Source organism: Zea mays, chromosome 7, assembly GCF_902167145.1.
Source record: "Zea mays cultivar B73 chromosome 7, Zm-B73-REFERENCE-NAM-5.0, whole genome shotgun sequence".
NCBI lineage: Eukaryota > Viridiplantae > Streptophyta > Magnoliopsida > Poales > Poaceae > Zea > Zea mays.
In genome coordinates this window covers 15,842,417-15,986,595 of record NC_050102.1, presented here as the reverse complement: position 1 = coordinate 15,986,595, position 144,179 = coordinate 15,842,417, and the positions used below count along the sequence as shown (strand labels likewise).

At 46.5% G+C, this 144,179-nt stretch overlaps 1 pseudogene; it reads left to right on the top strand.

The window, feature by feature from the left end:
- Positions 1-46,918: 46,918 nt before the first annotated feature.
- LOC103633748 (hydroxyproline O-galactosyltransferase GALT6-like) lies at positions 46,919-105,194 on the top strand (annotated as a pseudogene).
- Positions 105,195-144,179: the final 38,985 nt, after the last annotated feature.

The window sequence follows — 144,179 nt, the reverse complement described above, 5'->3', positions numbered from 1 at the left end:
ATCTTAGTGCAAAACTTGAAGCCGAAGCTCAACAAAATTCAGATTTGAGAAAACTATTGACAAGCCTTCAAGAAAAATGTTTGAAATTTAGCAACAAATGCATTCAACGATTAAGAAAGATTTTTCACTCAGTTGGGGCCAGCAGTGAAAAATTCACCCCCTCAGCTGAAGATCTACCGAAAACCTTCGAACATATTGAGGGTGAGATTGACGAGCTCGACGAAGTCATAGCTGGGCACGGTGACTTCTGTGCCTGGGTGGCTTCTCGGGGCACTGTTGCAGCTTTCCTGAAAGCTGGCTGCGATCATGGAAAGATTGTCAATAGGCCAAATTTCACTTTAACACCATCAATCCTAGATGACATTCCTGATCTCGCCCGAAGTATCTCTAATAGATTTGTAAAAATGATATGGACAAAAGGTGGGCGAGAAAAGGCTGGAGACGAAGCTCGTAGCCACCTTGAATCAGTAAGAAACCATACCTTGTGCTTACCTTTTCCTGCAAGGTCGATTCTGACTTACAACGACCTTATTCATGTAGGATGACGAAGCCGAAGCCGATGATTAAAAATGACGCCGAAGCCGAAGCTCCTTGGAGATTAGATAGTAGACTGTAGACAGTACTTGAGAAACTTTTGAGATAACTTTTGTAAATGTAACTAAAACTTGTCTTTAATGAATTCTGTTCATACCTTGTGATATATCCTTATCCTTCCATTGATGTATGAGAAATGCTTTGATGTGGACGAAATTTTCTTTTTTGAGCCAAAGGCGAAAAAACACCTTCCCTTCTATTCGTACGCAACAAAGCATAGAAAACAACATTTTCCTTTTTTCCGAAGCTCTCCTTTTTGTACACGAAGCTCTTTCTTCCCCTTCTTTTTTTTTCTTTTTGCCGAAGCAACCACTTATGCCATGAAGATGATTATCCTACATATGCCTGGATGAATGTTTATGAATGCAAATGCTATGATGTAATGTGCAAATGAATGGCCAAACACGTATCCGAAGCCATACTCATAGCCATTATTTTCTTAAAAACAATCACACCTCAGCTCTGCATTCCCTTAGGAACGACTTTGGAGCTTCTTCGCCTTTACTTTTGGCGGAATCAGCGTTGACTTTTCGCTGTAAGCTCTGCATTCCCTTAGGAACGACTTTGGAGCTTCTTCGCCTTTACTTTTGGCGGAATCAGCGTTGACTTTTCGCTGTAAGCTCTGCATTCCCTTAGGAACGACTTTGGAGCTTCTTCGTTTTTACTTTTCGGCACTCGATGGTGCGTTCTCAGCTTTTACATTTACATTCCTTGGGGGATTTTGCTCTTATAGAACTAAAAAAGGAAATTACATGTGATGGCCCCATTAAAAACCTTTCTCCCCCTTCGGAAAGGAAAAGGGTGCCATGAAAGAAAAATAAAAAATATGAAAAATTACATCGAGTTATACATAGTATCGCCGAAGCTCATCCGCATTCCAAGATCTAGGAATGTCGTTGCCGTCCATATCCTTCAATCTGTATGAACCGGGTCTTGACGAAGATGCTATTAAGAAAGGTCCATCCCATTTCAACTGCAACTTGCCCACTGTTTCTGGATTGGCCACTCTCCGAAGCACCAAGTGTCCTGGCTCAATATTCTTTAGCCGAACCTTTCTATCTCGCCATTTAATTGTTTCGGCTTGATATTTATTGATGTTTTCCACGGCTTGCAGCCTGATCCCTTCTAAAGCATCTTTTTCCACAGAATAAGCAGCTTCGGAACCTGATTCTGCCGAAGCTACTACCCTTATTGATCCGGTTTTAGCTGCTTCCGGAGTTATTGCTTCGTCACCGAATAATAACTTGAATGGAGTAAAGCCTGTAGACCTTGATGTTGTTGTATTGTGGCTCCACACCACTTTGGTTAACTGATCTGGCCACTTTCCCCTGGGTTGATTGAAGATTAACTTCATTATTCCTGTCATTATGATGCCATTGGCTCTTTCAACGAGTCCATTTGACTCCGGATGTCTGACTGATGCAAAATGGATCTTCGTACCAATTTGATCACAGAAATCCCTAAAAGCTTCGGAGTCAAACTGTGTTCCATTATCCACAGTGATAGCCTTTGGTACCCCGAAACGACAAACAATATTCTGCCAGAAAAACTTTTGGACGGTGGCCGAAGTTATTGTGGCTAAAGGCTTTGCCTCAATCCATTTAGAAAAATATTCCACCGCCACTACAACATATCTTAGGTTCCCTTGGGCCGGTGGTAACGGACCTAACAAGTCAAGGCCCCACCTTTGCAATGGCCAAATGGGTTGTATGAGCTGTGTTAAGGACGAAGGTTGTTTTTGATCTCGTGCACATTTCTGACAACCTTCGCACTTTTGGACTAATTCCGCTGCATCCGAAGCTGCCTTCGGCCAATAAAATCCTTGGCGGAAAATTTTTCCAAGTAACGGCCTAGATCCAATGTGAGATCCACACAGGCCTGCATGTATTTCTTTCATCAACTCTATACCTTCGGTTCTGGATAAACACTTGAGTAGCGGAGCACAAACTCCATGCTTGTACAACTCTCCTTCTATCATGACATATGGACGAGCTCTTGCCTCTATCCTCCTGTTATAAGCTTCGTCATCTGAAAGGAATTTACCCTGAAGATAAGAGATGATCTCAGTTCTCCAATCTTCGCTATAAACAGGAGATATATTAAGGACTGCTCTTTCAAGAAGTTCGACCGAAGGTGCTTTTATTGTTTCGAAGAACACATCCGAAGGTAAGGGCAGCCCCTGTGCTGCTGACTTAGCTAGCAAATCAGCATGCTCATTTTGTCCTCGAGGGATATTTTTGACAGAAAATCCCTCGAAGGAAGCTTCAACTCTTCGAACGATATCCAGATACTTTTCAAGCTTCGGATCTTTAGCCTTGCAACTCTTGTCAATATGACCCGAAACAACTTGGGAATCAGTTTTAAGAACAGCCCTTCTGATTCCCATTGCTTTTAGCTTTCGAAGACCCAGAAGCAGGGCTTCGTACTCGGCAATGTTGTTTGTGCAACTAAAATCAAGCTTTGCCGCATAACAAGTTTTAACTTTGGAAGGTGAAACCAACACAGCAGCCGCTCCCGCTCCGAAGGTTCCCCAGGACCCATCGCAAAACACTGTCCATGCTTCGGCGTCTTTATTTGTTTCTTCCTCCTGAGCCCCTGGCGTCCAGTCAGCAATGAAGTCTGCTAACGCCTGGGACTGAATCGAAGATCTATGAACATATTCAATACAAAATTCATTGAGCTCTGCAGCCCATTTTCCAATCCTTCCAGTAGCTTCTCGGTTCTTCATAATATCCTTCAGAGGTTGTGAAGAAGGAACAATTATGTTGTAAGCTTGAAAATAGTGCCGAAGCTTCCTGGATGCCATCAAAACAGCATATAACACCTTCTCTAATTCTGTGTAGTTTTTCTTTGATATACTAAGAACTTCAGATACAAAATATACTGGGACCTGCTTCCTGGCTTGGCCATCAAGCTTCTCCTGGACAAGTGCTGCACTTACCGCTGAGTGCGAAGCTGCCACATAAAATAATAAAGGAGCCCCTGGCGTAGGTGGAGTTAGTGCTGTTAGATCTATCAAATACTGCTTCAGCTCTTCGAAGGCCTTCTGCTGGATTGGTCCCCATTGAAAGACTTCGACTGACTTCAGCACTTCGAAGAATGGTAAGTTTCTCTCTGCTGATCTGGATATGAATCTATTGAGAGATGCCAACCTTCCTGTCAATCTTTGAGCCCCCTTTTTTGTAGTTGGTGGCTCCATCCGAAGTATAGCTTCAATCTTACTTGGATTAGCTTCAATTCCCTTTGTTGAAACCAAGCATCCTAGAAATTTCCCCTTCTTTACTCCGAAGACGCATTTTTCTGGATTCAACTTTAAGCCAGCTTGTCTGAAACTGGCGAAGGTCTCCTGCAGGTCAGCAATATGATTCTCCTGCTTCGTGCTTTTTACAATGATGTCATCAACATAAGTTAGCACATTTCTGCCTATCTGAGACTGGAGAACCTTCGCAGTCATTCTGCTGAAACTTCCTCCAGTGTTTTTGAGCCCCTCAGGCATCCGAAGATAACAATATGTGCCGCTTGGAGTTATGAAGCTAGTCTTCGGCTCATCTTCCTTCTTCATCCAGATTTGATGATAGCCTGAATAGCAGTCTAACAGACTCATGAGCTCTGAAGAAGCTGCTGCGTCAACTAAAGAGTCTATCCTTGGCAATGGGAATTCATCCTTCGGACAAGCCTTGTTAAGATCTGTAAAATCGATACACATTCGCCACTTGCCATTGGCCTTTTTTACCATAACAGTGTTAGCTAGCCATTCTGGGTACTTTACTTCTCTGATAACTCCTGCACTGAGGAGTCTTTTGACTTCGTTGCGAGCACCTTCGGCCTTATCATCTGACATTTTCCGAAGCCTTTGCTTTCTGGGTCTGAAGGATGGATCAACATTGAGCGAGTGCTCAATAACATCCCTATTAACTCCGCAGAGATCATTGGCTGACCATGCGAAAACATCTTTGTTGTTGAACAAAAACCTTATCAAGGTTTTCTCTTGCTCTTCGGATAACTGAGAGCCCAACAGCACTTTCTGCTCTGCTATGTCCTCACATAAGAGCATGGGCTTCGGCTGATCTGCTGAAGCTGCTTTCTCCCTTCTGAATTTGTATTGTTCACAAGCTTCAGCTCCATCTATGTTATGGATTGCTTTTGAATCAGTCCAGTTTCCTTCGGCCCTTCTGGCAGCTTCCTGGCTTCCATGAATAGCGATGGGTCCTTGATCCGAAGGTATCTTCATGCAAAGATAGGCAGGGTGAAGAATTGCTTCAAAAGCATTGAGGGTGCCACGACCAATAATTGCATTGTAAGGGTATTCCATGTCAACGATGTCAAACACAACTTGCTCAGTTCTAGTGTTGTTGATGAACCCGAAGGTCACTGACATGGTAATCTTGCCCAGTGCTACAATTTGTCTTCCTCCGAAGCCACAGAGAGGATGTGTAGCATCATGAATCTTATCTTCTGGCTCTTGCATCTGTCTGAAGGCCTTAGCAAATATGATGTCAGCTGCACTGCCTGTGTCAACCAAGACATTGTGGACCAGAAATCCTTTGATAACACAAGAAATAACCATGGCATCGTTGTGTGGGTAATCCTTGAGCTGAAGGTCCTCTTGGGAGAAGGTAATAGGAATGTGAGACCATCTTGACTTGATGAAGGGTCCTTGCACCCCAACATGTTGTACCTTCTCTGTGCTTCCTTCTTTTGTTTCTTGTTAGCTGGCTCTGAGGACGAGCCACCTGTGATCGGGAGCACCAGCTTCGGGTCCGAAGCAGCTCCAGCTTGATCGTTGAACGAAGCCATCAGCTCAAAAAAGTGGAAGTGAGTTCACCGGAGGTGGGCGCCAATGTTGGAGACTTGTTCTCAAATGCTATGAATTAAGAACAAGGCAACATAAAATGTTAAATGTTAACGTCCTTCGTCCATGAAACATTATTCCCTTGAGGATAATGAGCCTTAGACGAAGGTTAACGAGAATATGATTACGAAGCTTAAATCTTCGTAATAAAATTTCAATAAATATTGTAAGACAACGTAGAATAAAGAGTATAAAAAAGGTGAATAATTCATAAATGAATTATATTATACTATATTTATTTGATATGATGAATCATTGAATACAATAATACCTCTGCCTTGGTAAAGGTTGGATTCCGAAAGATGCGATTGCAATTACCAGAATGCCTGAACAGTAAAGGAATATTGTTCACTATTTATAGGCACAGGGCGCAGCCTGTGAGGAATTACAAGTATGCCCCTTATAAAAGTTTACAACATTGACTCAGACCTTTATGGACTAAAAGGTCATTCTATCTTTAGGTCGGTTTGTAATACCGAAGCTTTATGAAGAGGAACCTTCGGCCATCTTATACAAACAGCTTCAGCCGAAAGCCGCTTCTTCCTAGAAGACCTTCGGCGACGAAGCATAGGCCCAACAATTGGTGCTTCATTATTTCACTGATTTAATTTACTACCTTGGACTTCAATGGGAGAACATTTAAATTTACAGTGAACTATGTGATTCCCTTGGAGCAATATTTGTATTGACCAAGGATGATGATTGCAGAAATGCAAAATCACAGGACCATTAGCAGCTGAACCTCAAACACCAGTGGTTCCTTGGCATGAGACAGTGGACTTTGCCTCAGTCTAAACTGAGGTCTGAACCAAAAAAAACAAACAGAAGAGTAACCATAAATAAGCTGTATTGTACAAACCATCGGAATTATGCAGAATTTACATTTTGCAAGTAATGTACTAAACTACCAATGTCCCTTCAAATCAAATCTAGATAAAGAGTACAACTCGAGATCATGTACCTCTTTTGGTATGGGCTGCAATGTCTCACTGATGTAGCCTACTTCAGAAGTGATTAGAGACCTCCTTTTGCCTGTATAGTACACACTAAGTCATGAAAAAGGTTAGAATAAAATGATTGCCCTAAAACCATAGTGTCAAGCCATTGAGATTCACGTCATTATGAGAGAGAAAATAGAATTTACTATATAGCGTAGAACGGAAACTAAGCTAATATCCAAATCACCTCGAGCCTTCATCAGAATTAGTACGCCTTTGAAGACTCGTATGAGCTGCAATGTCTCACTGATGTAGCCTAGTTTAGAAGAGATTAGAGACATTCTCCTGCCTGCACAATATACACCATGTCATGAAATAACCTACTTCAGATTGTTCTAAAACCATAGTGTCAAACCATTGTGCACAATATACACCTCCTATTGCCTGCACAGTATACACCAAGTCATGAAAAATGTTAGAATAAAATGATTGTTCTAAAACCATAGTGTCAAGCCATCAAGATTCACATCATTATAAGAAAAAAAACAGAATTTACTATGTCGCGTAGAACTGGAACTAAGCTAATATCCAAATCACCTCGAGCCTTCGTCAGAATTAGGACGTCTTTGAAGACTCGTATGTGCTGCAATGTCTCATTGATGTAGCCTACTTTAGAAGAGATTAGAGACCTCCTCTTGCCTGCACAGTATACACCATGTCATGAAAAAGGTTAGAATTAAATGGTTGTCCTAATATCATATTATCAAACCATCAAGATTCACATCATTATAATAAAAAATGGAATTTACTATGTTGCCTAGAATGGAACTAAGTTGATATCCAAATTATCTTGAGCCTTCATCCCAATTAGGATGTCTTCCGGGAGTTGGATCATCTGAACATCACATAAGCTATATATCACAATAAACAAATTAACAGAACTAAAAACTACAGCAGAGTGCACCTAGAGGATATTCATACTCCTGAAGAACATGAGAACAAATTCCAAGTGCGAAGCTTGTAACTTCTTCCCTGCCAAGTGGAAGGGGCACCGACTTGCTCTCGTCGCTGAACTCGTTCACACACCTATGCACAGAATAACTGTTTAAAAGTTTGGAATGCTTAATATGCTTTAATCTCTATTTCAATAGCAATAAGCATAGTTATTTGCTGTCATATAGTTTGGCATAGATGTACACAAAAATTAAAAAAAAACATGGAGCAACATTCCATCGACCGTAGCAACTTTATATATCTCAAGTCAATTATCAGCAACTATGGTCTTCTTAGTTTGACTTTGATATCAAGTGACGATTGTGGCTTTCAATACATAACCATGGACCAAAACTAACTGCCTGATACCTCACCATGTCGCCTAAATTTCCCTCCATACCTCACCTCGTCGCTCGCCGGAGGAGAAAACACAAACAAATAAGCGCAGACAAGAGGGCGACCAATCTGGCGAAGCTGCTGGAGCCTGCTGCTGTGACTGCATGGTGAGGTAGACGGAACTGCCAAAACCTGTTGCTGTGACCATACGGACGGGCGAGAGACCAAGACGCGTCGAGTGGTGATGCGGTTCTGAGCCCGTGGTTCAGGGCAGCTGGAGGAGAGGCAGCGCTCCGCTGCAGGAGACGGCGCGTGCAGGCGGAGGATGGTCGACATGGGCACAACGGCGGTGTTTGTGGGGGAGGGGGATGGGATTCCTGGCTGCGGCAACGACGAGGGGGAAGAGGATGGCACTGGGGCTCTAGCAGTTGCTGTTACTCATCATTGTCGACGCCGACGACAAAAAGAAAAGGAAAAAAATGCTTTGGATGGTTAGGTCATTGCCTTGTTGCTAGATTTTTCCTCGACGACCTGACTGAACGGCGGCAGGAACGGTGACGGTGCCCTCCTCGTATGCCCAGCAGCTGGCGCGCTGATGGCCACGGGCTTGGAACTGCCCATGGGCGATGCTGGTCAGCTGGTGGGAGGCCTTGAGCGTTGGGTGTGACCTGTCGAGCCGGCGCCGGGGAAGAGGGTTGGGCGGTTACCTACTGAGCTGGCGGCGGGGGTTGGCCTGTTTGGTTCGTGGCTAACTGTGCCACACTTTGCCTAAGGTTAGTCGTTCGAATTGAATAACTAACCTTAGGCAGAAAAGTTAGGCAAAGTGTGGCAAGTTAGGTAGCGAACCAAACAGACCCGAAGCTACGCGGGGTGAGGTGTGCGCGCGACGGCGCGCCCAGGCGAGAGAGGAAGCGGACCTCCGCGCGGGGGTGGCATGCTGAGTCGGCGCCTGGGGCCAAGCTACACGCGCGTGGCTCCTAGAAGCTTCGCGGCACGGCGCGACCGCGCGAGAAGGCTGCCTGCGGAACCTTTGATGCGCGATCGGACGACTGGATATTTTCCTGCCGACGTGGATAGGCTGAAACGCCGTATTTTGGACCGGCTTTAATATAAAGGAAACTATAGTATACTTAATGTAATATATAAAATAGAAATACTCAATTAATCCATTATAAATATTTTATACTAGCGGTTCTCAACGACCAAGTTGCCCTTGTCGTAGAAGATATAAAAGTATACTTAATGTAATATATATATAAGTACACTAGACAATGGAAATACAATCCATTGTAAATATTTATACTAGCAGTTCTCAAAGACAACCGCCAATGGAAAACAATTTATACTCGCGGTTCTCAAAGACAACCGCGAGTGGCAAACAATTTATACTGGCGTTTCTCTATGACACCCGCCAGTGGAAATAATTTGTATTGGCGGTCCTATATGACAATCGCCGGTAGAAATTGCGCCTATATAACGGGTGGCGAGCCGGAGCCGAAAAATTTACATGTCCCCTGGAGCTAGTTCATTTCATCACGCCGTCAGGCTGCCGGATTTTGTCCTCGAGGGTTTCTTCGTCAGCGATCCTCCGCGCCGTCCCCTCGCCTCGCGCCACCCAGGTTTTCCTCTGTCCCTTTCTTTACTCTTTCCCTTTCCCCTCTGCCACCGCCGCCGCCGTCATCAGCCGCGCCAGTCGCCATGCTCGCCGCTGGTCGTAAACCCTATGGCGCATCGGCTGTTAGTAAACCCTAGGGCGTGCTATGGCCATGGCACGCTCGACGCGCTAGCTATGGCGGCCACCATCGGTTACAGTCCCTTCGCCAGCCTGTAGTATATAGTTCAAGCTAGACTTTTCTGTCGTCGACGCAGCCTCAAAATGGACCAAGTGGATGCCATCGCAGTGCGTCTCAAGGCATGTACACTAGCAAAGTGGCTGGCAATGGCGTGGCTCATGCATCGCCGCCACCTCAAGGTCCAGCGCCAGTCGAGGCTCAATCATCAAGACAACGTACGCCATATTTTCATGTGCGCCTGCAGAGTTCTCTCAAAGCGCCACTGTCAACGTGTCGCCGTCGTGGGCCCATCTACTCACCACCATGATGTGGGCTCCTCGGCTTCGACGACTGCACATGAGGTCGCTCCGCGCCCGTGCATGTGGAGCCGGTAGCGCCAGTAATCATCCTCTCCAACGATGAAGAAGGAGAGATCGATTGGACGGCACTGATGGACGACGACGGTGAGTAGAAATTACGATATATGTTCTAATCTTAGTATGATGGATGACGTACTATCTAAGAACTTAGTATGATGGACTGCGTATTATGTAAGAACTTAGTGTGATTTTATATCTATATTGTGTTCTAATCTTCTGTTCCAATCTTTGTGTTCAATTTTTTTGAATCTTTGTTGCAATCTTATATATATATAGCTCAATGAGTTCTGTAAACAAGGACCAAGGGTTAATGCCCGACCACATGAATAAGGGTGTTTCTCAAGAACATTCAAGTGATGAATGATATGAAACGCCTACCGACCCTTGTCCTAGCATAGATAGGGCCGCTCGACGTGATTTGCAATGTGACCCTAATTATGATCCACAAGAGTGTGAGGTAAAGTACACATCTTTAGTTTCATTATTGTGCGATACTTGATGAAGTCGTGGCACGATACCAAGACGCATCAGGGCTGAACCAAGACGAAGACGCACCGGTATCGACCGATACAACCACCGAGAGGTCAAGGAAAAGGAAGCAGAGCGACCGAAAAAGAGGTGAATGGGGACTAAACAAGTTTCCTGACAAAACATATAAAATCTCATATGTGAGCCCGAAAGGTCAGCCCCTAGCTCCAGAAGAGGCACTCCCTAAGTTCTGGAATGCACTTGGGTTCTTAGTTAGGGATAATCTTGACATCACAATTCGACATTGGAAAGATGTGTCAGTTGATGTCAAGAATCAAATATGGAATAAGCTATTAATGAGGTTTTTCTACTTCGGGGTTCAGAAGAACTCATGAAGGAATACACGATGAAGTAGCTTGCAATCAATTTTCGAAACTGGAGGTCTGAGATGAATACAAAATTTGCAAAGAAAGACCTAGACCCGTCAAAAAAATATAAAATCTCAGAAGGTCAGTGAGCAGTATTTCTAGAGCAAAGGAGCAGCCCTGAATTCATATCTCTAAGTGAGGCAAATTCAGAACTATCTAAGAAGAACAAGTATCACCACCACTTAGGCACAGGTGGTTACAAACATCAAGTTTCTAAATGGAGACAAGAAGACACCGAGAAGAAGGTCGCAGGGTTGTCGATGCTTTCCGAGCAAAGAAAGAGTTCAAAGACCTGATGTCTCAAATGCTATCAAATCCTCCACCAGAATTGATGCAACAGTTGGCGAGTGCGATGTTTGTTCAATAGATGACCACTCCACAGCTGCAAATAATTCTAGCAGCTCAACTGCCAACTTCCACCGATTGTACAACCATCCCAAGCTCTGTCATGTCAATGGGAAATAAGGTCCGTTATCTAGTTGATGACATAACAAGGCCAGTGACGTGCACACTAGTTATAAGATATGATATTAACAATGATCGCACAAAGAAAGTAGGAACAGGCGTTGCGATCCCAGGACGCAAGTTTCATGGAAGTGACATACAGATGATTATTGCAGGGTAGAAGTGATGACGGTCGTCCAAGGATCCGAGGACGACATGCTAGACATCACTGGGCCCGAAGGAATCGAGACACTTGGACAAGCCATAAAAAATTTCATCCTTTAGCCTCGAAGGGATGTCGAATTGGTTGATCCACCAATGTCGTCGTCGTCTCATCCCCAACCATCTCCGTCTCCTCAAACTTTAGTACTTGTACATCCATCATCACCTCCACAATCTTCCCATGCTACTCCTCATCCTCTTTCTAATCCATCGTCTCTGCCATAAGCATCAACATTTAGGACACCACCACCTTCTCCACAGCCATCAAGGGATTCACGGCAATCAAAGAAATCTAAATTCCCTGTACCAAAATTGGCACATTCGAGAAAAAGAAGAGTAAAGCTACTACTGTTGGCACAACTCGATTTTTGAAAGGAATTGCACGGGACCTCACGTCACATACTTTTGATTTGGCCGAGCACGAGGAGTCTGCAGAAAAGGCTAATGCAATGGCCGCAAAGATAAAGATCCCAACTAAGGCAGATTATAAAAATGTGCCTAAATAATATGTGTCGGGCAGACCTCTACTAACTCTTGAGAAACCGAGGAAGGTCCCTGCTGTTATTAAAAGGTTGCATGACTGGCACATGCGTGCATCATCAGTTGGCATTGACGTCATTAGTGTGCATATACCAGACCATGTTTTTTATTGGTTCGGACCAAAAGGCCTTTCTTGCATTCGAGGATATGTGGTTAATGATGAACCTTCAGAAAATCGACGTGCAACTTGTGACTCTGTTTGCACTGTAAGTGTCGCTCATATTTCCACATATATGTATTATTATTATTAGTGAGCCGTATAAATTTTCAATATCTGACACATGCACGTGTGACTTGTAGAATACAACATGATCAACAAGAGATCCTTTACGATACCAAGCCCGGTGCTAGTACCAGTAAAAGGATTAGGTATCTGAATCCAATACTGATATCTAAGGAAAGCCACACTTTCAGAATCAGCAAAGACAATGAAGAGTTAAAGGGAAAGACGGACGAAGAAGTTGAGGAGCGTATAAATACTATGAAGAAGGATTTTGAAGCAAGATACGCCACCTACATAGGAAATGCAATGCTTAAATTTCAAGACAAGGAAGCCATAATGGCCCCGTACATCTTTAAGTAAGTGTGATTTTGCATAAAAATTTAATAATTTCAATACACATGCATCACAAATTTATTTGATTCGTACAGGGACCAGTGGATATGCTTCCTCATTTATCCTAAGGTTGGAAAGGTGTTGGTGCTCGACTCCTTGAACTACGACCCTTCAACATATGCAAAATTCCTCAGTATCTTAGAGCTGTAAGCCTTTTCTATGCATGCATACTTATATCGATGAGAATTTTAAAATAACATGGAGATTTTACTTGAGATCACAGAGCATTTAGGTTCTATAAGTTTAAAGGTGGAAAGTACGACAAGTCCAAAAAAATGTGTGCCACTAGACATCCATCATCACTGACCGGTAAGTATGTGAATTTATGAATACATATCATACACAATGCTACAACTAAATAACCAATCTCCCGTTATGTATGTAGTGCCACAAGCAACCACAAGGATCGGTCCTATGTGGGTTCTATGCGTGCGAGTTTATGAGAATAAACGGACGATACATCACAAACCCTAGCAAGGTATTATTAGTAATAGTCATGTTTGTATTTGTCATTAAAGATGCAAATGTGTTGTCGAGTGTGAATAGATGATGTTTATAAACTTCCTTTACAAGAATTTCAAAAAGGAAAACCGGAGAACTTGACCGAAGGTGCATTGTATGGTATAGTTAGTGGGTCATTCCCGCTGAAGGGAAATATCACGACGCTTCTAGTACATTAGCTATGCCAGAGTTTAGAATATTAACAGAAGTTAGTAGACTATCTCTTAAACGAGATAGTTACTAGAGCATAGGTGAAAATAATTGATGTATAGAATGTGTGAAGCATATATGGTTGTAAATAGAAGAATTTGATGTATAGAATGTATGATAGAATTTAATTCAGTTTTGTTTGAAAATTTATGGTTGTAAACAGAAGAATATATTGTAAACAGAAGAATTTGTGTTAATAAATATAAAAGTCAGATTTGTTTTTAAATTTGAAAAAGGCGGGAAAACTTATACTGGCGGGAAATGTTAAGCAAACAACCTGTGCTAATGTTATTTCCACTAGCGGGCTGCTTAAAAAACTGCCCAGTGCTAATGTTATTTCCAGTGGCGGGCTGCTTAAGGAATCCGCCTGTGGATTTCCACATGCGGTTTCCTTAAGCAGCCTACCAGTGGAAAAAACATTAGCACTGGCGGTTGCTTAAGAAAACCGCCAGTCAAAATCTTGTTTCCACAGGCGGTTTTCTTAAGCAACCGCTAGTGCTAATGTTATTTCCACTAGTGGGTTGCTTAAGTAAACCACCAACGAAAATCTTGTTTCCACAGGCGGTTGTCTTAAGCAACCCGCCAGTGCTAATGTTATTTTCACTGGCGGTTGTAAAACAACCACCATTGAAAAGGCTGATTTCTACTAGCCCCTAGCACTGGCGGCACTGAAAAACGCTAGTGCAAATAGCTCTAGGACCGCCACTATAGAGCTTCTGTGTGCTAGTGAAACACAGACAAAGTCAGAAAATCATGAAACTTGTCGACATGACATGATACCATATGTAGAGCCTATGATAAAAAATTGAGAATGTGTCGTGAAAATTAACACGCACTATGTGTAGAAACCTAAGTGGCCTACATATGAAATCATAAAGTTTCAATGTAGACCGACAAAGTTTTTACGAAAAGTGTGTCACAACTTTCTAGAAACATTCTCAATTTTTTATGACAGACTCTACATATGATATTATGACATGTGGACAAGTTTCATGATTTTCTGACTTTGTTTATGTTTTATACAATTTTTAAATAACTTGATGGCAAGTTCACGGTCATGTTTAGTGAGCATGGTGCTCGAAAATTCTGTTCTGCTCCTGAAATCGGTCATAACTTGTGTTACCAAACATGATATCATTTTTGCATTCACGATTTTCCATTTTTCGAGTGACTTGCAGTTCAAATCTGAATTATCCAAAGAAATTTAATTAAACGAACTTAATCTAATAGTTATAGCAAACACTTGTATAATTGTGCCAGAATGGAACATTTAAGTATACATAGTGTAGGAATATCCCACAAAAAGTTTAGTTGGGAAAAGAAAAAATATATACTTTGCCAAGTGTCCAAGGATGGCACTCGGCAAAACACGGTTTGTCGAGTGTCGGTCTTGCGACACTCGGCAAAGAAGCTACTTTGCCGAGTGTCAAGGCTTGGCGCTCGGCAAAGGTAACAGTCGTCAGCTATAGACGGTTGCTGACGACCCTTTGCCGTGCGTCTAGGTTTGTCGAGGGTTTGGCACTCGGCAAAGCATTCTCCCTGTGCTGAGTGTCCTGCTCTCGGTAAATGTGGTCATTACCAAGAGTGAGACTTTGTCGAGTGCCTGATAAAAAGCACTCGACAAAGCGTCAAGCACTCGACAAAGAGCCGAATTCCGGTAGTGTAGGCAATGGTTTGAACATGTCTAACTAGGATAACGTCTTACAGTCAACACGACTCTAATAACATTTCTGTTACACCAGGATTGAAGGACAAATCCAGATACATCTCATATGTGTGTCAGGATCAAATTTCACACATGTGATGACACAACGTATAGAAACCAATGTCACAAAGTTTATTATATGAGTGTAATGTCTTTACAAAAAAGTTGAGGCTTCACCATTCCCCCGCCCCGTGGCCCGTCCGCCTCGCGTCCTAGGCACCTCCCTCGCCCCCACCCCTGTCATCAGCGCCGGAAACCGCCCGCCGACCCCAACACCTAGATCCGCGTCTGACCTAGATCCCTCAACGTGATGCGGCAACCGCACGGCCTCCCCTTCACGAAAGCAGTTGACACCATTGGGCTTCGTGCTGCCGAATTCCCCAGATATTATGGGGGGTCAACCGAACCCCCATGCCCGACAACAATGTGAGTTGCTTCCTGTATCCTGTCCCAAATTTCCCTGGGAATTACGCTTCTTTTATTTGGGCTATGTTTTTGCTTGCTTGCTTGCTTCTTTCTTCCATAGAATTGCTGGTGCGGAGTCTTTGCTTCGGATTGGGTTTTTCTGCTTCCTATATGGGAGATGAATTAAAGTAGTCAGTCGTGCTCCATTTTGTTGCCTGTTATGTTTTGCATTGTCCGGAATTTCTTAATCATGTATGAGTAGGTTTAAACTAGGGTTTATTTGGACTTCACATGAATTAAATATGATTTATGCAAGTTTCTGGAATTATTTGTGTATTGAAAATCAATTTCTAAATTCATTTATCTGATTTTCCTTAAGCTCTGGACTGGGCGCTAATAACAGAGAGATATAGGGGCTAACTCGCAAAAGTTCCTAAGACTCGAGATTAACTCGGGTGGACTGCAGGTTGGTTTTTCTGAAACCCAAGGGCTCATCTGCACTTTAGCGCGACCGAAGGGCTATGATGACATGTGGACCGTTGGATCAGCGGTCAGGTATACACTTTGAACCACCCGATCAGAATCCCACGGTTGTGATTAGATCTCAGCCCCTCAACACTCGATAACTACTCAGATACGTCCATCAGGAGACCAACGGTCCTGATTTAATTACGCGAAGGGAGTATCCCGCACCTAATCGGAGCCGCAGATCAACCATCCAACAGCCCCCGATTAATCCCCTATCCGACCCCGCACAGACGGCGGCGCGTGCGCTACCCGCGGCGGAGGACATCGCCAGCGTTGCTCCATCCGGCCATCTCGAGCCCCCCACGCTAGCATGGACTAGTGTATATCGTGTCAGCGATCTAGTTTAACCTAGGAGGGCAGTTTATCACCTGTGGTGTCGCTGCGATGTTGCCGGCCCGTGGAAGGGAACGGAGTCGCAGTGGAGCTTCGTCTCCGGCAAGAAATCGCCCAACAACCCGGGCCTCCCGCACTCAGCAGTGACCCAAGACACGAACCACGCGTAGACGTGATGCTCCCCGACCACTTGCACGCTCCGATTGATGACGACCACGAGGAAATCGCTCGGCGACTCACCACCTCTCCCTCACAGCTTGCTCTCTGCTCGTTGGGTGCACGGATGTCAATGGGGTCGTGGCGGCGGCTATATATACCCCCGGTGAGGGCACAACAGCCCCGACCGAAGTGGGCGGGATGAACGGCTTACGCAAAGCAACAGCGCGAGGACTGCGGGAATTGGTTGGGTTTGGACTTCGTCCCGATCCGGAGCTGGGAGATGACCCTGACGCGACGGCCCCACACGTCGGTGGCGTGATTCGGGCGCGGGGCAATAGAGGGGCTGACCAGCGGGCCCAGGCTGTCGGCGCCGAGGCGGCGATGGGCTGAGTGGGCCGCGTAGGGGAATAGGAGGTGGGTCAGCCAGGAGGATTTGGCCCAAGAGGCGGTTTTCTCTTTTCTGTTTTTTTTTTCTTTTTATGATTTCTTTTTCAAACTTTCAATTCATAGTTTAAATTCAAACACGATTCAACTTTGAATTTCAAACAAAATTCTAATGTGTACATAAATCCTATCTTCATCTTTATTAGTATTATTATTATATTATTTTTATTTATCTTCCTCCTCACCATTTAATTCTAAAAGAACTAAATGATTATCATAATTACCTTTCTCTAGCTCTTTCCTATATTTTTTTATATAAGTTGAGGTCAAATTTAAATTGTATTTTTAATAAAAAGGAATCACTCAAAATTATTGGCAAGAGGTCAACTTCTCTTTATCTATTTGTTGGTCACTTAACTAATTTAGTACTCTCCATTGATTATGAAAAAGAAAAAGGTCCTAATAAATTCTCAGGGTTTCTAAAATTCCAGAACCACTATCATAACTATTATTATTTCTTTATTTTATTATTTTATAATATATTTTTCTTCTTCTACCAATTTTGGGCTTTACATCAGGGCCGCCCAGGAGCCGGAGCGGACGGGATCTCTCCCAAAGAGGCACTTCATTCCACTTTCTAATCGCTGCTACAACAAGTGGATGCTGTGAAAAACAACGGCACCCGCACCCAACTACCGCATGCCCGCACTGCCATTACATGTGATGCGAGATGATGCAGAGGTGCTTAGGGTTGTGCGCAAAGTCAGCAGGCCGGATCAGCGCGACTACGTGCGCTTTGCCCGTGCGCCGCCGCCTGCAGCGTAGGGCGAGGAGGAGGGGTGGAAGCGCGTTCTGCGTGAATCCGACGTAGTAGGCTCCAGCGCCGCCATGGCCATCGAAGACGACGTGGTTCGTTGACTGACGACAGTAATATGGAGCACAACACGACGATGAGCGTGGAGTCCACACAGGGCCAGGGCGCAATGCGGCGAGTAGCTGATGGTGTGGGGGGCGCTGGCCAATCGCCATGGTCGTGGGACGGCGCGAGTAGCCACGTGGCGGCGGGCTCTCGCGCCATGCAGGACTGTCGTAGGTGACCAGTGCGGCGGGGAAGATGGACAAGCCCTCGTCATAGCAGCGCCCGCGTCGTGGTCTTGTGGTCGACCCACGCCTGGATCTCACCGCTGTCGATGCCGCTCCACGGATCGTTTAATGGTGTTGATGCAGATCTGATTGTCGAGATAGAGCGTGCTGATAACATGTTGAATAACTACATTTACCATGGATCACTAGATCTGCTCCCTTCCCTCCCATCAGCAGATTAGGCGCCAGAAACTGTAGAAGACCCGTCTCCCTTTCCACAGCACGACAGAGAAAGAACACAGGAGACACGATGTAGGTTTGGGCCTCTGGCCTCTTTCTCTTCGTTACCCTTATGAGAGGGTACAGTTTATTTTATATAGAGACGTGAGACCCCTCAAGGGTATAAATGGTATTCACCCATATAACCCTACTAGGGTTTCTTAACACTTTTTAACTCCTCTTGCCACTGACACTCCAAAGCTTTGTGAAATCTAAGCCAAAACTCGACAGAAGATAACTTTTGGGGGGTTAATGCAACTCTTTCTATTCATTGTATTATGTAAATGCTCAGTATTGCAAAGTTAATTTGTCAGCGCCTATGGTTTGTTCCCACACACATGAGTTTAATTTCTACGTAAAATTTTGTGTGACGTGCTCGATCCATATATTTGCATTATTTGATGACGTGAATAATTTTTCGCAACAAAGCATCGAAAATGATTACTGCAGAAGTGCAGATAAATCAGACCGTGGCTATGTTGGTCTAGAACACTGGGCCATTGCAGGCCCGCTCCACTGGGCCATTGTCGGCCTTGAGGAAGTGCGCCAGGTGCGACCACCGAAGGCCCAAGCATGTGAGGGCCCAAACCAAAGTATACAGACCTCAGGCCCATTTAGACTATATATAGTCTTAAACTGTTAGATCCATTTAGCTTTAGGTAGGTTTTTTGCTTTTAAAACAACATTTGGCTTTGGCTTTTTCGTCCAAACAACTTTTCTAGATAAGTCAAAACCATTATAAAAACTATTTACAAATACCTTCTAGCCTATTTTTCAAAAGAAACCATGTCTAGTTACCTTTTATATGTTTATGATTATTATAACTAGTCTTGAATAAAAAACATTCATACAACTGATGTGGCTGCAATAGTACTAAGGAAAAACCACATCATCTATTGTAGTGAGACGCACATGCATATAAAAGTCACAACGGTCTAGGAACAAAGGTTTCCCCTAGCGATATCGTGTCAAAATCTATCCATGGTCAACTCATTGGATTATGTACTTGACATATCCTATGCATTTTAAGAAACCTGATATATTGCATACATTTTTGAATAGTTGGCACATAATAAGGATTCCGAACGTATTCCCCAAAATCCTTATCTAAAGCATGTTTTTTTCACAAATGTAGTTATGGAAATCCATAGTAGTTGTAAGAACCATATTTTGCACTTCCATTTTGTAGGACGATATCTTATTTTTTTATACTTCAATTGTATGATCCACAACGTTAGGAATACTTAATACAAATGGTTAAAGTGCTCTTAGGCTATATACAACAGCTCACTTATTCAATTATTCACCTCTTATTTCAAACTCAGCTCTCGGTATTTTTGTCACACCTAGTTTTAGAAGGTAAACCGAATGCGAACCATGTACGTGCCAGGATCAGAAACTCACGTACACAACGATTACATAATTGGACATCATCACACAATGCTCGAAATAAATAGCGGAAAGGTGTTTAATTACATCAAGATGTCCAGGACATCCACAGAGTCTATTACATAACCATAATGTTCAACATAAATATCAAAGTGCGGAGAAACAAAACGTAGATGATAAGCCTACACAGGCAGCTGACTGGGGGGTTTGCCACTAATAATAAACTAGAACTCATCGTAGTCCTGGAACTCCTCAAAGTCCTCCATGTTGCCAGCATCACCTCCTGAGCACTGAGTACAATGGGGACAACCTGGGGTGGGGTGGTGTGTAAAGCAAGGGTGAGTACACATCAACGTACTCAGCAAATGTCCCGTTTGGCTAAAATGGACTAGCTGTATGTGGGGTTGAGGTTAAGCAGTTGCTTTTAGTTGGTCAAGTATTTATTATTATTAGTAGAGCCAAGTTTTAGTAATAAACCCAGTTATTACCCAAAAGTACTCCCTCAAAAGAGGAAATACCAGAGATCAAAATTATAACATCATTGTTGACCATCATCATAAAAGTAACCAGAATTCTTCTAATCAAAGAGGATCCCAAGGCTGCTCTTAATCGTGAGCTCGGCTGATATACCAGTTTCTAACACTCTGCATACGTTGCACACTTTACCCACGAGTCGTGATCCCTTTCCAACCTAGGTTGTACAGACCCGATCTTCACTACCGAGGTGAATGGCCAGGGATACACTATGTAGCCTTTACAAATACTCCCCTGGTGCATACACTACGTAGCCTTTACCAGGGATGACAGGTTTATTCTAAACAAACCGAGGGTCTCTTTAATAAAACTACCGCGCGAAGGGGTATCGGGCGATTCCAACCGTTAGATCAGAAACCAACGGCCGAGATTAGATCTGCGACCGAGGGCGCGCGCGGGCGGGCAAGCGCTAACAGGCGGGCCAGGGGCGTCAGCAACCGAGGGGTGCTCACTGACCAAGCGGGCCCAGCGCCAGGGGACGCGGGCGCTGACAAACAGGCCCGGACGCAGGGCACGCGTGCGCGAAGCGGTATCCCGCGATCTGGGCCGTGCGATCAAGATCGGACGGAGGAGACCAGACCGGGGGGTGAACGGCTGCGGGCGGCGCCGCTCCTTCCCGCGGGGGTGAAGTCGCCGGAGTTAGGGCGGGCGCATGCTAGGGTGGTTCTGGGGTCGTCGGGATTGGGCAGAGAGGGAGAGAATGCCACGGCGAACTCAGTGGTGGGGAAAAGGCCACGAATCCGAGGACAGAGAGGGGAGAACGGCGGGGAGAAGGCCTCGGACGGGCCGGAGGAACTCCGGTGAAGGATTCCAGCCATAGGAAGGGGGCTTGAGGCGCGCTAAGGCCTGGGGTAGCTTCAGCAGAGGGAGGGGTACCTTAGGGACTAACACCGGGGCACTAGGTCGGGCTAATTTGGCCAGTCACCGTGCGGGCGCAGCGGACCGCCACAACCGAACTCCGGCGAAGCCGAAATTGGCCGAGCATAGAGCGAAATTGGGGAAACTGAGAATGGGCATAGGTGTCTCACCTTGGGGCGGAGCTCGGGGTGGCTTGGCGCAGTCTCCGGCGAGCTAGATGGCCGGGGAGGCGGGCGCGGGTCTCTGGAGAGGTCTGGCGATGTGAGCAGAGCGCGAGCGAGGGCGGGACTGCATGAAATGAGGCGTGGGAGTGAGTGCGGGCACGGGCAGGGCTCAAAAAGGAGCTGGGGCGTGGGCAGAGTGACGTGGCCGAGGATCCCGGTGACGTGCGCGAGTGCGCGCTCGCTGGTCCACGGCGGGCGCGGGGAGGGCGGAGCTGACAGGGAAGGCCCACGGCGCAGAGAGAGAAGGGGCGTGCAGGACAACGGCTCAGCGCCTGGCAGAACGGGCCCATGAGGCAGAGAGGGAAGAGGGCCGCGGGGAGGGAAAACAACTGGCGTCGACAAGTTGGCCCCACTGGGCAGAGAGAGGGAGGGGGAGTGCGCACGGGGGCAGAAACCGCCACTGACAGGTGGCGTCCACCTATTAGGCGGCGCAGACTGGCTGGGCCGAGCTGGGTCGGCTGGGCTGCTTTGCCTTTTTATTTTTCTCTGAATTTTCTAATGCTTTTCCATTTCTTTTCTCTCGGGTTTTCAATCCAAATTCAATTCAAGTTTCAAATTCAAACTAATTCAAACATGTGCAACAATTGAAAGAATATTTAAACTCAGCATGATGCAACATGTCATGACCCATAGTGTTTTGGCAAAAATAAATAATTAACCTCCACTAACTTAAGCTAATTCTACTTAAAAGGGTAGAAGGGAGAGAGAATCTAGAGAGAGATAGAACCTAGGGTGAGAGAGAAGAGTAACACATGAATTTAGGTGATCATTATAAAGAAATTTTATACCCCCAAATTCAGGGTGTTACAGACCTATCCCCCTTAAAAGAATCTCGCCCTCGAGATTCAGGGCTGGCTAGAAAAGAGCTCAGGGTACTTGGCTTTCAAATCGTCTTCTCTTTCCCAAGTTGCTTCTTCTTTTGAGTGGTGACCCCATTTGACTTTGCACATCCTGATGGTACTTCTCTGAGTGACCCGATCTGATGTCTCCAGAATTTGAGTTGGCTTCTCAATATAGGTCAGATCTTCTTGAACTTCAAGATCCTCTGCTGGCAACTGCTCTTCTGGCACTCTCAAGCCTTTTTTCAACTGAGATACATGGAACACATCGTGCACAGTGGACAGATTCTCTGGTAAGCTGAGTTGATAAGCCACTTCTCCACGTCTTGCTTGAATCTGATACGGTCCGATATATCGAGGTGCTAGCTTGCCTTTGACTCCAAACCTTTTGGTTCCTCTGATGGGTGACACCTTCAAGTAGACATAGTCTCCCACTTCAAAACTGAGTTCCCTTCTTCTGGTGTCAGCATAGCTTTGCTTTCTGGACTTCTGCCTTCAAATTCTCTCAAACCATTTTGATGTTCTCTTCGGCTTCAAGCAAAATATCTAGACCAAACACCTGTCTTTCACCAGGTTGGTCCCAATGCAATGGAGTTCTGCAATTCCTCCCATAGAGTTCTTCGAATGGTGACATCTTCAGACTAGCTTGGTAGTTGTTGTTGTAAGAGAATTCCGCATATGGTAATCTCTTGTCCCAACCTATCTTGTCTTGTGTCACACCCGGTTTTAGAAGGCAAACCGAATGCGAACCATGTACGTGCCAGGATCAGCAATTCACGTACACAGCAGTTACATAACATGGACATCATCACACAGTGCTCAAATAGTATTAAAAAGGGGAATAGTCGATTACATCATATGTCTGAGACATCCACATAGTCTTTACAATAATCAAAGTGCGAAAACGAAACGTAGATAAACACGGCCTTCACAGGCAGCCGACTGGGGGTTTGCCGCTAACCCACGCCTAGAACTCGTCGTAGTCTTGGAACTCCTGGAAGTCTCCTTCCACGGCTTCATCTTCTCCTGAGCAGTGGGTGCAATGCAGACAACCTGGGGATGGGGGGGTTTGGTGTGTAGAGCAAGGGTGAGTACACATCAACATACTCAGCAAGTATCCTATTTGGCTGTAGTGGACTAGCTTTATGTGGGGGTAAGTCAAGAAGTTGCTTTTAGTTGTTCAGATTATTATTACTAGTAGAGAAAGCCAAGTTTTAGAATTAACCCACATTATTAACCCAAACGTACTCCTTTCCAAACAGAAAGAGTACCACTTACCATTGCCAGAGTCAAAACCAAGAACCATCAATCTCATTGCCACCTGCAAACCGAACATCTCTGATCAAGTACCACTAATCACTGGAGCTCCCTTGGCCACTCATAACCGTGAGCACGGCTGATATATCAGTTTTCAAACACTCTGCAGAGGTTGTGCACTTTACCCACAAGCTGTGATTCCCTTTCTGCCCGGAGAGAGCTACTCCCCATTGACCACTGCCTAGGTGGCCCAGCAGGGCATCACTATGTAGCCTTTACAAAGATTCCCCGGGAATGTAGCCGCCCGTTAGGTTTCCTAAATGCACCGCACTCCTCCCCAAGGGGGTGAACCCAAGCTTGGCAGAGCGAGCCTCATACACCGAGCCCCATTGACGGCACGACGGCTAAGCGAACTACACCCCGGATCCTCTAATTATTCAGCTAAGGGCACCCCATTCTACCCTCATGGTTGCACTGTTTTCCCGGGCGGTCATCCAACGAACAGGTCCTTACAGAGAGGCACTCGAGAAACCGCTCGAGCCCCCTTGAAGGACACAAGTATAACATCATAATAAAAGAGGGGAAAACAGCGTATCATTGATAATTCTCATCCTGTTCATTGATTAGAGTTGAGCATTAGCATAAAGCAAAACAATAATAATCCAACCCAAATAGGTAAACAAGGACATGGATAACAAAAGCTAGTCAATCCTTAGGTATAAATGTGTAATGAGGGAGGTGAATTAAAGAATGTATAGGACAAAGATAGGTCAAGGGACACTTGCCTTCACCAACCGACTGCTGCTCAGGGGCTTCTCCTGCGTGTTCTTTGGGCTCCTCAACCGGATCGTTCTCTATGCGAGCGCAAGCATACATACATCCATCCATTCGAATTAGGAAACAAACAGTACACCATACAAGAGAACAAATAGATTAAATATGCATAGAGTATGACATACGATATTGCACTTGCCATGGCTAGAAAGAGAAGAAAGAAGGTCTCGCAGGGGTTAAAGCTATACTCGAGGCGTGTTACGGGTAGACGCATAACTAGTCATTACGTGCTCTAGTTCCAATAATAAGGATTAGTCACATGCACTAATAGAATCATAACCATTTTCAGTTGATCAACATTAAATAAGGTAGATGATTAACTAGCTGAATTAACTAACGTAACCAATTTCCAAATTGAGTTTCCATTTATTAATTAAGTAACGCGATCACTACGCATGGAATACACGGGGGGTAGAGGGCACATCCTGGGGGTAGACAAGCGCGCCAAAGGCACGGCGAACCGTGCCAAAGCACCATGCACCACGCGAGCACGCACACGCACGGCCGCGCTGACGCGTCGCGAACGGGTTGCGCATACGCCGGGGCCGAGCTGCGCACGCGTTGCGCGCCACGGGCGACAACGGGACCATGCCGAGGCCGACCGCGCGGGACCGCGCGCTGGCCAAGCTCAAGGCCACGCACCATAGGCACGCCGGGCCGACACGCCACGGCCACGCCGGGCAGGGGCGGGGCACGCCAAGGCGGGCGGGCTGCCGGGGCCACGCCATGGCCGGGCCACGGCCGCACCAAGGCCACGCCACCATGGCCGGCCGCGCCCGGACGGGGCGCGAGGGAGGCCGAGCTGGGGGCGCCAAGGCCGGGCCTGCTGCGCGCCATGGCCGGCGAGGCCGGGCCGCCACGGCCGGGGCAAGGCGGGGCGCCGGGGACGGGGCAGGGGAGCGCCGAGCGGGCGGGGCACGCCGCGGCCGCGCCGCCGCGGGGAGGGGCTGGGGCGAGTCGGGGCGCCTGAAAGTCGCCTAGAGGGGGGTGAATAGGGCGAAATTGAAATTCTCAAAAATAATCACAACTACAAGCCGGGTTAGCGTTAGAAATATAATAGAGTCCGCGAGAGAGGGCGCAAAACAAATCGCAAGCGAATAATGAAGTGAGACACGCGGATTTGTTTTACCGAGGTTCGGTTCTCTCAAACCTACTCCCCGTTGAGGAGGCCAGAAAGGCCGGGTCTCTTTCAACCCTTACCCTCTCTCAAACGATCCCTCGGACCGAGTGAGCTTTCTCTTCTCAATCACTTGGAACACAAAGTTCCCGCAAGGACCACCACACGATTGGTGTCTCTTGCCTCAATTACAAGTGAGTGTTTGATCACAAGAAAGAATCAAGAAAGAAGAAAGCAATCCAAGCGCAAGAGCTCGAAAGAACACAAGCAAATCTCTCTCTCTAATCACTAAGGCGTTGTGTGGAATTTGGAGAGGATTTGATCTCTTTGGTGTGTCTAGAATTGAATGCTAGAGCTCTTGTAAGTAGTTGAGAAGTGGAAAACTTGGATGACTTGAATGTGGGGTGGTTGGGGTTATTTATAGCCCCAACCACCAAACTAGCCGTTTGGTGAGGCTGTCTGTTCGATGGCGCACCGGACAGTCCGGTGCACACCGGACATGTCCGGTGCGACAGCCACGTCACCAAAACCCGTTGGGTTCGACCGTTGGAGTTCTGTCTTCTGGGCCCACCTGGATGTCCGGTGGCGCACCGGACATGTACTGTAGATTGTCAGGTGCGCCAGCATGGGCATGTCTGACCTCTGCGCGCGCTGGCGCGCATTAATTGCGCCTGCAGGTAGCCGTTGGCGCCGTAGTAGCCGTTGCCCCGCTGTTACACCGGACAGTCCGGTGTACACCGGGCTGTCCGGTGAATTATAGCGGAGTGGCCGAAGTGAATTCCCGAGGCTGGCGAGTTCCGGAGGCCGCTCTTCCTTGGAGCACCGGACATGTCCGGTGTACACCGGACAGTCCGGTGAATTATAGCGGAGTCGCCTCTGGAATTTCTCGAAGGTGACGAGTTTGAAGTCGGAGTCCTCTGGTGCACCGGACATGTCCGGTGGCACACCGGACAGTCCGGTGCGCCAGACCAGAGGTGCCTTCGGTTGTCCCTTTGCTCTTTGGTTGAACCCAATACTTTGTCTTTTTATTGGCTAAGTGTGAACCTTTAGCACCTGTATAACTTATGCACTAGAGTAAACTAGTTAGTCCAAATATTTGTGTTGGGCAATTCAACCACCAAAATTAATTAGGGACTAGGTGTAAGCCTAATTCCCTTTCAATCTCCCCCTTTTTGGTGATTGATGCCAACACAAACCAAAGCAAATATAAAAGTGCATAATTGAACTAGTTTGCATAATGTAAGTGCAAAGGTTGCTTGGAATTGAGCCAATATAAATACTTAGATGATGTGCATGGATTGTTTCTTTGTTTTTAACATATTGGACCACGCTTGCACCACATGTTTTGTTTTTGCAAATTCTTTTTGTAAATCCTTTTCAAAGTCCTTTTGCAACATAGTCAAAGGTAGATGAATAAGATTTTTGCAAAGCATTTTCAAGTTTAAAAATTTTCTCCCCTTGTTTCAAATGCTTTTCTTTTGACTAAACAAAACTCCCCCTAAATGAGATCCTCCTCTTATTGTTCAAGAGGGTTTTGATTTATCATTTTTGAAATACTACTTCCTCCCCCTTTAGAACATAATAAGATACTAATTTGAAATTGACCAATTGAAAATCTCCAAATTTTTAAAAATTAGGTGGTGGTGCGGTCCTTTTGCTTTGGGCTCATATTTTCTCCCCCTTTGGCATGAATCACCAAAAACGGAATCATTAGAACCCAACGAAGTACTTTCTCCTCCTTTGGTCATAAGATAAATGAGTGAAGATTATACCAAAGTTGGAGAGATGCTCGGAGTGACGGCGAAGGGTGAGTAGTAGAGTGGAGTGGAAGCCTTTGTCTTCGCCGAAGACTCCAATTCCCTTTCAATATACCTATGACTTGGTTTGAAATACACTTGAAAACACATTAGTCATAGCATATATAAAAGAGATATGATCAAAGGTATACTTGTGTGCTATGTGTGCAAATTAGCAAAAGAAATTCCTAGAATCAAGAATATTGAGCTCATGCCTAAGTCTGGTAAAAGATTGTTCATCAAGTGGCTTGGTAAAAATATCGGCTAATTGATCTTTAGTGTTAATGTATGAAATCTCGATATCCCCCTTTTGTTGGTGATCCCTAAGAAAATGATACCGAATGGCTATGTGTTTAGTGCGGCTATGCTCAACGGGATTATCCGCCATGCGGATTGCACTCTCATTATCACATAGAAGGGGAACTTTGGTTAGTTTGTAACCGTAGTCCCGCAGGGTTTGCCTCATCCAAAGCAATTGCGCGCAACAGTGGCCTGCGGCAATATACTCGGCTTCGGCGGTGGAAAGAGCGACCGAATTTTGCTTCTTTGAAGCCCAAGACACCAAGGATCTTCCCAAGAACTGGCAAGTCCCCGATGTGCTCTTCCTATTAATCTTACACCCCGCCCAATCGGCATCCGAATAACCAATCAAATCAAATGTGGATCCCCGAGGGTACCAAAGCCCAAACTTAGGTGTATAAGCCAAATATCTCAAGATTCGTTTTACGGCCGTAAGGTGTGATTCCTTAGGGTCGGCTTGGAATCTTGCACACATGCAAACGGAAAGCATAATGTCCGGTCGAGATGCACATAAATAAAGCAATGAACCAATCATCGACCGGTATACCTTTTGATCCACGGACTTACCTCCCGTGTCGAGGTCGAGATGCCCATTGGTTCCCATGGGTGTCTTGATGGGCTTGGCATCCTTCATTCCAAACTTGCTTAGAATATCTTGAGTATACTTCGTTTGGCTAATAAAGGTGCCCTCTTGGAGTTGCTTGACTTGGAATCCTAGAAAATACTTCAACTCCCCCATCATCGACATCTCGAATTTCTTTGTCATGATCCTACTAAATTCTTCACATGTAGATTCGTTAGTAGACCCAAATATGATATCATCAACATAAATTTGGCATACAAACAAATCATTGTCAAGAGTTTTAGTGAATAAGGTAGGATCAGCCTTGCCGACTTTTAAGCCATTAGCAATAAGGAAATCTCTAAGGCAGTCATACCATGCTCTTGGGGCTTGCTTGAGCTCATAAAGCGCCTTAGAGAGCCTATAAACATGGTTAGGGTACTCACTATCTTCAAAGCCGGGAGGTTGCTCACCATAGACCTCCTCCTTGATTGGTCCGTTGAGGAAGGCACTCTTCACGTCCATTTGGTAGAGCTTGAAGCCATGGTAAGTAGCATAGGCCAATAATATACGAATTGACTCAAGCCTAGCTACGGGTGCATAGGTTTCACCAAAATCCAAACCTTCGACTTGTGAATACCCCTTGGCCACGAGTCGAGCTTTGTTCCTTGTCACCATACCATGCTCATCTTGCTTGTTGCGGAAGACCCACTTGGTTCCTACAACATTTTGGTTAGGACGTGGAACTAAATGCCATACCTCGTTCCTCGTGAAATTGTTGAGCTCCTCTTGCATCGCCATCATCCAATCTGAATCTTGGAGTGCTTCCTCTACCCTGTGTGGCTCAATAGAGGAAACAAAAGAGTAATGCACAAAAATGGGCAACACGAGATCGAGTGGTTACCCCCTTATGAATGTCGCCGAGGATGGTGTCGACGGGGTGATCTCGTTGGATTGCTTGGTGGACTCTTGGGTGTGGCGGCCTTGGTTCTTCATCCTCCTTGTCTTGATCATTTGCATCTCCCCCTTGATCATTGCCGTCATCTTGAGGTGGCTCATCTCTTTGATATTCTCCTTTATCAACTTGAGCCTCGTCCTCATTTTGAGTTGGTGGAGATGCTTGTGTGGAGGAGGAAGGTTGATCTTGTGCATGTGAAGGCTCTTCGGATTCCTTAGGACACGCATCCCCAATGGACATGTTCCTTAGCGCTATGCATGGAGCCTGTTCTTCACCTATCTCATCAAGATCAACTTGCTCTACATGAGAGCCGTTAGTCTCATCAAACACAACGTCACAAGAAACTTCAACTAGTCCTGAGGACTTGTTAAAGACTCTATATGCCCTTGTGTTTGAGTCATATCCTAGTAAAAAGCCTTCTACAGTTTTAGGAGCAAATTTAGATTTTCTACCTCTTTTAACAAGAATAAAGCATTTGCTACCAAAAACTCTAAAATATGAAATATTGGGCTTTTTACCGGTTAGGAGTTCATAGGATGTCTTCTTGAGGATTCGGTGTAGATATAACCGGTTGATGGCGTAGCAGGCGGTGTTGACCGCGTCGGCCCAAAACCGATCAGGTGTCTTGTATTCATCAAGCATGGTTCTTGCCATGTCCAATAGAGTTCGATTTTTCCTCCCCACTACACCATTTTGTTGTGGAGTGTAGGGAGAAGAGAACTCATGCTTGATGCCCTCCTCCTCAAGGAAGCCTTCAATTTGAGAGTTCTTGAACTCCGTCCCATTGTCGCTTCTAATTTTCTTGATCCTTAAGCCGAACTCATTTTGAGCTCGTCTCAAGAATCCCTTTAAGGTCTCTTGGGTATGAGATTTTTCCTGCAAAAAGAACACCCAAGTGAAGCGAGAATAATCATCCACAATAACTAGACAGTACTTACTCCCGCCGATGCTTATGTAAGCGATCGGGCCGAATAGGTCCATGTGTAGGAGCTCCAGTGGCCTGTCACTAGTCATGATGTTCTTGTGTGGATGATGAGTCCCAACTTGCTTCCCGGCTTGGCATGCGCTACAAATCCTATCTTTCTCAAAATGAACATTTGTTAGTCCTAAAATGTGCTCTCCCTTTAGAAGCTTATGAAGATTCTTCATTCCAACATGGGCTAGTCGGCGGTGCCAGAGCCAACCCAAGTTGGTCTTAGCAACCAAGCAAGTGTCGAGTTCAGCTCTATCAAAATCTACCAAGTATAGCTGACCCTCTAACACTCCCTTGAATGCTATTGAATCATCACTCTTTCTAAAGACAGTAACACCTACATCAGTAAATAGACAGTTGTAGCCCATTTGACATAATTGGGATACGAAAAGCAAATTGTAATCTAAGGAATCTACAAGAAAAACATTGGAAATAGTATGGTCAGGTGATATAGCAATTTTACCCAATCCTTTGACCAAACCTTGATTTCCATCCCCGAATGTGATAGCTCGTTGGGGATCTTGGTTTTTCTCGTAGGAGGAGAACATCTTCTTCTCCCCTGTCATGTGGTTTGTGCACCCGCTATCGAGTATCCAACTTGAGCCCCCGGATGCATAAACCTACAAAACAATTTTAGTTCTTGATTTCAGGTACCCAAACGGTTTTGGGTCCTTTGGCATTAGAAACAAGAACTTTGGGTACCCAAACACAAGTCTTGGAGCCCTTGTGTTTGCCCCCAACAAACTTGGCAACTACTTTGCCGGATTTGTTAGTTAGCACATATGATGCATCAAAAGTTTTGAATGAAATAGCATGATCATTTGATGCACTAGGAGTTTTCTTTCTAGGCAACTTAGCACGGGTTGGTTGCCTAGAGCTAGATGTCTCACCCTTATACATAAAAGCATAGTTAGGGCCAGAGTGAGACTTCCTAGAATGAGTTCTCCTAATTTTGCTCTCAGGATAGCCGGCAGGGTACAAAATGTAACCCTCGTTATCCTGAGGCATGGGAGCCTTGCCCTTAACAAAGTTAGACAAGTTCTTAGGAGGGGCATTAAGTTTGACATTGTCTCCCCTTTGGAAGCCAATGCCATCCTTGATGCCAGGGCGTCTCCCATTATAGAGCATACTTCTAGCAAATTTAAACTTTTCATTTTCTAAGTTATGCTCAGCAATTTTAGCATCTAATAATGCTATATGATCATTTTGTTGTTTAATTAAAGCCATGTGATCATGAATAGCATTGATATCAACATCTCTACATCTAGTACAAATAGAAGTGTGCTCAACGGTAGATGTAGAGGGTTTGCAAGATTTTAGTTCTACAACCTTAGCATGCAACATATCATTCTTAGTTCTAAGGTCGGAAATAGTAGTGTTGCAAACATCAAAATCTTTAGCCTTAGTAATCAAATTTTCATTTTCTACTCTAAGGTTAGCAAGAGAATCATTCAATTCCTTAATCTTAGCAAACAAATCAACATTATCATTTCTAAGATTAGAAGTTGAATCAATACAAACATGAGAATCAACCTTAGCAATTAATTTAGCATTTTCATTTCTAAGGTTGTTAATGGTCTCATGGCAAGTGCTTAGCTCACTAGATAATTTTTCACATTTTTCAACTTCTAGAGCATAAGCATTTTTAACCTTAACATGTTTTTTGTTTTCCTTAATAAGGAAGTCATCTTGAGAGTCCAAGAGATCATCCTTCTCATGAATAGCACTAATTAATTCATTTAATTTTTCCTTTTGTTGCATGTTAAGATCGGCAAAAAGGGTGCGCAAATTATTTTCCTCATCACTAGCATTATCATCACTAGAGGATTCATATTTAGTGGAGGATTTAGATTTAACCTTCTTCCTTTTGCCGTCCTTTGCCATGAGGCACTTGTGGCCGACGTTGGGGAAGAGGAGTCCCTTGGTGACGGCGATGTTGGCGGCGTCCTCGTCGGAGGAGGAGTCGGTGGAGCTCTCGTCCGAGTCCCACTCCCGGCAAACATGGGCATCGCCGCCCTTCTTCTTGTAGTACTTCTTCTTTTCTCTCCTCTTTCCCTTCTTGTCGTTGCCCCTGTCACTGTCACTAGATATAGGACATTTAGCAATGAAATGACCGGGCTTACCACACTTATAGCACACTTTCTTGGAGCGGGGTTTGTAGCCCTTCCCCCTCCGTTGCTTGAGGATTTGGCGAAAGCTTTTGATGATTAAAGCCATCTCCTCATTGTCAAGCTTGGAGGCATCAATTGGTTGTCTACTCGATGTAGACTCCTCCTTCTTCTCCTCCGTTGCCTTAAATGCCACCGGTTGTGCTTCGGACGTGGAGGGTTCGTCAAGCTCGTTGATCTTCTTTGAGCCCTTGATCATACATTCAAAGCTCACAAAATTCCCGATAACTTCCTCGGGGGTCATCAGTGTGTATCTAGGATTACCACGAATTAATTGAACTTGAGTGGGGTTAAGGAAAATGAGAGATCTTAGAATAACCTTAACCACCTCGTGGTCATCCCATTTCTTGCTCCCGAGGTTGCGCACTTGGTTCACCAAGGTTTTGAGCCGGTTGTACATATCTTGTGGCTCCTCCCCTTGGCGAAGACGAAAACGACCGAGCTCTCCCTCGATCGTTTCTCGCTTGGTGATCTTGGTGAGTTCATCACCCTCGTGCGCGGTTTTGAGAAGGTCCCAAATCTCCTTTGCATTCTTCAACCCTTGCACCTTGTTGTATTCCTCCTTGCTTAGAGAGGCGAGGAGTATGGTTGTAGCTTGAGAGTTGAAGTGCTCGATTTGGGCCACTACGTCCGTATCGTAGTCTTCGTCCCCTACGGATGGTACCTGTGCTCCAGACTCAACAACATTCCATATATTTTGTGGAGTGAGGTTAGATGAAATTTCATTAAATCACTCCACCTAGCATAATCTTCGCCATCAAAGGTTGGCGGTTTGCCTAATGGAACGGAAAGTAATGGAGTAGGTCTAGATGTACGAGGATAGTGTAGGGGAATCTTACTAAACTTCTTGCGCTCTTGGCGCTTAGAAGTTACGGACGGCGCATCGGAGTCGGAGGTCGATGTTGATGAAGTGTCGGTCTCGTAGTAGACCACTTTCCTCATCCTCTTGTGCTTGTCGCCTTTCCTATGCGATTTGTGAGAAGAAGATTTTTCCTTCTTCTATTTGTGGTGAGAGGAGGAAGATCTTTTCTCCTTCCGTTTGGAGGAGTCCTTCTTCCTCTCCTTCCTCTTGGTGCGGGACTCTTTCGATGAAGTGCTCCCTTGGCTCGTAGTGGGCTTGTCGCCGGTCTCCATCTCCCTCTTGGTGTGATCTCCCGACATCACTTCGAGCGGTTAGGCTCTAATGAAGAACCGGGCTCTGATACCAATTGAAAGTCGCCTAGAGGGGGGGTGAATAGGGCGAAACTGAAATTCTCAAAAATAATCACAACTACAAGCCGGGTTAGCGTTAGAAATATAATAGAGTCCGCGAGAGAGGGCGCAAAACAAATCGCAAGCGAATAATGAAGTGAGACACGCGGATTTGTTTTACCGAGGTTCGGTTCTCTCAAACCTACTCCCCGTTGAGGAGGCCACAAAGGCCGGGTCTCTTTCAACCCTTACCCTCTCTCAAACGATCCCTCAGACCGAGTGAGCTTTCTCTTCTCAATCACTTGGAACACAAAGTTCCCACAAGGACCACCACACGATTGGTGTCTCTTGCCTCAATTACAAGTGAGTGTTTGATCACAAGAAAGAATCAAGAAAGAAGAAAGCAATCCAAGCGCAAGAGCTCGAAAGAACACAAGCAAATCTCTCTCTCTAATCACTAAGGCGTTGTGTGGAATTTGGAGAGGATTTGATCTCTTTGGTGTGTCTAGAATTGAATGCTAGAGCTCTTGTAAGTAGTTAAGAAGTGGAAAACTTGGATGACTTAAATGTGGGGTGGTTGGGGTTATTTATAGCCCCAACCACCAAACTAGCCGTTTGGTGAGGCTGTCTGTTCGATGGCGCACCGGACAGTCCGGTGCGACAGCCACGTCACCAAAACCCGTTGGGTTCGACCGTTGGAGTTCTGTCTTCTAGGCCCGCCTGGATGTCCGGTGGCGCACCGGACATGTACTGTAGATTGTCCGGTGCGCCAGCATGGGCGTGTCTGACCTCTGCGCGCGTTGGCGCGCATTAATTGCGCCTGCAGGTAGCCGTTGGCGCCGTAGTAGCCGTTGCCCCGCTGTTACACCGGACAGTCCGGTGAATTATAGCGGAGTGGCCGAAGTGAATTCTCGAGGCTGGCGAGTTCCGGAGGCCGCTCTTCCTTGGAGCACCGGACATGTCCGGTGTACACCGGACAGTCCGGTGAATTATAGCGGAGTCGCCTCTGGAATTTCCCGAAGGTGACGAGTTTGAAGTTGGAGTCCTCTGGTGCACCGGACATGTCCGGTGGCACACCGGACAGTCCGGTGCGCCAGACCAGAGGTGCCTTCGGTTGTCCCTTTGCTCTTTGGTTGAACCCAATACTTTGTCTTTTTATTGGCTAAGTGTGAACCTTTAGCACCTGTATAACTTATGCACTAGAGTAAACTAGTTAGTCCAAATATTTGTGTTGGGCAATTCAACCACCAAAATTAATTAGGGACTAGGTGTAAGCCTAATTCCCTTTCAGCGCCGGGGGCGAGGCCGCACCGGGCGGGCGGGACCGAGCCGCCATGGCCGGCGACGGGGCCGCACCACGGCCGGGCTAGGGGAGCACGCCGGGGCCGAGCGAGCACGCGGGGAGGGCGCCGCGCCGGGCAGGGCGAGGCCGAGCCGCCACGGCGGGCCACCATGGCTGGGCGAGCCGCGTGGGGAGGGCGCGCGCGAGGGGGAAGGCGCGTCGGGCCGAGCGAGCGCGTCGGGGGAGGGGGGCGAGCACCGAGGGTGGGCGGGGCCGCGCCAGGCCGCCACGCCATGGCCGGGGATGGGGCCGCGCCGGGCCGCCGCGCCATGGCCGCGAGCGTCGAGGGCGGGGACAGGGCCGGCGAGCGCGGGGAAGGGGAAGGGAGGGGAGAGGAGGGGGGAAGGGGGCTTACCGCGTGGGGGCGAGCACCGGTGGCGGGCGGGGCCGGCGAGCGGGGGCGAGCAGGGGAGGAGAGAGAGGGAGTTTGGGGAGGGGGGAGGGCCTGACGGGTGGGGCCCGCGGGGAAGGCGGCGGCGGTTTTTTCCAACCGCCCGCGCCGACGGCGCGGCGTGGGGAGCGGGGGGGCGGCTGGGCCACAAGGCCAGCTGGGCCGCGCGCGAGGGGGAGGGTCGGCTGGGCCGAAAGGGGAGGAGAGGGGGGGAAGATAAGAAAGAGATTTTCCTTTTTCTTTAAATCTAGATGAATGGTTTTTCACAATTTCAATCAAACAAAACAAATGCATGGTTCGGCATGGTGCAGCAGACCAAAATAAAGTATTTCTAGGGTTTTGCTTTACACGAGATCTCAAGCCGAATCCTGCTATAACTTTGGAAAAGATCAAGGCTTAGCGAGAGGAAAAGAAAAAGGAAAGGGTAACACCCGAATTTGGCGAGTGAAGAGAAGAAAAAAAATTCTACCCCCAAATTCAGGGCGTTACATCTTGCAAAGCACAAGCCCTCAACATATCCTCTAGAATCTGATTGGTTCTCTCTGTTTGACCATATGTCTGTGGGTGGTAAGCTGAGTTGAACTTTAAGTGTGTGCCCAAAGCTTCATGCAACTGCTGCCAAAAATGAGAGGTGAACTGGGTGCCTCTATCTGATACTATCTTCTTCGGAACGCCATGCAAGCACACAATCCGAGACATGTATAGCTCGGCCAACATTGCACTGTTGTAGGTGGTCTTGACTGGTATGAAATGGGCCGCCTTTGTCAAACGGTCCACTACTACCCAGATAGAGTCATAACCAATACGAGTGTGGGGCAAACCGACTATAACATCCATACCGATCTCATTCCATTTCCACTGAGGAATCTACAACGGTTGCAACAAACCTGTAGGTCTCTGATGTTCTGCTTTAATCCTCTGACAACTGTCACATACAGCCACATACTCTGCTATCTCCCTTTTCATATCGTACCACCAGAATCTTTTCTTTAGGTCCTGGTACATCTTCTCACTACCAGGGTGTATAGAGTATGCTGTCTCATGAGCTTCTTTGAGAATCAGTTCCCGGATCGATTTGATGTCGGGAACACACGGTCTGTCCTTGAACCATACCACTCCTTTTGCATCTTCACAGAAATCCTTGCCTTTTCCGTCTATGATCAGTTGTCAGATCTCGTTGATCTTCTCATCATCCTTTTGGCCCTTCCTGATATCTTGCTCTAGAGTGGGTTCCAACTCAATTGTCACCCCTTAGGTGTTGTTCAAAAATCCGAGACTCAATTTGTCGAATTCCTTCGCTAGCTCATACGGCATCGGGTGAGCGGCCAACATATTAACTTGACTCTTTCTGCTCAGATCATCTACAACCACATTTGCTTTGCCTGGGTGATAATGAATCTCCAGCTCATAATCCTTGATAAATTCTAACCATCTTCGCTGCCTCGTATTTAACTCTGACTGAGTGAATATGTACTTGAGGCTCTTGTGATCCGTGTAGATATCACACTTCTGCCCATAAAGATAATGCCTCCAGGTCTTCAATGCATGAACCATGGCTGCTAATTCCATATCATGAGTAGGATAATTCTTCTCATGAATCTTCAACTGTCGGGACGAGTATGCGACTACTCTCCCTTCCTGCATTAACACACATCCCAGTCCGGTGTATGAAGCATCACAGTATACTGAGAATGGCTTGTGAACATCTGGCAGAATCAGTACTGGTGCAGTTGTCAACTTCTCCTTAAATGTCTCAAAGGACTTCTGGCATGCGGGGGTCCACTTGAACTCAACCTTCTTTGCCAACAAAGTTGTCATTGGTCTGGCAATCTTGGAGAAACCTTCAATGAAACGCCGATAATAACCGGCCATTCCGATGAAACTCTTGATTCCTCGGACATCTTTTGGTGCTTTCCAGTCCAAGATAGTTGTTACCTTCTTCGGATCTATAGCCAATCCCTCTCGGTTTATAATGTGACCCAAGAACAGGACTTCACTGATCCAAAACTCGCACTTGCTAAGCTTGGCATACAGCTGACAATCTCGTAGCCTCTGAAGTACCTTCCTCAAATGCTCCTCATGCTCTTTCTCATTCTGGGAATATATAAGAATATCATCAATGAACACCACCACGAACTTGTCGAGGTAGTCCATGAACACACTGTTCATCAAGTACATGAAGTAGGCTGGCGCATTCGTCAAACCGAGTGACATGACCGTGAATTCATACAGTCCATACTTGGTGATGAATGTTGTCTTCGGTATGTCTGAGGGTCGGATTCTAAGCTGATGGTAACCTGACCTCAGATCTATCTTCGAGAACACACTGGCTCCTCTCAACTGGTCGAATAAGTCTTCAATTCTAGGCAGGGGGTACTTGTTCTTGATAGTAACCTCATTCAGGGCTTGATAATCGATGCACATCCTCTTTGTGCCATCCTTCTTCTCCACAAACAACACTAGGGCTGCCTAAGGCGAGGTACTCGGTCTGATGTAGCCTTTCTCCGACAACTCATCAATATGCTTCTTGAGTTCCACCAACTCTGGTCCGGACACTCGATAGGCTCTCTTGGAAATAGGGGCGGTGCCTGGTATAAGCTCTATGGCGAATTCAACCTTCCTTTCAGGTGGCATACCCGATAACTCCTCGGGAAACACATATGCGAATTCTGATACTACATTGATAGCCTCTGATGGTTTAATATCCTCAATATGGATGGTGACTTGGTGACAACTTCCTTTTCTTGGTCCAGACAAGACCAAGTCCACTAACACTTCTTCTCCTGATAAGGACACTAACTTCACTGTTCTCTTGTCACAGCTAAGACTGGCTTGATACTTGGTTAGCCAATTCATCCCTAGGATGACATCTATAGGTGTATCATGGTTACCCATAACTATTAGATCAGTGGGGAACTCTATCCCCCTTATTTGAACCTTTGCACTAGGGCAAAATTTATCTGTTTGGGTCCTTCCACCAACTGAACTAACCCTCATAGGTGGATACATGGGTGCTACTGGCATATTATGTGTTTCTACCCATGATGCAGTCACAAAAGAATGTGTTGCTCCAGTATCAAATAAGACATTTGCAGAATGGTACTCAACTAAAAACGTACCTAGTGCCACTCCTGGAATCTCCTGGACTGTGTCGACCTCCAAGTGGTTCACCTTTCCATACTGGGCACGAGGCTGCCCACGGTTGTTGCCTCCTTGATGCATTGCATTCTGTCTGACTAACGCATTGGGAGCTGGCTGCTACTGAGTTGCTTTCTTTGGGCAATGATTCGCCCAGTGGCCTTGTTCCCCACAGTGGAAACACACACGAATTCCTCCTTGCGCTGGCGCTGCTTGATTGTTCTAGATGGTTGCTGGGGCAAGAAGACGGGATGCCTGGTTGCTCTAATGCTGGTATTGATTTCTTCCCTACTAGTTATTCTGACGATACTGTTGTTGTTGCTGCTGAGGAAACTGCCTCTGGTACTGCTGCTGCTGGTTCTGACACTGATGCTGGTGCTGGTGACCCTACTTGAATGGCTGAGGTGGGTTGCCTGAGTAACGAGGACGGCTACTACTCCCGTCCTGAGATCCACCAATCTTGCGTTTCCTGTCCTCCATCTCTCGACGCTTCCTTTCAGTCATGATTGCTCTGTCGATCAGATGCTGGAAGGTAGGAAGGTGTGGTTCATCAGCTAGTAGTGGAGGGGATCAACCAATCCTCTCAAGAAGTTGTACTACCTCTTGGCATCCGTGTTGACATCTTCTGGGGCATAACACGACAGCTGCAGAAACTTGTCCCTGTACTCGCTGACGGACAGGGGACCCTGCTTCAAGGCGAGAAACTCCTCCTTCCTCACTATCATCAGTCCCTCGGGCACATGGTAGCGACGAAAGTTGCCCATGAATTCTTCCCAAGTGATGGCTTCAGGATTGGCATGGGTGGCAAGGTAAGACTCCCACCAAGACTAGGCTGCTCTCCTCAACTGTCGGGGACCGTACAACACCTTCTCACGATCGTTGCACTGGGCAGTGTGCAACTCACGCTCCATGGTACGCAGCCAATCTTCGTTGTCCATGGGATCAACAAAATGGGCAAAGACTAGGGGATGGCCCCTCATGAATTTTGCCCGCTTGTCTCTGGGCACTTGTGGCATCTGGACTTGCACCTAAGGCTGAGGCGGTGGTGGCTGCTGCTGCACCTGCTGCATAGCCGCTAGGGTATGTCCAATTGCTTGGACTGCTTGAGTCTGCATCAAAAACATTTTCTCAATGGTCATCGGGGGTGGCGGTGGCAAATGCTGTCGCGGGGCTACCTCCTCTTGGGGTGCCTACTGTTCTAGCTGAGCACGCCTCGCACCTCTGTGCCTGTTCTCAGACATCTATAGAAATCACACACATATATCAAATCTGACTCTACAGTATTTCATCATAAGAAAAGATGTATAGAAAATCCTCATAGCACTGAACAAATGACCATCTTCACTGACAACTTCTTAGATAAAGAGGAAAGTGGAAATAAATGGATTACCCAACTAAATAACTGACTTTATTAATAACTACACCAAGTTGCAGGGGATACCCACACCTTGGTGACAATCATTACAAAGATCCAACTTCACTACATGTCCATCATAACAAGCATCCAACATAAGATAAGCAAACTAACTCTAACTAGACTGACTAGACTAAGACACTGAACTAAGCATTATTACAGACTCCGACTCTATCGATCTAGGGATCCAAATCTATCAGGGTCCTGCAGCCTGGGGTACCATAGTCGAAGCGACCACAGGGCGGTGAACGGTAAGGGTGCTGAATCCCGACGGGGGCGGGAGAACCACCATCCAGATAGTGGCGTGCTGCGCACTCAGCACGCAATTTCGCAACCTCCGCCCGAACCTTGCCCAACTCATCAAGGGTGTGGTCCAACTCTGTGTTGAGTACGGTGGCCAGGTTGACCATGTTGTTCAGCCTAGGATTGCCCTCACCAACTGGCGAGGCAATCACACCTCCCGCACTACCGGTCGAACGACGAGGGTAGTACTTCAGATCGAAGCCATCAGCTACCCCGCTGAACAACGAGCAATACTGAGAAAGTGCCTGTCGTGCTGCATCTTGCATGGCTGCCTCGGCAGTATCCCTCTCAGTAATAGAATAGTGCTCTAAGAAGGCCTCTGCACCCCGGAGATCATCGTCCGGACGGCGCACCAAGCAAGTAGCCTCCCACTGGTCCAGGTATAACCCGCGACAATGCTGGTAGACTACACAACGGTAATCGATGGACCAAGTGTGTCGACACAACAGGGTGTCGAGAGCGTCATGGAAGTGACACCCATGAGCGGCGTCACGAGTGATGGGTCTAGCGATCCATCCCTCCGGCTCTGGCTCCTCCGAGAGCTCCGTGCCGTGGCTCGAACTGCCACCGGCGTCGTCGTCGTCTCCGTCTCCATCAGGGTCTCATCAGCCAGAATGCCCTATGGTGGTGCAAGGGGCACCTCTGGCTGAGGTGCAGGGGAAGGCGGCCTCTCAGAATCCACCTCCTGCTGAGGCGAGGGGGAAAGAGTCTTGCTGCTCCTAGTCCTGCTCCTTCTCCTAGCGTCGGTGCTCCTGCTCCTTGTGCGGGCGACGATGCAGTCTCTCCAGGTGACTGGACTGACCTGGCACCGTGCGACGTAGTGGACGCTCCGCCAGGCGAGAAGGCAAAAGGGGGATCACAGACTTATGTGCAGTGCACCTGATACGGGCCATCTACAAAAGACATCGTAAGCACAAGAGTAAGAGTAGAACTATGAGACCAGAAAGTAAACAGAAAGAAAAGTGAGACAAAACTTTTTGAGATAAGTAGATAACATAGAGTTGGTCAAGATGACCAACTTTTGGAAGGACTCTAAGGTCAAGGTAAGAGTAGGGGTCTATAGTCCTTAGGGCGACCATTCTAGTCTAGGTTAGTGGTCCTACAGTAAGCAAGACTTTGATACCACTTATGTCACACCCGGTTTTAGAAGGTAAACCGAATGCGAACCATGTACGTGCTAGGATCAGAAACTCACGTACACAGTGATTACATAATTGGACATCATCACATAGTGCTCGAAATAAATAGCAGAAAGGTACTTAATTACATCAAGATGTCCAGCACATCCATAGAGTCCATTACATAACCATAATGTCCAACATAAATATCAAAGTGTGGAGAAACGAAACGTAGATGATAAGCCTACACAGGCAGCTGACTGGGGGTTTGCCACTAAGAATAAACTAGAACTCATCATAGTCCTGGAACTCCTCAAAGTCCTCCATGTTGCCAGCATCACCTCCTGAGCACTGAGTACAATGGGGACAACCTAGGGTGGGGGTGGTTTGTAAAGCAAGGGTGAGTACACATCAACGTACTCAGCAAATTTCCCGTTTGGCTAAAATGGACTAGCTGTATGTGGGGGTTGAGGTTAAGCAGTTGCTTTTAGTTGGTCAAGTATTTATTATTAGTAGTAGAGCCAAGTTTTAGTAATAAATCCAGTTATTACCCAAAAGTACTACCTCAAAAGAGGAAATACCAGAGATCAGAATTATATCATCATTATTAACCATCATCATAAAAGTAACCAGAATTCTTCTAATCAAAGAGGATCCCAAGGCTGCTCTTAACCGTGAGCTCGGCTGATATACTAGTTTCTAACACTCTGCAGAGGTTGCACACTTTACCCATGAGTCGTGATCCCTTTTTAGCCTGGGTTGTACAGACCCGATCTTCACTACCAAGGTGAATGGCCAGGGATACACTACGTAGCCTTTACAAAGATTCCCTTGGTGCATAGCTGCTCATTCGGTTTCGCCAGTCGTACAAACGCAGTGCACCTCCCCAAGGTGGGTGACTAACAAAACCAAATCGAATTAACCTCTGCACCCCCCTTGGCAGAGCGAGCACTACACCCCGACCCCCATTGACGACCCTACATCAAAGCCAACTATACCCACATGTTCATCTAATTATTCAGCTAAGGGCGTCCCATTCTACCCTCATGGTTGCACTGTTATCCCGGGTGGTCACTCCACGAACAGGTCCTTACAGAGAGGTACTCAGGAAAAAGGCCTGAGCCCCCTAAAGTATCATAAGATCATCAACATAATCAAGATAACAGTATCGTATCATAAATGCTCACATCATGTTCATTGACTAAAGTAAAGCAAAATCAAGATGCTAACCATGATAACCCAAAAGGTAAACAAGGATAAGGTAAATACAAAGCTAGTCAATCCTTAGGTTTCATAAAATAATGTGGGACAGTGAATTATAGAGTATGTAGGACATAATAGGTCAGAGGACACTTGCCTTCACCAGGTTGTTGCTTAGGGAGGTCACCAACAACACACTCGGGAACCTCGGACTGCTCGTTGTCTAAATAAAGCGAGCATGCATTCAATACATTTGGAAAGTACAAATGAACAACACACCAAACATGTATAGACATAGGAATGCATTCTTAAAAAAACACAATACTAAATGAGGAATAATGAGATCAAAGTATAACATGAACTATAACATAAGCTAAGTTACTTTAGAAATAGATTATTATTTCTTTAAGTATTGCCCACAAATGCATAGCATAGTTCAATTTATTTTATTGTGACCTAAAAGTTAGACCAGAGGTGAATTCATGTAATACACATTATTAATCTCACAAGATTAAATATAATTTAATCTCTAGGGTTTTCCTTTTATTTATTTTAATAAATAAATAAATCTACACATATATTAGTTCATAATTAACCATAAAAAATTAGAATGTGTAGACAGTAAATGAAACTATTTTATTTAAATAGAGAATAATCCTATGAACATTTTGCAATTTGAATCACTAAATTTGGAGTTCATATGCAAAAGATATGAAATAAACAAGTTTGAGAATTCAAAATATGAAATTAGGTCTAATTCTATGAATATTTAAAACTCCAGGGTTCAATCTGCAAGATTACAGGGGCCTGCGCGCGAAAACCAGGGACGGCGGGTTGATTCTAAACAAACCGAGGGTCTCTTTAATAAAACTACCGCGCGAAGGGGTATCGGGCGATTCCAACCGTTAGATCAGAAACCGACGGCCGAGATTAGATCTACGACCGAGGGCGCGCGCAGGCGGGCGAGCGCTGACAGGCGGGCCAGGGGCGTCAGCGACCGAGGGGGGCGCACTGACCGAGCGGGCCTAGCGCCAGGTGATGCGGGCGCTGACAGACGGGCCAGACACAGGGCGCGCGTGCGCGAAGCGGTATCCCACGATCTGGGCCATGCGATCAAGATCGAACGGGGGAGACTAGACTGGGGGGGTGAACGGCTACGGGCAGCGCCGCTCCTTCCCGCGGCGGTTAAGTCACCGGAGTTGGGGTGGGCGAGTGCTAGGGTGGTTACGGGGTCGCCGGGATTGTGCAGAGAGGGAGAGAATGTCACGACGAACTCAGTGACGGGGAAAAGGCCACGAATCCGAGGACAGAGAGGAGAGAACGGTGGGGAGAAGGCCTTAGGCGGGCCGGAGGAACTCCGGTGAAGGATTCCAGCCACGGGGAGGGGGCTTGAGGCGCGCTAAGGCCTGGGGTAGCTTCAGCAGAGGGAGGGGTACCTTAGGGACTAACACCGGAGCACTAGGCTAGGCTAATTTGGCCGGTCACCACGCGGGCGCGGCGGACCGCCACGGTCGAACTCCGGCGAAGTCGAAATTGGCCGAGCACAGAGCAAAATTGGGGAAACGGAGCACGGGCATAGGTGTCTCACCTCGGGGTGGCTTGGCATGGTCTTCGGTGAGCTAGATGACCGGGGAGGCGGGCGCAGGTCTCCGGCGAGGTCTGGCGGCGTGAGCAGAGCGCGAGCGAGGGCGGGACTGCGTGAAATGAGGCGGGGGAGTGAGTGCGGGCACGGGCGGGGCTCAAAAAGGAGCTGGGGCGTGGGCAGAGCGACTTGGTCGAGGATCCCGGCGACGTGCACGAGTGCACACTCGCTGGTCCACGGCGGGCGTGGGGAGGGCAGAGCTGACAGGGAAGGCCCACGACGCAGAGAGAGATAGAGAGAAGGGGCGCACGGGACAATGGCTCAGCGCCTCGCAGAACAGGCCCGCGAGGCAGAGAGGGAAGAGAGTAGGGATTAAAACGGTCGGGAACGGTCAGAAAAATACCTCTACCGTTTTCATTTTCATATTGACCTTGCGAGACGAAAACAAAAATGGGATAAATCAGTAACGAAAACAAACGGGATAAATACGGGAATCGAAAAACGATATGATCCGGTCGGGGTAAAGCCGAAATCAGACGGACACCTGTATTTTAGTTTGGTAAAATCACACCATGAAACCATATATTCAAAACTTAACAACAAATAAAAAATTGCAAACACAAGTCTTAATTAAACATAGATAAAAGTCATGTAAATCCGGAGCACACATAGTTTAATGTAGCACATAAGTCTTGGGCTCTTGGCTAACATAAGAAGCCATATAAGTCTACTAGCACCAATAGTCAAGTGAACAACAAGGCAACAAGCAGTATGTCCTAGCAACAAGCAGTCGTTCCATTTCCGTTTACTGTTTACCGAATTGAAGTGTTCCCGAATTACAAAATACGATAACAAAACGGGATCATCCCGATTAAAAACGGGATCCCGATTAAACGGTCGGGAAAAGAACTCTACCATTTCCGTTTACCGTTTTGTATATCCCGTTTTCGTTTTTTACATCGGGTTCGAAATCGATCGGGACAAAACTAACAAAATCGGTTAAACGATAACGGTCGGTTCGGGATTTTCCCATCCTACTTTCATCCCTAGAAGAGGGGCGCGGGGAGGGAAAACAACTGGCGCCGATAAGTTGGCCCCACTGGGCAGAGAGAGGGAGGGGGAGTGCGCGCGGGGTTAGAAACTGCCACTGACAGGTGGCGCCCACCTGTCAGACGGCGCGGGCGCACGGGTTGGCTGGGCCGGCTGGACTGCTTTGCTTTTTTCTTTTTCTCTGAATTTTCTAATGCTTTTCCATTTCTTTTCTCTAGGGTTTTCAATCCAAATTCAATTCAAGTTTCAAATTCAAACTAATTCAAACATGTGTAACAATTCAAAGAATATTTAAACTCAGCATGATGCAACATGTCATGACCTAGTGTTTTGACAAAAATAAATAATTAATCTCCACTAACTTAAGCTAATTCTACTTAAAAGGGTAGAAGGGAGAGAGAATCTAGAGAGAGATAGAACCTAGGGTGAGAGAGAGAAGAGTAACACATGAATTTGAGTGATCATTATAAAGAAATTTTATACCTCAAATTTAGGGTGTTACAATTTTGCATATTTATATACATAATCTACTGCTCATAGTCCGCTTATCCACATTTTAAGTTCCTTCCCTTCAATCCGGTACATGATACTATGATAATGGACATTGCATCGACCGGACAACGTGCTCACGTGTCGTGCGGCCCCACCTCGTCGGCTCGAGTCCACACGCCACATCATCTATCGGTCTTATAATGTTTTCGATGGATCATATAAATTTAGAAATAAAAGATGTGAAACTATAGATTACATTATTTAATATTGTTTATAAAGTAAAGTTTAAAATGGAGGAGGTGTTGGAGATATCCTCAACCCAACGCCACCTCACGCAACCGCATGGATTGCCCGCTCGCCCTCAGCGGCGCGCGGCGCACGGCACGCCCCACTAGCCAGCGCCCACCGCCGTCGTTGTGTACCATGCTAATCTCATTCCTAAACACGCCACGATCATATCTATCGAGGCATCCAAGCGGATCGCTAAGCAATAATCAAATCTTTCAAGAACAACCCCGTCTTTTAGTAGCAGTAGCAGCTCATCAATCACCCGTTTCGCCATTGTTTTACGTGCATCCGCCGCCCCGTCGTTCCTTTCCTCACCAGGGGCGGACCCACAGGGGGTTCCGGGTGGGCCCTGGCACACCCTAAGCCAGGCCCACCAGGGACCCCCACCCGCCCATCCCAGTTGGCCAACGCGACGCCCGTTCCAAGTTTTCAACTTCTCGTCTTCTTCCCACGATCGGTTTAGATTTCTGTTTGTGGCGGGCTGTTCCTGGCGGTGAGCTGGCGGCTGGCTGGCTGCTTGCCTTGTGCTGTCCCCTGCCCCACGGTTCAACGAAAGTCGCCAGGTTCTTCCCTCCAGGCAACGCAAGCTTCCTCCCCTTCCTCTTCCCTACCATGCTGCAAGGTGCCAAGGTCTATATCCACTGAATGACTGATGCAAGGTTGAAGTCCGCTGCTCACTAGCTACTGCCTGTTTGGTGATTTCAGTAAGGCAGTGGTATGCGGTATGCTATGTTAGGTTGAGCGACCCAGCGAATTTCCCACACATCTGGTTTGCCTTGGTTCTTTCGTTGCACGACGGAGTGCAAATTCACCGTTGAGTTGTCTTGTAACGATCAGTGAATTTCGCAAACCATGAAACGAACGATATGCTTTTATGCCTCGTCTTAGGTTTTTCGTTTTCTGATCGCAAATCATCAGCTGCTTCTGGGCGTGGTACAGCCGGTGCAGCTCGTGTACCTGATCGATTCGATCGGTAGGAACGCAGACAACATAGTACGGTGAGAAGAAACTGGGGTAGATAAGTAGAAAACGCAGCATATGCTTTTGGATGATTGTCTTGTTACATACATCAAGAGGGATATTTTTTCGAAGTAAATGAAGAAGATATAATTAAAACTTTTATGGCGTTGAGGAAGCGCAGACCAGATAAGTAGTATTATTGCAATCTTTATGTTTAATGTATGCAATTTTCATGCTTATTTGTTGAGTGTCAAACTTTATATCTATATATCAAATTGTTTACCAAATTTACTATGAAATTATATGTACATTAGATAGAATTTTACATGAAAATTTTGTTGCGGCACACCCTATATAAAAATCCTAGTCCCACTGTTCCTCACCATGCTCCGCCCCCGCCGCGCGCCCGCGACGCCGTGACAGCGCGCGCCGCCGAGTGGTGGGGCTAGGGTTTCCCACTGCGTCGGGCGATGAGGAAGGCAGCGTCGGCGGGAGCGTGGGCTTCCTTCCACCGCCGCGCGATGGAGGGGCTGGCGGCCGTGCTGCTCCTCTACGCGCTCCTCGTGTTCGCCCTCGAGTCGCCGCGCGTCTCCACCCCGCTCTCCGGTGGCTGGCGGTACAGCGCGGAAGCTCCACCTCTCCTTCGGCGCGGGCGAGCGCGCGGCGTCCGTCCCCGGCGCGTCGGCGCACGGACAGGATCGTCGGCTCTCCCGCTTCGCCACCGGCCTCGACGTCTGGCTCCTCGACTCCGCCCGCTCCGGCGCGCTCCGCCGGTCCGTGGCGGACGCTGTCGCGGCGGGCGCCCGCGCGTTCTTCGACCTCGTGGGCCTCGACCCCGCCGCCGTCGCCGCGCCCTCCGGCGAGAGCGCCACGGCCAGGTGCCCGCACTCGATCGCGCTCGCCGCGGAGGAGCTCGGCGCGCGGAGCCGCGTGGTGGAGCTGCCCTGCGGGCTCGCGCTGGGTCCCACATAACAGTCGCCGCGACGCCCCGGGCGCCGCACGAGGAGCGGAACCCCGCGATTGCGGTGGTCAAGGACGGGGAGCGGCCCGCCATGGTGTCTCAGTTCATGGTGGAGCTGCAGGGGCTCAGGGCGGTCGACGGCGAGGACCCGCCCCGCGTGCTCCACTTTAACCCGCGCCTCCGCGGGGACTGGAGCGGCCAGCCGGTGATCGAGCACAACACCTGCTACCGCATGAACTGGGGCGCCGCGCAACGCTGCGATGGTTGGAGGTCGCGCCCAGATGAGGAGACTGGTTGGGGACCCCTGTCAGTTCATGGTTTTCAACTGTTTGACCTCAGGTGGATTCTGTTGTTCAGACATGCTGAATGAATATCTTTGTTGACGTGCAGTTGATGGGTTGGTGAATGCGAGAAGTGGATTAGGGACGATTATGACAGGTCGGAGGAATCAAAGACGGCATGGTGGCTGAATCGGCTGATCGGGCAGAAGGAGGAAGTCAATTTGGGTTGGCGATTTCCTTTCGTGGAGGGCCGGCTGTTTGTTCTTACTCTCAGGAGAAATTTGCCATTATAATACCCCGAAGCTGCTTCTTCGCCAGATCGGTATCCCGATCAGCACTCTCGCCAGATTGGTACTCCGAACAACACTTCCTCTTCCTTTTGGCATAATGACGCCCGTGAGTCAGTTCGTATACGTTGTATTCCCGTTTTGCCCCTTCTCAGTCGAGCGCTCAGGTCCAGCTTGTCGTCGTTCTCAGCGGGCGTCAGATCCGCACCGTCGCGCCGCGTAGAGCCCGGTCGCCGGCGTCGAGCAATGGGAGGCACTCCGCCCCCATTGGAGACTTCCCCACCAGAAGAGTTCCAGGGCACGGTAGAACCCCTGCCTCGGGTGTCGTCTGTGGTTGGGATGGAGCTGCCGGCCCTGGTTGGTCGCCCTCTGCTCCTCCTCCCACCTCCCCTGAGTACACCGTCGCCGCCGTCGAAGCAGTCATTGGCGCCGACTGTCAATGAGCCTGTTCCTGAGGTATGGTTTGCAGTACATCTCTGGTTTATAGTATAGGCATATGGATTTTGTGTCATTCGTAGCTGTCAATGTCCCTGAGACGAAGTTGGTTAAAAAATTTTGTGACACAGGAGTTTCAAATTGATTGGGATGCAATAGAAATCGAGCCAAGATGGGACGAGGAAGGACAACAAGAAGTTCCTTTAGAGATTGGTATGTTTGGTAGATTAGGTTTAACAGATGAGGATGATAGGGAGCCAAGAGAAAGGGAAGAAGCATTTGCAGGAAGGTCTTCCGTTAATGATGGGAGTCAAAACATCAATGTGGATGCTGCAATGCCTTGTGAAGACCTGTTCCCAGATCAGAGAATTCTAGTTTCTGATAGGAGAAATCCTATAATGAAGATTGGCAGTCTGTATAAGGATATGAAAGAATTTCGGATTGCTATGAGGCAGTATGCAATAAACAACGAATTCGAGTTAGGCATTGAATCAAGTGCCCCTTTCCGGTATAGAGGTTACTGTAAAGGAGGTGATTGTCCACGGCGAATTCATGCAAGGCCTGAAGTCATAGGATTAGCAACGATCATTGTAAGTAGTTGCCTTTGCTTTGATCGATTACTTGTAAATGTTTGATGATTAATTTTTGGTGCAGGTCACGGCAATTGTTGATAAACACACTTGTACCTCTAGCGGTCGGAGGAAGACAACTACACCCACAAGTAGTTGGGTTGCATCTTTGGCACTTCCAATCCTTTCGAAGAAGCCACATATGGGTGCAAAAGAGTTGCAAACAATCTTACAAGACTTGAACAATTGTACCATTGCTTATGATACTGTATGGAAGGGAAAAGAGAAAGCTTTGCGTGAGTTGTATGGATGTTGGGAGGACAGCTTCCAACTTTTACTCAGATGGAAAGAAGCTGTATTGGAGAAAATGCCAGATTCAGTTATTGATATTGATGTCCGTGTTGAGGATGGCAAGATATTTTTTAGCAGGTTCTTTTGTGCTTTTGGCCCATGCCTTCAAGGATTTCGTGAGGGATGCAGACCATATATCAGTGTGGACTCAACTGCATTGAATGGTCGATGGAATGGTCATTTACCTTCAGCTACTAGTGTTGATGGGCACAATTGGATGTATCCTCTTGCATTTGGGTTTTTTGAGTCTGAAACCAAAGATAGTTGGACTTGGTTCATGACACAACTACGAAAAGCTATTGGAGACCTTCCTATACTTGCGGTTTGCTCCGACGCTTGCAAAGGGTTGACTGCTGCTGTGGAACATGTGTTCCCTAATGCTGAGAAGAGGGAATGTTTTAGGCATTTAATGCAGAACTACGTCAAACATTTTGGTGGATCCGAGCACATGTACCCTGCAGCACGGGCCTACAGACCTGAGGTGTTTGAACACCATTATGCCAATGTTGCAGCAATCCCTGAGGTGCACAAATGGCTCGAAGACTGGCATGGGTTGCTGTGGTACAGAAGCTGTTTCAACCAAGCCATCAAGTGTGACTACATCACAAACAATATCGCTGAGGTATTCAACAACTGGATCAAAGACTTCAAGGACCTACCAGTTTGTGAACTTGCAGACAAGATTAGGGTGATGGTCATGGAACTTTTTTTTAGGCGTAGGAGGATAGGTGACAGGCTACCTGGGAAGATTCTACCAAGTGTGATAAATGTTTTGAAGGCAAGGACTCGGGGTCTAGGGCACCTGTCACTTGTCAAAGGTGACCACTATTCAGCTGAGGTTCGAGACATTAACAACATCCATTCAAGACACATAGTGAAGGCAGACCAACATTACTGTTCTTGCCTAGAATGGCAGCACACAGGCAAACCGTGTCAGCATGGTCTAGTGGTCATAATAGCGCAACAATTTAAAGATGTGAGGATGGAGGACTTCGTGGACGAATACTTTTCAGTTCAAAAGTTCAGGAAGGCTTATGAAAGAATGATAGAACAACTAGGAGACAAGTCTTTTTGGCCTAAGGCAGCCATGTTCGAGGAAATGCATGCTCCTTTAGGGAAAAGAGCGGTTGGACGGCAAAGGAAAAATAGAATTCGGGGAATCCTTGAAGGTGGTAGCAAAAAGAAACCAAAGGTTGGTGAAACAGAGAAGGAAAGGAAACTGATTAGAGGCAAATTCAAGTGCCCAAATTGCGGTGAATTAGGACATAGGAAGAATAGCCCAAAGTGTGTGCTCAATGGAACAAAGAAAAGGCAAGGAACTACAAATTATTTCTTTTATTTTAAATTGATTAAAACAACTCTCACATGTCTTTTTTTAGGACAAGGAAGCCTAGAAGGAACACCACTGAAGCATGGATTCCAAAAGAAGGAACACCACTGAAGCATGGATTCCAAAAGAAGTTGGCAGTACATCAGCAGTCCCCAATCCTAGTGTGAACTGAGCGATTTGATGTGGTCTAATGTATGTGTAACTGGGCAGTGTCCTTTCCAAGTACGTGTAACTGGATGTGTGAACTGGTGTTTGTGAAACTGGATGTGTGAACTGGTGTTTGTGTAACTGGATGTGTGAACTGGTGTTTGTGAAACTGGATGTTTGTGAACCTGCATAAACTCGTTTGCTTGTACTGTTTGTGAACTAGTGTGTGCTCTGTTATTTGTTTGAGTTACAAACTGCTTGAAGTTTACTCATGTCGACAGTTTGGACCGGATCAAGAGCTGATGCGGCGACGACGAATCCGGGCACCACATCGCCGGAACAGAGCCTGATGCAGATGAATACAGACCGGAGGAGGCGACGCCAGGGACCGGATGGCAGGCCGAGCTCGTCACGTGGAAAGTGGGATGCGGTGGTGGAGTCATGGCGGCGACGGCGGCAGCGCTAAGAACTACAGGCTGAGAAGGCTCGAGAGGAGAACGAGGCACAACGGCAAGGGCACAAGTGTCCGCAACGAGTTATTACTAGGCCTTAATCCGAGGATGAAGCTACGGAGACCAAAACAGAAGGCGAACGACGATGTCAGTACCATTCTGGTGAGGACGCGATTCGGCATACCAGACTGGCGAAGTCACGCGTTGGGCGTATCATAATCGCAAAAAGCTCTACTCTCAGTGCTGGGTTGGAGGGTTACCATGTGAGCGTTGATGGGCGACATGTCACTTCATTTCCTTACTGTCCTGTAAGTGCATATGTTTCTCCACTTCATGCAGTAAGAAATACTGGTGAATGCACTATGCCACTATGTATTGCAGTTAGTTTAAATATTTAGTGGTTCATGACAGTTGAGGTTCTCGGCATTTGGCCTACTTGTCTAGTTAATTTATGTTTCTTGTGGTCCTTGCAGGGGTTTGTGCTAGAGGATGCTACAGGTCTGTCACTGAATGGGGACCTAGATGTGCATTCAGTGATTGCAGGGTCTTTGCCCACTACACACCCAAGCTTTGCGATTTGGAGTTTTCTACTGTTTGGCAGGCTCCTCCGCTGCCTGATGAGTCAGTTGAGATTTTCATTGGCATCATGTCATCAGCCAATCATTTTGCTGAACGTATGGGTGTGAGGAAGACATGGATGTCTGCTGTGCACAAGTCACCAAGCACGGTGGCTCGGTTTTTCGTTGCATTGGTAAACACTTACCCAAAGGCTTAGATTACTTGATTTGTTTTGTGTGCTTATGCTGAAGGTGTTTCTTAATTCCAGCATGGCAGAAAGGAAGTGAATGTGGAGTTGAAGAAGGAAGCTGAATTTTTTGGGGACATTGTTTTTGTGCCCTTCCTGGATAACTATGATCTTGTCGTTATGAAGACTCTTGCAATATGCGAGTATGGGGTAAGACACAGAATTTCTTGCTGTTTGAACTATAGTGTAACTGTTGTATCTGCATTTTTCTTGCATTTTTCTGACAGTAGTGAACTTGGTTGCTCACGTTCATGTTGTCTCTGCTAAATATGTAATGAAGTGTGATGATGATACATTCGTGAGACTTGATTCAGTAATCACTGAAATTAAGAAGGTACCAAGCGGGAAAAGTCTTTACATGGGGAGTATGAATATACAACACAAGCCGCTACGCCATGGGAAATGGGCCGTGACTTATGAGGTGAAGCTTATGAAATGTTTGTTGTAGCAGTTATTACATTTCATTCTTCAAGCACCACCTTAGCATTTCTTATATCCTTCTAAAAGACATTTCTTATATAGCTTGAAGCAAAAGAAAAATTACCTTTTTGCAACCATCATTCCATAAAGTTACGTTCATCTGTAGTTCTGTAGTGGACTGATGTGTTAACTGTGATAAGACTGGTTAAACCTATATTCATATAGTGATATAGTTGATATTGAATTCTTTTAACAATTGGGTGTGTGTTCACATTATTTTGTAGAAGTGCAGAGTTTGCAGCATTTCTTTGTTTATTTACTTCTAACATTTATTCTGTTTCGAATGCAACTAATTTGTCTCACAATAAATGAATTGAAATTCCATCTCTCTTCTGTCACCCAATGTCATATTATCTTCAGAGATTTGCGCACTGAAATCATAGTATATCATTGTCAAGACAGGGGTTTTGCCCGATACATTAATTTGGAAATTACAATTTTACTCTTTATTTATTCATATATTAAGTTATCAGTCTTTGTAAACCGAATTGGAAAATCACTTGATGTGTGTCTGCATCTGACGACAGGCCCCTTGACGATCAATTGTTGGAGACTTGACATATGATTCTTTGCATCATTATTTAGCTGTTAACATCTTTAGCTATCTAAACAGCATGATAGCATTATATGATCAGTTGGACCTGTACTCATGTTGTAGAGTTCCTCATCTAACAGGTCAGCCTTAAGTAGTATTATGTTTACAGAAACTGGGCTACTGTATCTTGTCCGGACATGTTTTGTTAGCATATTGTGACTGGATATAGCTTACATGTTTTAGCGTACACTTGATGCTCTTTTTGACACTAGTTTGAATTTATAGTGTGGATGTCGTTAATCTTGTTTATCACTTCACAGGAGTGGCCGGAAGAGATGTATCCGGCATATGCAAATGGCCCTGGGTATGTTATATCATCTGATATTGCTGATTTTATCATGTCAAAATTCATGAAGCAAAAGCTGACGGTACAATCTTATATTTTCCTCTTGAGAAAATATCCTCCATAGAATGGTCACAACAAAAAGGCATTCCATGCTTCTTTTTTTTACATTTCACAAAAGTGCCGTCTGGATGTCAGACACTTGTCAAACAGCACTTTGAATAACAAATTGCCAAAATGTAACTTTTTAGTTTTTTATATATAGCAGATTAGGCAATGTGTCAATATAAGGAACATAGAGACAATGGTCAGAAGAATAGTTCGCTGTGTGCTCACCACGCAGCTCATAGAGACAATGGTCAATAGAAGCTTTATGTCACTACAGTAAAACAGTAAAAGTCCGACGACTCTCTTATGTCCGACGGCCTCCTAGGCGACCGTCGGACATAAGCTTATGTCCAACGGCCACGGGCAGCCGTCGGACGTAACGCGGTATATTCGAGGGCTTATTGAGTCAAATCTAGTTATGCTAAACTAATCTAGTTCCCATCTAATCTAAACTAACCCAATGTGACCTACTCAAACAGGTTAGTTAATACTGGTGAAATGGATTAGACCTTATCCACATGTTTTAACTTAATTCACTCTGCATTAAATTAAGAACGACAGACCAACCTGGGCATATGCAACTACCTTAACCACCCGATAGTTGCATAACCCCTCTGTTTTAACTGACAGAGATTCTGATTTACCTACACCATATAATCCCTCCTATCTCAAAAGATTTTAGCATATCCAAATAATACGTTATCCTACCCTGGTAGATCTATCTAACTTAAACTAGTCTAATCTAGTTATATCCAATCCAATCCAGACCCTACCTAATCTGATATGATCCAATCTATGTTACAAGTATTAACTAAACCATATTTCTGCAAATGGGTTTAAACTTTTTCTTTTGAAAATGTAGGAGAGCTGTGTATCATTATATTAAGAGGAAAAAAGGTGATGATAGGAAACCTCATACAAAGCCAAACAAACATACACATACACACGCACTCTAGGATAGCTAGAAGTACAATGATATTATGACCAACTGCACTCATGACCAAGAAAGAAGGTCGCCGATTAGTGCGCTAGAGCGGAAAGGATACTATCTAATCCACTGGCTCCATCCCTACACCAGTTGTGAGACTCCTCTTTGACCCCTTTGATGACCATGGTAGAACAAGACTGCTCTCCATTGAAGACACAATGGTTGCGGTGATTCTAAATGGCCCAAGCCCCAAGAATGATCAAAGAATTGAGGCCCTTTGACAGCCCCTTATACGTTGAATCACCCGGGACCGCGACAACTCCTTCCCACCAAACCTCAAAGGAAGAGGTCGCAAGGTTAGGAGCAAGGTGATGCAAACGGACAATTTTCAGAATCTGAAACCAAACGTCACGTGAGAAGACGCGGGAAACTAACAGATGGTTTAGGGTATCCTCCTCCTGATCACACAACGGACATAGATGAGGGTGAGGCAGCCCCTTTCTTGCCAGACGGTCAGCTGTCCAGCAGCGACCATGAGCCACAAGCCACATGAAGAACTTGCATTTTCTAGGTGCCCAAGCTTTCCAAATCCTCTCCCAGGGTTTAAATGTTGTTGATCCAAAAAAGAAACCAATGTATGCCGAATTGGTGGAATAAAGACCTGAGCTAGAGAGTAGCCAGATGCGCTTATCCTCATGGTCCTGTTGTAAATCCCAGTGAGCAGTGAGATCCCAAACTTTGAAGAATTCAGATAGAACACTTAGGGTGATAGCACCTCGAATGTCCTGCACCCATCCCCTTGTTTTGAGAGCATTGTGGACACTCCTCTTTTTAGCCCTAGAAGAGACCGTCTTGACCAGGTGAGGGACCAACTGACAGAGACTCTGGCCATCAATCCATTTATCAGTCCAAAACAAAGTGTTTTTACCGTTGCCCACCACCGAGGAAACCGCTGCCGAGAAAAAGGTCTTTACTGAAGGGTGAGCCTTTATATTAAAGGAAGCCCAAGGCCGGTCAGGATCAATTTTTTGCAGCCAGAGCCAGCGCAGCCTAAGAGCCCAATTCATTTTTTGCAGGTCCGAGATGCCCAACCCCAAGCTTTTTTGGTCTAGTAACCTTGTTCCAGGCTACCATACAATGTCCTCCCAAAGCATTCTTCCTTTCTCTCCACAAGAAACTTCTTCTGATTTTGTCAATTGCTTTAATCACCCAAGTAGGTAGATCCATGGCCATAGTTAAATAAATAGTCATTGACGACAAGACCGCTTGGACAAGGATCAATCTTACAGCTTTGGTTAACAGATCAGCTGGAAAGCTGGGAAGATGACCCGCAATTTTATCAATGAGCGGTTGGAGGTACTGTTTCCCAAGCCTCTTCAAGGAAAGAGGCACCCCCAAATACTTGCATGGGAAGCTGGCAACGGCGCATGGCAACAAGTTGTGAATGATATCCAGATTTTTAGCAGCACACCGGATGGGGAAGATGCTGCTCTTTGCCATATTTGTTTTAAGCCCAAAAACCTCTCCAAAAATCCTAAGAATATCCATGGTGGTCACAACATCAGATGTCACCGGGTGAAGGAAGATTACCACATCATCAGCATAAAGAGATATACGGGAGTGGTCTGAATTTCCTGATAATGGTTCCAACAATCCCACAACAGCTGCCTTTTTAATTAAATAGCACAAAACATCCATAACCAGGATGAATAGCATTGGGGAGAGAGGATCTCCCTGCCGAAGACCCTTTCTATGGAGAATTTTATGCCCTGGTGCACCATTAAGTAGAACTTGAGAAGAAGCAGATGCAAGAAGAGTGCTAATAATATCACACCAAATTTGCCCAAAGCCCAAATGCTTCATAACTTCGAGGAGAAACGGCCATGAGACAGAATCAAACGCTTTGGTGATATCCAATTTAAGAAGGATCCTTGCACAATTTTTCTGGTGGAGCATAATGGTTGTCTGCTGAACAAGCATAAAATTGTCAAGTATGGATCTGCCCTTAATAAAAGCACTTTGATTCTGAGATACCATATTGTCATGGTGACTAGCCAATCTATTTGCTAGAAGCTTAGTGATGAGCTTAGCAAAGGAGTAGACCAAGCTTATAGGCCAAAAATCCTTGACCTGGCAGGCATCGTCCTTCTTGGGCAAAAGAAGGATGTAGACTGAGTTTAGCAGATCTAAATTCGCCCATTTTCTGTTCCAAACAACTGTAGCAATGTCCATAATTTCCCCTTTTATGATCTGCCAGCACGACTTATAGAATTTCCCAGTAAATCCATTCGGGCCGGGAGCCTTATTTAAAGGAAGAGATAGGACTGTTTTCCAGACTTCATCTTCAGTGAACGAGCTGTCCAGCGATGTCAGATCATGGGTAGGGATGTCAAGTTGAGCCAGGTCAATGGTGTGCGCCCGGTCAGGTGAACATCCCAGCAGCTTGTGGAAAAACTCACTGATAACCTCCAACTTGTCCCCATGTGATGTCTTCACCGATCCATCATCAAAAATCAGATTGCCAACAAAATTCTTGCCTTTGCAGTATTTAGCATGGAGGTGGAAAAAGGCAGTGTTAGCATCCCCTTCAGCCAACCATGAGATCCTAGAGCGACTCCGAGCCATAGAACGCTGCAGTGATGAGAGGGCCACAATGCGACCATCAAGCTGATCCACCAACCAATTTTCTAACATCGACAAGGATCTGAAATCTTGAGCAGACTGCAACTTATGCATAATCTCCCTTGCCATCCCTAGTTGAGAGGTAATATGTCCCGTCCTTTTATGAGACCAGCTCTGAAGATGTTTGACCGTGGCTCTGAATTTTTTGGAGAGGGTGACAAAAGGACAAGGGGAGGAGGAAACAGAGTTCCAAGCAGCCTCCATCGTCGACAGAAAATCAGGTGCCTTTGTCCAGTGATATTCAAAATGGAATCTCCTGCGTCCAGGAGATAAATCATGAAGCCCAAGGAGCAGAGGGCAATGGTCAGACCCGTCAGTGCTAGCACTCTGCAGAAGGCAATTAGGAAAAAGTTGTTCCCAATCTGGCGAGCAAAACATTCTATCAAGCTTGACAAGAGTGGGTGGATCTTGACGATTAGACCAAGTGAATTTCCTCCCATGTAAGGCCAATTCTTTCACCCCCAGATCATTAATGAGCCTTCTAAATCTGTCCATAAGGTGCCTATTAAAATTGCCAGAGCTCTTTGAAAGGGAAATAGACTTACACCTTTTCCTAAATGATTTTGGTGGTTGAATTGCCCAACACAAATAATTGGACTAACTAGTTTGCTCTAAATTATGAGTTCTACAGTTGCCAAAGGTTCAACACAAACCAATAAAAAGTCCAAGAAAGGGTTCAAATAAAAGGCAGCCCTGGTTTGGCGCACCGGACAGTCCGGTGTGCCACCGGACAGTGTCCGGTGCACCAGGGAGCTTAACTCAAAACTTGCCACCTTCGGGAATTCGGGGAGGCCGTTCCACTATAATTCACCGGACTGTCCGATGTAACATCAGACTATCCGATGTGCCAAGCGAAGCAACGATCGCAAGCGCAACGGTCGAGTGCAACGGTCGGCTGACAACGCTACAGTGCGCGGACTGCGCGCGCAGAGTCAGAGCAGGCACAGATGGCGCATCGGACAGTGAACAGTGCCTGTTCGGTGCACCACCGGATTGTCCAGTGGCCCCACAAGTCAGAGCTCCAATGGTCGAACTCTAACAATTGGGTGACATGGCTGGCGCACCGGACTGTCCGGTGCGCCCTTCGACAGCAGCCTGCTCCAACGGTTGAATTTGTGGTTGGGGGCTATAAATACCCCCCAACCACCTCCACTCCAACCATCCAAGCATTCACTACTCCTCATTCAATACAAGAGCAATACACGACACTACAAGACACAAATCAAAGCCTCCGATCAAATCAAAGTCCCCAATTCAATTCTAGTTCTTAGGACTTGTGAGAAGATCGGCTTGTGTTCTTTTGTTGTTTTTGTTGCTTGGTTTGCTTTCTTCTTCCCCATTTCTTGTTTCCAAGATCATTGTAATCAAAGCAAGAGACACCAATTGTGTGGTGGTCCTTGTGGGGACTTAGTGTCCCGTTTGATTGAGAAGAGAAGCTCACTCGGTCTAAGTGACCGTTTGAGAGAGGGAAAGGGTTGAAAGAGACCCGGTCATTGTGACCACCTCAACGGGGAGTAGGTTTGCAAGAACCGAAGCTCGGTAAAGCAAATCACCGTGTCATCCGCTCTTATTCGCTCGTGATTTGTTTTCGCCCTCTATTTCGGACTTGATTATATTTCTAACGCTAACTCCGACTTGTAGTTGTGCTTAAACTTTATAAATTTCAGATTTGTCTATTCACCCCCCTCTAGGCGACTTTCAATTGGTATCAGAGTCTGATACTTCATTAGATCCTAACCGCTCGAAGTGATGTCCGTAGCATCCGCCATGAGGGAGATCAGGACCGGCGACAAGTTCGCAAGCTCGGGGAGAACACATTCAAGGGAGTCCGCCCACAAGCACAAGGAGGAATCCTCTTCCTCCATCAAGTCCCAACGGAAGGGTGACAAGAAGAAGAAAATGAAGAAGGTGGTCTACTACGAGACCGACTCTTCGTCACCCTCCACCTCCGGCTCGGAATCGGCATCCGCCACTTCTAAGCGCCATGAGCGTAAGAAGTATAGTAAGATGCCCCTTCGCTATCCTCGTATTCAAAATGCACTCCATTACTTTCCGTCCCATTAGGCAAAACACCTATGTTTGAAGGTGAAGACTATTCTATGTGGAGTGATAAAATGAGGCATCACCTAACCTCACTCCACAAAAGCATATGGGATATTGTTGAGTATGGAGCGCAGGTACCAAAGAAAGGGGACAAGGATTATGATTCGGAGGAGGTTGAACAAATCCAACACTTCAACTCCCAAGTCACTACTATACTCCTCGCCTCTCTAAGTCGAGAGGAGTATAATAAGGTACAAGGGTTGAAGAGTGCAAAGGAGATTTGGGACGTGCTCAAGACCGCGCACAAAGGAGACGAGGTGACCAAGATCACCAAGAGGGAAACGATCGAGGGGGAGCTCGGTCGCTTTATGCTCAACCAAGGGGAGGAGCCACAAGCCATGTACAACCGGCTCAAAACCTTGGTGAACCAAGTGCGCAACCTCGGGAGCACCAAATGGGATGACCATGAAATGGTTAAGGTTATTCTTAGATCACTCGTTTTTCTTAACCCTACTCAAGTTCAATTAATTCGTGGTGATTCAAGATATAAACTAATGTCTCCCGAGGAAGTGATAGAAAAGTTTGTGAGCTTTGAACTCATGATCAAAGGCTCCAAACAAATCATTGAGCGAGGCGCCACCTCCACACCCGAGGTGCAACCCGTCGCATTCAAAGAGACGGAGGAAAAGAAGGAAGAGTCTACACCAAGTAGGCTTCCCATCGACGCCTACAAGCTCGACAACGAGGATATGGATTTAATCATCAAAAGCTTTCGCCAAATCTTCAAGCAAAGGAAGGGGAGAGATTATAAGCCCCGTTCCAAGAAGGTGTGCTACAAATGTGTTAAGCCCGGTCATTTTATTGCTAAATGTCCGTTATCTAGTGATAGTGACAGGGGCAATGACAAGAAAGGAAAGAGAAGAGAAAAGAAGAAGTATTACAAGAAGAAGGGCGGCGATGCCCATGTTTGACGGGAGTGGGACTCCGACGAGAGCTCCACCGACTCCTCCTCCGACAATGACGCCGCAAACATCGCCGTCACCAAAGGGCTTCTCTTCCCCAACATCGGCCACAAGTGCCTCATGGCAAGGGACGACAAAAAGAAGGTAAAATCTAGATCCTCCACTAAGTATGCAACTTCTAGTGATGAGGAAAATTCTAGTGATGATGAAGATAACTTTCTCACCCTTTTTGCCAACTTAAATATGCAACAAAAGGAAAAATTAAATGAATTGATTAGTGCCATTCATGAGAAGGATGGACTCTTGGATAGCCAAGAGGACTTCCTTATTAAAGAAAATAAGAAGCATGTTAAAGTTAAAAATGCTTATGCTCAGGAGATAGAAAAATGTGAAAAATTTACTAGTGAGCTAAGCAATTGCCATGATATCATTTCCAACCTTAGAAATGAGAACGCTAAACAAACTGCTAAGGTTGAGAAGTTAGATAGTTGTGATGATTTAATTGTTAGTCTTAGAAATGATAATGCCAATTTGATTGGTAAGGTTGACAAATTGAATGCATCTCTCTCTAGCCTTAAAATTGAGAATGAAAAATTAATTGCTAAGGCTAAAGATTTAAATGTTTGCAATGCTTCTATTTCCAATCTTAGAAATGAGAATACTATTTTACATGCTAAGATTGTTGAATTAAATACTTGCAAACCCTCTACATCTACCGTTGAGCATGTTACCATTTGCAATAGATATAGAGATATTAATGTTGATGCTATTCATGATCACCTAGCTTTAATTAAACAACAAAATGATCACATATCTCAACTTAGTGCTAAGATTAATGAGCATGACTTAGAAAATGAAAAATTCAAATTTGCTAGAAGCATGCTCTATAATGAGAGACGCCCGGGGATTAAGGATGGCATTGGCTTCCAACAGGGAGACAATGTCAAGCTTAAAACCCCTAAAATATTGTCAAATTTTGTTAAGGGTAAGGCTCCCATGGTTCAGGATAACGAGGGTTACATTTTATACCCTGCCGGTTATCCCGAACACAAAATTAGGAGAATTCACTCTAAGAAGTCTCACTATGGCTCTCATCATGCTTTTATGTATAAGAGTGAGGCATCTAGCTCTAGGCAATCAACCAATGTTAAATTGCCTAAAAAGAAATCTCCTATTGCATCAAATGACCATAACATTTCATTTAAGACTTTTGATGCATCATATGTTTTAACTAACAAATCAGGCAAAGTAGTTGCCAAATACATTGGAGCCAAACACAAGTGCTCAAAGACTTGTGTTTGGGTACCCAAGGTGCTTGTTTATAATGTTAAATGACCCAAGACTTTTTGGGTATCTAAGAACAAGGCCTAAATTTGTTTTGTAGGTTTATGCATCCGGGGGCTCAAGTTGGATAATTGATAGCGGGTGCACGAACCACATAACTGGGGAGAAAAAGATGTTCTCCTCCTATGAGAAAAACCATGATCCCCAAAGAGCTATCAAATTCGGGGATGAAAATCAAGGTTTGGTCAAAGGACTTGCTAAAATTGCTATATCTCCTGACCATTTTATTTCCAATGTTTTCTTGTAGATTCTTTAGATTACAATTTGGTTTCTGTTTCTCAATTATGCGAAATGGGTTACAACTGTATTTTTACGGATATAGGTGTTACTGTGTTTAGAAGAAGTGATGATTTAGTAGCATTTAAGGGAGTGTTAGAGGGTCAGTTATACTTAGTTGATTTTAATAGAGCTGAACTCGACACTTGCTTAATTGTTAAGACTAACATGGGTTGGCTCTGGCACCGCCGACTAGCCCATGTTGGGATGAAGAATCTTCATAAGCTTCTAAAGGGAGAGTATATTTTGGGACTAACAAATGTTCATTTTAAGAAAGACAGGATTTGTAGCGCATGTCAAGAAGGGAAGCAAGTTGGTGTTCATCATCCACACAAGAACATCGTGACGACTGACAAGCCACTCGAGTTACTCCACATGGACCTATTCGGCCCGATCGCTTACATAAGCATCGACGGGAGTAAGTACTTTCTAATTATTGTGGATGATTATTCTCACTTCACTTGGGTATTCTTTTTGCAGGATAAATCTTAAACCCAAGAGACCTTAAAGGGATTTTTTGAAACGAGCTCAAAATGAGTTCGGCTTAAGGATCAAAAAGATTAGAAGCGACAACGGGATGGAGTTCAAGAACTCACAAATAGAAGGCTTTCTTGAGGATGAGGGCATCAAGCATGAGTTCTCTTCTCCCTACACGCCATAACAAAATGGTGTAGTTGAGAGAAAGAATAGAACTCTACTTGACATGGCAATGACCATGCTGGATGAGTACAAGACTTTGGACCGGTTTTGCGCGAAAGCAATCAACACCGCTTGCTACGCCATTAACCGTCTCTACCTTCACCGAATTCTCAAGAAGACATCATATAAACTCCTCACCGGTAAAAAGCCCAATGTTTCATATTTTAGAGTCTTTGGTAACAAATGCTTTATTCTTGTTAAAAGAGATAGAAAATCTAAATTTGCTCCTAAGGCTGTAGAAGGCTTTTTACTTGGTTATTACTCAAACACAAGGGCATATAGAGTCTTTAACAAGTCCACTAGACTAGTTGAAGTTTCTTGTGACATTATGTTTGATGAGACTAACGACTCTCAAGTAGAGCAAGTTGATCTTGATGAGCTAGATGATGAAGAGGCTCCGTGCGTCGCGCTAAGAAACATGTCCATTGGGGATGTGTGTCCTAAGGAATCCGAAGAGCCTCCACAAGCACAAGATCAACCATCTTCCTCCATGCAAGCATCTCCACCAAATCAAGATGAGGATCAAGCTCAAGAGGATGAAAATGAAGATCAAGAAGATGAGCCGCCTCAAGAAGGAAACAATGATCAAGGGGGAGATGCCCATGATCAAGACAAGGAAGATGATGACCGTTCAAGACCGCCACACCCAAGAGTCCACCAAGCAATACAACGAGATCACCTCGTGAACTCCATCCTCAGCGATATTCATAAGGGGGTAACTACTCGATCTCATGTTGCACATTTTTGTGAACATTACTCCTTTGTGTCTTCTATTGAGCCATATAGGGTAGAAGATGCATTAAGGGATTCGGATTGGGTGTTGGCAATGCAATAGGAACTCAACAATTTCACGAGGAATGAGGTATGGCATTTAGTTCCACGTCCTAACCAAAATGTTGTAGGAACCAAGTGGGTCTTCCGCAACAAGCAAGATGAGCATGGTGTGGTGACAAGAAACAAAGCCCGACTTGTGGCCAAAGGATATTCACAAGTCGAAGGTTTGGATTTTGGTGAAACCTATACACCCGTAGCTAGGCTTGAGTCAATTCGCATATTACTTGCCTATGCTACTTATCATGGCTTTAAGCTTTATCAAATGGACGTGAAAATTGCCTTCCTCAGTTGACCAATGAAGGAGGAGGTCTATGTTGAGCAACCTTCCGGCTTTGAAGATAGTGAGTACCCTAACCATGTCTATAAACTCTCTAAGGCGCTTTATGGGCTCAAGCAAGCTCCAAGAGCATGGTATGAATGCCTAAGAGATTTTCTTATCGCTAATGGCTTCAAAGTCGGAAAAGTCGATCTTACTCTATTTACTAAAACAATTGCAAATGATTTATTTGTATGCCAAATTTATGTTGATGATATCATATTTGTGTCTACTAACAAATCTACTTGTGAAGAGTTTAGTAGGATTATGGTTCAAAAATTCAAGATGTCTATGATGGGGGAGTTGAAGTATTTCTTAGGATTTCAAGTCAAGCAACTCCAAGGGGGCACCTTCATTAGCCAAACGAAGTACATTCAAGACATACTCACCAAGTTTGGGATGAAGGATGCCAAGCCCATCAAGACACCCATGGGAACCAATGGGCATCTCGACCTCGACACGGGAGGTAAATCCGTAGATCAAAAGGTATACCGGTCGATGATAGGATCTCTACTCTATTTATGTGCATCTCGACCAGATATAATGTTTTCCGTATGCATGTGTGCAAGATTCCAAGCCGATCCTAAGGAAGTTCACCTTAGGGCCGTAAAACAGATCTTGAGATATTTAGTTTATACTCCTAAGTTTGGCCTTTGGTACCCCAAGGGATCCACTTTTGATTTAATTGGATATTCAGATGCTGATTGGGCAGGGTGTAAAATTGATAGAAAGAGCACATCAGGGACTTGTCAGTTCTTGGGAAGGTCCCTGGTATCTTGGGCTTCAAAGAAGCAAAACCTGTAGCTCTTTCTACCGCCGAAGCCGAGTATATTGCAGCAGGTCATTGTTGCGCGCAATTGCTTTGGATGAGGCAAACCCTTAGGGACTATGGTTACAAATTAACCAAAGTTTCTCTCCTATGTGATAATGAGAGTGCACTCTGCATGGCGGATAATCCCGTTGAGCACAGCCGCACTAAACACATAACCATTCGGTATCACTTTTGAGGGATCACCAACAAAGGGGGGATATCGAGGTTGCATATGTTAGCACCGAAGAACAATTAGCCGATATCTTTACCAAGCCACTAGATGAGAAAACATTTACCAAACTTAGGCATGAGCTAAATATTCTTGATTCTAGGAACTTTGATTGATTTCTTGCACACATAGCTCATTTATATACCTTTGATCATCTCTTTCATTTGCTATGACTAATGTGTTCTTCAAGTGCATTTCATGCTAAGTCATAGATTGAAAGGGAAATGGAGTCTTCGGCGAAGACAAGGCTTCCACTCCACTCCATCGAATTATTCATCCTTCGCCGTCACTCCGCACCGTTCTCCGCACCGTCACGCAGGAAGTGATATATTGGCATTGAACATAGATACTAACCTATCGGGGGGATCCACTGCTTTCGTCTGCTTTGTAACGGTCTTCATCAATTTTGGAGGACTGCTATCAAGGTTACGCTTCTTCATTACTGTCATAAAGTCGTCGTCGTCACCGGCATGCGTTGCTTTGTGACTGACAGACGTCGCCGGCACACGCGGTATGTCGACTAAAAGGGAAATAGGCTCACACATTTTCCTAAATGATTTTGGTGGTTGAATTGCCCAACACAAATAATTGGACTAACTAGTTTGCTCTACATTATGAGTTCTACAGGTGCCAAAGGTTCAACACAAACCAATAAAAAGTCCAAGAAAGAGTTCAAATAAAAAGAGCAAAAGACAACCGAAAGGCAGCTCTGGTCTGGCGCACCGGACAGTCCGGTGTGCCACCGGACAGTGTTCGGTGCACCACCGGACAGTGTCCGGTGCACCAGGGAGCTCAACTCTAAACTTGCCACCTTCGGGAATTTGGGGAGGTCGCTCCGCTATAATTCACCGGACTGTCCAGTGTAACACCGGACTGTCCGTTGTGCCAAGCGAAGCAACGGTCGCCAACACACCGATCGAGTGCAACGGTCGGCTGACAACGCTACAGTGCACGGACTGCGCGTGCAGAGTCAGAGCAGGCGCAGATGGCGCACCGGACAGTGAACAGTGCCTGTCCGGTGCACCACCGGACTGTCCGGTGGCCCCACAAGTCAGAGCTCCATCTGTCGAACCCTAACGGTTGGGTGACATGGCTGGCGCACCAGACTGTCCGGTGCGCCCTTCGACAGCAGCCTGCCCCAACAGTTGAATTGGTGGTTGGGGGCTATAAATACTCCCCAACCACCTCCACTCCAACCATCCAAGCATTAACTACTCATTCAATACAAGAGCAATACACAACACTCCAAGACATAAATCAAAGCCTCCGATCAAATCAAAGTCGCCAATTCAATTCTAGTTCTTAGGACATGTGAGAAGATCGGCTTGTGTTCTTTTGTTGTTCTTGTTGCTTGGTTGGCTTTCTTCTTCCCCATTTCTTGTTCCCAAGATCATTGTAATCAAAGCAAGAGACACCAATTGTGTGGTGGTCCTTGTGGGGACTTAGTGTCCCGTTTGATTGAGAAGAGAAGCTCACTCGGTCCAAGTGACCGTTTGAGAGAGGAAAAGGGTTGAAAGAGACCCGATCTTTGTGACCACCTCAACGGGGAGTAGGTTTGCAAGAATCGAACCTCGGTAAAACAAATCACCGTGTCATCCGCTCTTATTCGCTCGTGATTTGTTTTCGCCCTCTCTTTCGGACTCGATTATATTTCTAACGCTAACCCCGGCTTGTAGTTGTGATTAAACTTTATAAATTTCAGATTTGTCTATTCACCCCCCTCTAGGCGACTTTCACTCTTATCATCATCCTTGTAGATGAGGTTGAAGTCGCCCATTAAAATCTAGGGCCCAGGACAAGCAGATCTCACATTGGGAAGCTCTTGCATAAACTGAATTTTGTCGTTGTTGCCTTGAGGCCCATAAACACATGTTAACCACCAAGGATGTTGGTCACGTGGACTGAACTGAATTGTCACACTATGATGATCCACCCTAGAAGCGCTGGCCGGACCAATCTCATTACTCCAGGCCATGAGAATCCCCCCGCTAGACCCAACTGAGGGAAGGGCCAGCTTGTGCACAACATTACTCCCAAGGGCAGTCAATATTGTATGCAAGGAAATTTCAGCCATTTTAGTTTCCTGGATACAAACCACATTAGCTTTGAAGGAGTTTATCAGATTGTGAACACTATCCTACGTGCTTTGGAATTTAAACCTCGGACATTCCAGCTCACAATTTTTGACGGATTCATGGATAACTTTGGTGTAAACAACCGGAACCAAACAAAGAAAAAGGCATGAACAACCGCTCAACACACATCCAGCTCAGGGGCTGTCTAGCCGAAGAGGGCAGCAAGTGCCTGGACATGAGGCTCGGGAAGGGGCTGATCAAAAAGTCTGTTGTATTTTTCCAAGGCCTCCTGAGTGATGCCTTCGTTCACATCGATCACCTGCAGTGCTCTCATTACCTTCTTCCTGAATCTGTTCTAACCATCACTAAAGGCAGACTGAAATTCCACTCCAATACCAGCAATGCGCCTACTATGGCGTGGAGGTGCATCAGAAGAATTATTGTTCCCCGGTCTGACAGGAAGAGGAGCCGGTAAAATGTGATCTGCAGTCTTTATAACCATGGAACTGAAGGAAGACCCAGGTTGAATAGGGGTGGCCAGGTCAAGTGTCCATGAAGGTTCATGAGCCAAACTAATGTCCGAGATACAGCAAGGAACAGACTGAGGATCAGTCAAGGTATCCAACCGATGTTGTTGCGTCTCTGACCCCTTCTAAAATAAACCTTCAGAGGCATGCAGTACCGCGGTTGAGGGGGAGCTGGTGAAATCTGGGACACCGCGAGGGAAAAATCCACCATACCCGAAGCAGACATATCTTCAGTCACAGCAGCTAGATTATCAGAAATAAATGATGCAATAACAGGAACCTCCAGCGCTGGATGCGGGGGAGACACAGGCGCCGCCGGCTCATCAACCGAAGCAACAGGAGGAGCTCGCCCATCAACTGGTCTCGCTCGCACAGGAACCAAAGCAGCATCAGCCATTAATGCTGAATCCGAAGAGATTGCAAGCGCATGTCCCACCAGATCTGGTGCAATAACAGGCATGCCAGCCGCCGCATTAACACTAGCGCGCGACAAACAAGACTGAACCGAAGGACGAGCACGCGTAGGATTTTCACTCTTCAATAGCACTGGAAACGAAGCATTAGACATTACTGCTGGCGCAATAACTGGCTCTTCCAGGGTTGGAACTCGAGGAGAGGGAGACACAGTGAGAGCACCTAGAGGGGGGTGAATAGGTGATCCTGTAAAAACTTAAAGCTTAAAGCCACAAAACTTGATTAAGTGTTAGCACAATGAAATCAAGTGGCTAGGGACCGAGCTCTTGCGAAACACAATAGTCACAGTGAGAACAAGCACAAGAGACACGATGATTTATCCCGTGGTTCGGCCAAGTATAACACTTGCCTACTCCACGTTGTGGCGTCCCAACGGACAAGAGTTGCACTCAACTCCTCTCAAGTGATCCTATGATCAACTTGAATACCACGATTTTCTTCTTTCTTTACTCTTTCCCGTTTGCGAGGAATCTCCACAACTTGGAGTCTCTCGCTCTTACAATAAGGATCAAAGTGAAAGCACTAGAGTAAGAGAGAGAAGCAACACACACAAATCCACAGCAATACGCACACACACAACCAAGACTTGAGCTCAAATGAATAACACAAAGTTCACCACTAGAACAGAGCTCAAATCACTAAGAATGTCAATCGAGTGCGCAAAGACGGAGTGTGAATGATCAAGAGTGCTCAAAGTATGCTTAGTTGACTCCTCCATGCGCCTAGGGGTCCCTTTTATAGCCCCAAGGCAGCTAGGAGCCGTTGGAGGCATTCTTGGCAGGCAATACTTGCCTTCTGTCGGGTGGTGCACCGGACACCAGACTGTCCCTGTTCACTGTCCGGTGCAGATAGCCTTCCTAATTTGGCGCAGCCTACCGTTGAAGATTTGGAGCCGTTGGCGCACCGGACACTGTCCGGTGCCCCCATCAGACCGTTGGCTTGGCCACGCGTCACGCGCGGATTGCGCGGCCGACCGTTGGCGCGGCCGACCGTTGGCTCACCGGACAGTCCGGTGCACCACCGGACAGTCTGGTGATTTTTAGCCATACGCCGCCGACGAAATCTTGAGAGCGGCCAGTTTGACCAAAGCCAGCCTGGCGCACCGGACACTGTCCGGTGCACCACCGGACAGTCCGGCGCACCCAGACTGTGTTGAGTCTTGGCTGCTTCAGCCAAGTCTTATTCTTTTTCTGTTTTACCTGATTCTAGCACTTAGCCAAATATGTTAGTACACAAAATACAATGTACTAAGTCTAGAATCTTACCTTACTGATGATTTGCACTTCATCCACCATTTTGCACAATTTATACTTAAGCCATTTGTGTTGGACACTTAATCACCAAAATACTTAGAAATGGACCAAGGGCACATTTCCCTTTCAATCTCCCCCTTTTTGGTGATTTATGCCAACACACAAAAAAGCAACACATAGAAGTGCAACATCAATGCAAATGAGAACAAGAATTGTTTTTTATTCAAATTTGGCATATTTGGATCATCCTTTGCCACCACTTGGTTTTGTTTTTGCAAATCAACTTCAATTTCCTATCTCAAAGTCAAACACACTTGTTGAGGCATAAAGAGAGGTATTCCAAGAAAAAATTGATCAAAGATTCAAAAAACTCCCCCTTTTCCCATAATCAAACATTCTCCCCACAAGAGACCAACTTTTGACAAAAAGAGACATTTAGAGCATTTTGACACAACAAAAGTTCTAACTCTACTATTTTCAAAATTCTCAAGTGGTAGCTGATCCATTTGCTTGCTTTGGCCTTAATTTCTCCCCCTTTGGCATCAAGCACCAAAACGGGATCATTTTTGGCCTTTAACCCCATTGCCTCACCAAATTTTTAATGAAGAGTAAAAAAGGCAAAAAGATCATGGAGATGAACTTGGAGTAAGTTACCCTCTCATCGGAGTGCAGTGGAAGTCTTTCATGGTCCAAGTCCACCTTTCCCTTTCAATACACCTTTGAGACTAATTTAAGAAAACTCAAGCACATGGTTAGTCTCAAAGGATCAAGTTGTAGCACATCTCCCCCTAAATATGTGCATCACTCACACAAGGACTTTTGAGGTCCGGGGATTGCTCGTACAACTTGAGCACCATAAACAACAAAATGCATAAAGGAACATGATCAAGGGCATAAAACACATGTATGCTATAGATCAATCCAAGTTACGCGAATCTAGGACATTTAGCTCACTATGCAGCCTGCAAAAGGTTGACTCATCTAGAGGCTTGGTAAAGATATTGGCTAGCTGGTTCTCGGTGCTAACATAAAACACTTCGATATCTCCCTTTTGCTGGTGGTCTCTCAAAAAGTGATGCCGGATGTCAATGTGCTTCGTGCGGCTGTGTTCAACAGGATTATCCGCCATGCGGATTGCACTCTCATTATCACATAGGAGTGGGTCTTTGCTCAGATTGTAGCCAAAGTCTCTGAGGGTTTGCCTCATCTAAAGTAGTTGCGCGCAACACTGTCCTGCGACAACGTACTTGGCCTCAGCGGTGGATAGGGCAACGGAAGTTTGTTTCTTAGAACTCTAAGACACCAGGGACCTTCCTAAGAATTGGCACGTCCCTGATGTACTCTTCCTATCAACCTTGCATCCAGCATAATCGGAGTCTGAATATCCAATTAAGTCAAAGGTTGACCCCTTTGGATACCAGATCCCGAAGCAAGGCGTGGCAACTAAATATCTGAGAATTCGTTTAACGGCCACAAGGTGACACTCCCTTGGGTCGGATTGAAATCTAGCACACATGCATACGCTTAGCATAATATCCGGTCTACTAGCACATAAGTAAAGCAAGGAACCTATCATAGACCGGTATGCCTTTTGATCAACGGACTTACCTCCTTTGTTGAGGTCGACGTGTCCGTCGGTTCTCATTGGAGTCTTTGCGGGCTTGGCATCCTTCATCCCAAACCGCTTGATCAAATCTTGCGTGTACTTCGTTTGGGAGATGAAGGTGTCATCCTTGATTTGCTTCACTTGGAACCCAAGGAAGTAGTTCAACTCGCCCATCATCGACATCTCAAACTTTTGAGTCATCACCCTGCTAAACTCTTCACAAGATTTTTGGTTAGTAGAACCAAATATTATGTCATCGACATAAATTTGGCACACGAATAAGTCACCATTACATGTCTTAGTGAAAAGAGTTGGATCGGCTTTCCCAACCTTGAAAGCATTAGCAATTAGAAAGTCTCTAAGGCATTCATACCATGCTCTTGGGGCTTGCTTAAGTCCATACAGCGCCTTAGAGAGCTTACACACGTGGTCGGGGTACAGTTCATCCTCGACGCCAGGGGGTTGCTCCACGTACACCTCCTCCTTGATTGGCCCGTTGAGGAAAGCGCTCTTCACATCCATTTGGAACAACCTGAAAGAATGGTGAGCGGCATAGGCTAACAAAATACGAATAGACTCTAGCCTAGCCACAAGAGCAAAAGTCTCCTCAAAGTCCAAACCTGCAACATGGGCATAACCTTTTGCCATAAGTCTAGCCTTGTTCCTTGTCACCACCCCGTGCTCGTCCTGTTTGTTGCGGAACACCCACTTGGTTACCACAACGTTTTGCTTGGGACATGGCACCAGTGTCCAAACTTCATTTCTCTTGAAGTTATTGAGCTCTTCCTGCATGGCCAACACCCAGTCCGGATCTAGCAAGGCCTCTTCTACCCTGAAAGGCTCAATAGAAGAGACAAAAGAGTAATGCTCACAAAAGTTAACTAATCTAGAGCGAGTAGTTACTCCCTTGCTTATATCACCCAAAATCTGGTCGACGGGATGATTCCTTTGAATCGTCGCTCGAACTTGAGTTGGAGGGGCCTGAGGTGCCTCTTCCTCCATAACATGATCATCTTGTGCTACCCCTTGATCACACGCTTCTTCTTGATGAACCTATTCATCGTCTTGAGTTAGGGGGTGCACCATTATTGAGGAAGAAGGTTGATCTTGCTCTTGGTGTTCCTGTGGTCGCACATTTCCAATCGCCATGGTGCGAATTGCGTCCGTTGGAACATCATATTCATGAAGTCTTCTTGAGGAGGCGATGAAGGTAGACCCGGTTTATGGCGTGGCAAGCCGTGTTCACAGCTTCCGTCCAAAATCGTTCGGGCGTCTTGAATTCACCAAGCATCGTCCTCGCCATGTCTAGCAGCATCATGTTCTTTCGCTCTACCTAGGGATGAAAACGGTCGGAAACGGTATTTATTCGGTAATCAGTTTTTTCTTTGATTGCGAATAAATATGATATAGAATATACAATATAAATTTGTATTCTTGTTTTTAACATCCAGCTTGTTAAGATTCATAAAAGGTAAACCTCAAATTCATCCTACATTTTCTCAAATAATAGATATAAACTTCGGTATGGATTCGGAAACAAATTCGGTAATTTTTTCAACGTTTTGTGTTGTAGAGAGCAAATAATACATAAAACAACTTATATAATATTTTATTCATTTTGTACTAATGTGCTTGATAACATAAGAAAAGATCAACATCAAATTTTATATATATCTATTTTAAAATATTAAATTTGTTATAACAGTTCGGATTACCACTTTCATCCCTAGCTCTACCACACCGTTTTGTTGTGGCGTGTAGGGAGCGGAGAACTCGTGCTTGATTCCTTCCTCCTCAAGGTACTCCTCCACTTGAAGGTTCTTGAACTCAGACCCGTTGTCGCTCCTTATCTTCTTCACCTTGAGCTCAAATTCATTTTGAGCTATTCTTAGAAAGCGCTTGAGGGTCCCTTGGGTTTCAGATTTATCCTGCAAAAAGAATACCCAAGTGAAGCGGGAAAAATCATCAACAATAACAAGACCATACTTATTTACCCCGATACTGAGGTAGGCGACGGGTCCGAAGAGGTCCATATGCAGCAGCTCCAGGGGTCTTGATGTGGTCATCACGTTCTTGCTGTGATGAGCATTTCCCACTTGTTTACCTGCTTGACAAGCTGCACAAGGTATATCTTTTTTGAAAAGTCACATTTGTTAGACCTAACACATGTTCTCCCTTTAGAAGTTTGTGAAGGTTCTTCATCCCCACATGTGCTAGACGGCGATGCCACAGCCAGCCCATGCTAGTCTTAGCAATTAAGCATGCATCTAGACCGGCCTCTTCTTTTGCAAAATCAACTAAATAGAGTTTGTCGTACACCCTTAAAAGCTAATGAACCGTCACTCCTTCTAAAGACAGACAAATCTACATTAGTGAATAAGCAATTGTAACCCATATTACATAATTGACTAACGGACAACAAGTTATACCCGAGCGATTCAACTAAAAACACATTAGAGATGGAATGCTCGGATGAAATAACTATTTTTCCTAGTCCTTTAACCTTGCCTTGATTCCCGTCACCGAATATGATTGAATCTTGGGAATCTTTGTTTTTGACGTAGGAGGTGAACATCTTCTTCTCCCCCGTCATGTGGTTTGTGCATCCGCTGTCGATAATCCAGCTTGAGCCCCCGGATGCATAAACCTGCAAGGTAAATTAGGCTTGGGTTTTAGGTACCCAACTCTTGTTGGGTCCTACAAGGTTAGTAACAATAGCCTTAGGGACCCAAATGCAAGTTTTATCTCCCTTGCATTTTGCCCCTAATTTCCTAGCAATCACTTTCTTATTCTTCCTACAAATTGTAAAAGAAGCATTGCAAGCATGGTAAATTGTAGAAGGTTCATTACTTGCTTTCCTAGGTACATGAACAACATTTCTCCTAGGCATATGATGAATAACATTTTTCTTAGACATATCTCTATCATGCACAAAGGAAGAACTTGAAGCAATCATGGCATTTGAATCATAAGCATTACAACTTCTATCATGATGAACATTTCTAGAAAATTTCCTATCATAATAAATGCATGATTCTTTTGAGCACTATTAGCCATAGGAGCCTTCCCCTTTTCCTTGTTGAAAATGGGAGCTCTTTGGCTTGTTAAGTTCTTGGCTTCCCTTTTGAAGCCAAGCCCATCCTTAATTAAGGGGTGTCTACCAATCGTGTAGGTATCCCTTGCAAATTTTAGTTTATCAAATTCATTCTTGCTAGTCTTAAGTTGGGCATTAAGACTAGTCACTTCATCATTTAATTTGGAAATGGAAATTAAGTGTTCACTACAAGCATCAACATTAAAATCCTTGCACCTATTGCAAATCACTACATGTTCTACACAAGAGCTTGATTTGTTAGCTATTTCTAACTTAGTATTTAAATCATCATTAATACTCTTTAAGCTAGAAATAGATTCATGGCATATAGATAATTCACATGAAAGCATTTCATTTCTTTTAACTTCTAAAGCAAGAGAATTTTGCGCACTAACAAATTTATCATGCTCTTCATATAAAAGATCCTCTTACTTACCTTCTTCTCCTTTGCCATGAGGCAGGTGTGACGCTCGTTGGGGAAGAGAGACGATTTGTTGAAGGCCGTGGCGGCGAGTCCTTCGTCGTCGGAGTCGGACGAAGAACAATCCGAGTCCCACTCTTTTCCAAGGTGTGCCTGGCCCTTAGCCTTCTTGTAAACCTTCTTGTTTTCTCTCTTCCCATTCTTTACTTGTTCCTGGTCACTATCTGTCGGCGTTTCGAGACTGGGGGGTCCCTGGGCCGACGAGTGAAATGTCGTCGCGTGCCCCAGCCCAGATGGGTCGGCGCGAGACGGAGCGCGAAGGGGGAGAAAGGCAGCCGGAGCGAGAGAGAGGTGGAAATCCCGCGGCCTTCGTGTTTGTCCCGCGCCCAGGTCGGGTGCGCTTGCAGTAGGGGGTTACAAGCGTCCACGCGGGAGGGGAGCGAGCGGCCTCACGCGAGCGCCTGTCTCGTCCTCTTCCCTGCGCGGCCAACCTTCTCTAAGAGGGCCCTGGTCCTCCCTTTTATAGGCGCAAGGAAAGGATCCAGGTGTACAGTGGGGGTGTAGCAGAGTGCTAACGTGTCTAGCGGAGGAGAGCTAGCGCCCTAAGTACACGCCATCGTGGCAGCCGGAGAGGTTTTGGCACCCGGTTCGTGTGGTGTCGTGACCGTCGGAGGAGCGCTGGAGCCTGGCGGAAGGACAGCTGTCAGGGCTGTCGAGTCCTTGCCGACGTCCTCTTGCTTCCGTAAGGGGGCTGAGAGCCGCCGTCGTCATAGAGCGTGCGGGGCGCCATCATTACTTGTCTGGCGGAGCGAGCCAAATAGGACGCCGGTCTTGTTCCCCGTAGCCTGAGTCAGCTTGGGGTAGGGTAATGATGGCGCCTCCTGTTGACGTGGTCGGTCCGTGCCCTAGGTTGGGCGATGTGGAGGCTCCTCCGAGGTCGAGGTCGAGTCTGTCTTCCGAGGCCGAGGTCGAGTCTGAGCCCCTGGGTCGGGCGAGGCGGAGACCGTCGGCGGAGGCCAGGGCTGAGTCTGAGCCCTGGGGTCGGGCGAAGCGGAGTTCGTCGTCTTCAGGGGCTGAGCCTGAGTCCGAGCCCTGGGGTCGGGCAGAGTGGAGTTCGTCGTCTTCCGGGGTTGAGCCCGAGTCCTGGGGTCGGGCGAAGAGGAGTTCGTCGTCTTCAGGGGCTGAGCCCGAGTCCGAGCCTTGGGGTCGGGCGGAGTGGAGTTCGTCGTCTTCCGGGGCTGAGCCCGAGTCCGAGCCCTGGGTCGGGCGGAGCGGAGTTTCCTATGGTGCCTGAGGCTGGGCCTGGCTGCCTGTCAGCCTCAGTCTGTCGAGTGGCACAGAAGTCGGAGCGGTGCAGGCGGCGCTGTCCTTCTGTCAGGCCGGTCAGTGGAGCGGCGAAGTGACTGCGGTCACTTCGGCTCTGTCGACTGGAGGACGCGCGTCAGGATAAAGGTGTTAGGCCACCTTTGCATTAAATGCTCCTGCGATTTGGTCGGTTGGCGTGGCGATTTGGCCAGGGTTGCTTCTTGGCGAAGACTGGGCCTCGGGCGAGCCGGAAGTATGTTCGTCGCTGGAGGGGGGCCTCGGGCGAGACGTAGATCCTCCGGGGTCGGCTGCTCTTGCCCGAGGCCGGGCTCGGGCGAGTCGTGATCGAGTCCCTCGAATGGACCGATCCCTGACTTAGTCGCACCCATCAGGCCTTTGCAGCTTTGTGCTGATGGGGGCTACCAGCTGAGAATTAGGAGTCTTGAGGGTACCCCTAATTATGGTCCCCGACAGTAGCCCCCGAGCCTCGAAGGGAGTGTTAACACTCGCTTAGAGGCTTTTGTCGCACTTTTTTGCAAGGGGACCAGCCTTTCTCGGTTGCGTTTTGTTCCGGTGGGTGCACGCGAGCGCACCCGCCGGGTGTAGCCCCCGAGGCCTCGGAGGAGTGGTTTGACTCCTCCGGGGTCTTAATGCCTCGCGCAATGCTTCGGCTGGTCTGGTTGTTCCCTCATGCGAGCTGGCCGTAGCCCGGGTGCACGGTCGAGTCCCAAGTCCTCGGGCTGGTATGTTGACGCTGTCAACGGTTTGGCCGGAGCCGGGTTTGCGAGAGCAGCCCCCGAGCCTCTGCACAGGGCGAGAGGACGATCAAGGGCAGACTCGACTTTTTTACATACACCCCTGCGTCGCCTTTCCGCAAGGAGGGGGGAAAGCGCCATGTTGCCCTCGGAGGGCGCCGAACATGGTGTCTCCGGTGAGCTGCTGGCGGGTAATCCGAGTGGACGCCCGTGCCCCATTTGTTAGGGGTCGGCTAGAGGCCCGGAGGCGCGCTCAAAAGTACCTGCGGGTGATCTGCCGGACCCGGTCCCCTGTCGACGGGGTCCGAGGGCTCGATGCCTCCCTCTGATGGGATTCCGTTACAAGATCGTTCCCGCTGGTCTCAGAAATGTCCTAGGGTACCTCGGGAGCGTAGCCCGAGCCTCGGTTATGTATCGAACGTACCCAGGGTCATCCCTCGCTCTATGTCTGAGGCGGCTGTGAACCCTTCGAGGGCCAGCCTACGAACCCCTGATCAGTAGTGGGCGCGGAGCCCGAGTGGCCTGAGGCGGCCGTTGAACCCTTTCGAGGGGCCGGCCTTCGAACCTCTGACCAGTAGTGGGTGCAGAACCCACGCGCTCTGAGGCGGCTGTTGAACCCCCCCCCCCCCCCCGAGGGGCCAGCCTTCGAACCTCTGATCAGTAGGGAGGCTCGGAGCCTGTTTCCTTCACGGAGAAGGATCCTTTTTGGGGTATCCCCCTTTCCCGGCCCCTGTTGTAAGAGAGAGAAAGAGGAAAAAGGAAAAGGATACGAAATCGAATGACGCGGCGTACCTTTTTTGACGTGGTCATTATGGCGAAGGCGAAGCGTCGCTCGCTTCCCCTGCCAGAGGCGCCGCCTGTCCCGCCGCGGAGTTAATGCGACGGGGCGAGTGGTTCGCGGGGCGGCCGTTGCGCGTGCGCGAGCCGTTCGAGGAACGAAACACGGGCGCGCCGTCTTCACGCCGTGAGAGAGGGTTCTCTCACTGCCCCAGGATGGGACGTAAGCTTGGCTGACGACGTGACCGCTGCTCCCGCCCGCCTGCCACCGCCATTACTGTCGGCCCATTTTTGGCCATATTGACCGTCGCGCCTGACTGGCACTGCTAGGTCGTACGCAGGGTTGCCTCGAGTCGCGGTACTGGTTCCACAGTCGAGGAGGCGTGGCAGTGGTGCGAGTGGCGGTGCAGTTGCTTGCACGTAGCGACCGGCGCGCCGGTTGCATGACGCATGGGCGTGGGCCCCCATGCTGGGTGCGTTGGAAGTCGGAGGGGCGTGCCCACTTGGCGCGGTTGCATGCCGCCTGCATGGCTGCCCGCTCTTTTGCCCGCTGGTCTGGGTGAAAGCGGAGGAATGCTCGTAACCGCTGGGCGGTTGCATGCACCGCGCGCGGCGGTTTGGCTTCTTCTGCTCTGGGCCAGCTTGCATGACGCGTGGGACTCAGCCCCCGCGCCGTAGGGGGAGGACCTTGGAGCGTGTTGAAGAAGACTCAGCCCACGACGGCTGGGGACGCAAGTAGGGAGAGTCGCCTTTAAAAGGAGGGTGACCCCCTTGAAAGGCGACCATGTCTTCGCGCTCCCTTATGCATCATGTCTTTCCACCTTCCGAGCACCCGGATGGGGGACACCCGCAATCCTTCCGCCTTGTCGTTGGAGGAACGCAACTCCGTGGAAGTTGGTACCTTTCAGCCATCGTTCGGCTTCAAGGATTTTCATCACGCGGCTCGGCTGCACCCCCTCGCCGGTGGTCACCCACGACGGTGACCACCAGCCCCTGGATGGGGAGAAGCAAGTCGGGCTGCGGCCCCCGCCTCTCCCTCAGCTTCAAGGATGCTTACCATCCTTGCTGGGGCGGAGAGCGAGGCGAGTCGGGGCTCTACCTCCCGCACGGGTCGGCTGGCCACCTCCTCTTCCAGCTTCTGGTAGTGGAAACCATCCCCCAGCTCTGCGGAGGAGGCGTCCTCCAGCCATGCCGGGGAAGGCGAACTGTTGCTGCCCAGCTAGGATGCAACATTTCGCCCTCTTCCTCGTTTTCGTGGTGAGGATGGGAGCGAGGACCTGCCGATGCGCTTTGGAGCGGCCCGCTCTTTGGCTTTGATGTCTGGTTCGCGTCCCTTGAGCGGGGACGCAAACGAGAGCCTTCCGGTCGTCGCGTCCGTCCTGGGACCATAGCTGCTGCTGTAGAGGTCGCTGGCGAGTCGCCCGGAACTTGTCGCCCCGCAGGCTCCCCGGTGTGGAGGTCGTTCATACCCGCGGGGACGGAACCGGAGTTCCGTTTGTAATGGCACCTTGAATGCCGGTCTTTTGTTCATTGTGGCTGTCGGGGCCTGAACGTGTATGTATTTTTGGCGCGGAGCCGTGTTTTTTCCTCATTTTCGAGCACTAAGACTCGCCTGTTGGTTGTCTGAACCGCTTCACCAAGCGTGAGTCGCCCCGTGCAAAGGTGACGAGTGAGGTATCCGTATCCCGGAGGCGTAGGAGTCCCTCAGCTCGGTCGGCCTTGCTGTCCGAGGCTTCTCTTGCTTAGTTAAAGGAACCCCTCGGCCGCCCTTCGATGAGCCGAAGCCAGGGGTAGCGGTGTCAGCACGGACAGAGGCAGAGTTGGCTCGAAAAGAAGACTTGGTCGGCCGGAGCCTGGCCGGGTCGTCCGTTAGCGGGACCGACGCCGGAGTTGATCTGCTGAGGCCTCGGGCCGGACTGATGTCTTCGGGGGACAGCTGGCCGAGGCCTCGGGGTGACCAGCCGAGCCGCCTGCTCGAGCCGGATTCTTGGAGGAGACCCTGGCGGCCATGGCCCGGGCGTGATGATGACGTCGTCCTTCAGAGTGGAGATCCTCGGACCGCGTCACCGTCCGAGGCTAGGTCGGACCTCGCCGAAGGTGTAGTCGACGCCGAGGGTGCTGCTGCTCCCTTCAACTATCGAGATCCGAGCCTGCAGGATCAGATTATCTTGTAGCGTGTGTTTTCTTCGGCCGCCGAGGCCCAAACACGCCATCGCCGTGTTGTAAAGCTGCGTTTCTTTTCCTCTTGTTTCGAGTATCTGGACTTTTTCGTCGGTAACAGATTTGTCTGTGCGAGCGAGAGTTGCTTTTCACGGAAGGTGATGAGTGAGGTATCCGTATCCTGGAGGTGTAGGAATCCCTCGGCTCGGTCGGCCTTGCCGCTTGCGCGCACTCTTGCCCGTCCATAGGGTTCTGTCACCGACGCAGTCGAGAAGGCCCGAAGAATCGCTTCGGCAGAGGAGCTTTCGAGCGCGAAGACTTGTTCGGTCCGCGGAATCACTTATCCGAACGCGAGTTACTTATCGCAGAAGGTGATGAGTGAGGTATCCGTATCTCGGAGGCGTAGGAGTCCCTCGGCTCGGTCAGCCTTGGCTGCTTACGTGTACTCCGTCGTTTTCAGGATCCACTTTCGAAGTAGTCGAAAAGCACTAAAGACATTCTGGCAGAAAGGATCTTTTTTCGAGGAAAATTTCGACGCAGAGGGGGTTCCCCCCTTTTAGCCCCCGAGGGAGGGTCGGGCTTTGCCGAGGCAAGGCTGACCCTTCCTTGATGACTAAACTTTGCGTGGGAGCGAGGTATATGAACAACTTGAAAGCATCTTAAGGGTAGAAGCGACGTAGCTGTTGGATGTTCCAAGCGTTGCTGTAGACCTTGCCTTGACTGTTGGCCAGCTTGTACGTTCCGGGCTTCAGAACTTTGGCGATGACGAACGGCCCTTCCCAGGGAGGCGTGAGCTTGTGCCGCCCTCGGGCGTCCTGTCGCAGCCGAAGCACCAGGTCGCCCACCTGGAGGTCTCGGGACCGGACCCCTCGGGCGTGGTAGCGTCGCAGGGACTGCTGATACCGCGCCGAGTGTAGTAAGGCCATGTCCCGAGCCTCTTCCAGCTGGTCCAGCGAGTCTTCTCGACTAGCTTGGTTGCTTTGGACGGCGTAGGCCCTTGTCCTCGGGGAGCCGTATTCTAAGTCTGTGGGCAAGATGGCCTCGGCCCCATAGACTAGAAAGAACGGCGTGAAGCCCGTGGCTCGGCTCGGTGTTGTCCTCAGGCTCCAGACCACCGAGGGGAGTTCCTTCATCCATCGCTTGCCAAACTTGTTGAGGTCGTTGTAGATCCGAGGCTTGAGTCCTTGTAGAATCATGCCGTTGGCACGCTCTACTTGCCCATTCGTCATGGGGTGAGCCACGGCGGCCCAGTCCACCCGGATGTGGTGATCTTCGCAGAAGTCCAGGAACTTTCTGCCGGTGAACTGGGTGCCGTTGTCGGTGATGATGGAGTTCGGGACCCCAAAATGATGGATGATGTTGGTGAAGAACGCCACCGCCTGTTCGGACCTGATGCTGTTTAGGGGTCGGACCTCGATCCACTTGGAGAATTTGTCGATGGCAACCAACAGGTGCGTGTAGCCCCTGGGTGCCTTCTGCAAGGGGTCGACGAGGTCCAGACCCCACACAACAAAAGGCCAGGTGATGGGTATCGTCTGCAGAGCCTGAGCGGGCAGGTGGGTCTACCTCGCGTAGAACTGACACCCTTCGCAGGTGCGGACAATTCTAGTGGCGTCGGCCACCGCCGTCGGCCAGTAGAAACCTTGTCGGAAGGCGTTTCCAACAAGGGCTCGAGGTGCTGCGTGATGGCCGCAAGCCCCCGAGTGTATCTCTCGTAGGAGCTCCTGACCTTCGGCGATGGGGATGCATCGCTGGAGGATGCTTGAGGGGCTGCGGTCGTAGAGCTCCTTCCCATCCCCCAGCAAGACGAATGACTTGGCGCGTCGCGCCAACCGCCGAGCTTCGGCTCGGTCGAGGGGTAGCTCTCCTCGGTGGAGATATTGCAGGTACGGGGTCTGTCAGTTTCGATTAGGCGTGACCCCGCTTCGCTCCTCCTCGACGCGCAGTGCCTCACCCTCGAGGGCCGAGGGTACCTCGGGCTGAACCGAGGGTGCCTCGGGCCGAGCTGAGGGTGCCTCGGGCCGAGCCGAGGGTGCCTCGGACTGGGCCGAGGGTGCCTCGGGCTCGGGCGTGTCGTCGATCTTGACGGAGGGTTGATGCAGGTCTCGGGAGAAGACGTCCGGGGGAACCGTTGTTCGCCCCGAGGCTATTTTAGCCAGCTCGTCCGCAGTCTCGTTGTAGAGCCGGGCGATGTGGTTGAGCTCGAGCCCGTAGAACTTGTCTTCTAGGCGCCGAACCTCATCGCAGTAGGCCTCCATCTTCGGGTCGCGGCAGTGGGAGTTCTTCATGACTTGGTCGATGACGAGTTGCGAGTCACCGCGAGCGTCGAGGCGTCGGACCCCTAGCTCGATGGCGATGCGCAATCCGTTGACCAGAGCCTCGTACTCAGCCACATTGTTGGACGCCGGGAAGTGGAGGCGTAGCACATAGCGTAGATGCTTTCCGAGGGGCGAGATGAAGAGCAGGCCTGCGCCTGCTCCTGTCTTCATCAGCGACCCATCGAAGAACATGGTCCAGAGTTCCGGTTGGATCGGAACTGTTGGGAGCTGGGTGTCGACCCACTCAGCCACGAAGTCCGCCAAGACCTGGGACTTGATGGCCTTCCGAGGGGCGAACGAGATCGTTTCGCCCATAATTTCCACCACCCACTTTGCGATTCTATCCGAGGCCTCTCGGCACTGGATGATCTCCCCCAGGGGGAAGGATGATACCACAGTTACCGAATGAGACTCGAAGTAGTGTCGCAACTTCCGCCGCGTCAGGATCACCGCGTACAGCATCTTCTGAATTTGTGGGTAGCGGATTTTGGTCTCGGACAGTACCTCGCTGATGAAGTAGACTGGCCTCTGGACGGGCAATGCATGCCCCTCTTCTCGTCTCTCAACCACAATCGTGGAGATAACCACCTGAGTGGTCGCGGCGACGTAGATCAAGAGGGCTTCTCCGGCAGCGTGAGACACCAAGATGGGCGCGTTGGTGAGGAGCGCCTTCAGGTTCCCGAGGGCTTCCTCGGCCTCAGGGGTCCAAGTGAAGCACTCGGCCTTCCTTAAGAGGCGGTACAGAGGCAGGCCTCTTTCGCCGAGGCGCGAGATGAAGCGGCTCAGAGCCGCAAGACATCCAATGACTCTCTGTACGCCTTTCAAGTCCTTGATGGGCCCCATGCTGGTGATGGCCGCGATCTTCTCCGGGTTGGCCTCGATGCCCCGCTCGGAGACAATGAACCCCAAGAGCATGCCTCGGGGAACCCCAAAGACACACTTCTCGGGATTAAGCTTCACGCCTTTCGCCTTGAGACATCGGAATGTCACTCCAAGGTCGGAAAGGAGGTCGGAGGCTTTCCTCGTCTTGACTACGATGTCATCGACGTAGGCCTCGACCGTCCGGCCAATGTGTTCGCCGAACACATGGTTCATGCACCGCTGGTACGTCGCACCCGCATTCCTCAAGCCGAACGGCATGGTGACATAGCAGTACATGCCGAAGGGTGTGATGAAAGAAGTCGCGAGCTGGTCGGACTCTTTCATCCTGATTCGGTGATACCCTGAGTAGGCATCGAGAAAAGACAGGGTTTCGCACCCAGCAGTGGAATCCACGATTTGGTCGATGCGAGGCAGAGGGTAGGGAACCTTCGGACATGCTTTGTTTAGACCGGTGTAGTCTACACACATCCGCCATTTCCCTCCTTTCTTTCTCACAAGCACAGGGTTGTCAAGCCATTCGGGATGGAATACCTCTTTGATGAACCCTGCCGCCATTAGCTTGTGGATCTCCTCGCCTATGGCTCTGTGCTTTTCTTCGTCGAATCGGCGCAGAGGCTGCTTGACGGGTCGGGCTATAGCTCGGATATCCAGCGAGTGCTCGGCGACATCCCTCGGTATGCCAGACATGTCCAAGGGACTCCACACGAAAACGTCGGCGTTTGCGCGGAGAAAGTCGACGAGCACTGCTTCCTGGGATCGAGCTCGGAGCCGATCCGGATCTGCTTGGAAGCGTCGCTGCTGGGGTCGAGGGGAACGGACTTAACCGTCTCTGCTGGCTCGAAGTTGCCGGCGTGGCGCTTCATGTCTGGCACCTCCTTAGAGAGGCTCTCCAGGTCGGCGATGAGGGCCTCGGACTCGGCGAGGGCCTCGGCGTACTCCACGCACTCGACGTCGCATTCGAACGCGTGTCGGTACGTGGGGCCGACGGTGATAACTCCGTTGGGGCCCGACATCTTGAGCTTGAGGTAGGTGTAGTTGGGGACGGCCATGAACTTCGCGTAGCATGGCCTCCCCAATTCTGCGTGGTAGGTTCCTCGGAACCCGACCACCTCGAACGTGAGGGTCTCCCTTCGGAAGTTGGAGGGTGTTCCGAAGCAGACGGGAAGGTCGAGTTGTCCGAGGGGCTGGACGCGCTTTCCGGGGATGATCCTGTGGAAAGGCGCAGCGCCTGCCCGGATCGAGGACAGATCAATACGCAGGAGCCCGAGGGTCTCGGTATAGATGATGTTGAGGCTGCTGCCTCCGTCCATGAGGACCTAGGTGAGCCTGACGTCGCCGATGATGGGGTCGACAACGAGCGGGTATTTCCCCGGGCTCGGCACGCGGTCGGGGTGGTCGGCTTGGTCGAAGGTGATGGGCTTGTCGGACCAGTCTAGGTAGACTGGTGCCGCCACATTTACCGAACAGACCTCCCGACGCTCTTGCTTGCGGTGCCGAGCCGAGGCGTTCGCCGCTTGCCCACCGTAGATCATGAAGCAGTCGCGGACCTCGGGGAACTCTCCTGCCTGGTGATCTTCCTTCTTGTCGTTGTCGCAAGCCCTGCCACCCTCCGCGGGTGGCCCGGCCCTGTGGAAGTGGCGTCGAAGCATAGCGCACTCCTCAAGGGTGTGCTTGACGGGCCCCTGATGATTGGGGCACGGCTCCTTGAGCATCTTGTCGAAGAGGTTGGCACCTCCGGGGGGTTTCCGAGGGTTCTTGTGCTCGGCGGCGGCGACAAGGTCCGCGTCGGCGGCGTCGTGTTTCGCTTGCGACTTCTTCTTGCCTTTCTTCTTGGCGCCGCGCTGAGTTGACGCCTCGGGGGCATCTTCCGGTGGGCGGCCCTGGGGCTGCTTGTCCTTCCGGAAGATAGCCTCAACCGCCTCCTGGCCAGAGGCGAACTTGGTGGCGATGTCCATCAGCTCGTTCGCCCTGGTGGGGGTCTTTCGACCCAGCTTGCTGACCAGGTTGCGGCAAGCGGTGCCGGCGAGGAACGTGCCGATGACATCTGAATCGGTGATGTTGGGCAGCTCGGTGCGCTGCTTCGAGAATCGCCGGATGTAGTCCCGGAGAGACTCTCCCGGCTGCTGTCGGCAGCTTCGGAGGTCCCAGGAGTTCCCAGGGCGCACGTACGTGCCCTGGAAATTGCCGACGAAGGCTTGGACCAGGTCATCCCAGTTGGAGATCTGCCCCGGAGGCAGGTGCTCCAACTAGGCGCGAGCGGTGTCGGAGAGGAACAGGGGGAGGTTGCGGATGATGAGGTTGTCATCGTCCGTTCCGCCCAGTTGGCAGGCCAGTCGGTAGTCTGCGAGCCACAGTTCCGGTCTCGTCTCCCCCGAGTACTTTGTGATAGTAGTCGGGGTTCGGAACCGGGTCGGGAACGGCGCCCGTCGTATGGCGCGGCTGAAAGCCTACGGACCAGGTGGTTCGGGCGAGGGACTCCGATCCTCCCCGCTGTCGTAGCGTCCCCCACGCCTGGGGTGGTAGCCTCGGCGCACCCTATCGTCGAGGTGGGCCCGACGGTTGCGGTGATGGTGCTCGTTGCCGAGGCGACCCGGGGCCGCAGGCGCTGTGTCGCGCGTGCGCCCGGTGTGGACCGAGGCTTCCCGCATGAATCGAGAAGTCGCGGCGCGACGTTCCGAGGGGTACCCCTGCCTTCGGGAGGCGGAGCTCTCGGCCCGTCGGATCGCGGCGCCCTCCAGGAGATTCTTGAGCTCTCCCTGGATTCGCCGCCCCTCGGTGGTTGATGGCTCCGGCATAGCGCGGAGAAGCATTGCCGCTGCAGCCAGGTTCTGGCCGACTCCACTGAAAGCGGGTGGCGGCCTCACCCTGACATCATCGGCGATGCGGTGCTGGATACCCTGGGGTAGATGGCGCACTTCTCCGGCCGGAGGTTGGCCCGCCCATTCCTGCCCGATGTCCCGGCGGATCGGCTCAAGTGTTCCTGCTCCCTCGTCGAGCCTAGCCTGCACCCCGCGGATTTGCTCGAGCTGTGGGTCATGACCCCCCGCCTGAACGGGGACCACAGCTAGCTCCCGTAGGATGTCAACGCGAGGCACAGGCCTAGGGAGATCACCATTCTCTGGCATACCAAGATGGTTGCCTTCGGAGGGACCCCCTAGATCGACGTGGAAACATTCACGACTTGGGCCGCAGTCCTCGTCGCCGAGGCTACGGCTACCATCGGAACAGTCGGAAAGGCAGTAGTCGCATGCGGTCATGAAGTCCCGCATGGCACTGGGGTTACCAAGTCCGGAGAAATCCCAACAGAAGTTGGACACGTCATCTTCCTCGGACCCCGAGGGCCCGTAGGTCGAGACGCCCGTCAGCTGGTCCCAGGGTTACTGCATACAAAACCCCAGAGGGTTTGGACTCGCCTCTACGAGAGCGTCCGCCAAAGCGAAGTCGCTTGGCGGGTCGAGGCTGAATCCAAAGGGCGTGAGATGGGAATCGGTGGATACCTCTTGGTCGACGGGCGGTGACGAAGTCACGTCAGGGACTGACTGCACCGTCGTCTCAGGTACGAGGGTGACGCCCAGCAAGCCTTTCGCGAGCGTGCTGGCGTCGTTCGTTTGCTTGGAATTGGCGTGTTGCGGGGAGACGACGCTCGTCTTCGTCTCAAACGCGAGGTCGATGCCCGACGTGCCTCCCGTTGGGGCGCCGGCGCCGTCGACTCGCTCGACAGCCGACGAGGTGCCGCCTCCTGCTTGGCCTTGGTTGCCCCGCCTCCTTCTCCGTCGGCGGGGGAGAGGGCGGGGTGAGCTCGAATGTTGTTCTTCCACCACGCGGGGAAGACGTCGTCGATTCCGCCGCCGGCGGGCGGGCTGTCGACCGCCATTATCGCTGTCGCACGGCGGGGGAAGGAGTATCATGTCGTAGCTGCCGTCGAGGGACATGAACTCAAGACTCCCGAAACGGAGCACCGTCCCTGGCTGGAAAGGTTGCTGGAGACTGCCCATCTGGAGCTTGACGGGAAGCTGTTCGTCAACACGCAGCAGGCCCCTACCTGGCGCGCCAACTGTCGGCGTTTCGAGACCGGGGGTCCCTGGGCCGACGAGTGAAATGTCGCCGCGTGCCCCAGCCCAGATGGGTCGGCGCGAGACGGAGCGCGAAGGGGGGAGAAAGGCAGCCGGAGCGAGAGAGAGGTGGAAATCCCGCGGCCTTCGTGTTTGTCCCGCGCCCAGGTCGGGTGCGCTTGCAGTAGGGGGTTACAAGCGTCCACGCGGGAGGGGAGCGAGCGGCCTCACGCGAGCGCCTGTCTCGTCCTCTTCCCTGCGCGGCCAACCTTCTCTAAGAGGGCCCTGGTCCTCCCTTTTATAGGCGCAAGGAAAGGATCCAGGTGTACAGTGGGGGGGTGTAGCAGAGTGCTAACGTGTCTAGCGGAGGAGAGCTAGCGCCCTAAGTACACGCCATCGTGGCAGCCAGAGAGGTTTTGGCACCCGGTTCGTGTGGTGTCGTGGCCGTCGGAGGAGCGCTGGAGCCTGGTGGAAGGAAAGTTGTCGGGGCTGTCGAGTCCTTGCCGACGTCCTCTTGCTTCCGTAAGGGGGCTGAGAGCCGCCGTCGTCATAGAGCGTGCGGGGCGCCATCATTACTTGTCTGATGGAGCGAGCTAGATAGGACGCCGGTCTTGTTCCCCGTAGCCTGAGTCAGCTTGGGGTAGGGTAATGATGGCGCCTCCTGTTGACGTGGTCGGTCCGTGCCCTAGGTTGGGCGATGTGGAGGCTCCTCCGAGGTCGAGGTCGAGTCTGTCTTCCGAGGCCGAGGTCGAGTCCGAGCCCCTGGGTCGGGCGAGGCGGAGACCGTCGGCGGAGGCCAGGGCTGAGTCCGAGCCCTGGGGTCGGGCGAAGCGGAGTTCGTCGTCTTCAGGGGCTGAGCCCGAGTCCGAGCCCTGGGGTCGGGCGGAGTGGAGTTCGTCGTCTTCTGGGGCTGAGCCCGAGTCCTGGGGTCGGGCGAAGCGGAGTTCGTCGTCTTCAGGGGTTGAGCCCGAGTCCGAGCCCTGGGGTCGGGCGGAGTGGAGTTCGTCGTCTTCCGAGGCTGAGCCCGAGTCCGAGCCCTGGGTCGGGCGGAGCGGAGTTTCCTATGGTGCCTGAGGTCGGGCCTGGCTGCCTGTCAGCCTCACTCTGTCGAGTGGCACAGCAGTCGGAGCGACGCAGGCGGCGCTGTCCTTCTGTCAGGCCGGTCAGTGGAGCGGCGAAGTGACTGCGGTCACTTCGGCTCTGTCGACTAGAGGACGCGCGTCAGGATAAAGGTGTCAGGCCACCTTTGCATTAAATGCCCCTGCGATTTGGTCGGTTGGAGTGGCGATTTGGCCAGGGTTGCTTCTTGGCGAAGACTGGGCCTCGGGCGAGCCGGAAGTATGTTCGTCGCTGGAGGGGGGCCTCGGGCGAGACGTAGATCCTCCGGGGTCGGCTGCTCTTGCCCGAGGCCGGGCTCGGGCGAGTCGTGATCGAGTCCCTCGAATGGACCGATCCCTGACTTAGTCGCACCCATCAGGCCTTTGCAGCTTTATGCTGATGGGGGCTACCAGCTGAGAATTAGGAGTCTTGAGGGTACCCCTAATTATGGTCCCCAACACTATCATTATCGGGACAGTTAGCAATAAAGTGACCAATCTTACCACACTTGAAGCAGGACCGATTTCCCTTCGTCTTGCTCTTGTTGGTATGCTCCTTGCGACCTTTGAGCGCCGTCTTGAAGCGCTTGATGATGAGGGCCATTTCATTCTCATTAAGTCCGGCCGTCTCAACTTGTGCCACCTTGCTAGGTAGCGTCTCCCTGCTACTTGTTGCTTTGAGAGCAACTGTTTGAGGCTCGTGGATCATCATTGGGCCATTCAACGCCTCATCAACATATCTTGCCTCCTTGATCATCATTCGCCCGCTTACGAACTTTCCGAGTATTTCCTCGGGCGTCATCTTGATGTACCTAGGATTCTCACGAATAGAGTTTACAAGATGAGGATCAAGGACAGTGAAGGACCTTAGCATATAAGTCGGACGACGTCGTGGTCCGTCCATCTCGTGCTCCCATAGCTCCTTATCTTGTTGACCAGGGTCTTGAGCCTATTGTACGTTTGAGTTGGCTTCTCTCCCCTGATCATCGCGAACCTTCCTAGTTCGCCTTCCACCAACTCCATCTTGGTGAGCATGGTGGCATTGTTCCCCTCATGCGAGATCTTGAGGGTGTCCCAGATCTGCTTGGCGTTATCCAAGCCGCTCACCTTATTGTATTCTTCCCTGCACAAGGATGCTAAAAGAACAGTAGTAGCTTATGCATTTTTATGGATTTGTTCATTGATAAACATAGAATTATCCGAACTATCAAATTGCATTCCATTTTCTACTATCTCCCATATACTTGGATGAAGAGAGAACAAGTGGCTACACATTTTGTGACTCCAAAATCCGTAATCCTCTCCATCAAAGTGTGGAGGTTTACCAAGTGGAATGGAAAGCAAATGAGCATTGGAATTATGCGGAATACGAGAATAATTGAAAGAAAAGTTCGAGTTAACAGTTTCTTTTTCTCCTCGTATTCGTCGTCCTTTTGAGAAGAGGAAGATTCATCGCTGTCATAGTAGACAATCTTCTTGATGCGCCTCTTCTTCTTTCCATCCTTCTTCTTTTGACTCGAGCCGAAGTCATTGGCTTTGTCGTCCCTTGGCTCGTTGAAGATGGACTACTTCTCATTGTCGTTGACCACCATCCCCTTTCCCTTAGGATCCATCTCTTCGAGCGATTAGTCCCTTTCTTGAAGAGAACGGCTCCGATACCCATTGAGAGCACCTAGAGGGGGGGGTGAATAGGTGATCCTGTAAAAACTTAAAGCTTAAAGCCACAAAACTTGATTAAGTGTTAGCACAATGAAATCAAGTGGCTAGGGACCGAGCTCTTGCGAAACACAATAGTCACAGTGAGAACAAGCACAAGAGACACGATGATTTATCCCGTGGTTCAGCCAAGTATAACACTTGCCTACTCCACGTTGTGGCGTCCCAACGGACGAGAGTTGCACTCAACTCCTCTCAAGTGATCCTATGATCAACTTGAATACCACGGTTTTCTTCTTTCTTTACTCTTTCCCGTTTGCGAGGAATCTCCACAACTTGGAGTCTCTCGCCCTTACAATAAGGATCAAAGTGAAAGCACTAGAGTAAGAGAGGGAAGCAACACACACAAATCCATATCAATACGCACACACACGGCCAAGACATGAGCTCAAATGAATAGCACAAAGTTTACCACTAGAACAGAGCTCAAATCACTAAGAATGTCAATCGAGTGCGCAAAGACGGAGTGTGAATGATCAAGAGTGCTCAAAGTATGCTTGGTTGACTCCTCCATGCGCCTAGGGGTCCCTTTTATAGCCCTAAGGCAGCTAGGAGTCGTTGGAGGCATTCTTGGCAGGCAATACTTGCCTTCTGTCGGGTGGTGCACCGGACAGTCCGGTGCACCACCGGACATCCCCTGTTCACTGTCCGGTGCAGATAGCCTTCCTAATTTGGCGCAGCCGACCGTTGAAGATTTGGAGCCGTTGGCGCACCGGACACTGTTCGGTGCACACCGGACAGTCCAGTGCCCCCATCAGACCGTTGGCTCGACCACGCGTCACGCGCAGATTGCGCGGCTGACCGTTGGCTCACCGGACAGTCCGGTGCACCACCGGACAGTCCGGTGATTTTTAGTCGTACGCCGCCGACGAAATCCCGAGAGCGGCCATTTTGACCAAAGGCAGCCTGGCGCAACGGACACTGTCCGGTGCACCACCGGACAGTCCAGTGCACCCAGACTGTGCTAAGTCTTGGCTGCTTCAGCCAAGTCTTTTTCTTTTTCTGTTTTCCCTGATTCTAGCACTTAGCCAAATATGTTAGTACACAAAATACAATGTACTAAGTCTAGAATCTTACCTTATTGATGATTTGCACTTCATCCACCATTTTGCACAATTTATACTTAAGCCATTTGTGTTGGACACTTAATCACCAAAATACTTAGAAATAACCCAAGGGCACATTTCCCTTTCACACAGGCGCCACCGGCTCAAGAACCGAAGCAACGGAGAGAGCTGGCGCATCAACTGGTCTCCCTCGCCTAGGAACCGAGGCAATCTTGCTTGCGGCATTAATTGTCCTGCCAGCCGCCGAATTAACTTGAACGTGCGGCCCCAGACACACAAGAACTGATGGCCGACCGGCTGAAGGCTGGGAGTTGAAACGGCGCCTCTGCTGATTCCTGGAATTGCGGCCACGATCCTCATCCTGACTGTCCGATGGTGGCGGTGAAGGTGGAGGAGGAGGAGGCGGAAACACCTCCGTCGAACTCCCAGGTCTGGAAACCAGGATCGAAATAGGATAAGTCACTGTGCGTGGGTAAGACGGCCCAACGTCCAGAGTTGGCTCCTCCACATGGAGATCCAAAGATGAAGGCAGATTATCCGGATCATCACACCAAACACGCAGGCAGAATGAAGACAAATCAAAAACCTCCTCAGGAACAGGAAGCAGCTCATGAACCAGGCAGTGTCCAATGAGAAGCTGCCCAGCAGAATGTACATCCCGGAGGTGAACCGGGAGGCCGCGAAGCTCAATATCCAGCAGGAAAGGCATCTCCCTTCCACCGGAGGCCATGAACTGACGAGACCACCTCCTAACGTGCATCTGAAGAGGAGGTGCATAGAAGGACTGACCCTCACTGAGCATCCGATCAGCCAGCTCCACGTTGGGTAGAAGGGCGATGAAGGTATTCGGCGCAACCAGGCGAAGGTCGAGCGCATCATCCTCAAGATCAAATTTTAGAGAGAGCGCAATAGAGACTTCCGCGGTGCGGCCAGAACACCTTAGTCCCACAACAAAGATGAGAAGAGCACGCCGGAGATCATCTTCAGCCTGGGCGATCCTCTTGGTGCGTTTGATGAAACGACGAGGCGGGGAAGGGGGCCCAGAAATGGCGCGAACGTCCTCCAGAGGGGGCTGGGGTAGCCCATCCGAAGGGTCACCACGACCATCAGTACCAGCCGCATTGCTGGCCCTTCGTCGTCTATGTCCCCGGCGAGTGTGCCTGTGTCCCCCGCCACCAGAGCCCGAGCCAACGCCACCACCAAAACCAGCACCGCTGCCACCCGTATGATCTCCAGCAGTGCAGTCCAGGGTATCCATGGGAGGCAGAGCATGGGAGACAGGGCGCCACACCATGGAACGTCATGGTCTAGGCGGTGTTGTCCGCCGGCGCGGGCACACGTGAGCATGGTGCCCCAGCAGCCTACAAACGAAGCACCTCACCGGCCGACGACACACCATCGCGCGATGAGAGGGGGAGAAACAATTGAAACACTTTCCACGCAGGTCGGCAGGGACGGGCCTGTGCAGAGGCATCAGCGGGCGAGGACGACGCCAGCGAGCACGACGATTGACGACCGTCAGCCAGTCATCACCAGCAACAGGGTGAGTGGCGAGGGGGGTGGAGGAGGAGACGAGCACATCCTTGTAAGAAGGCAGCCGACCATCATGGTTGCCACCACCATCGCTCCAACGCTAGGCCTTGGAACGGCTCGCAGGCAACGAAGTCGGAGAGAGGGAGGGGGAGGGGGATCCCGACGTTGGGGAGGGGAGGGTTGTGGTCGCCGGGCCTGGAGCAAACGTCGGCGTGGGGCTCTGGCTAGTTTGAGCGCACATCCTACCTTTTTAGCTCACTCAACATGGAATCCAAAATGTTAAATGGTTTTAAACTCAAACGAGTATCTTAAACCAACTCGTCCATGAAATCACAAACTAGCCTATGTTATAGGCTGCCCAGCCCATTTATCCCAAAGTAAAGTAAAACTTTGTTCAACCTACCTACCTCATATACCCGCAATTGTTATCCCAACTTGGATAAGGGCATCTAACACCATGACCGATGGTCCCTAAATCAGACCCCAAAGAAAGCTCGATTATGCCATAGTACACTCATTCTATGTCAACACTCACCACATAGCTAAAACATGATGTACCCTTGTTTCTATACCACACCTGCTAATGGTATAAAAATAATTTCAGGTGTATAAAAGAAATATATATACTGGAATTTCATAAAGATAAGGTCAGCTTGATATGCTTAACTAAATGACATTCTTAAATAGGGTTATAGAATCTAATGTGATCTAATCTAATGTGGTCTGAACTAATGTGGTCTGCTTAAACAGATTAGTGGTACTTGGACCCTTTTAGCCAGGTGTTAACCTAGCACATTAGACTAACTCAACCGTGAGCTAACTCAACCAATAGTCATGATGAATTGAATAATCTATCTATTCTCACCTAACATCAAACAAACTTTTAATCTACATCAGGTAGTCTATCTTATCTTGACAAATTCTACCCTACCTTTGGAAATTCACCTTATACCACTAGTTATCCCGATCTGGATATAAAACAAAGATTAAGCCCTGTTAAAGAATCTTCAGATCATAACCAGTTACTAGCTTATTCATTCCGCTTATCGAATAAATTCCCTTGCAAAACTATTTTGCCATATGCTTCTAACTCTCATGGTCAATACTAGGAAGGGATGATTACCAGACAATAGCAAACATAAATGAATCCTCCAAACCCTCCACCTGTTGGAATCGATCAAGTGGTTGCCGCCTAAATACTGGTAATACAACTAATGACAGACATGGTTACCGAAATGCAAAATCAGATGAGACAAGAACGCCAGGAAATACGTCAGGACCGGCTGGAGATACGTCGAGAAATAAGACAAGCACAGTAGGAAAGATAACGACAACAACAACCTCCACCACCACCAAGCTACATAAATATATATGTAAATTATTACTATTTGTAAGACCTAAATGTTATTTTAGTTAGTAGATGATATGATACTATTTCAGGAGGAATAATAAGGTCTAATTGACCCCATGTGTTGCTAATAAATTATGCATCATGCTGAGATTTTTGTTCGTGCATATGTGTTGAGACAATATGAGTATACACCCTTTCCTTACAAATCTCGGGGACGAGATTTCTGTTAAGGGGGTAGGATTTGTAAGGCCCAAAATCTGTATAAAAAATATATTAATAATAAAATAAATACATGAAGAAATAAAATAGTAAATTCAGATATCTCAAATTATCCTTGAGTGTTAACAATTGAGAACTGAATTTTGGAAAACCAAGAGATATTTTAGAAAAGAAGTAATAGAAAAGTTTTCTATTCAACCAAAGGATTATGCATATCATTAAATGATGCACCATAAACATTTATTTACATGAATATCTAATGTTTGAAGTAACTTTTAATTTTTGTCCCACAATCAAAATACCATTTTCCTAAAAAGAAAGGATCATGAGTGTATCATATTTCAAACATTTAATCAATTAAAATAAATCTATTTCTATTGTTTCATAATTGATTTTGAATATGTAATAAAAATTGGAATTCCTAAACTTTATCTTGGATTTGGATTTTAAATGTGTAAATCAAAAGAGAATGGGAATTGGGATTTAACCCAAAGGTATAATTTTAGAATTTGAGGAAAGGGAAGAAAACATTAAACAAAGGAGATAAAATAAAAGTATAAAATTCCCACACTAGTATGTTCTAATTGGCACATTTATTATAAGTGCAAGTTCACATTTAAATTTGGATTCAAAATTTGAATAAAAAAAGATTAGAAAAGGGAAAGGAAAAATATAAAAGAAAAATGGGAAACTGTTGTTGGGCCAATTTCTACCGGGCGGCCCACCTTAACCGCGCGCGCGACCTGGCCTCAATTCTGCATGTTGGCGCCGACGCCTGGGCCCCACCAGTCATCCGCTGCACGCTTGGGTCATAGTGTTCGCTGACGTGTGGGACCCATCGGGCGGACTGATTCTTCTAGCTCCGGCCGTTGCGAATGCATGCCGAATCCTCCGCGCTCGCCTGTTGAATCACCGCACCCACTAGTCGGGTAAGTCAGACCCGCGCGGACTCAAAATATATGGATGGGATTAGGTTCTCGCCGAGCTCGCCTCGCGCCTCGCCTTGCCCCCTGCTGGCGGCGGCGCTGTCCATCGTGCACTGACACCCTCCCGGCCTCCATCACCTTCCTCGCCGCTGCTTGGATCGCGGCCAACCAGCGTAACCGCCTGGCGCACCTGACGCACGCGGGCTGGCATCTCGCCAGAGCTTTAAATCGTGCCGCCTCTTCCCCAGCCCTATACCTTGAGAAATAACATCGCGTTTGGATCTCCTACGTTCGTAGCCGCCAGCGATCTTTCTTTCTCTGCTCTGGTGTGGTGCTCGGTCGGGGGCGCGTAGGTGGCCTACGCTGGCGGCGAAGCGGTCCCTCATGCGTGTGCAGCTGAGTTACCTCTGGCGTGACCCATCCGTCACCGGGAGGAAAAGAGCCCTCGCCTCGTCGAGGTCGGTGCACCGCCGCAGGAGAAATTGCTATAGCGCTGTCGGCTCATAACCGTGGTTTGATCCATGGACGTCACCGGGAGCTATGGATGGTGTCCGTGGTGTCCTCGTTCGGATCCAGTGACCGATGAACCGGCGATTTCTCGCCGATGTGATGAACGGCCGCCGTGTCCGCTGCTCACCGTGGGAGGCCTCACCTGTGCCATAATAACAGGTATGAAGCTCTCCCCTATGTCCGCCGCACCCTCAATTTTGGTTAGCTACCGTCCAACGACGCGTAGATCCGCATATGCGCCAGATTGGGTGCTCACCGGCGTCCTCCGCCGTGGTGATCACCTGGGCGCCGCTCTCTGTTAGCTAGAGGTGGGGGAAAGTGACAGGTGCCGTAGAAAGGTTGATGTGTGGCTAGGATTAGATCCAGGAAGAGATTCATTGTGGGCCGTTGATCTCGTGCTGTCCGGCCTATATTAAATAATGGGGCCGCGTCGGATAACCAAATTAGGTGCGTAGATCTCTGATCGAACGGTTGGGGTGGATCTCGGGGTTTAAAATCCGGGCGGCCGATCCCAGATGTAACGGTTAACATTGTTTACCGCTTTGGGGCAAGCCCTGTTTAATCCGTGCCCTTGATCTCAGATCGTGCGGCCAGGAACGCAGAATACCCCTTCGCCGTGCCTATTTGATAAAGAGCCCCTGGACTAATATAGAATCAACACGTCGTCAGTGCTACAACGTTCTGAGTCTCGGGAAGTTTTGTAGTTTAGCCCCTGTGCTCCCTGAAAATTGGCGCACAGTCCCGAGGTCATGGAAAATCATATAATTAATTATAGAAATTGATTTTATTGCAAAAACAATTCCAGAATCTTTTTAAATCCATAGAAAATTCATATTAAGTCCAAATGAGTCCATTCCAATTTCTATAACTCTATAATATTATTGTTTATCACATAGTACCTCTGGTTTGACATGTGTAGGAAAAGGGTGACGCCTAAGAGGGGGGGTGAATTAGGACTTCCAAAACTTTTACTAAACTAGGCCACAATTAAATCCCTAGAGCAAAACCTTTGCAAGTAATCAAACTAGAGTGTGCAAACTAGGTTTTGTCTAAGTGTTGCTATCTCTACCGCAAAGGTTAAGTTTCAATCTACACTAAACAAGTATGACTACAAGATTGAAACTTAAATGCTTAATATAAATATGGAAAGTAAAGAGCTAGGTAGAGAAGCAAACTCTCGTGGATGACGCTGGTATTTTTACCGAGGTATCCGGAACCACGCAAGGTCCCGACTAATCCTCGTTGGTGCCCCTACGCAAAGGGAAGCCCACGCGAGGGCCAAGCACCTCGGTCGAGTAACTCCGTAGAGAGCCGCGGGCCTTCTCCACGCGCAAGTGGTGCTCCGCTTCCGGCTCCTCTCGGACGCTCCCCGCCGTCTCCACTATCGAGCTTCCGGCCGAAACGCCGCGGGCCTCGTTCCCTCCGGTACACGGTGGCGGCCGTGACACAAACGCGGTTGTCACGGTCTCGCAAGACTCTCGCCCCACTCGGTACAATTACAACGACTCACGCAAGAGCCGAGGGGTTGTGTGGTTTTACAAAACTCACTCAACTAACTAGGATTCACCTAGAGCAAGCGCTAATGCGGTCTAACTAACCTAAGCACTTCACAAAGCACCTACGCTAATCACCGAGTGATTCTATTAAGCACTTGGGTGTTTGAGCACTTGGAAATGTCTACAATATGCCTTGGTATGTTTCTTGGGCTCCCACACTTGAGAATGGCCGGCTGGGGTGGTATTTATAACCTCCACACCCCCAACTAGCCGTTGGACAGAAAGCAGCAGCTTTCTATCGTCGGGTGCACTGGACATTCCGGTGCACCACCGGACACTGCACAGTAGATGTCCGGTGCACGCCACGTCAGCCGACCGTTGGCGCCTGTAGCAGTCGACCGTTGGATCCGACCGTTGCCGTCTGCCCGTTGGCACACCGGACAGTCTGGTGCTACAGCCAGAGAGCGCCTGTCTTTGGCCTCTCTGCGCAGACTGTCCGGTGCCTCACCGGACACCAATGTCCGGTGCGCCACCAGGCGCTGGCTGACAGCCCTTATCTTGGATTTCTTCGCTGATTTCTTCGGGCTTCTTTTGTTCTTGAGTATTGGACTCCTATGCATCTTTTTATGTCTTCTTTTGAGGTGTTGCATCCTCATTGCCTTGGTCCAATTCTCTTCGCATCCTGTGAACTATAATTATAAACACTAGCAAACATATTAGTCCACAGGTTGTGTTAATCATCAAACACCAAAACTCAATTAGCCAAATGGCCCGGGGTCCATTTTCCTTACAATCTCCCCCTTTTTGGTGATTGATGACAACACAACCAAAGCAAGCAAATAATACAAGTATTTGTACTAAAATATGCAATCTACTTGCTAAGATGCATGATTGTCCCCACAATGTGAAGTTATGGACTTAAGCCTCCCCCTAACTCCATAATTCACTTACTTCCTATTTTTGGACCAAATAACCAAAACCACTGGAAAAACCATTTGTAGATATAAAATTTTAATTTGGTGGTGTTTGGTGTTTGATATAGTTTTCATTGCTTTGGTCCCTAAACTTCTCCCCCTTTGGCATCAACCACCGAAAAGGAAGACAATAAAAGCATGTAGGAAGTAAATAAAAGCTTGCCCTCAACAAGAATTGTATCAAATGATATCACTAGAAGGATATTAAATTAAGCCATGTGAATGATACCACTTGTAGGGGTCCTTAAAAGATTACTCCCCCTAAATGAGTATTCTCCTTTGGAAAGAGTTTTTCTCCCCCTTTAGAGATGAAGAAATACTCCCCCTGACAGAGATTCTCTACATAGGAAAAAGCATGGGAAAATTAGAGGAGCAAGACATGGTTTGAAAAGACTGACTTCCCTTATGCATAGATAACAGAATATGAGTTAACTACTTATGTATTTTTAGCAACATGGAAGCATATGATATGAATTATAGTCTAATCAAATATTGGAGAAGACATGTAAATGGTACTAAATGTAGTCTCAAAAGATACCAATTGAAAGTCAATGGCGAGCTTGAGAGACATGAGAGTTCTTGGAGATTTTGCAGTGGAAGATTGTTGTCTTTCTCCGGAGACTTCATTTTCCTTACAATGAGACTATCACATGAAATAGACTTGAAAAGATGTTAGTCTCAAAGTGTTAGATTATAGAGTAACCTCCCCCTAAAGGTGTGCATACAAGTTTTGAATACTTGTAGGAGACATGCACTTTGATTTGATATCAAGAGGGGCAAATTATCCATAATCCAAACTTTGGCACATATAGGTTAAATGATACAACTTGTAGAAATCAAAATTTTCAATTGATGCATCATTTACTATGGTGTGATATAAAAGCTATGTGCCGTGCTTAAATAAACATTTTAAGCCATGTAGGTTTGCTTAAGTATATGAATTAAAAAGAAGCAATCCTACCATATGATTTACCTAGTATGCATGATTTTAAACAAAAGTACATAACAAATGGAATACTAGGCAAGAAAGGTAAACTAGATACAAGGTAAAATAGATACGCATATCTAAAAACAAGAGAAATACAATAAAACTAGTTACCTTAGTCATGGGTGGGAAATTTGGGTTCAAAATTTTCACTAATCCACTTGGCAATAAACTTGATCCAATATGATGTACCCCATGATATACATCCCAACTTTGCCAAGTCTCCAAATTTCCCGAGGACCTTCAGTCCACTCACTTCCCTTTCGGGATCCAAACCTTCTTGGTGCTTTTCATGGTTGAAATTATCTCCTTTGGCACCCAGATGCGTTTGGCCTCCTTTCCTTTGTTGGCTTGCTTGTTGGCCTTGATTGCTATCACCTTTCCGTTCTTTTTCTTCTTGATCAAATATGGTGTAGCATCCTTTTTGTTCACCTTTTTGATGTAGGTGTTGGAGATTTTGCTTGATGGCTTTTGCTTGAGCTTTCGCCTTTGTTTATCCCCGATCATCGCCTTGCATTGGAAAGACTTGTGGCCTTCCATGTGGCATAGTCTACAAATCACAGTTTCTCCCTCCATAGGCTTGTTCACTCCCGCAGTGGTGTTATCCTGTGAAGGTCGGATTTGTTTGGCTTTGCCTTTCTTGTCATACAAAGCCTTGCCAAGGCGAGCCACTTCTTGCTTTAATTGTTCATTTTCCTTTGCAACCTCATCCGAACATGTCTTTACAACAATATTCTCAACAACGACTTGGTTGCAGGGGTTAGAATCATTAATTAAATCAAAGCAGGAAGTAGAAGCATCTTTCTTAATTATTTCAGGTATTTCAACTAAAGATGCTGCTGGGGTGCTACCAATGTTTTCTAGCTTAGTAGTTAGCTCATTATTGTGTATGCTAAGAATTTCCATTTTCTCTAGCAAATTTTCAATAGCTTCTTGGGAGCTAGCTAACTTAGCCTTAAGTTTTTCATTCTTTTTAATAAGGCTATCATCGGTAGCAGTGGATGGAGCACTAGATTCTAATAGCTCAATTTTAGTTGATAGCTCACTATTTAAGTTTGCAAAAGTTTCAAATTTTTCTAGCAAACCTTTGTAATCATTTTGAGAGCTAACCAACTTATTTTTCAAAGTTTTAAGTTGAGCTTTTTGCTTAGTGCAAACATCCTGGAAAAATTCTACGGCTTCCGCAAGCTCATCTAGAGAGGGCTTTCCCTCACCTTCATCATTACTACTACTTTCATCACTAGAGGATGGAATGCTTTTGTTACCTCTTGCCATAAGGCATTTGTGTGATGACCGTGATGATCGTGACGAGGACCGGTGGCTGCGTGTCCTTGGAGGTTCATCTTCACTTGAAGAATCATCCCAAGTTCTAACACTTGTTAGCGCCTTGCCTTTGCTCCTCTCCTTTTTGGGTTTGGCCATATTTTGACAGTTGTCCCTGAAGTGACCCTTCTCCCCACATGCGAAGCATCCTCTCTTCCTTTGCTTTTTCCTGTCAATGTTAAAGAGAAGATCCTCGACCTGCAGGGGCACACCCATTAGATTAATCTTGTGGATCATCCCCATTACCTTTCCGACGCGTCGGATCGTTTCTTCGTCCTCGGAGGATGATGTGCATGGTTGATTATCTTCATCATCATCACTTTCTTCTTCTTCCTCTTCTTCACTTGAGGAACTTGGAGTGGGAGCCTTCTTTTTGCCCTTCCTTTCATCACATGCAAAAGCATATGGTCTTGAGGAAGTTTGCTCCTCTCCCCGACTCATTTTTCGCGACATCTCAAAGGCCGCGATTTTCCCAATCACAATGGTCGGGGTCATGTTGCTTAAGTCCTCTATGTTGTGAAGGATGGTGATGATGCTCCCATATCTTTGTTGTGGTAGCAGGGAGATAATCTTCCTCACAATGTCCGCATCACCTAGCTTATTAATGCCAATAGAATTGAGCTCATTGATAATTAGATTCAAGCGAGAATACATGTCTCTAACAAGCTCATCATCTTTCATAGCAAAAGAATTATACTCATTTAAGACTAGGCAATGTTTTTGCTCACGGACATTGGATGTGCCGTCATGGAGCTCATGCAATTTTAGCCAAATCTCATTAGCAGTTTTCAGGGTAAATACTTGATTGAAAATATCCATGCTAAGAGATTCATACAAGCAATTTTTGGCTCTAGCATTTAAATGAATTTCTTTTTCTTCACTCGTGGTGGGTTTCTCGGGATTCTTGAGGGGTTTCATCCTGTCACGAGTGACTCTCCAAACACCTAGATCAACGGCCTCTAGGTAACAAGCCATTCTAGCACTATAATATGGGAAGTTAGTGCCGTCGAAGTGTGGTGGCCTATGGGTATCCATCCCTTCCTCTAAAAAGCGTCGGCTCTTTTAGCGGTGAAGCTAAAGCGTTTCAAATGAGCCAAACCGGGCTCTGATACCACTTGTAGGAAACGGGTGACGCCTAAGAGGGGGGTGAATTAGGACTTCCAAAACTTTTACTAAACTAGGCCACAATTAAATCCCTAGAGCAAAACCTTTGCAAGTAATCAAACTAGAGTGTGCAAACTAGGTTTTGTCTAAGTGTTGCTATCTCTACCGCAAAGGTTAAGTTTCAATCTACACTAAACAAGTATGACTACAAGATTGAAACTTAAATGCTTAATATAAATATGGTAAGTAAAGAGCTAGGTAGAGAAGCAAACTCTCGTGGATGACGCCGGTATTTTTACCGAGGTATCCGGAACCACGCAAGGTCCCGACTAATCCTCGTTGGTGCCCCTACGCAAAGGGAAGCCCACGCGAGGGCCAAGCACCTCGGTCGAGTAACTCCGTAGAGAGCCGCGGGCCTTCTCCACGCGCAAGTGGTGCTCCGCTTCCGGCTCCTCTCGGACGCTCCCCGCCGTCTCCACTATCGAGCTTCCGGCCGAAACGCCGCGGGCCTCGTTCCCTCCGGTACACGGTGGCGGCCGTGACACAAACGCGGTTGTCACGGTCTCGCAAGACTCTCGCCCCACTCGGTACAATTACAATGACTCACGCAAGAGCCGAGGGGTTGTGTGGTTTTACAAAACTCACTCAACTAACTAGGATTCACCTAGAGCAAGCGCTAATGCGGTCTAACTAACCTAAGCACTTCACAAAGCACCTACGCTAATCACCGAGTGATTCTATTAAGCACTTGGGTATTTGAGCACTTGGAAATGTCTACAATATGCCTTGGTATGTTTCTTGGGCTCCCACACTTGAGAATGGCCGGCTGGGGTGGTATTTATAGCCTCCACACCCCCAACTAGCCGTTGGACAGAAAGCAACAACTTTCTGTCGTCGGGTGCACCGGACAGTCCGGTGCACCACCGGACACTGCACAGTAGATGTCCGGTGCACGCCACGTCAGCCGACCGTTGGCGCCTATAGCAGTCGACCGTTGGATCCGACCGTTGCCGTCTACCCGTTGGCACACCGGACAGTCCGGTGCACACCGGACAGTCCGGTGCTACAGCCAGAGAGCGCCTGTCTTTGGCCTCTCTGCGCAGACTGTCCGGTGCCTCACCGGACAGTCCGGTGCACACCGGACACCAATGTCCGGTGCGCCACCAGGTGCTGGCTGACAGCCCTTATCTTGGATTTCTTCGCTGATTTCTTCGGGCTTCTTTTGTTCTTGAGTATTGGACTCCTATGCATCTTTTTATGTCTTCTTTTGAGGTGTTGCATCCTCATTGCCTTGGTCCAATTCTCTTCGCATCCTGTGAACTATAATTATAAACACTAGCAAACATATTAGTCCACAGGTTGTGTTAATCATCAAACACCAAAACTCAATTAGCCAAATGGCCCGGGGTCCATTTTCCTTACAACATGAAAACTGTATTAAAATTAATCTCTTGATTAATCTTGTATTGAATACATAAAACCTTAGGAAATTCATAACTCCTATGTTTCAACTCTGATTTGATCCGTTCAAGTTGCGTTAGTCTCGTAGAATTATTTATTATGCAGTAACAACAATTATTATACCATGTCTCATTCTTTTCTAATTAGATCTTTATTTAATTTATGTGGGTTAGTCTTGTTAATCTACTTAACATTATAATCTACTAGAAGATGATCTATGATCAATTTATAACTTAGATTAAAGTTGAGATAATTATTTATAGAATAACCTCTTATATGATTTATATTAACCAATTTATAATATAGTTTAACATTTTAACCACATAAATCCTCTATAAAATCATAACTCCTTAACTGTAACTCCGATCTTAGTAGTTCTCGATTCCACGATCTCGTAGCGACGTGTAGATTATTATTATACAGTTTGTACTTATGTCTGGTGTGATGTTAATTTTGTGTATACTATGTTTGTTGGTATTGCTACGACTAGCATTGAGGTCGCGAGGATCTGAAGAATCACCCTGGTAACTGGAATCTCAAGTGCCAGGCAAGTTGTGCCCTTGACCACTTCTTTTACCCAATAATGTTCTTTATTATCATTATTTAATGTATAGGTTTAATTTTGATGGGTCCCAATAGGTCACCCTAGTTTGTTTATCCATTTTACCTTGTTTACCCTTGAATCACTTGGGTAGCTATGTTATTGCTTTATATGTTTTTGGATTATTATTTCATTATATCCATATTCCAATTATTTTGTTATTCTATTTATGTTCATGTCAAGATCATTAATGTTAATTGGAACATGGAGCTTAACTTGAGAAACATGTGCCACCACAAGGGTGGAATGGGACGCCCTTGGCTGACTAATTAGGAAAGCTAGTGGAAGACTACCTTACCTGAAATGGGCAAGGGCAGTAGGGGAGTTGCATGCAAGGAGGTTCTCGTGTTGATTTTGCTGTGATGGCGGTCAGACGAGGGATTCTTGCAAGTGCTCTTCCCATAATCTATAGCGGGTTTTCAGAAGCTAGTGAAACTTTGTAAAGGCCTCGTAGTGGATCCCTAGCCATTCACCTTGGTAGTGTCTAAGGGTCTAGCTAACCCTGGTGACATGGGATACACGACTTGTGAGTACAGAGTACAACCTCTGCAGAGTGTAAAACTGGTATACTAGACGAGCTCACGGTCATGAGCAGCTCAAGACTCTCACATGATTAAATTATGGAATCTAAATTCAATTTGTCATTTGCATTTGCATGTGATTATTTATTAATTTTGTTCTATTATTTATTATGGTTTGATATTTACTTACATTTAGTAATTGCTAATAAAACTTTGACCAACTTTAAAAGCAATGCTCAGCTTTAAACCCCTATTGTTGATCAGCTTTACAGATCACATGAACTCCCATCTTTGGTGAGTTCATGCCCACATTATTCCCCACAACTTGTTGAGCGATGAACATGTGTGAGCTCACCCTTGCTGCCTCACACCCCCCACAGGAGAAGAACAGGTGGTTCAAGAGGAGCCACACAACGAGTAGTTCAATTCGATTTAGGTGGCGTTTCCTAGTCGACTTTCTGGTGCCAAGGATGGATTTTAGATCCTTTTATATTTATATTTTATTTTGTAAGACTTCCGCTATGTAATAAGTACTCTGATTATATTGTGACATTTATCTCTATACACTCTGTTATTATATATGTTGTCTTCTTTGGCGCATGTATGAGATGCACCCGACTTTGTCCCTTAAATCCGGGTGTGACAAAGTTCAAGTAACATTTTATACCTTATTTTGCAAAACACATGATGTGTACCTTATTTTCTCAACAATGGCTTGTATATAGTTTTTAGCAACTGGCACAACAAGCGGGCATCCCGATGCCGACATATGGGATGTCGCCTCCGGACTTTGCACTACCGATGCCAATGTTGTCGTCTCCACCTCAGCCTCCGTCACAATTCCCTATGTTATGTACACATATGTGTGTGTGACATGTTCATAGATGCATTATGTGTTTAAATGAAAAACTGAGTGGTTACTATTTCATGTGCGTGTGTTATAGTGATTTCAGACACCACCTGCTTCAGTTGCCGCACCTGGAGATGGGTCTGGTCAAAATGATACATCGCATTCTTGGGTGAACAACCTTTTCAACACGCAGAGTCCAGCCGGAGGAAGTGGCTATAACTCGAACCAACCAGGCGATGGATATGAGTGATAGTTCATCAAATGTGTTTAATTTGGAACTATCACTATTCATGTCAAAGACTATCCGTCTAACAATATCCTTTTTTATTTTGGAACTATATGTTGATGTAAAAGAATTTTTGCAACTATTTGGAACTATATGTTTGTGAATGTGAGGTGATGTTAAATTTGTGAATGTGAATACTTATGTGAATGTATTTATGATTGTGAATATGTGGTTGTATATGAACTTTGTGTATATAAGGGATGTGGGCCCCACTTGCGACCGTTAAAACGGTTGACATGTATTATGTCCGACGGGCGGACGTGGCCGTCGAAGATAGTGTACGTCCGACGGCGGCTGTCGGACATACTGCTATTTATGACCTCTTATGTCCGACGACCAGCTGCCGTCGGAGATAAACGGATGCCGTCGGACATAGCTTATGTCCGACGGTTTAATGCTTATGTCCGACGACTTTGGCCGTCGGAAGTTTTGTGATTTACTGTAGTGTGTGATTCTTCAAATATTTGCTGACTAGTAAGCTAATTGCAAATAACATTTGTGTATGAGCCTTGGTTTGATCTCATGTTTCAAAACTGATAAACTCTATACAGGTAGTTCACAATAGCAATTCAGATTAATGAAGAAGCTAATTTACTATTAATCTCTATGCAGCTCCTCAAAATGGAAGACGTGAGCTTGGGTTTGTGGGTCAAGCAGTTCAATAGGACAAGACCCGTTGAATACATTCACAGCGGCAAATTATGTCCATATGGATGCGTCCTTGGCTACTATACTGCTCATTACCAATCGCCAAGGCTAATGCTATGCATGTGGGAGAAGTTACTGGAAGGAAGACCAGACTGTTGCAATATGAGATAACGATGATACCATGGTTCAAAAAGAAGAAAATAACAATTACAGAATGAGTAGCATTTGCACCCTCATCCATAGTGCCAGTCTGGAGATGCCTGAGGACTTCATTTGTAAATATAAAGAGTTGAAACGGTTCAGATAAGTTATTACTATTTTCCGGTATGGCTTTGAGATCTGGTTGCGGCTAAGAGCATCTCCAAAAGGATGCTAAAACCAATCCGTAAACGTGTTTAGGGGTGGAAAAACGAAATTTCTCGTTACACAGACCTCCCTTCCTTCCCCTAAATTACATGCGTCCCGCATCCATGGTCCGCCCTCCCGCAAATATCCGTGAGCAAAGTCTTTCCCCAATCCATCCTTGCGCACGCTTCGCCTATCGTTTCCCGCGGTATTTTTCGCTTGGGTGATGGTAAGCATGCACGGTCCAACGATAGAGCCCAACTGGGCCAGCGACAGCACCTGCAAATGGCCCAGTTTTGTTTGAGCGTTCGTTTTTGCGTGAACTGATGGAGCTCTACTTTGTTTACACCATGAAAAAGATTTAGTATGTCCTCCATAATCACTTTTTGGCGAATAATTTTGCATTTCCTTTTGGAGATGCTCTAAGGTGCGGTTTTGTTACCTGGAGTGGTAACGGGAATGGAGTGGGCTACCATCGCTATCTGATACTCACTCCGTTCTTTTTTATTTATCACGTTTTAGTTTAAAAATAAAATAGCGGGCGACAAACATTTAATGATAGAGGTAGTGCATTGTATTCGTTGCCTTATTTTGTTTGGTTAACGTGGAAAACGTAATCAGCTCCCTTCACAACGTTTGGTCCATATTTCAGATTGGTTTCCATATTTTGGACCACCGTGGGGCAGAAGAAGCATCAACTCACAAATGCAGTATGTAAGGAAGGTCCCAAATGCAGTAAACAATACAAGCAACAAAAATAACATAGGCCCCTTTGATCCCATTAGTCATAGAACTGAAGTTTAGTTTAGAGATTAAACTTTAGTCTCTATCATGTTTGGTCTTCAACACATTAAACGCATTAAATAAATTCTCAGCACATTAAATGCAGTATACAAAGACTGAAATACCCCTTGCCTTGTTTGTTGTGTGCGGCGCCAATGGAAAAAGTGAGGGCGTCAAATGAAAAAGTGTTATTTAGTCCCTTTTAGCACCTCTTTAAGGGACTATAAACTAAAGCCAATTAGTCTCTACTTTAGTCCTTCCGTTTGAAAAAAATAGACTAAATTAGACTATTATCCATGGTGCATCACCTAATGTCTAATGAAGAACACGAAGTTAAGAAAATACTTCCAAAAATTTATGGAACTTGCACATAGTTTCCGAAATCTATAGAAAAATACTTCCAATTGTTCCAGAAATCACAAAAGATTCTACTTTCATAAGGCATTATCCATGCTGTAAAATTGTTCCAACTTCAAATGCTTCAGAAATGAACATTAGCTTATCAGAACCGATCATCTCTTCAGCTCTCACTTCTTTTGAGCCTCATCTAATGAAGGACAACATAATACAAAGCAAACACCACTAAAGAACTGTAGGAGGCTGCTAGCTGCAAGATTAAATTATTGCTTGTTAACCCATGGAGTAATTTCCTTCCCACATGCAACACCATCGTTAATTCTCAGCAAACACCACTAAAGACCTTGTTGGGGGCCTTCGTCTTCCGAAGGTCCTTAAAAACATGATTAACAATGTTTCCCAAGTGTAATATATGTACAAGAACTTTTGGACTCGGAATGAAGTTGTACACAATATGAAAGTGTAGTCGAGACGAAGGTTGAACCAGCTCCGAAGCTACGCGCAAGGAAGCTTCGGCTCAATAGCAGAAAAAAGAACCGACTTAAAGAGGAAAAGGCTATCTAGTTCTCGATAGATTGTCCTTAAGTCAATAGTAAACATGAAGGGCATGAATGTAATTTCACACAGGCTGCGCCCTGTGCCTATAAATAGATGAACAGTACCCCCTTACTATTCACACTAACTTGTATTCACTCGCGCATCACGCTTGGCCTTTTGCCTTCTGTCAAGCCGAAGGTACAAATGTAATTCAATATTGTTTATGTTCATTCATGATGATATAATAAAGATATATCAATGATGTCATATGATTATTCATGTTATCTCTCACATTTCATATACTTCTTCTTTCATTAACATATACAGCAATCATGAAGGTACGTCCTTCATGACCTTCGTCTGAAGATCATTATGTCCTAAGGGAGATAATGCTTCGAAAGACGAAGGGCATTAACCTTTAACATTTTGTGTTGCCTTATTCTTAACTCATAGCATTTGAGAACAAGTCCCCAATATTGGCGCCCACCTCTGGTGTACTCACTTCCACAATCTTCGGCAAAGCATCAACCTTCGTCATGCCGCCGAAGAAGACAACAGCGCCAGGGGCTGCACTGCAGCCACTGGACACAAACCAGGAGACTCTCTCTCTCCGAGAGGCCAGAAGCCAGAAGAGAAAGGCCACCAGTCCAACACTTCAGGAGGAGGAGTTGGACCAGGAGATCAGGGACCTAGAAATCATTCACCAGCAGGTATAAAGGAAAAAGGAGAAGATAGCCCGACTGGCCGACCTTCAGAAGAAGATCGATGAAGCTGCTGAGGAAGTGCGTCATCTTACTCAAGATGATCATGACCGAAGACCCCAACATAGGGAGCTTCACCAAGAGGGCTCATTCAACAAAGATTAATGGTACGATGATTTTAATCATGGTAGCTTTACTTTTGATGATGCTTCTCCCCTGGCAGCAGAATTGCAGGCTATTCCATGGCCACAATCCTACAAGCCACCTCAGTTACCCATGTACGATGGGCACTCGGACCCAAAGCAATTCTTGATGAGCTATGAGGCAACAATATCTTCATATGGAGGCAACGCAACTGTCATGGCAAAGTCCTTCGTCATGGCAGTCCGAAATATGGCTCAAACATGGTACTCTTCTCTCCGGCAAGGGACAATCACGTCATGGCAGAAGCTCAAGGACATGTTGGTTACCAGTTTTCAAGGCTTTCAGACGAAGACAGTCACAGCTCAGGCCTTGTTCCAGTGCACACAAGACCATGATGAATACCTTCAAGCGTATGTCCGAAGGTTCTTGCGTCTGAGAGCACAAGCGCCCACAGTGCCCAATGAAATCGTCATTGAGGTCATGATCAAGGGTCTTCGGCCAGGGCCTACGTCCCAATACTTTACCAGGAAACCCCCCAGACTCTGGAGAAGCTGCTTCAGAAAATGGATGAGTACATCCGGGCTAACAATGGCTTACGCCAAAGAAGGGAGGAAGCTTACAGATTTTCTAAGATGACTAGGGGCTTCGAAGGAAGAATTCACCCTAGGCATGTTAGATCAATCCACAACTCCAGTCAGAACAATGACAAAGGAGGCCAGTTTCAGAGGCCACAACATAGCTCACAATCTTTAGGACAGCAGCAAAGCTCCTTCAGGCCACCAGCTCTAAGAGGCCGAGGCGGCAGGGGCTTCGGAGGAAGATATGGGGATCAGCCCAAGAAAATCTATTGCTTATTCTGCGGTGAGGACAAGGGCCACACTACAAGAATGTGCTAGATCACCATTCTGAAGCAGAAGGAGATTGCCGAAGCAGAAGCCCGGCAGAGTCAGCCGAAGCAGATTTTACACACTGCTTCGTGCCACTCTCCTTACATACCAGAATATGTGGGAAATCAACCTACAGCTTCTGTTGCTTCGGCAAGCCATTCACAAGCTTCCTGGCCTCAGCTCCCACCGCCACCACCATTGCAACCTACTTACACTCGAAACCAGCAGCCAGAAGGGTGCCAACACCCACAATAGCAACGTGACTTCAGGGAGGAGTCCGAAGCTCGTACGGTCAACAACACCGTACCAGAATCGAAGCACATATACTAAACAATATCCTACTTCTGAAATACTTTTACTTTTTACGCCATTTTGCTTTCTGTATGAGGAATAAGCAATGAAAACTTGGTTTTAACTTCTTGTAATGATTCTGCCTGTACCAGAATGAAATATATCTTCTTCACAGATTTACGAAGCTCAAAATTCGTTCCTAAGAAAATGCAGAGCCAAAATTGACGAAGCTACAAAAAGTCGTTTTTAAGGGAGCGCAGTGTAAGCCTTTTGTTCAAAAGTCGTTCCTAAGGGAATGCAGAGCCAAAATTGACGAAGCTACAAAAAGACGTTCCTAAGGGAGCGCAGTTTAAGTTTTCTGCTCAAAAGTCGTTCCAAAGGGAATGCAGAGCCAAATATCGCCGAAATATAAGGCGAAGAAGTTCAAAAGTCGTTCTTAAGGGGATGCAAAACTTATACCATCGAAATAGAAGGCGAAGAAGTTCAAAAGACGTTCCTAAGGGAATGCAGAACTTATATCACCGAAATAGAAGGTGAAGAAGCTCAAAAGTCGTTCCTAAGGGGATGCAGAGCTTGTGTATTCCAGTGTGGGCATGTGGGTGTGTGTCTTCGGCATCCTCATCATTTTGCATCATATCATCACATCATTTCGCATAACATTACATCATACATCATATTGCATTAACGGCACAACAATCGAATACGAAGCCAATCTTCGGCGAATGCTTCGTCAAATTGAAAATATGCTAAGGCACGAAGTAAGTTTCGGGAAATACAGTTTCATCAGCCTTGTCATAATAAGGGATCTCTTTCTTTACGAAGCATGAAAAGAAGGGAAGGTGTTTTTTCGCCGAAGGCTCAAAAACGGTATGTGTGTAAATTTCATGCATCGCAAAGAAATAAATTACAATAATTTACATATTCGATTCAAAGTTACATACATCAAATGTTACACAGTCTTATTACAATAGAAGCTTAATGTTCATTCCATTGTCCCATACATCGAGCATTACAAAATATTATTACAATGAAATCTATTCTTCTCTGAGAACTTTTTTCGCAACTTCCGTTTAAAAGTTTATCGACAACTTCGTCAATAATAGAGTCTGCCATGTTTGTAATGTCCAGTGCTTCCTTCATTTCTGGATCAGCTAGGGGATCGTACGGTTCCGGCGGTGGAGATAGTTTAGCTGAAGTAGGTAAAATTGATTAGTTCGAAGCCACAAAGCAAGTACCGAAGCTAAAAACCAAAAAATAATACCTATACGCCTTTCGCTCTTTGCTTCTGCTCGGGCGTCATGGGTGTCTTTTTCACTCTTTTTTATAATCTCATGGGCCAGCCCTCGGCAACCATTCACCCAGACATCATTATAAAATTTCCCACCCATTAAAGTTGCTTCAGCTGAAGGATCATTCGTATCATTTACGGAGAAGGCAGCTTCGGCCTGGGCTATGGCTTTAACGTGATCACATTCGACCTTCTCCAAGATGGCTGAAATTCCCCGCGCACCGGAAAATGCGCAAACATCCCCGCGATCACTCAAAATTTCTTCGAAGGTTTTGGCTTCTCCACTAATCCATTCAACGACGCCCTCGGGGTCGCCTCGTATGAAGTTTTCTTCAGCAGAGTAGGCACCCATTTTGCCGAAGCTAGTTTTCAGTTTCTTCACACAATCCAAGGATTTCTCGAAGCACCTTTCCTTGGATTCGCGAAGTTCTTCAACATTTTTCTCTAGCTTATTTTTCCAGTACTCGCTGATCTCTCGATTAGCCTGTGCGAGCGCGCAGTTCTCTTTAGCTTCGGCCAGCTGTCTCCGAAGATCTTCAATTTTGGTTTTCTGGGCTTCGGCGTGAGCTTTATAATTAGCTTCGTCTTCCTTTACTTTGTTTACCAATGATATCGAAATTTTATCTTTCTCTAGACCTTCGTTTCTTAGTTCAATCACCTCGGACCGAAGGTTATTAAGAGCCATTGTACAGCCTTCGTCTTCGGCGCTCTTCTGAGCCCTCAAGGCATTACTAAGAATTAATCCCTGTAAATAAGAAGAAAGAATTGAGTATGACAATAAAAAACTTTGCTTCTAACTTCAAAGTCAACTTTTATACCTTTATGCTATTGTACGCGAGGCTGTCAGTAAGATCATCCTTCGATAAGACCGAAAGGCCTTCTTCAAGTTTAGGAAATCCCATACTCTTAGCTATCTTCTGGCAAATGGATATTTTTTTGTTATCCGAGAGACAGTACAGGAAATCATCTTCGTTACTACCATTAAACACTAAGGCCCCCTTCGGATATTTTAATCTTTGGGCGTAGTGTTTGGCTTCTAGTATTTCTTCCTGGGATAATTTCTTCTCTGAAGCATGTCGAATAATGTAGTCAACATCTTTGTTCGGAGCTTCGGGAGCAGGAGCTTCGGTCTTTTCTGGTACAATCTACCCTGTTGTTTTGTCCTCAGGCGTAGCAGACTTCGTCTCGGTGGGCACTGAAGGCCCAGCTTTGGCTTCGGCCTGAACTTTCGTAGCTTCGACAATTTTCTTAGGGGCAAGGCTCAAGGCCTTCGTAGTCTCTATAACAGCGTCTAGTACGCTGGCCATCCTCCTCTTCTTGGGAGTTGCGGTAGGATTTTTTGCATCTTTGACAAATCTACCTCTGCCGGTGGGCTTACGATTTCTGGCACTTTTATTACTTTTTCCACCTGTGGCTCCTCGGCCTTATCATCTTTAGCTTTGGCTGGCCCGACTGTAGGCACCTTCGGCACTATAGTCGGCTCTTCAGCGCTTTGCACAATCGGAGCAGATTGCTTTGCTTCGGCAGCTGAAGAGGTCCCCATGCCAAATTTAAGCATCATGGCCGGTTCAATGTAACGTGGCCGGTGGGTCAGAACCTTCATCTTTTTGCCCTTCGGTTCAGCTGCAATGGCCGAAGCGGCAGTCTTTCTCTTTTTCTCTTGCCCTCGTAGCGGGTAATGGTAATCAGGGTATACGAAGCCAATAGCATCAAATACCTTGTTCAATCTTTTCATGCCCCGACCTCGAAAGCTGAGGACAAAGCATTATCTTCGGCCTTGGAGTATGCCCCAAGTAGCTCATCACTGGTAGCTTCAATACACTTCAGTCAGTCGTCGTCTGGCTCATCAAACTTCTCCCTAAATCTGAAGGTATACTTCAGTCGGACCAGACCACCCTCATTAGAATTGGTGGTGGTCTCCTTCGGCATATCCCAGCTCTTCACAAGTGGTCATACCCTGAAGGCTATATGCTCTTGAATCAAATCCCTTGTGCCAATGAAGGCACACATAGTGCTAAAAGTCCTCTGACATGCTTCAACAGTGCCATCAATTTCCACCTTCGGCCTTCAGAGACCGAAGCGAGACCAGATGGGGCGCTGAATGATTTCTTTGATGTCTTCCCTTGCCTTTAAATCATTTTTAACGTAAAACCACTCCTCCATCCAGGCCTCGGGCCATCTTTTTCGGAATGTTGGCACCGGTGGCTTGCATTAGGGCGAACAATAAATCCATAATAACTGAAGTTGTTGTGGTACTGTTTTTTGCCAGTAGCCTTCGTCTCATATAAAAGCTCGTGCATACTGCAGAAGCACTTCGCGCTTGGCTCTAGCCCCTGACTCCTTACAGCCCAGACAAAAATCCCCATCCTAATTATAGCTTCGGAGGTAATCTGATGAAGGAAAATTTGGTATGTCTTCAGCACTTCAACCACAAACTTGCTCAGCGGGAACCGAAGACCTGCCTTTAAGAAGCTTTGGTATATAACAACTTCATTTTCCTCCGGAGCAGGGGCAGTGATGTCTCCTCCAACTCTGATAATAGACATGTCGCGAAAGTATCTCCCCCTCATGGCATCAATATGACTTTGCTTGATAGTCGATTTTCCGAAGATAGTATGGCTTGGGCGCCACGGCCGATCCTCAGAGTCTTCATCCCCACTTTCCACGTCATAACTATTACTGTCATCAGAATCTTCGGATAAACCCTCCATGATCTCCTTAGTAATTTTCTCTGTATTTGTTTTTGCCATGGACTCAATAAAACCAGCAATGAAAGGATCTGCAACTTTCTTCTCTTCATACAGCTTGGTCTCCCCGATCATTTTCTTCTCTTCAGTCATCTTCTTCTCTCCACTCATCTTCTTCTTTTCAAATCTGGAGCAAAACGTGTCTTTAAACCGAAGCTCTAAAAACTCGAAAATCAGACAAGAGGTAATGAGCAAGAGCTAAAAGTTTGAGAAAACAACGCAAATGGCAGAAATGGCGTATCAAATGTTGCTGCTATGGTTCATACTTATACGACCAAGTGCTTTGCAACTTGGTGAACCCCATCTGTCATTGACTATTGCTATTCTAGCAAAAGGAATGTGTTTTTTTCGAACCTTTGGCTTAAGGTCTTCGTTCACGTCGCAGTCTAAATTCGTTGTTATAACAAATTAATACTGCGAGGGGCTACTGTTGGAGGCCTTCGTCTTCTGAAGGTCCTCAAAAACATGATTAACAATGTTTCCCAAGTGTAATATATGTACAGGAACCTTCAGACTCGGAATGAAGTTGTACACAATATGAAAAGCGTGGTCGAGACGAAGGTTGAACCAGCTCCGAAACTACGCGCAAGAAAGCTTCGACTCAAGAACAGAAAAAGGAACCGACTTAAAGAGGAAAAGATTATCTAGTCCTCGATAGATTGCCCTTAAGTCAATAGTAAACATGAAGGGCATGAATGTAATTTCACATAGGTTGCGCCCTGTGCCTATAAATAAATGAACATGACCCCCGTACCGTTCAAGCTGACCTGTATTCACTCGCGCGTTACACTTGGCCTTTTGCCTTCTATCAAGCCGAAGGTACAAATGTAATTCAATATTGTTTATGTTCATTCATGATGATATAATAAAGATATATCAATGATGTCATATGATTATTCATGTTATCTCTCACATTTCATATATTTCTTCTTTCATTAACATATACAGCGATCATGTTATCGTCTGAAGATCATTATATCCTAAAAGAGATAATACCTCAAATGACGAAGGGCATTAACCTTTAATATTTTATATTGTCTTGTTCTTAACTCATAGCATTTCAGAACAAGCCCCTAACAGACCTGTAGGAAGGCCTGGCCGCGTTGCCCAGCAGAAGAGATCGCGGGCTGGCTGCATAGCTGTTGTGCGCCCCGTCTGCTAGCCTCTGCGGCTGTGCCACCGCCCGCCAGCCTGTGGAAAATCTGGATACTGGATTGGTATGAGGATTTGGGAATTGAGGAAGACGCCACGGTGACATCCGCCTCATGCCCTGTTCTTCACATCGTTGTATCTAACCCAGTTCTAGCAACAGATACACGCGCTAGCTCCTCCCACGTGGAAAAAAGCTTGACCATGAAAAAGAATGGAGGGAGTATCTTAAGCTTTTGAAGACAACAAATCTGGGTTGCTATATGTTTCACTCAGTGGATCCCAAGTATGTGCAAACTGCCTGGCCAATTGGCCATCAATTGCAACTTGTATTTTGTGTCTTGAAGTTTGAACCACCGAAGCCATGGTCCTTTTTAATATTTTATTACAAGATCAAAACATTTTGGTTTTGCTTGGTGGATCATGTGCATAGGCCTTATATGCACCATTAACTAAAATGACCAGAGTCACTATTTGACCGATTGTTGACCTCACTCTTTCTGTATCTATGCCGAGAAAACTCCCAAACCCCTGTGCTTTGACGTGGGACGGACGAGAGGATTTTTTTTAACCACGACTACTCAGACCATCTAACCAACTCAACTAGAGGCCCTTTCGCTAAACCCTAAACTCTTTCTGTATCTACTATCTACAAAACTATGATGGACAATAGACCTGGAGCAGTCGGATACATCTGGGTAAACAAAATAGGAGCTATGTGGCATATAAAAGGAATATACCATGAAAAGATCAAGATGCTTAAGACGAAGGTAAGTTAGATTTTTCTAAATTTTCTTTGATAAATTAAAAACTATTAGTCAGTTAAATTTCATCTCGTTTGCCAAGAAGTGTTTCTATTTATCAATAAAAAATTGTATTGTTATTAGCATGAGAATTCTAATAATCTAAATACTTAAAAGTAATTGCTCAAAGTCAAAGTAAAGTAAGGATTAGTAACTTCTTGTTTTTTCCTAAGTATCAAAGAGCAGGGTCGTGCCTGAGGCAGGACGTGAGGGGCGACCGACCTGGGCCCCCATCTCCTAGGGGCCCACCCCATACAAAGTCCAATAGGATAGGAACTAGGGCACGCCGCAGTACCGCACGTCTTGTTGCATGCTGCCGCCGCTTGCCAGTCCTGCCTCTGTCCTTCAGTCCTTGCCGCCGCGGCGCTGCCTGCCTGCTGCCTGCCTGCCTGGTTGCCTCAGAACACTGCTGCCGTAGTGTCGTAGTGGACGAGGTTGCTGCCTGCCTGTCTGGCTGCCTCAGAACACTGCTGCCGTAGTGGACGAGGAGTACAGGAACCACCGAACCAGGCAACCAGCGTGCGGCCAACACCTTGGGTTCCAAGGGCATGTTCCAGGCTTCCAGCTGATCCAGAGGCAGGGGTCTTCGAGGAACCTTATGGACTATTTTATTAATTTCGTACAGATTGTTTTATTAATGTATTTTTATTGATTTCTTGCAGATTGTTGTTGACATCATGCCTCCTAGAAAATATGCATCAGGTTGCCAAAAAAGAAAAAGAAGGAAACACAGAGGATTTTGTCTTGTCACAGAAAGGAGCCATGGATAAATTTCTTAAGAGGGATATGGGAGATCCGAGAAACACAAATGAATTGGCAATAGTGCTTCTGGAGCCGGTGGACGAACAAATTGGTGGGAATTCATAATACCAAGGACCTACAAACCATAATATAAGTGACCATGATAATATATCTCATCCAACTGCTATAGAATCTGCTAGTGTTGATGAATCGCCAGTAGTGACTATAGACATATATGATCCAAGAAATTGGAATAATCTTGATAACAAAGCAAGAGATACATTAGTCGAGAAGGGACCGATAAGAGAAAAGAATCTTGTCTTTCCAATGGATAGCAACTCTAGGCATTTTTTCTATTCCCATTATTTTAGAAAATTAAGCAATGGTGAGGAACATGACAGAAAATGGTTAGTTTACTCAAAGCATGTTGATAGAGTGTTTTGCTTCTGTTGTAAGCTTTTCAATTCTGATAGTTGCACAAGTTCATTAGCACATGATGGATATAGAGATTGGAAACATATTAGTGAGAGACTGAAAGAACATGAAAATGGTGCTGAGCATATTACTGGTATGAACAATTGGAATAAATTGAGGGATAGACTAAGAAAACAAGAAACAATCGATAAAGATTTGCAATGACAAATTACAAAGGAGAAAAAACGCATGAGACAAGTTTTATTCAGAATAGTTGCCATCGTGAAATTTCTTGGTAAACACAATTTAGCGTTTTGAGGGTCCAATAATCATCTTTACAATGAACAAAATGGAAATTTCTTGGCTTGTGTTGAAATGGTTGCAGAATTTGATTTGGTAATGCAAGATCACCTTAAACGAATTGAAAGAAAGGATATTCATTACCATTATCTTAGTAATAAAATTCAGAATGAGTTGATATCTCTTTTGGCTTCTGATATTACTAACACTATCATAAAGATTATTAAAGAGGCAAAATACTTCTCTATCATTCTCGATTGTATTCTAGATGTTAGTCATGAATAACAAATGTCTTTGATAGTTCGATGTGTCAACATATCTAGCAATAAAATTGAGGTTGAGGAGTACTTTCTGGGTTTTTTAAAGGTGGATGACACATCTGGTTTGGGGCTTTTCAATGTTTTGATTGATTCGTTGGAGTCCTTTGGTCTTAATATTGATGACATAAGGGGTCAAGGTTATGATAATGGTTCTAATATGAAAGGAAAGCATCAAGGAGTACAGAAACGGTTGCTTGATAAGAATCCAAGAGCTTTTTATATGCCATGTGCTTGTCACAGTCTTAATCTTACTCTTTGTGATATGGCAAATCTTGTAGTAAAGCATTATGATGAAAATGATTGAAGCAATGAGGCAAATCTACAAGGTGAGAAAGATTTTGAAGTAAATTACTTTTTAGTTATGCTTGATATGGCAAGCAGTTCATTAAAAAATAGATTTGAAGACCTCCAAGTATTCAATGGTATATTTGGGCCTCTTCTTAACTCAGCATCATTGAAATCATTGGATCACATTAAACTCAAGGATTATTGTACCATGTTGGCAAAAACTTTCTCTGTCGATGATTCATTTGATTTTGAGCAAAATAATCTGACATCAGAGTTAAGAATATTGCAAATGACACTGCCAGATAGATCAATGTCTGCTATGGAAATTTTTGAGTTTGTTAGGAGAATGGATTGCTATCCCAATATATTTGTTGCTTATCGGATATTATTTAATATACCAATAACTGTGGCATCAGCTGAAAGGAGCTTCTCAAAGCTTAAGTTATTGAAGAATTATTTAAGGTCTACAATGTCTCAAGAAAGGTTAAACAGGCTAGCAACTTTATGTATTGAGAAGAAATTATTAGATGATGTCAATATTGAAGCCATCGTTGATGATTTTGCATCTAGAAATGTTAGGAGACATTTTTAAGTTGATCTCTACAATATATTTAAGGTAATAATCTTACTTCTATTTTTTACTGCTCAAGTCTTTCTGTGGTACATCAAGTATAATTAGTTGATACATATATAATAGTAAAAAACAGTTTTTATGGTGTTGGGGCCTCTGATTATAATCTTGTCCCAGGCCCCTCAAAAGTCAGAAACGACCCTGTCAAAGAGTCAATAATCTTCACTAGTCCTTGTTGGAGAACTCATGCAAATATGTCGTTTTTCCTTGATCCACGCAAGGCCCAACTGCTCTCTATGAGGCACGATGACCAAGATATAGGGTGAATTAGGCTTCTCTAAATTTTCTTGCATAAATTAAAAAGCTATTACCAAGCCTAACTTTACTTCATATGCTTAGAAGTGTTTCGATCTATTGATAAAATTGTGCCTTCCGACTGTAGGTCGGGTCGGTTAGCAGAACTGGTTTGCTCCAAGCTGGCTAGCGATCAAACAGCAACGCGTGCGCTTCGGTGCCGCTCGGGAACCCTGAGACGCCCAAAAAATCCTCTCGCTCGTCCCACACTAAAGCGCAGGTCTGTGGTCGGCCCTTCTCACAGGGTTGCGATGCCGCTGCGTATGGGTGGGACCATGGTTCGGGGGTTATCTCGACCTGTGTGAGAATGTCTTCTTCTTCTTATTAGCCCTTAACGGTTGTGTGTGCTTCAGTGCTAGGGGAAATGTTGTGGGCTGGCTAGGCCCTATGGCCGAGTTTTTAAGTTCCAATCCTATACTAGCATGACAATTCTAGCAATGTAAATACTCGAAAGTACTTGCACAAAGTAAAGTAAGGATTAAGAATATCTCGATGTTTTCTCGAGGTATCAAAGAGTTGGTACTCTCTGCTAGTCCTCGTTGGAGCACCCAAACAAGGGTGTTTCTCCCACTTAAAACGTGTAAGGATCAAGTGTTCTCTACAAGCTAGTTTTTTGCCTCTATGGCACGGTGAACCACTCACAACCATGTACACCCTTGAGTTGGATCACCCACAAGCTCTTTAGGTGATCATTACTAGATGTTGGTCACTTGTTCTCAAATGTTGTGAGTCAAGAACAAGGCAACACAATTGTTAAGTATTAAGGGCCTTCGTCTTCCGAAGTATTATCTCCCCATGGACATAATGATCATCAGGCGAAGGTTTTTAAGGACATGCATTCCTCATCTTATAGATAAACCAGAATACAAAGAGATGAAAATAGCGAGTATAACTTATCACTTCATTCATATTTGCATTCCATAAAATATACATGAGTATAAACAGAATATGTATTACATTGATACCTTCGGCTTGCTCGAAGGGGTTGACGTTGAAAGGGAAATGTGCCCTTGGGCCATTTCTGAGTATTTTGGTGATTAAGTGCCAACACAAGTGCTTTTGTGTTAATCTATGCAAAGTGGTGGACACAAGTGCAAATCATGTCAAAAGGTATGTTTCTAGACTTAGTACATTGTTTTATGGACTAATGTATTGTGTCTAAGTGCTGGAAACAGGAAAGATTGAATTCGAAATGGATGGCTCTGTTCAGCCAAAGTTTAGCTCGGTCTGGGTGCACCGGACAGTGTCCGGTGCGCCAGGCTGGCTTAGGCGAACTAGCCGCCCTCGGAAAGGAATTAACGGCGTACAACTATAATTCACCGGACTGTCCGGTGTGCACCGGACTGTCCGGTGAGCCAACGGTCGGTCGGGCCAATGGTCGGCTGCGCGATCTGCGCGAGACACGTGGCCGAGCCAACGGTCGGAAGGGGGCACCGGACTGTCCGGTGTGCACCGGACAATGTCCGGTGCGCCAACGGCTCCAAGGCTGCCAACGGTCGGCTTCGCCAAATAAGGAAGGAAATCCGCACCGGACAGTGTCCGGTGGTGCACCGGACTGTCCGGTGCGCCAGGCGACAGAAGGCAAGATCAGCCTTCCTGGAATGCTCTCAACGGCTCCTAGCTGCCTTGGGGCTATAAAAGGGACCCCTAGGCGCATGGAGGAGATAACCAAGAATACTCAAAGCATTCCTAAGCACCAAGACTTTGATTCCACGCATTTGTTTCTTCGTGATAGCATCTAGAGCTCTAGTTGAGTTGTGAACTCGTCAGGTTGTGTTGTGAGCTCTTGTTGCGACTTGTGTGTGTGTTGACATTCTGATTTTGTGTCTTGTGTGTGTTGCTCATCCCTCCCTTACTCCATGCTTCTTTGTGAACTTCAAGTGTAAGGGCGAGAGGCTCCAAGTTGTGGAGATTCCTCGCGAACGGGATTAAGAAAAGCAAAGCAAAACACCGTGGTATTCAAGTGGGTCTTTGGACCGCTTGAGAGGGGTTGATTGCAACCCTCGTCCGTTGGGACGCCACAACGTGGAGTAGGCAAGCGTTGGTCTTGGCCGAACCACGGGATAACCACCGTGCCATCTCTGTGATTGATATCTTGTGGTTATTGTGTTTTGTTGAGACTCCTCTCTAGCCACTTGACGATTATTGTGCTAACGCTTAACCAAGTTTTTGTGGCTTAAGTTTTCAAGTTATTCAGGATCACCTATTCACCCCCCCCCCCTATAGGTGCTCTCAATTGGTATCAAAGTCGTTCTCTTCACGAAGGGACTAATCGCCCGAAGAGATGGATCCTAAGGGGAAGGGAATCGTGATCAACAATAAGGAGAAGGAGTCCTTCGTCAACGAGCCGAAGGATGACAAGCCTACCGACTCGGGCTCGGGCCACAGACGTAAAGATGGGAAGAAGAAGAAGACGAGACGCATCAAGGAGATCGTCTACTACGACGACAGCGATGAGTCCACTTCTTCCCAAAAGGACAACGACGACAACGACTACGACAAATGAAAGACGGTTAACTCAAACTTTTCTTTCGATTATTCGCGTATTCCGCATAGCTCAAATGCACATTTGCTTTCCATCCCTCTTGGCAAACCTCCACACTTTGATGGGGAGGACTACGGATTTTGGAGTCACAAAATGCGTAGTCACTTGTTCTCTCTCCATCCAAGCATATGGGAGATTGTTGAGAATGGAATGAAATTCGATAGCTCGGATAGTCCTATATTTATTAATGAATAGATTCATAAAAATGCACAAGCTACTACTGTGTTGTTAGCCTCTTTGTGCAGGGACGAGTACCATAAGGTGAGCGGCTTGGACAATGCCAAGCAGATCTGGGACACCCTCAAGATTTCTCATGAGGGGAACGACGTCACCTTACTCACCAAGATGGAGTTGGTGGAGGGCGAGCTTGGAAGATTCGCGATGATAAGGGGCGAGGAGCCAACCCAAACATACAACCGGCTCAAAACCCTTATCAACAAAATAAGGAGCTACGGAAGCACACGATGGACGGACCACGACGTCGTCCGCCTAATGCTAAGGTCCTTTACTGTACTTGATCCACATTTGGTGAACAATATCCGTGAAAATCCTAGGTACACCAAGATGTCGCCCGAAGAAGTTCTTGGGAAATTTGTAAGCGGGCGAATGATGATCAAGGAGGCAAGATATGTCAACGACGCGTTGAACAGTCCAATCCATGAGCCTCAACCCATTGCTCTCAAGGTAACGAGGAGCAAGGAGGCGCTACCTAGCAAGGTGGTGCAAGTTGAGGCGGCCGGGCTCAATGATGAAGAGATGGCCCTCATCATCAAGTGCTTCAAGACGGCGCTAAAGGGTCGCAAGGGGCAGCCAAGCAAGACCAAGACAAAGGGGAAGTGCTCATGCTTCAAGTGTGGTAAGGTTGGTCATTTTATTGCTAACTGTCCCGACAATGATAGTGACCAGGAAGAAGGGAACAAGAGGGAAAAGAAGAAGAATTATAAGAAGGCAAAAGGCGAGGCACATCTTGGCAAGGAGTGGGACTCGGATTGTTCGTTGTCCGACTCCGACAACGAAGGACTCGCCGCCACTGCCTTCAACAAGTCATCCCTCTTCCCCAACGAGCATCACACTTGCCTCATGGCAAGGGAAAAGAAGGTAAGCGCTCGTAACACTAGTACTTATGTTTCTTCAAGTGAGGATGAGTCTAGTGAGGATGATGAAATAGATTATTCATGTTTATTCAAGGGTCTAGATAGAACCAAGGTGGATAAAATAAATGAATTGATTGATGCTTTGAATGATAAGAATAGATTGCTAGAAAAGCAAGAGGATCTCTTATATGATGAACATGACAAGTTTGTAGAAGCTCAAAAATCTCTTGCTTTAGAAATAAAGAGGAATGAAATGCTTTCTTGTGAATTGTCTACATGCCATGACTCTATTTCTAGTTTAAAAAGCATAAACGATGACTTGACTGCTAAGTTAGAAATAGCTAATAAATCAACATCTTGTGTAGAACTTGTTGTGGTTTGCACTAGGTGTAAAGATTTTAATATTGATGCTTGTTGTGAACACCTAGTTTCAATTTCTAAATTGAATGATGAAGTAGCTAGTCTTAATGCCCAACTTAAGACTAGCAAAAGCGAATTTGATAAGTTAAAATTTGCAAGGGATGCCTACACTATTGGTAGACACTCCTCAATTAAGGATGGACTTGGTTTCAAGAGGGAAGCCAAGAACTTAATGAGCCATAAGGCTCCCATCCCCGCCAAGGAGAAAGGGAAGGCCCCTATGGCTAGTAGTGTTAAAAGGAACCATGCTTTTATGTACCATGATAGAAGACAGTCTAATAAGAGTTGTAATGCTTATGATGCTTTTGATTCTCATGCCATGTTTGCTTCTAGTTCTTCCTATATGCATGGTAAAGATATGGCTAGGAGACATTTTGTTCATATGCCTAGAAGAAATGTTGTTAATGTTCCTAGGAACGTTAATGAACCATCTACAATATATCATGCTTTAAATGCTTCCTTTGCTATTTGTAGAAAGGATAGGAAGATAGTTGCTAGAAAATTAGGGGCAAAATGCAAGGGAGACAAAACTTGCATTTGGGTCCCTAAGACAATTGTGACTAACCTTGTAGGACCCAACAAGAGTTGGGTACCTAAAACCCAAGCCTAAATTTGTCTTGCAGGTTTATGCATCCGGGGGTTCAAGCTGGATTATAGACAGCGGATGCACAAACCATATGACGGGGGAAAAGAAGATGTTCACCTCCTACGTCAAAAACAAGGATTCCCAAGATTCAATAATATTCGGTGATGGGAATCATGGCAAGGTAAAAGGGTTAGGTAAAATTGCTATTTCATCCGAGCACTCTATATCTAATGTGTTTTTAGTTGAGTCTCTTGGATATAATTTGTTATCTGTTAGTCAATTATGCAATATGGGATATAATTGTCTATTCACAAATGTAGATGTGTCTGTCTTTAGAAGAAGTGATGGTTCACTAGCTTTTAAGGGTGTATTAGACGGCAAACTTTACTTAGTTGATTTTGCAAAAGAGGAGGCCGGTCTAGATGCATGCTTAATTGCTAAGACTAGCATGGGCTGGTTGTGGCATCGCCGCTTAGCACATGTGGGGATGAAGAACCTTCACAAGCTTCTAAAGGGAGAACGCGTGATAGGTTTAACTAATGTGCAATTCGAAAAAGATAGACCTTGTGCAGCTTGTCAAGCAGGCAAACAGGTGGGAAGCTCTCATCACACCAAAAATGTGATGACCACATCAAGACCTTTGGAGATGCTTCACATGGACCTCTTCGGACCCGTCGCCTATCTAAGCATAGGAGGAAGTAAGTATGGTTTAGTTATTGTTGATGACTTTTCCCGCTTCACTTGGGTGTTCTTTTTGCAGGATAAGTCTGAAACTCAAGGGACCCTCAAGCGCTTCCTAAGGAGAGCTCAAAACGAGTTTGAGCTCAAGGTGAAAAAGATAAGGAGCGACAATGGGTCCGAGTTCAAGAACCTTCAAGTGGAGGAGTACCTTGAGGAGGAAGGGATCAAGCACGAGTTCTCCGCTCCCTACACACCACAGCAAAATGGTGTGGTAGAGAGGAAGAACAGGACGCTTATAGACATGGCGAGGACGATGCTTGGAGAGTTCAAGACCCCCGAGCGCTTTTGGTCGGAAGCCGTGAACACGGCTTGCCACGCCATCAACAGGGTCCACCTTCATCGCCTCCTCAAGAAGACGTCGTATGAGCTACTAACCGGTAACAAACCCAATGTTTCGTATTTTCGAGTTTTTGGGAGTAAATGCTACATTCTAGAGAAGAAGGGTAGGAATTCCAAATTTGCTCCCAAAGCCGTAGAAGGGTTTTTGTTAGGTTATGACTCAAATACAAAGGCGTATAGAGTCTTCAACAAATCATCGGGTTTGGTTGAAGTCTCTAGCGACGTTGTATTTGATGAGACTAATGGCTCTCCAAGAGAGCAAGTTGTTGACTTTGATGATGTAGATGAAGAAGAAGTTCCAACGGCCGCAATACGCACCATGGCGATTGGAGATGTGCGGCCACAGGAACAAGATGGTCAAGATCAACCTTCTTCCTCAACAATGGTGCAACCCCCAACTCAAGACGATGAACAGGTTCATCAAAAGGAGGCATGTGATCAAGGGGGAGCACAAGATGATCATGTGATGGAGGAAGAAGCACAACCGGCACCTCCAACCCAAGTTCGAGCGATGATTCAAAGGGATCATCCCGTCGACCAAATTTTGGGTGATATTAGCAAGGGAGTAACTACTCGATCTCGATTAGTTAATTTTTGTGAGCATTACTCCTTTGTCTCTTCTATTGAGCCTTTCAGGGTAGAAGAGGCCTTGCTAGATCCGGACTGGGTGTTGGCCATGCAGGAGGAGCTCAACAACTTCAAAAGAAATGAAGTTTGGACACTGGTGCCTCGTCCCAAGCAAAATGTTGTGGGAACCAAGTGGGTGTTCCGCAACAAACAAGACGAGCACGGGGTGGTGACAAGGAACAAGGCACGACTTGTGGCAAAAGGTTATGCCCAAGTCGTAGGTTTGGACTTTGAGGAGACTTTTGCTCCTGTGGCTAGGCTAGAGTCCATTCGTATCTTGCTACCATATGCCGCTCACCATTCCTTCAGGTTGTTCCAAATGGATGTGAAGAGCGCTTTCTCAACGGGCCCAATCAAGGAGGAGGTGTACGTGGAGCAACCCCCTGGCTTCGAGGATGAACGGTACCCCGACCACGTGTGTAAGCTCTCTAAGGCGCTCTATGGACTTAAGCAAGCCCCAAGAGCATGGTATGAATGTCTTAGAGACTTTTTAATTGCTAATGCTTTCAAGGTTGGGAAAGCCGATCCAACTCTTTTCACTAAGACTTGCGATGGTGATCTTTTTGTGTGCCAAATTTATGTCGATGACATAATATTTGGTTCTACTAATCAAAAGTCTTGTGAAGAGTTTAGCAGGGTGATGACGCAGAAATTCGAGATGTCGATGATGGGCGAGTTGAACTACTTCCTTGGATTCCAAGTGAAACAACTCAAGGACGGCACCTTCATCTCCCAAACGAAGTACACGCAAGACTTGATCAAGCGGTTTGGGATGAAGGACGCCAAGCCCACAAAGACTCCGATGGGAACCGACGGACACACCGACCTCAACAAAGGAGGTAAGTCCGTTGATCAAAAGGCATACCGGTCTATGATAGGGTCTTTACTTTATTTATGTGCTAGTAGACCGGATATTATGCTCAGTGTATGCATGTGTGCTAGATTTCAATCCGATCCTAAGGAGTATCACTTAGTGGCTGTGAAGCGAATTCTTAGATATTTAGTCGCTACGCCTTGCTTCGGAATCTGGTATCCAAAGGGGTCTACCTTTGACTTGATTGGATATTCAAACTCCGACTATGCTGGATGTAAGGTCGATAGGAAGAGTACATCGGGGACGTGCCAATTCTTAGGAAGGTCCCTGGTGTCATGGAGTTCTAAGAAACAAACCTCCGTTGCCCTATCCACCGCTGAGGCCGAGTACGTTGTCGCAGGACAGTGTTGCGCGCAACTACTTTGGATGAGGCAAACCCTCCGGGACTTTGGCTACAATCTGAGCAAAGTCCCACTCCTATGTGATAATGAGAGTGCTATCCGAATAGCGGAAAATCCTGTTGAGCACAGCCGCACAAAGCACATTGACATCCGGCATCACTTTTTGAGAGACCACCAGCAAAAGGGAGATATCGAAGTGTTTCATGTTAGCACCGAGAACCAGCTAGCCGATATCTTTACCAAGCCTTTAGATGAGAAGACCTTTTGCAGGTTGCGTAGTGAGCTAAATGTCCTAGATTCGCGGAACTTGGATTGATTTATAGCATACATGTGTTTATGCCCTTGATCATGTTCCTTATGCATTTTGTTGCTTACTTGTGGTGCTAACGTTGTACAAACACTCCCTCGACCTCACACGTCCTCTTGCGAGTGATGCACATATGTAGGGGGAGGTGTGTTACAACTTGACCCTTTGAGACTAACCGTGTGCTTGAGTTTGCTTGTTTTAGTCTCAAAGGAGGTTTGAAAGGGAAAAGGTGGACTTGGACCATGAAAGACTTCCACTGCACTCCCATGAGAGGGTAACTTAGTCCAAGTTCATCTCACGTACTCTTATTGCCTTTGTATTCTTATTGAAGATTTTGGTGAGGCAATGGGGTTCTAGGGCCAAGTTTGATCCCGTTTTGGTGCTTGATGCCAAAGGGGGAGAAAATAAAGGTCAAAGCAATAAATGGATCAGCTACCACTTGAGAGTTTTTGAAAATAGTAGAATAGAGCTTTTGGTTTGACAAAACTCTTTTATTGTCTCTTGTCAAAAGTTGGCTTCTTGTGGGGAGAAGTGTTGATTATGGGAAAAAGGGGGAGTTTTTGAATCAATTTCTCTTGGAATGACTCTCTTCATGTCTTAACAAGTGTGGTTGACTTAGAGATTGAAATTTGAGTTTGATTTGAAAAAACAAACCATGTGGTGGCAAAGAGTGATCCATATATGCCAAATATGAATCAAAACAATTTTGAGTTCTCATTTGCATTGATATTGCACTTGTTCTAGTTGCTTTATGTTGTGTTGGCATAAATCACCAAAAAGGGGGAGATTGAAAGGGAAATGTGCCCTTGGGCCATTTCTGAGTATTTTGGTGATTGAGTGCCAACACAAGTGTTTTTGTGTTAATCTATGCAAAGTGGTGGACACAAGTGCAAATCATGTCAAAAGGTATGTTTCTAGACTTAGTACATTGTTTTATGGACTAATGTATTGTGTCTAAGTGCTGGAAACAGGAAAGATTGAATTGGAAATGGATGGCTCTGTTCAGCCAAAGTTTAGCTCGGTCTGGGTGCACCGGACTGTCCGGTGGTGCACCGGACAGTGTCAGGTGCGCCAGGCTGGCTCAGACGAACTAGCCGCCCTCGAGAAGGAATTAACGGCGTACGGCTATAATTCACCGGACTGTCCGGTGAGCCAACGGTCGGCCGGGCCAACGGTCGGCTGCGCGATCTGCGCGAGACACGTGGCCGAGCCAACGATTGGGAGGGGGCACCGGACTGTCCGGTGTGCACCGGACTGTCCGGTGTGCACCGGACAGTGTCCGGTGCGCCAACGGCTCCAAGGCTGCCAACGGTCGGCTTCGCCAAATAAGGAAGGAAATCCGCACCGGACAGTGTCCGGTGGTGCACCGGACTGTCCGGTGCGCCAGGCGACAGAAGGCAAGATCAGCCTTCCTGGAATGCTCTCAACGACTCCTAGCTGCCTTGGGGCTATAAAAGGGACCCCTAGGCGCATGGAGGAGATAACCAAGAATACTCAAAGCATTCCTAAGCACCAAGACTTTGATTCCACGCATTTGTTTCTTCGTGATAGCATCTAGAGCTCTAGTTGAGTTGTGAACTCGTCAGGTTGTGTTGTGAGCTCTTGTTGCGACTTGTGTGCGTGTTGACATTCTGATTTTGTGTCTTGTGTGTGTTGCTCATCCCTCCCTTACTCCGTGCTTCTTTGTGAACTTCAAGTGTAAGGGCGAGAGGCTCCAAGTTGTGGAGATTCCTCGCGAACGGGATTAAGAAAAGCAAAGCAAAACACCGTGGTATTCAAGTGGGTCTTTGGACCGCTTGAGAGGGGTTGATTGCAACCCTCGTCCGTTGGGACGCCACAACGTGGAGTAGGCAAGCGTTGGTCTTGGCGGAACCACGGGATAACCACCATGCCATCTCTGTGATTGATATCTTGTGGTTATTGTGTTTTGTTGAGACTCCTCTCTAGCCACTTGGCGATTATTGTGCTAACGCTTAACCAAGTTTTTGTGGCTTAAGTTTCCAAGTTATTCAGGATCACCTATTCACCCCCCCTCTAGGTGCTCTCAGACGTGAGAGTGATTACAATCCAGCGTGAACAGTACGGTGTTACTGTTCATCTATTTATAGGCACAGGACACATCCCGAGTAAAAGTACATTTGTGTCCTCATCATTTACACATGATCGTAATACAAGTTATCAAGGACTAAGTAGTCTTTTCCTCTTCCGATCATTATCATTATTCATCATCTTCATTGCGAGCCGAAGCTGTGCATCTAGTGATAACTTTGACATTTACTTTTATCTTCTTTGGAATTGTCTTCATCTTGTGTCCCTTCGTCATAATGGAGAAGCTTGTATCTTAAAGATGAAGTTTCCTGTAATAACTTATGCTGGAAACAAATAGTTAGTTATGTTTTTGAGGACCTTCGAAAAGAGAAGGCCCCCAACACTAGGGAAGGCTCTTCCTCACTCTCCAATAGGTTTCTTCAGTAGTTGAAATGGGCAAGTGACTTCATATAAATGAGTTGGGGGTATAAATAGCACCAAGCAAAGAAACTAGCAATTACCTCTCCATCCACCCTAGTTAACTACATCTGACATGTCCAATGCGCACTCACTCTCTTCACTAGACACGTCTAGTGCCTCTCCAATGGTTGGTTTTAGAAACTAGCCAATATTGTACTGGCATCCGATACTTAGGCTATCTCTAGCAACATTACTCATCACATCTCCTATTTCAAACTACACTCTATAAACAATGCAGTCTATAGAGCAAAATAATGTTTTGCATGTCCATATGCATGAACTGCTGCCCATAGCCTTACACCAGCACCACACCAAACATGTTCAGTGAGTACAACACTCGAGTGCACGGATGCAAAACTCTCTGAGTACATTGTTCAATGCCACACTAGACATGTTACTAAGTCTCTTAGACATAGTTTGCAACACCTTTGAGTACCCTGTCCGGTGGTACATCAGACACGTCCGATGATCATATTAAGTCTAAGATTAATCTGCAAGCTCTCTAGGTGCCCATATTCGATGCACACTGGACACACTAGTGTTATGCCTATTCTCAATAGGGCATTCCCCTATGCAGTGCCAATTCATTTATTTCAATCATTTTTTAGATAATTTTTGTTTCAAAATTTTCAGGGTTCTCATGCATTTGACTAGCACTAGTTATCACAAGTGTGCATCACTACTCCTAACTAGACTTTCGTTTGTCAAGCTACTCATTCGTGTCATAAACATATCTTCTTAGGTAACTTCTGAAATAGTTTCCATTCTTTTGATCAATAACTTAATTATAACTTGATCTACCCCTACCTTCGTTTAATGTCGTGTACTCCTATGAGTTATGCTCACGAAACCATCTCAAATTCTCTTGAAGCAACAACTAGGGATATTTAAAGTCATATGCAAGGAAACGACCAAAGAAGTCATATTCTCATATACCTTTTGAGTTGTTTGTTGTTTCCATGGCTTTGTGCTGACTTATTGTGGTCTGCTGATGTTTTCTCTGTTCTGGACGCCGGTGTATGTTATTGGTCGGGTTATGCATGAGTTCTATTTGTTTCAACTTGATTCACAGGATAGAAATCGAAAAACTATGTTTGAGAATTTCACTAATGAGAAGTTGTTGAGATCAAAGAAGGGAGTTGAAGCACACATAGTGTGATTTTAGATAGATCTATGCATGCTAATAGTTAGCAAACTAATTAATCATAGTTAATATAGATAGATAATTATGGGTTTGTTGTGTCAAACAGCGATCAAATATAATCTAACAATTAACTAGACTAATAGTTAATCATATTTGTAAAAGAATTAATTATTGACAGCTACTGACTATCAGCTATGTGCATCACACAGGTCGGATGGCAACAAAACCCACAAGAACTGAACTTTGATCCTCTTGGGTCCCAAAAAGGATCCCCTCCATCGGCATAGGCGCTTAAGGGGGTGTTTGGTTCCACTCAACTAAAATTTAGTTTGTCACATCAAATGTGTTTGAGTAATAATTATGGATATTAAATAGGGGATTTGCACTGTACATTACACTATTTATAAAGTGAAATTTAAAATAGTAGATCCGATAGAGAATGAGATATGATAGTTGCTAGACAGGCAACATAAGTTTTGATAGGGAAGCAAGATTCAACCAACTCACATTCCACGTTACATGCAGATGCAAGTCGAAGGTATAGATGGCCAAATGGATCGTGCTAAATGGGTCGGCACTAAGCACGGCACGACTCGTAGTGCTTCGGCACAGCACGTGCACGATTCATATAGTGCTAGTGCCGACACGATATAAGTCTAGTGTCATGCTTGGGCCACCACCCTAGCACGATTAGGCACGACTTAGATCAACCGGTGGTATTTAGATGTGATTGTGATATGTGCATGTGATTGTACATTGTTATTTGTTATGATTTTAAACATAATGAATTCACTTTATAATGGTATAAATATTCAAGTCTTAAAATTACATATATAATCTTAAGGTCTTCTAGATTTTTAAGCTCTTAAAGTGAAATAATGCTTGGGCTGGCACGAGCACTATTAGGTGTTAGTGTTGTATAGTGCCGGCACGACACGATTAGGCACTACAGTTGTCGGATATCATAATTAGGGGTATCCAAATTATGTCCCTAAACATTCTTAACACCTAACTACCAAAAAATCATACGACACATTCCTAGAGGTCAAGAAAGGACGAATCACGATTTGTCCGAGACCCCGCTCGAGGGTTGCTGTCACACTCGGGTTTTAGGGATAAAGTCGGGTGCGTCTCATATGTACGCCAAAGAAGAACAACACACATAATAACAGAGTGTATAGAGATAAATGTCACAATGTCATAACAAAATCTTAGCGCCAATAAGTCTTATGAAAATAAAAGATAAATATAAAGCGAATTAAAGTCCATCCTTAGCGCCAATAAGTCGACTGGGAGACGCCACCTAGATCAAGTCGAACTCCTCGTTGTGCGGCCCCTCCTAGGCCACATGTTCCTCTCCTGTGGGGGGGGGGTTATATATCGCAAGTGTGAGCTCACAAAAGATCATAGCTCAACAAGTTGTGGGGAATAATGTGCATGAACTCACCAAAGGTGGGAGTTCATGTGATGTGTAAGGCTGATCAACAATAGGGGTTAAACTTGAGCATTGCTTTTAATAAGTTGGTCAAATTTTATTAGCAATTACTAGATGTAAGTAAATACCAAACCATAATAAGAATAGAACAAATATAATAAATAATCCCATGCAATGCAAATGACAAATTGAATTTAGTTCCATAGTTTAATCAAGCAAAAGTCCTGAGTTGCTCATGACCGTGAGCACGGCTAGTATACCAGTTTTACACTCTGCAGAGGTTGTACCCTGTACCCACAAGTCATGTTACCCATATGCCACGGGGTTGTACGGGCCCATACACCTCTACCAAGGAAGCGAGGCAGGGTAACACGAGGCCTTTACCTAGTTCCATTAGCTTCAAAAAAACCTGCTACAATTTCTAGGAAGAGCAATGCAGGAATCCCCTGTCTGACCACCATCACAACAAAATCAACCCAGGAACCTCCCTACACGCCTACTCCCCTACTGCCCTTGCCCCTATCGGGTAAGGTAGTCCTCCACTAGCTTTCCTAGTTAGTCAGCCAAGGGCGTCCCATTCCACCCTTGTGGTGGCACATGTTTCTCAAGTTAAGCTCCATGTTCCAATTAAAAATAATGATCTTGACATGAATAATAAATAAAATAACAAAATAATTAGAACATGGACATAATGTAATATTAAACCCAAAACCATATAGAGCAATAGCAAAACTACCTAAATGATTCAGGGGTGAACAAGGTAAAAGGATAACCAGTCTAGGGTGACCTATTGGGTCCCATCAAAATTAAACATATGCATGAATAAGTGATAATAAAGAACATTATTGGGTAATAAAAGTGGTCAAGGGCACAACTTGCCTTCAATGAGCTCCTGCTCAGCAACTTCTACCTGCTGAACACCGGTATCCTCAGCCACTGGCTCTTCGAGGTATTGCGCAGCATAGAATCTTCTCACCGACGACCCGCGGTACGCTGCGGAAAACCAATCCGACGAGCAATTCCAGGCGCCCGAGACGTTCTCCAGCGGCGATGTTTCCCCCACACGTTCTGAGCACAATGTCGAGGACGCATGATCCCAACTTGGCCCCCAAACACCGGCGTAGACACAAGGACTTCGTGGCGGGCGGCGGCGGCGAGTTGGATTTGGCGCACACGTCAGCGCAAGAGGGTATATGGGGAGGAGAAGAGAGTGTGAAATCGTTATATGGTCCACGGAGGTGATCAGCTAGTATCGGCGTCGGCGAGATCATGGGAGATGCTCGCCGCGGATCTCGCAGGCCCCGTTGACGCAGCCGCGCGAAGGAGAGTGTGACGGGTGGGCCCCAAGCGCAATGAGGTGAGTGGGGCGACGTGGGCATGACTCCGCGACTGACGGCCGGGGCCCATTCGTTAGGGTGGAGTGCGCGGAGGAGAAAGGGATCCCGGGCCACGCGTGAGTGATTAGGTGGGCCGACGCAGTGGTCATGGGCGGGGAGCCAAAGAATGGGCCCAAGCACATTTTTCTTTTTATTTTCTTTTTTCTTTTCTGGTTTCTTTTTCTTCTTTGTTTTTAGAATTCAAATTTGAATTTAAATTTTTGTTATGAGATTCACCATTGATCAAAATGTACCAAATTCAAATGTTAGTGTAAAGAAATATATTCTTATTTATATATTTCATTTACCTCATTTGTTTAGTATTTTCTTCTCTTTTATCAAATTCTAAAATTCCACTTTTAATTCTAAATTCTATTTTGACAATTTATGTCTTTCTATAAATTTTTTTATTATTGTCATATGCACACACAATAAACTCCAGCATGATGCATGGTGTATTTTAGGTGCCCTTTGTTTTTATTACTCACTCTTGCTTATAATTATTCTCTTGTTATAAGGAATAGATGACACACAAGTAAGGAGACCAACTATATTCTCATTGTATACATTTTTTGGTATTACAAATCCTACCCCCCTTAACAAGAATCTTGTCCTCGAGATTTAGGAAGGACTAGGGAAAAGATGGGGAAATTCTATGCGAAGCTCTTCTTCTCTTTACCAAGTAGCTTCATCTTCACCATGGTGACTCCATTGCACTTTGCACATCTTTATCACTTTATTTCTTGTAACTCGAGTCAAAGTATCAAGAACCTTGATAGGATATTCCGTGTAAGTCAGATCACCCTGAACATTGAGCTCTTCCATTGGTAGCTGTTCCTCAGGGACACAGAGACACTTCTTGAGTTGTGACACGTAGAATACATCATGTACATCAGATAGATTATCAGGTAGCTTGAGTTGATAGGCCATCTCCCCAACTCGCCTAAAGATTCTGAATGGTCCAATAAAACGAGGGGATAACTTGCCCTTAACTTTGAATCTCCTCATTCCACGAAGTGGTGACACCTTGAGGTACACATGATCACCTTCCTCAAACTCCAGTGGTCTTCTTCGATTATCAGCATAGCTCTTTTGCCTGGTTTGAGCTACCCTCAAGTTCTCCCTGATTATACGGACTTGTTTTTCTGCCTCTTGAATAAGTTCAGGCCCAAAGAACTGTCTTTCTCCAGTCTGATCCCAGTATAGAGGAGTCCTGCACTTCCTGCCATATAAAGCTTCAAATGGTGACATCTTCAGACTGGCCTGGTAACCATTATTATATGAGAATTCAGCATACGGTAGACTCTTGTCCGAACTGCCTCCATGCTGAAGGGCACAAGCTCTCAACATATCCTCTAGTACTTGATTAGTCATTTCAGTCTGGCCATCAGTCTGAGGGTGATAGGCAGAACTGCAGTTCAACTTCGTACCCATATTCTCATGAAAGCTTTTCCAAAACCTGGAGGTAAACTATGATCCTCTATCAGATACGATCTTCTTTGGTACATTGTGTAAACACACAATCCGAGCCATGTATAACTCTGCCAACTGAGAACCTTTATAAGTAGTCTTGACCGGAATGAAATGGGCCACTTTGGTCAGCCAATCCACAATCACCCATATGGAATCATATCCTTTCGGGGTGCGAGGCAACCCGACAATGAAGTCCATACCAATCTCTTCTCACTTCCATTCGGCTATCTTTAGTGGGTGCAATAGTCCAGCTGGTCTTTGGTGTTCAGCCTTGACTCTTTGACACACATCACACATAGCCACATGTGCAGCCACATCTCTCTTAAGCCCATACCACCAGTACTTCTGCTTCAAATCCTGATACATCTTAGTGCTACCAGGATGAATAGAATAATCAGAGTCATGGGCCTCCTTCAATATAGTCTCACGAAGGCTGACAATCTCAGAAACACATATCCGGTCCTTGAACCATATTGTGCCTTGCTCATCCTCCGTGAATTCTGGACCTCTACCTTCAGCAATTAGATCCTTGATCTCTTGGATTTTAGCATCACCAATATGACCCTTGCGAATTTCTTGCCCCAAGGTAGGTTCCACATCAATAGTGACTCCTTCGGTATGTGCAACTATTCCTAGGTTAAGTCTCTTGAAATCCTCAACGATCTCATCGGGTAGCTGGGCAACAATAGCTAAATGGACATGTTCCTTCCGACTCAAGGCATCCGCAACTAGATTCTCCTTGCCCGAGTGATAATGAATCTCCAAATCATAATCCTTAATGAGTTCTAACCATCGACATTGCCTAAGGTTGAGATCCTTCTGAGTGAATATGTACTTCAAACTCTTGTGATCGGTGTACACTTGGCACTTGGTTCCCATAATATAATGTCTCCATATTTTGAGCGCATGTACTACAGCTGCCAGTTCTAAGTCATGAGTGGGGTAGTTCAACTCATGTTTCTGCAACTGACGAGACGCGTAGGCAATCACGTGTCCTTCTTGCATAAGCACACATCCCAAGCCTTGGTCGCATGCATCACAATAAATATCAAATCCCTTCTGTAGATCTGGCATAATCAACATGGGAGGTGACATCAATCTCAACTTCAACTGATTAAAACTATCTTGGCATTTCCAGTCCCACTTAAACTCTCTCCCCTTTTCTAGAAGTGAGGTCATAGGCTTAGCAATCTTAGAGAACCCTTCAATAAATCGTCGATAGTAGCTTGCAAGTCCCAAGAAACTTCGGATCTCAGTAACTGTACTGGGTATGCTCCACTCCACTATCTCCTTGACTTTAGCAGGATCCACTGATATCCCACCATTAGAAATGATATGTCCAAGGAATGGTACTTCATCAATCCAGAACTCGCATTTGCTATACTTGGCGTAAAGTTGATTATCTTGTAGCTTTTGTAGCACCAATCTCAGATGTTCATCATGATCACTATCACTCTTGGAATAAATAAGAATATCGTCGATGAATACCACGACGAATCTGTCAAGATACTCCATGAACACCTTATTCATCAGATTCATAAAATATGCTGGTGCATTAGTTAGTACAAATGACATAACTGTGAATTCATATAAACCATATCGAGTTGAGAAAGTCGTCTTAGGAATATCAGATGGCCTAATCATCATTTGATGGTAACCCAATCGGAGATCAATCTTCGAGAATACCCTAGCACCTCTCATTTGATCAAATAAATCTTCAATGCAGGGTAACGGATATTTGTTCTTCAAAGTAACATCATTAAGGGATCTATAATCCACACACATCCTCTATGATCCATCCTTCTTCTGTACAAACAGAACCGGTGCTCCCCAAGGTGAGGAACTCGGACGAATGTACCTAGCCTCCTATAGCTCCGTTAACTGCTTCTTAAGTTCTTTTAACTCTTATACGGGCATTCTGTATGGTCGTTTAGAAATAGGAGCAGTTCCAGGTAAGAGATCAATGACAAACTCAACTTCCCTATCTGGTGGCATCTCGGGTAACTCCTCTGGAAAGACATCAGGAAAATCCCTAACTGTTGGGGGCCTTCGGCTTTCGAAGGTCCTCAAAAACATGATTTAACAATGTTTCTGGAGTATGATACATGAACAGGTACCTTCAGACTTAGGTCAAAACCACAGTGTGAAGAAGCACAAAGAATACGAAGGATGGCGCAGAGCCGACGCTGTTCGCAGGAGAGCTTCGGCGTGATAGCAGAAAAGGAAACCGACTTAAAGGGGAAAAGGCTATTTAGACCCCGATGGATTACTATAGAGTTATTAGCAAATGTAAAGGGCATGGGTGTAATTTTACATGGGCTGCATCCCGTGCCTATAAATAGATGAACAGTGCTCCCGTACTGGACACGTTGACTTGGCATTTGCTTTTGCGTCACGCTTGTATTCTTTATCTTCCTTCAAGCCGAAGGTACACTTGTAATAAATTGTTATCTTAACTTATCCATGGTAATAAAATAAAAATAATACAATGGTAATAACATATTTGATGGGTCGTACTGTTCATGTTTCGTATAAATTCCTTCTTCATTTTTATATGTCAAATTTACGAAGGTATGCTCTTTGTAATCTTCGTCCGAAAGACATTATATCCTAAGGGAAATAATGCTCTGAAGGACAAAGAACCTTAACGTTTAACATTCTTTATGTTGCCTTGCTCTTAAGCCGAAGCATTTGAGAGCAAGTCCCCAACATTGGCGCCCACCTCCGGTGAACCCTTTTTTGACCACCTTCGGCAAGCATCGACCTTCGTCATGCCGCCATAGAAAGCTTCAGCAACATGGGCTGCTGCTCTGCAGCCGCTGGACCCGAACCAGGAGACCCTTTCTCTTCGGGAAGCCCGAAGACAGAAGAGGAAGGCCACCAGTCCAACGCCTCAGGAGGACGATTTGGACCAAGAAATCAGGAACATGGAGATGCTGCATCAACAAGTGCAAAGGAAGAAAGAAAAGATGGCCCGGCTAGCTGACCTACAAAGGCAGATAGACGAAGCCTCTGAAGAAGTTCGTCATCTTACGCAAGATGAGCAGAACCGGAGGCCCCAGTACAGAGAGCTTCACCAAGAGGGCTTCGTCAACGAGGATGACTGGTATGAGGATTTCCATCATGGAAATTTTGCTTTTGATGATGCTTCTCCTCTGTCAGCAGAACTGCAGGCTACACCTTGGCCCCTATCTTACAAACCACCTCAGCTCCCAATGTATGACAGACACTCAGATCCGAAGCAATTTCTGATGAGCTACGAAGCAACCATATCTTCATATGGTGGCAATACTGCAGTCATGGCGAAGTCCTTCGTCATGGCAGTCAAAAATGTTGCACAGACCTGGTACTCTTCTCTTCGGCCAGGAACAATCGCATCGTGGCAAAAGCTGAAAGACATGCTCATCACCAGCTTTCAAGGGTTTCAGACGAAGCCGATCACTGCTCAAGCTTTGTTCCAGTGCACTCAGGATCATGAAGAATACCTTCAGGCGTATGTCCGAAGGTTCTTACGACTGAGGGCACAGGCGCCAACAGTGCCTAATGAAATTGTTATTGAGGCCATGATTAAGGGGCTTCGACCAGGACCTACAGCCCAATACTTCGCCAGGAAACCCCCTCAGACCTTGGAGAAACTGCTTCAGAAGATGGATGAATATATCCGAGCAGATAATGACTTTCGGCAAAGAAGGGAGGAAGCTTACAGGTTCTCCAAAATGACCAGGGGCTTTGGAGGGAGAATCCACCCTAGGCACGTCAGATCTATCCATTCTACTCAGACTGACGATAGGGGAAGTCAACAACAAAGACCGCAGTATTCCTCCCAGGCTTCGGGGCAGCAACAGAACTATCCTCGGCCCCCAGCTCCAAGGGGCAGAGGCGCCAGGGGCTTCAGAGGAAGGTTTGGGGATCAGCCCAAGAAAATGTACTGCCTATTCTGCGGTGAGGACAAGGTCCATACTACCAGGATGTGCCATGTTACCATTCAAAAACAGAAAGAGATAGCAGAAGTTGCAGCCCAACAGAGCCAGCCGAAGCAAGTTATGCATACTGCTTCGTACCACTCACCATACATTCCAGAGTATGTGGGTAACCATCCTGCAGTTTCTGTTGCTTCGGCAAGCCAGCCTCAGGCATCTTGGCAACAGCCCCCACCTCCACCACCAATGCAACCCGCTTATCCCCAAGGCCAGCAACCATAAGGGAGCCAGCACAATCACCAGCAGCGAGACTTTAGGGAGCAGTCCGAAGCTCGCACAGTCAACAGTACTGTGCCAGAATCGAAGCACATCTACTAAGATATATCCTACCTCTGAAACAACTTTTACATTTGTTATCATTTACCTTTTCAATAAAAAGCAATCATTGAAAACTTAGTTCTTTTGTTGTTTTCAATTTCTTGTAATTGCTTCATCATTATCATAATGAATATGCCTTCTTCAAACATCGACGAAGCTCTAAAGATCTTGACGAAGGAATGCACTACAAGTTTTTGTCGAAGCAACAAAAGTCGTTCTTAAGGGAACACAGCGTAAGTTTTCTGCTCAAAAGTCGTTCCAAAGGGAATGCAGAGCTTACAGCGAAAAATAAACGCTGATACCGCCGAAATAAAAGGCGAAGAAGCTCCTAAGGGAGGCTTACAGCGAAAAATAAACGCTGATACCGCCAAAATAAAAGGCGAAGAAGCTCCTAAGGGAGGCTTACAGCGAAAAGTCAATGCTGATACACCGAAAAATAAACGGTGAAGCCGAAAAATAAACGGCAAAAAGATTGTGTGCTCCACTGGGGAATGTGTGTGTGCCTTCGGCGCAAATGTCATTTTGCATGTCATTTTACATCATTACATCATGAGCATAGCATAGCATCATACATCATATTGCATCAATGGCACAAGAAGGGGATACAATGTTGACCTTCGGAAAGGTAGACAATGTTGACCTACAATATTGAGCTTCGGAGATTGTTTCGAAGAAGTGCCAAGGCACAAAATAAGTTTTCAAGAAATACAGTTTCGTCACTTTGATATGAAAAGGAGATTCATTGTTCACAAAGCATAATGTTTTTTCGGAAACTGTATATTTTCATGAAATATGGATATTCTTCACGAAGCATGAAAAGAAGGGAAGGTGTTTTTTCGCCGAAGGCTCAAAAACGGTATGTACGTAAAGTTTCATGCATCGTAAAGAGTTGAATTATAAACAACTTATATATTACATTCAAAATTATAAAATATTACACACATTGTCCAGCAAATATTACATTCCAAATGTCTTTACAATAACAGCTAATCCTCTTTTAAGACTACTTCTGCAGCTTCGTTTAATAGTTGATCAACAACTTTATCCATAATAGCTTCGGCCATTTTTATAATTTCATCATCCTCCTTTGCTTTGGGGTCCGCCAATGGCTCGGCGGGCTCTAGGGGAGGAGATAGTGCGGCTGTGATGCAAAGCGTAAATAAGTTCGAAGTCATAAAATTACAACATAAAGTTAAAAGTTATTAATCAATACCTGTTCGCCTCTCGAGATCCGTACTTTTCTCAGCGACCTCTGCTATTTCTCTAGCATCCTGAATACCTTTTTCACTTTTCCTTATAATTTCTTGAGCTATCTCCCGACCGCCATTTTCCCAAATGTCGGTGAAAATTTTTCCACCAACCAAGCTTGCTTCGACCAAGGGGTCTTTTATACCTTCAATAGATAAGGCAGCCTCGGTTTGCGCCAAGGATTTCACGTATTCGCAGCCTCTTCTTTCTAAGATAGCGACAATCCCCCTAGCACCCGAAAATGCGCATATGTCCCCACGGCCACTCAAAATTTCTTCAAAAGCTTCGGCCTCGCCGCTGATCCAGTCGATTGGACCTTCAGGATCGTCCAGTACGAAGTTGCCTTCATTCGAATATGCGCCGACGCTGGCGAAACTAGTCTTAATTTTTTCCACACATTTCATGGATTTTTCATAACATCTTTCTTTCGAAGACCGAAGTTCTGCAGTTGTTTTCTCCCAATGATTTTTCCAGTAATCGCTGGTGTCTCGGTCAGTTTCGGCAATTGCACACTTTAATTTCGCTTCAGCCAGCTGTTTCTGAAGATCTTCAATTTCGCACTTCTGGGCTTCAGCTTGGGCCTTGGAAGTAGCTTCGTCTTCTTTTATTTTATTAAGCAATGAGTTTAATATTTTATCTTTCTCAAGACCTTCGTTCCTTAGCTCAATCACTTCGGAACGAAGGTTATTCAATGCCATGGTACATCTCTCGTCTTCAGCGCTTTTCTGCGCTCTAAGGGCATTGCTAAGAATAAGGCCCTGCAAAAGGAATGTGGTGTTAAAAAATAAGCACACGAATTTTTAAGCACACAAAAAGTTTATTTTCTCACCTTTAAGTTGTTGTATGCTAAGCTGTCGGCCAATTCATCTTTTGACAACACTGAGAGCCTGTCTTCTAGTGTTGGGAATCCGAAGCTTCTTGCCATCTCCCAGCAGACAGAGATCTCCTCGCTGTCTGGGAGACAATACAAGAAGTCTTCTTCTCCGCTGCCGTTGAAAATCAACGCCCCCTTTGGATATTTCAATTTTTGGGCATAGAGCTGAGCCTCTTGCTTTTCTTTTTCAGTCAACTTTTTCCCCGAAGCATGTCATAAAATATAATTGAAAGCTTCGGAAAATGCTTCGGGGGCGGCAGTGCCAGTTTCTTCAGCCAAAATTTGTTCTGCTGCTTCTGTTTCTTTGGTTTCCAAGAATTTCACCTTGGCGGGCTCTGAAGGCCCAGCTTCAGTCTCAGCTTGGTGCTTTGTTGCTTCGGCACCAAAGACTTCAATTTGCACTTCGGGAGTTTCAGCAATTTTCTTCGGAGTAGTGCTTGAAGACTTTATTGTCTCCAATACATCCAGTACATTAACCATCCTTTTTCTTTTGGGGGTCATTGCTGGACCTTTTTGGCTTTTTGGTACTTCAACTTCTGCCGAATGACTTAAAATTTCTGTTGTCTTTGTCCTCTCATCTCTTGGCTCTTCAATTCTTTCAGCCTTCGGCGTTGCAGTCAGCTTGTCAATTTCCTGTGAAGGTGCAGTCAGCTTGTCAATTTCCTGTGAAGGTGTTGGCTCTGTACTTTTCTCCGCAGCTTCTGCTACTTTTCTGGCATCGTGGATGCCTTTTTCGCTCTTTTGAATAATTTCTTGCGCCATTTCTCGGCCGCCATTGTCCCAGATATCAGTGAAAAATTTTCCGCCGATCATGCTTGCTTCGGCTGAGGGGTCTTTAATGTCTTCGGGGGACAAGGTAACTTCAGATTGCGCTAGAGATTTTACATGCTCACAACCTTTCTTCTCCAAAACAGTAGCAATTCCTCTAGCACATGAAAAAGCACATATGTCTTCGCGGCTATTCAGGATTTCTTCGAAGGCCTCAGCTTCGTGACTGATCCATTCCATCGGACCTTCGGGATTGCCTCTTGAGAAATTATCTTCGCTAGAGAATGCGCCAACGTTGGCGAAGCTGGATTTTATCTTCTTGACGCACTCTATGGATTTAACATAGCATCTTCTCTGGGATGCACGAAGCTCTTTAACATTTATTTCTAAATGATTGGCCCATTGATCACTAAGCTCTCGTTTTGTCTCCTCAAGTATACGTTCTTCTTTAGCTCTAGCTAACTGTTTCTGAAGATCTTTAATTTCGCGTTTTTGGGCTTAGCTTGAGCTTTGGAGGAAGCTTCGTCTTCCTTTATTTTGTCCACCAATGTAAGCAGAATTTTATCTTTCTCTAGAGCTTCGTTCCTCAGCCTAATAACCTCTGATCGTAGATTATTGAAAGCAATGTCATAGCTCTCGTCTTCGGCATTCTTTTGTACTCTCAGTGCGTTGCTCAATATTAAGCCCTGTATATACAAGAATTAGTATAAGAATAAAAGAATGATTCAAAAATTGTAAATTTTTAAGTATACAATTCTCGCACCTTCAGGCTATTGTATGCAAGGCTATCCACAAGATCCTCCTTCGTCATAGCGCATAATCCAGCTTCAAGCTTCGGAAACCCCATACTCTTAGCCATCTCCCGGCAGACAGATAATTCTTTATTATCAGGGAGGCAGCATAGGAAGTCATCTTCATCTGTTCCATTGAACACTAATGCTCCCTTCGGATATTTTAATTCTCTAGCATAGTGATTAGCTTCATAAATCTCTTCTTCAGATAGTTTTTTCCTCGAAGCATGCCGTACAATGTAATCGCTTATGTTGGAAGGTGCTTCGGGGGCAGCAGTGTCAATTCCTTCAACCGAAATTAGCTCTGACATTTTTATTTTTTCGGCTTCCAATGCTGCCTTTGTAACCTTTGTTTCTTCAGTTTCCAAAGGTTGTTCCTTGGAGGGCTCTGAAGGCCCAGCTTCAGCTTCGGGTTGTTGCTTCGAAGTTTCAGCAACGAAGGCTTCAATAGACACTTCACAAGTTCCAATGGTTTTCTTTGGAGTTATGCTCGAAGATTTAATTGTCTCCAAAACATCTAACACATTAACCATCCTTTTTCTTTTTGGGGTCACTGTTGGACCCTTCTGGCTTTTTTCTGACTCAATTTTTGCTGAAGCACTTAAAACTCCTAATGTTTTCGCTTCTTCAGTCTTTGCTTCTTCTATCTTTTCTGTTGCTGGCTCTTCGACTAGCTCTTTAATTCCTGGCAGCAGAGTTGATTCTTTAGCTTCGGTGGCCGAAGAGGTCTCACCGGTGAACTCAGGCACTGTGGCCAGTTCAATGTAACGTGGCCGGTGTGTGAGAACTTTTACCCTTTTCCTCTTCGACGCCGGCTCACTAGGAGCGGCTGAAGTAGTTTCCTTCGCAGAGGAAGTGTTCTTTCTTTTTTGACCCCGCACTGGATAGTGGTAGTCGGGGTACACGAACCCAATTGCGTCAAACACTCGGTTCAGTCTCTTCTTTTTTTGGCCTCCGAAGGCTGCTGACAATGCAGTATCTTCGGTCTTTGAATATACCCCAAGTAGTTCATCACTTACAGTTTCAATGCTTTTTAACCAGTCATCATCTGGCTCAACGAATTTATCTCCGAACTTAAAAGTGAACTTCAGCCTGACTAGTCCACCTTCGGCAGCCTCTTTAATGGTCTCCTGCGGCATTTCCCATTTTTCCACAAGCGGCCATACTCTGAAGGCAATGTGTTCTTGGACCAAATCTCTCGTCCCAATAAAAGAGCAAACAACTCCGAAGGCTCTCTGGCATTCTTCGGCTGATTCATTCATTTCCACCTTCGGCCTCCGCAGGCCGAAGCGTTGCCAGATGGGACGCATAATGATCTTCTTTATATCTTCTCGTGATTCCAAGTCATTCTTCATGTAAAACCATTCCGTCATCCAGTCGCCAGGCCACCTCTTTCGAAAGGTCGGCACTGGGCAGCTTGACCCAGACCGGGAGCCGAAGCTGTAGCAGCCAAAATTGTTGTGATACTGTTCCTTACCCCAGGGTTTTGTCTCGTATAACAATTCGTGTATGTTGCAGAAACTTTTCGCATCTGGTTCCAGGCCTTGGCTTCTCACGGCCCACACAAAGATATTCATCCTTATGATTGCTTCGGGGGTAAGTTGGTGAAGGTAGATTTCAAATATCTTCAACACCTCTACAACAAAGCTGTTTAGGGGAAATCGCAGTCCAGCTTTCAAGAAACTTCGGAATATTACGACTTCATTTTCCTCAGGAGTTGGACAAGTCTTCTCTCCTTCGTCGGCCCTCACAACGGACAAGTCCCGGAAATATCTTCCTCTCATGTTGACAAGATGATTTTCTTTAATACTTGATTTGCCGAAAACCGCATGGCTTGGTCGCCAAGGTCGATCTTCGGAGTCTTCACCACCACTATCCACATCATAGTTGCCACTATCCACATCATAGTTGTCGCTGTCATCAGTATCTTCAGATAAACCTTCTCTGTATTAGTCTTCGACATAGATTGAAGAAAACTCAGATGCATTTCCTCAGAAAGACTTAGCTTCGAATCACCAACAACTTTGTTATCTTCAGACATCCTTGCAAACGTTGAGAAACTGCTCTCAACTCCGAAGCCTTAAAATCTAAAAGGCCGGGCAAAGGTTGTTGCGCGTAGGCTAAAGGTTGGGTGAGTAAAAACAGTTGGCAAGAGAGCGTATCAAATAACTCGGGATGAGCTCTTATTTATACGCCCAGAGCGTTGAAAACTGGAGGGTCCCGCTTGTCAAAGACTGATTGCTATTCTAGCAAGGGGAAGGTGTTTTTTCGGACCTTCGGCTTAAGGCCTTCATCCATATCGCAATATGAATTTATCAGTACAGCAAATTAATATTGCGAGGGGCTA